Source organism: Carassius auratus, chromosome 30 (assembly GCF_003368295.1).
Source record: "Carassius auratus strain Wakin chromosome 30, ASM336829v1, whole genome shotgun sequence".
NCBI lineage: Eukaryota > Metazoa > Chordata > Actinopteri > Cypriniformes > Cyprinidae > Carassius > Carassius auratus.
The window spans coordinates 3,554,837-3,679,824 of NC_039272.1; the positions used below are offsets into that span (position 1 = coordinate 3,554,837).

General features: G+C 38.5%; 3 protein-coding genes across 5 annotated transcripts; 2 read left to right on the forward strand and 1 right to left on the reverse strand.

The window, feature by feature from the left end:
• The first annotated feature begins 1,826 nt into the window (after positions 1-1,826).
• LOC113048909 (glycolipid transfer protein-like) lies at positions 1,827-6,383 on the forward strand. Its single transcript, XM_026210875.1, has 5 exons — positions 1,827-2,078; positions 4,545-4,603; positions 4,702-4,835; positions 5,832-5,982; positions 6,118-6,383. The coding sequence occupies exons 1-5, from the start codon at positions 1,976-1,978 to the stop codon at positions 6,298-6,300; spliced, it is 630 nt and encodes a 209-aa protein (XP_026066660.1). The 5' UTR covers positions 1,827-1,975; the 3' UTR covers positions 6,301-6,383.
• Positions 6,384-8,370: 1,987 nt separating this feature from the next.
• Positions 8,371-30,404, forward strand: LOC113048910 (transient receptor potential cation channel subfamily V member 4-like). 2 transcript variants are annotated; one of them, XM_026210876.1, is made up of 17 exons: positions 8,371-8,612; positions 11,551-11,649; positions 13,187-13,614; positions 15,389-15,564; positions 17,966-18,118; positions 20,123-20,263; positions 23,192-23,490; positions 23,584-23,763; positions 23,995-24,153; positions 24,939-25,031; positions 25,194-25,267; positions 25,734-25,899; positions 26,606-26,672; positions 26,764-27,068; positions 28,250-28,377; positions 28,458-28,570; positions 29,162-30,404. In XM_026210876.1, exons 2-17 carry the CDS (start codon positions 11,641-11,643, stop codon positions 29,272-29,274), a joined length of 2,604 nt encoding a protein of 867 aa, XP_026066661.1. In that variant the 5' UTR covers positions 8,371-8,612; positions 11,551-11,640; the 3' UTR covers positions 29,275-30,404. The 2 variants fall into 2 exon arrangements, with proteins under 2 accessions (XP_026066661.1, XP_026066662.1); XM_026210877.1 differs by having other exon boundaries at positions 13,190-13,614.
• Positions 30,405-46,805: 16,401 nt separating this feature from the next.
• On the reverse strand, positions 46,806-102,857 carry LOC113048911 (protein FAM222A-like). 2 transcript variants are annotated; one of them, XM_026210878.1, is made up of 3 exons: positions 101,882-102,857; positions 71,678-71,835; positions 46,806-49,726 (listed from the first exon to the last, which is right to left on the reverse strand). In XM_026210878.1, exons 2-3 carry the CDS (start codon positions 71,781-71,783, stop codon positions 48,267-48,269), a joined length of 1,566 nt encoding a protein of 521 aa, XP_026066663.1. In that variant the 5' UTR covers positions 71,784-71,835; positions 101,882-102,857; the 3' UTR covers positions 46,806-48,266. The 2 variants fall into 2 exon arrangements, with proteins under 2 accessions (XP_026066663.1, XP_026066664.1); XM_026210879.1 differs by lacking the exons at positions 71,678-71,835; positions 101,882-102,857 and adding an exon at positions 50,151-50,342.
• Between the last annotated feature and the right edge of the window lie 22,131 nt (positions 102,858-124,988).

Below are 124,988 nucleotides of genomic sequence, written 5' to 3' on the forward strand. Positions count from 1 at the left end.
ATTTGCTGTTCGAAAACATTTATTGTTATTTTTATGCTGAAGACCTTGACAATGAAATTAGGATTTGCTTGCTAACTCCGTTTGAAAATGTATGTTGAAGGCTGTCAATGTAGCGCAGGTGATTTAGGTGCTGATTCAAATAATTAATATAAAAACAAAAGTGTAGTTAAGAGGAAAGTCGTTAACGACAGCGTACTTGGAACAAAATGTGGTAAATCAAAGAATTACTTTATAAACCAGTTAATCTTAAAGCAAGAACAGGCCTAAATTTAAGACTTTTTTTGACGAATCAAAAAAAATTACGTAAAAAGAGAATGCAGGCATGCTCACTCTTTTTCATGCTCTTTACAGAATAAGAACGCCAGAGTGATTGCTTTACAAAATTATAAAGTAGCTTAAATATCTGTCAAAACCCAAATCAGCATCGGATAAAATACACTTAGGCCTACAGTCTTACAAACAATTTTAACTCTGTTAGCTGATTGACACTATATGTTTCCATCCATATTATACATCTCCACTTGACATAATATTAAAATATCTCCACTTGACATTTTATAGTGTTGAAGTTTCAAAGAGTATCAAAAGTTATTTTATTCCCTTCAAGAGAAGCAATTGTGAAAATAAGCAACATCACATTGCACAAGCAACTTTCTTTGAAGAGAAACACTTTTAGATGATTTCACGATGATTAAACGGTCAGCCAAATGGATATTTTAATCTGCCTAAAGCTGAACCTCAATAAGAGAAGTAAAATCTACAGAGAGCTTGTTGTTCAACATTTTACTTTACTAATAATCAGCATTTTTACAGACCACAATTATAAATGGACTCTTGTTACAGACTGTGAGGATGCGTTTCAGTGGTCATCTGCATCATAAATCCCACAAGGTTTTTTTAATTTTTTATAAAATTTAATGTAGGCTACATTTATAACACCATACATTGCATGGTGCCTTTGCATCAGATGACAAAAAAAAAAAATTTAACTAAGGAAGTGATGGTAAATTCGTTCATCCTTCTCACTTCCGAAGGCCATTATCAATCTCTCACAATTTTTTCCTCTTTTTTGAAATTCGTGAAAACACTTAGTGGAGTTTTTCTTTTGCTGTTTGAGGAAACGGGAATACAGAAATATATATATTTGATGTAATCTTCTGGTCACTGTCAGCACAACTTCTGCTTCTGAGAAAAACACAGAAATGTAATAAGCCTGGGAAAATCCAACTCAGTGGATGTGTTTCATGTGATAACAGAGTCATGAGCAGAGGCCTATAACATGATAATATGATCAGTGTAGTTTTAGATTCCCTTGTTTATTTTATTATATATTTTTTTTTTTTGTAAAATAAAAATGTTTAAAAATAAGATGTTTAAAAATTTTTTTTAATAATTTGTAATCACAGGATCCCCTGCCCCACCATCCCCCTTAATTTATTTTATTTTAATTAATTTATTAATTTATTTATTCACAATTTGACCACTTGTAATAACAGAATAATAAGAGGTACTGGACAAAGTAGATTCCCTTAATTATTGAATTATAATTATTTAATTTAATAACATAATTTATTTTACTTTAAAATTTAATATTTATTAATCTAAATTAATGGTGGAGGTGAAAAAAATACTTCCAGCATAAAGGAAAAATATTTTATTTTTTTTTTCTGTAAGAGAAATTACTTAAATTAGCTTTTTATTGTGCGGTTACATTTGAACTACATTGTGAAGCGTGGGCACAGAAAATTATATATCAAAGGCTTTGGCCCCGACCGTGCAATATGATTGGCTCTTCCTCATGAGTATGCATATATTTGCATAAAGGGGCGGAGCATGTGACAGCTAGAAGGAGAAGTGAATAGTAAACGCTGTCTGTCTGTCCGGCGTCAGTTCCGGGTTCTGTTTTCATTACTGCTGTGTTGTCCTCGTCTTATGTTGTAGGGAAAAAAATAACTTTCGCCCACTTTCGGCAATCATGGCTCTCCTAATGGAGCACCAGTTCCGGCAACTTCCAGCCGACAAACAAGTGGAAACCCGGGCGTTTCTCGAGGCGGTGTCTCACCTTCCTCCTTTCTTCGGTAGGTTCTTCCGTCATCTCTCATAGTTTGAGCCCAGATTTGAGCCTGAACTCTGAGCTGCTGTCATGAAACGCCCGGCCTTTCAAATGATCCTCAAGACAATATTTTAAAGTTTGAACGTTTTTAGTGTTCAGTGTAACTTGTTCAAGTCGTAAAAAAGTTATTTTATTATCTATTTCAATATGGAAATGATAAAAAATATATAGTGTTTATTAGTTTGGATTCCCTTCCTCATAGATCACTTCAGATTGTCATTTTCAAAATGACTGAATTCGTAAACAAAGTGAAACAAAGTAACAGTGCATGCATGTTTATAGAAGAAGAGTTTTAAACTGATTCAATTACATAATTACAAACATGTTGTTACAGAAATCAGTAGTCTGATGTTAACAGATTTTCTGGGTCTCTATGATTAGGGGTGAGATTTTCCACTCTTGATCAAGATCTTCAGTGTTCTCTAGAAGTTGTTAGGAAAGACTGACAAAGCCTTGCTGTCAAGCAGAAGCCATTGTTTGCTTTTGAGGACTAATCTTTTTTTGGGCTCAAATTTCTTTTCACAAAGAAGGCCACAAACCTATTGCATGCATAATTTATTCTATTGCCCTCGATTTTGGAAGTTGAGGAAATTGATTAGCATGGTGTCGAGTTGCCCTGCTCTGTTCATTGGTGGAATGGACCATCAGAACATCTTTGTTCGAAACCTCATTTGGTATTAATATGAAGAATGCATTTAAAATGAATTTGCCACTTGAAACACCAAGCCTGAGGTGTTCACATTAGCTCTTGATGTACTCTTGCCAGCCGCCACTAAAAGGTTTTCTTGCTGTGGTTGTAAAACAAACTGGATGTGATGAAGGAAGAACAAAATAAAGTGGTGGTCAACAAGTTTGAAACACATAAAAAACACAAGATTTAAAATCTAATAATAATAATAAAACCTATTTTAGGATTTTCAAGAAATTTTAAATCTAAAATGGATATGAAATATTTTCAATTCTGGTTTATTTTAGGTCACTGATAAAATGTACCTTGATGAAAAAAAAAAGGCAATCTTGTGGTTACCACTCATGATATATTATTTAAAACAATTTTAGAATTTTGTGGGATATTTAGTATTATTTTTTTTTTTATAAATTATTCAAATTATGTTTATTAAATTTTAGTATTATCGAATGTAAAAAAACAACAACATTTAATTAGAAATAACAATCATTTGAAAAAAAAATTTTCACTTGTGATCTCAGACTTGTGACTTTTGAACCCTGTTGTTTGTTCAATAAGAATCTGCAGGTGAACCCATAGTTAAACTGAATGACATGAATGATACAGACAACTTTGTATGACAGGTTGTGATTGGAGATGTATTTATGACTGTGTGATGTCATAAGGTGACTGGGGACACTGGTTGTTGTAGATGTCCCTAACTCCCACAGAAAGACAATTAAGCTTCCCAGCTCTTGTTTAGTGTTCACACTTTAACACAAAAAGCCCTGTGTGGAGTACCAACACCAGAAAGAACAGGAGGGTGGGCTGCCATTGTTAGACATGTGGGTGAATGTGTGTGTGTTTTCTAATTATAGGGCATTCATTCACAGTGAAAAAACTGGAGTGTAAGCAGACTTTGTGCGTGTTTAGAGTCATCTGTAACCAGAGATGCTCCTTTTGCTAATAGTACAAAATGCTGATGACCCAGATCTTTCCAGTGGGCTGTGCTGGCTTGAACTCTACACTGCTGAACATATCACTTTTATGTTGGGAAATTCTACTCTCACTTGAGGAACACGTACTGTATATCACTTTCTAAGGCTTTTCTCATTCAGGCTTTTTGATTGAATGGGGCAAACAAACTTTGGTGCAATTGCTCTGTTTGCACGGTTCATGAGTAACCAAACAAATGGACAGAGGACCACATTTTCAGACAGTGTGTGCATGCAAACAACATTTAGTAAATCATAAACAAACCAACTCTAATACAAAAACTGACAGAGCATATACAGGATTTACTGGTTGCAGAGATGGAAACATCAGTGATTCAGTGTGTTTCCATTTCCACAGGTGTTTATTTCATTATCAGACGTGCAATACACTGAAGTCTCACAGCGTGATAATGGGTGGTACTGAAACTTTAATGAACCGCATGGGTGCTTTCAGAAATCTGTCATGCTCTCTAAGCAAACTTAATTATTCATAGCTCTTTTTTTAAGGCGGTAATGTCAGAGTTCACTCTAAGTTCTAAGGGATCAGAAGTGGTAGTACTTTTACCGTGTGTCTGCTACATTCCTGCAAATATTTTGGTATGTAAAAAGAGGATTACCTCATAGCTGTGTGAAAGAATGATGCATTCTCACATGTGTATAGCATAATCTACTTTTCATGTGTATAGTAGATTGCCAGGCAACCTTTCAAATACGTGCAAATTGCATAAGTGTTAAAATATTTGCATGTATTTTTTTTTTTCACTCTTAGATTGCCTCGGCTCTGCTATTTTTTCCCCAATCAAAGCTGATATCGCGGGTAACATCACTGTAAGTTCACCACGTGACATTCACAGTTGGAAAGCACTGAACAAACAGTATAACATTTACAATCATAACTCCACCCACCTCTCTGCTTTTTCACACAGAAAATCAAGGCCGTGTATGACAGCAATCCTACCAGGTTTAAAACCCTGCAGCACATTTTGGAAGCAGAAAAGGAGATGCATGGAACCGAGTGGCCAAAAGTAGGAGCAACACTTGCCCTCATGTGGCTGAAAAGGCAAGGCTGGGTTTGAAATGTTTTTTTCATGTTAGAGAAGTGAAAGTAAAAAAAAACAGCTGCTTTCAAAATGTAAAGCTACATAACGAAAACATGGACCTTGAGACTTCCTGTAACTGTCTTTGTTAAAGAAATAAGTTAAAGTAAAAATTAAAGTTGCTCACCCTCAGGCCATCCAAGATGGAGATGAGTTTGTTTCGTCATGGCGACAGAGAGATTTAGCATTGCATCTGTTGCTCAGGCCACTGCAGTGAATGGGTGCCGTCAGAATAAGAGTCCAAACAGGTGATAAAAATATCCACAAGTAACCCACATGACTTCAGTCCATCAGTTAATATCTTGTGAAGTGAAATGCTGTGTGTTTCTAATAAACAAATCTATCTTTTAGACTTTAAACCATTGCTCTATCCAAAACATAGTTTTATCCAGTGAAAAAGTTATTTAAATAGACTAAAACAGTTTTGGCCAGAAGCTACAGTAGCTTATGATGGATTTTTCTTACAAACGCACAACTCCTTACTTCGTGAGATTCTAACTGATGGACTGTAGTCCTGAGGATTACTTGTTGATTATTGTGATGTTTTTATCAGCTGTTTGGAATCTTGTACTGACGGCACCCATTCACTGCAGAGCATCCACTGGTGAGCAAGTCATGTAGTGCTCAATTTCTCCAGATTTGTTCTGATGAAGAGACAAACTCACCTACATCTTTGATGGCCTGAGGATGAGTGCATTTTCAGCAAATTTTTCCTTTTGAGTGAACTGTTCCTTTAAGGAACAGTAAATTTGGTTATCATTTACTTGTCCTTTAGTAACAAACTACGTTTAAGATTTATGACATTTTTGGAACTTGACAACATCTTCTCCCTATTGAGTTTCATTCTGCAAAAACGAGCACCCAGAACATTCTGTGAAGCTTTTTTTTGTTGATGTTGTGAATGTGAATTTTTATTTATCCTTTAACTGAAACCTATTTTCCCTTCTGTTTTCTGTTAGGGGGCTACGCTTTATCCAGGTTCTTCTCCAGAGTCTAGTGGATGGGGATAAAGATGAAAACAACCCTAACCTCATCAGAGTCAACGTCACCAAAGCGTATGAAATGGCATTGAAGAAGTATCATGGCTGGTTTGTCCAGAAGATCTTTAAAGTAAGTGTCTTATATTCAGTAGTTAAAATCTGAAAGTAAAATCTGAAAGTAAAATGAATGAAATGTAAACATTTCTGATGACTGCAGAAGTTTGGAAAAACCTGATGAGGTTGCCTTGTCTTCATTTCTTTTCAGGCAGCACTGTATGCCGCTCCATACAGATCTGATTTTCTCAAAGCTCTTTCTAAAGGGCAAGAGGTCAAGGAGGAAGAATGTTTGGACAAAGTGCGGCAGTTCCTAGTAAACTTCACAGCTACTATTGATGCCATCTATGAAATGTACACCAAGAAGAATGCCGAGCTGGACTACACTGTGTGATCTCACATTCACACACGAGCAGACTTCAGATCTCATCTACTGCTGTCCCACTGGATCACTGTTGCCTCCCTGCAGACACGTCCTCAGTCTCCTCATCGGATCGGTCTTCTCTCTTACTGGATCCTGCATCTCCTGCAGTATACTGTTGTGTTTCCTCTTGGGGGACAATTAGGGTCCAAGCTGCTGAAGACCTTGTTGGTTTTGGAAGGGAGGATGTCTGTTCTTGTTTGTTCTGCTCGTGTTGACCATTTGAATGCTTTGGCTTTTCTTTAGAAAAGTAGTGTTCTTGAAAAAGGCAGTTTGTGAGTGTTTTATAACTTTAACTACTAATCATTTCTGTTTGATACATGCACTTTAAGTATGTGTATGGAATGGTTCTGTATGTGCTGTATACTGCAAATGAGGGTTTTCATTTAACTTTTTTTAATTATACCAAAACAAAAGTCTCTAACCAGATATCTGACATTGATTGTACTGCTGTAAGTTTTTACTTTTGGATTCTACTGTATTTTATGAGAAAAAATACTTGAATGTGACAAATATAAAGAAACCGCTTCCTCAGAAGTGACAACTGAGCCACTGTATTGAGTGGATGAAACGGTGAATAGTAAAATGTCATAGACATTTTAAAAATGTGTCTTTTAATTAATTTATTTCTACAAGGCTTCTTAGGACTCTTATTATATGGATGACTGAATCTTCAGAGCCGTAATTGGTCTGATGTTTTTCTGTATGTAATGTAATGTAATGGATGAGTATTGTTGATTTGTAGGTTTTAATTTGTCATTCCCAAAGGTTAATTTCATTCAAACAAACTGCTTTTCATAAATAAATGTTAATTTATGGAAATGATTTGTTCTTTATTCCAGCTGCCTTGTGCTTGGTTTTATGCATTTGCTTATGAACCACATCTTAGCTGTGTCCCAGATTATCCACTATACATCGACACTAATGCATTTCATAGTACAACATACTGTGCATTCTGAAGATCTGGAGTTGACCAATAAAACTAATTGATTTTGTCTTAAAGATTAAATATCTAAAAAATGAGTAGTAATGTTTTGCTGTTTCACTGTTTTTTTTTTTTTTAGCTCAATGTGTCTTACAATGATCATAGTTATGTGTAGTCTCTTTAAAATATTATTAAAATTAAAACCTTAAGTAAGTAGTTTTTTTTGGCTGTGCTAAAAAGATGTTTATAATTGTATTCCTCAAGTATAACCATACTTTTCCTCTATATGTAAATGCATATTAAGCCATCATATAACTGTGTGCTTGAAATCCATCTCTGAATTCAAAAATACATGAACATAACAAATAAGAGCTACTTATAAATTAATAAAAGTCTGTGGAAATGTAGTTTTTTTTTTTTTTTAGAGAAATACATTGCACATGCATTTTGAGGTTATCTGAAGTGTTAATCAACATTCGTTAAAGATGTTTAAAGTATCCATACAGTACATGTATTAACACTACTTTTAGTAACAATAAACACATGAATCTGAACTGAATTCAATGAAGCGGGAAGTAAAAAGGATACTGTAAATTATTAATTTTGATAATAGTGTTTAATAAGTTATATTGTCTTTATAAAGTCACTAATATTGAAAACAAATATGAGCTGGCCAATTGTAGCCATTCTCTTCAGAAGAACACCAGAGGGCGCAGTTCTCAACAGTTTACATGTAAACGCTCGACAACAAAAGACCAAGCCATGCAAATTAGCCAAACCGGTCATACTTGTTATGATGATACACCTCATTTTTCACAGCATGAAACAGTGAATACAATGTAATATGAACAATATTATATATTATAATATAACGGTATACAATTTTTTATTTTCTAAAGGCTTTAAAAGAAAGAAAGAAAGTTACTTTCTGCTAATATTACAGCTAGCATATCAGTAGTTTATGAAATAGACGGTGAATATTTAGTTTGTCTACAAGACTTTCCAAGTAAAATGGCAGGAGTTCATAAGTTAGACTGTGAAGATTTTGTTTGCTTGCGCTTGAGACGTAAAATAACATTAGTCTCTTACGTCTATGACTCTGGAGGAGTTCCACACCCCTGTGCTGAGTAAACGCTCATTTCTACAGGTTTCCATTCAGTAGGCGGTGGGAAATCAAAACGCTACTTCTGCAGTCCTTCTGTCTCAGTGTCGGTATTAAACACCGAGGGGGAAAGATGAATCCGTTTCCAAAGTTACACGGATCCTACCTGAAGAATAAATGGACGAATCTGACCTCATAAACGGAATAACTACTGATTCTGCGTCTAAGAAGAAACGTCTAGCTCATTTGTTTTTACAGGTGAGCAACTTTTGTAATCCATGACGTGTGATAGAGTTGTAGAACTGTGTTGTGAGAATGTTGGGAGATTTAAAATCATCATGAAACAGTTTAGAACAGTTTAAAAGAGTTTAGAACCATTTAGAATATAAAAAGTAACAACTTCCTCTTGCCGCTATACCTGATTATTTCCTAGTCATGTTGTCTGTATCAGCAGAACCTGTTTGACATGCACAGATGTTAATCAAGCTTTTTGTCTTTTTGCTTCTTAAAGTTAAAGTTTTAAGTCTGTCGTTTTTCATGAGCCCAGAACTGTGGTTGAACTGTCAAAAGAACCAGCACTCAATGCTCTTTGACTGAAATTTTTGAAATGTTTCCCACAGCCTAATTTTTAGTTAGATCCCAGCTGTTTGGCTCTTTGGAGACCTTGTGACATGGAAAAGAAAGCATAGATCTTCCTCTGGGAGCATGGAGATACAGTCTGTCATTTCCAGCTGTTATCTAATGCTATTCTATGTAGATAGGCATTTTGATGCACTACCATCGCACCCTCCAATTCCCAAAACACAATAAGATGACTTAATCCATCGCACTTCCATGTTATCACAGCTTATCCAAACGTCTACTGCTCTGCTTTCACTCTCTGTGGTGATAAATAATGGACTGTATTGGGGTCGGGACAAGGCAGAGGTACTGCTGTAGCCAGTATTTGGATAGCGCCTGCCGGGACAGGGGCAGTCACTGTGGGGGCTTGTGCTAGATTTTCCATCATCTGCTTAAGTAAACACGAGGAGCAGATGAAAACTTTCATACTGAACTGTAGTCTTAAGGCTGGAATGCAATGCATTACTTTTGAAATGCCTGCAATATAATCATTATATACATGGCCATTTTGTGGTTACAGAGAAACACTCACACATTAAAAAACTGAGGATCACTCATCTTTCTGAACACACAAAGACTGTCCATACATCGAAATATGCTATGTTTCAAGGTGGGTCGTACCATCTCAAGTGGTCCAAAAATTTTAAAGTTGGTTGATTTATTTTACAAGTAAAAGTTAACCGAAACAAAAAAACTCACAGAGAAGCATGCACTTCGGAGATGCATGATCAATGAAAACAATTTGTGTTCTAAAAAGTGCTAAAAATATCAAACATGTTTGATATCCTCCGATTGAATGGAATAAAGTATGAAGCTGAAAAAAAAAAATCTGATTGTGTGCCCATTATACACGACACAGTTTCCTTTGAAATCTGCCAACTCCAACTGCTCAAAAATTACAGACTGGCTATGACTTGAGACAACTAATGTCATCTTGTGTAAATCAGTGACAAAATTTGGGCAAAAGTCTTGTAGTGTATTCTAGGGTTGCAAAGGGGAGGAAAAATGTTCAAAAGTTTCCAAAAATTCCGGAAAGGTTATGTAAGTTTCCAGAAATTGTCCACCTTTTTGCAACCCTATTTATTCCAGCCTAAAATTGGAGAATTTGTCTTGGAACAGCATTTAATTCTACAATAAGTAAACCTTGTTTGGGATTACTCTTAAACTTTCTCTCAGAGGAGTTGTGGAGCGTCTCAGACATGTCTGAACAGGACCAGTGATTGTTATCACTGAAATACCGAAACCTGGAAGATGGCACTGACACATATTGCCAAATTATGGGTTGATTTTAATCATCACCTAACCCTAAACCCCATGTCATTGCAAACCATGGACTTTCTATCATATGTGGAACACAAAAGTAGATATTCACGCTGCTGTGTTCATACAAAAAAATATAGCATCCAGGGATTTTTTTACCTAAAAAAAAAAAACAACAACAAAAAACTGTATTAAGTCTCACAACAAAAGATAGTCCACCTATAAATATCATACTATTTATCAATTTTTATTTCAAACATTCTTGTCCTTTAGACATAAAAACATAATGAAATGGTGCTTTTTTTGTCATTTAGAGTGGTTGTATCCATCCTTTGCCACTGTACACTGTGGTTGTATGGGAAAGAGCAGTGTGAACATTCTGTAAAATGTCTTCTTTTGTATTCCACAAAAGAAACTCTGTTTCTAAACAAAATTATACTAATGCTTACTTGAATGCAGTGTTTTTAGCAGCACTGTAATTAAATGTAACATCAGCAATAGGTTTTTTTTTTATGTTGTCATCATCCAGTGTCTCGGGAATTCAGACTTAACTGTACTTGGATGCAATGGAGGAAGTTCCCCTCAAACTGTGAAGAGAAAAGGACAGAGGGAGTGTGAGTCATGTCTGTTCTGGCAAATGAGAGAATCAATTTAGGACTGAAATGAATCCCATGATATATTGTGACGTGGACAAAGGGACTGGAGTGGGATGTATGGAGGGGATATATGGGGTGAATAGAGGGGTGTTTTTTTTAGGTGTGTGTCGAAGTGTCTTGGTTCAAAACTTTAAATGCATGGGCACCAAAGTATCCGTTAAGTGTAAAATTAGCTATATTTGTGTTTTAATAAATTTGAATCTTTTTACATGATTTATTCTTTTTTTTATGCTGGCCTTGCATTCACACATGTAATATTTGTTCACCTGTCTGTAGTGGTAGTTATCATATGGTGTCGAATTACATTGCGTATGTTTACATATGTTTTTTCAGTTAATGGATTAGGATTGCAAATCACACACATCATTTAAAACAAACCCATTCAATTTACAATGCAGGTTCACAGCAAAACCGAAATTCAAGAATATAAGAGGGTGGGGCAGAAAACCATGAATTAGGATAGACAAACCCACAGTACACAAATTAGCTCTCAGAGCTGCATGTCATGTTGGCTGACAGGGTTTCACAATGTGCTTACCATGGTTTCAGAAGCTGTGGGAACATGGGTCAGCAGACATGGATCTTACAACATGTTTCTTGCTGAGTTCCAGTTTGACAGTTGTCTTCTTTAAACACTGGTATTGTTTTTTTCCCTCCAGGTCTGTTTGTGTCCCTGCAGACCTACTGACACTTTCCAGCTCCCGGAGGAGTAATTTGGCATCGAGGAAGTGCACATAGCATACAAAGAAATGACTGAAGTAAGTAGCCTATGTGTTTCTACTTAATTATGTCCAAGCCTGATTTCAAATTGTCCTCAAGCCATCATTGCAGTGCAGAATGTCTCGCAAAATTGTTTAAGGCTTTCAGAAGGTAAGAACTGCTTATGATTAACAGCTCAAAGTTACAGCAGATGTTTGGTTAGAGTCCTCATTGGCAATGCCAAATTTTTATGTATACATACAACGTAAGAAAGTTGTCCAACTCGGACTTGACTGCAATTTAAAGGTGGTCATACACAAAATGTATTAATAAAATAGAACATTTTATTAAAATGATTCCATCAGGTTACACTGAAAGGAAGCAGATATGTGTAGTGGTTAACTAGCAAACCACAACAAAGTACAGTAATATAGTACTGCTAATGAAAGTCGGGACACAAGCAGGTATCCTCGACTCTGCTGGAGAAAGAAGCTACCTGGGAGAGATACCTGACAAAAGCACACCCTATTTAACTTATTAAATGCTATTAGAAGAGAGAAAGTAAAAAATAAAAAATAAAACCAGGGTCATAAGGTTGTTTAGTAGTACCAGCAGGATAAAATGACTTCAGGAGCCTTATTTCTGGTATGCATCTTCATTTCGTTCCCTTGATTTCACAGTCAAGTGCAGATTCCAGGAATGTTTTTTATTGGAATGCATCTCATCTGCAGAGTTTTCAGTGTTTAGTTCACGTTTAGTTTGTTCATGCTGAAGTGGAGTCGTTGAAGGTTAGAACAGAGACAGAGTGTCAAGTCACTTTTATTTCTATAGTGATATAATAATACGGATTTAGATTTTACAGCTTTAGAGAGAAAATAGCAGAATCAGTTATGGAAACAACTTTTGAGACAATTCCGATTCAGCTGTAAAGCAGCTCTATGACGAGAAATCAATTTCATATTTGAAACGAGTTTAGTTCAGCGGTTCTACCAAGTGCATGTCATTATTCAGTTTGAGTCAGCTCAGTGTTGACATTGCAAGATGCCCTTCAGCTGTAAAACCACTCTAATGGCATCTTTATCATAGAAATACATTTTTTAAAGTTAATTTTTTTTCAGACCCCAGCAGAGCAAGCTAGAAGGAAACAGTGGCAAGGCAAAACTGTATGCATTCTCATTAAGTTGGGCCCTTTTTAACATTTGTTAAAAACAGCATTCATAGGAACAAGCACCGAACACTTCCTGGTAGCAGCAATGCTATTTCCAATTGTACCTGCTCCTGCTGTATAATTTATATAATCAGACCAGAAGAGCAAATTAACAGGTTTCAAGAATACTAATTAAATAGCCTACAGTTGGGAAAATGAACTTTGACCACTTCGAGTAACTGTATATTTTTTTCGATTGTTCTCTGTACAAGCTCCATTAAGCAAGCATCAAATTAAGGATTCCATAACAGTTGAGATAGTTGCCTAGCTGAAATTTAAATTACTTTCCATTTAAATGATTAACTTTGAAGTCTAGAGCACATTCCAGAGTAATTGTTTTTTTTTTTTTGTGCATTTAATGTCTACTCAATCCATTTTTGACTTTTCAGCAGGGTTTGTCCCCTTCCGCTCTACTAAAGCGTTATCGTCTGGCCACGACAGAGTCAAACTCAGTCTCCTCACCATCTGGGACTGCTGCTGAGGACCCATCAGAGGGTAAGGACACTTCAACAGATGGGGATCCCAGCTTCCCCATGTCTTCACTGGCAGAACTTCTGGACAATGATGATGGATTACAACCAGCCCAGGATTCAGCTCGACCTGGACAACAGAATGATAACAAGCAGAACTCGCGAATAAGGTTCCCAGGGGCCTTTAAAAAGGGAGTTCCTAACCCCATGGACCTTCTTGAGTCCACCAAGTCTGAGTATCCAGTGGCACCTGGGCCCAAGAAAGCACCTATGGACTCCCTGTTTGACTACGGCTCATGTAGGGAGATCAACAACCAGAAAAAACGCAAGAAGAAACTCCCACGAGGGTGAGACGCATAGCCTCTCACTCATTTTATATTTGGGCAACTTTTATTGATCCATTAGTGGAAAGGGTACAGGAAATGATGAAAGAGGGGAATGAGACGAGGAAAATGTCAGAATCAAACTTGCACTGCCCAAACACACGCACTAACTGCTAAACCACAGCCAAAATGTTTTTAGGTGGTAAATAACCTCTAGCCCTCTCAGATAAGTTGCACCTTCTGCTGGTCATTTATTTGATTAATACTTTTTAAAAGTTGCTGTTTTCCATAACATTAGTGTGTTGAAAAATAAATAAACATAATAATTATGGTATATTTATTATATTTACACTAATACACTAAATGTCCTAATATAATATTTATATCTAATATAACATACCATCTTTCTTTTACACTTAAAGAAATACAAGTTAAAAGTTTGATTACCTAGGACTGCAAGTGAGCCGGGACTGCTACCCCCAAAACCAAAAAAATAATTCAAGTGTTTACAGTTACCTTCTGGAATCTTAAAACAGAGAGGGGCACTTTATTGGGTGAAAGAGTGCAGACTGTGGTTTGAAGACTGCATATTATGAAATAAGCACTTGTTGTATCCGTTGTGAAATGTTTCATAGCATTGCAATGTTTGGAGGTTGTTAATAGTCATAAATATTTATTTGTATAGCACCTTTCATACAATACTTAAATGTAGCTTAAAGTTGTTGTTGGGAACTCAGAAATGAAGACCAGGAGACTCTTGGGTAATCTTCAGCAGGATTCTTTATTGAGAATGCTCTGCGTGTCATCAAAAGTCTAACTTGTCCTTAAGACATTGTAGTTTTTATACATTTGAAGGGGGTGGGAAACACAGAGGTGGAGACAGCCTAAACAAAGCATGCAAATTGAATACAGGGATCGGCCTGATACTGGCCTTCTTCCCATCTTTGATCTTGTCAGCATAACAGTGTCATTTAAATACAGAGGTGCCTGACAGTATCGCTGATACCTTCACATTATCATAGAGACAAAAGGCACAGCTGTGTCTTAAGCTTAAAAAGCCAAATGGCAAGGAAGAGCACAAAGACAAAAGGACATTATCTCAGACTCCTGATTTACCTCAAAATGTATATCAAAACGTTTTCAGTTCATATGCTATTACATTGGAACCTAGATTTAACATTTTATAAATTTGTAATCCCACATTGTTTACAGATCAGAATATAAAAAATAATTGCTTTAATTGTGGTGAGACTGGTCATTTCTCCTCTGAATGCTTTACATGTTTTATGCTCCATGCTGAGGAAAGTCTACTCATGATTTTGCACTCTTGATCATGTACAGTGGGGTAAATGAAAGTCTGTTGTCGTTTCCATGAAAGCTTTTGTGGTAATGTTTATTTTGAGGTCTGTTAGGCAGTCAGTTTTTCCCTTAGTGCATACAGTAGACTTATTTGTGGAAGCTTTTTCAAAGTCCACTAGGACTTCTCCAGGTTGGGTGGTTCCATTACACCTCAATGTTTTCGTGAATGCCCTGTACAATTTTATATTTGTTCAAATGTTCAAAGGTGCAAAAAGTAATGTTTCTTCAAAAACAGTTTAACAGTGCTTAAATGATCATACTCGTATGAGATGAAGACTCCAGTGATTTAAGATAATAAGAGATTTACATCACAACCAGCCGTGTCTTACAATTCAGTCGATGTCAGTTTGGGACAGTGAAACGTAAAGATACTTGGTGCACTTTTAAATGGAGTCGTAATCTTTAAAGTTCCTCTAAAAGTGTATGTTTCCCCCTGCAGGAAGGTTCAGATTGAGATGTCATGCGACGAGGGTTCCCCGGACCCCCCTGTTCTTAAAGTCTTCAACCGCATGCTGTTGTTTGAAGCCGTATCTCGAGCAGATAGAAAAGCTCTGGATGGTCTCCTGCAGTATCTTCAGTCAAATGAAAAGCGGCTGACAGATGAGGAGTTCAAAGGTGCATTCTGGGAATGGTTTAGTCTCTTGAGCAAACAGAGTGTAAATAGAAAACGATTGAACTACGATGTTCTTGGCTGTTTTACTAGAAAAAAAAGACTATTTTTATTACATTTTGCTTTCCTATCCCAATTTTTTATTAAAAAGTGTGAAATCAATAGGGTGTGTCCCTAAATATCCGATGTTATCACAACCCTTTTACATTTAGCAAAGGAAATACTATAATATCAGCTGATGTGTATTTCGTATTTCTGCTTCCTGACCCTCAAAGGGTCAAGCAAACTTTTAACAGAGAGCTGTAAGAAATCACAGCAAACAGTCACAAATATAATGAAGGATTCTATTTGAGGGGTCAAACAGATAACCCTGGCTAAAAATAAATAATGAAGAAAAAAAAATCTCACTTGATCCACGAGTGAATCAGGATTTAGAGGAACATTTGATACCTTTATGAAGGAAAGGAAGCATTGCTATTACAGTATTGTTCAAAATAATAGCAGTACAATGTGACTAACCAGAATAATCAAGGTTTTTCGTATATTTTTTTATTGCTACGTGGCAAACAAGTTACCAGTAGGTTCAGTAGATTCTCAGAAAACAAATGAGACCCAGCATTCATGATATGCACGCTCTTAAGGCTGTGCAATTGGGCAATTAGTTGAATTAGTTGAAAGGGATGTGTTCAAAAAAATAGCAGTATGGCATTCAATCACTGAGGTCATCAATTTTGTGAAGAAACAGGTGTGAATCAGGTGGCCCCTATTTAAGGATGAAGCCAACACTTGTTGAACATGCATTTGAAAGCTGAGGAAAATGGGTCGTTCAAGACATTGTTCAGAAGAACAGCGTACTTTGATTAAAAAGTTGATTAGAGAGGGGAAAACCTATAAAGAGGTGCAAAAAATGATAGGCTGTTCAGCTAAAATGATCTCCAATGCCTTAAAATGGAGAGCAAAACCAGAGAGACGTGGAAGAAAACGGAAGACAACCATCAAAATGGATAGAAGAATAACCAGAATGGCAAAGGCTCAGCCAATGATCACCTCCAGGATGATCAAAGACAGTCTGGAGTTACCTGTAAGTACTGTGACAGTTAGAAGACGTCTGTGTGAAGCTAATCTATTTTCAAGAATCCCCCGCAAAGTCCCTCTGTTAAAAAAAAGGCATGTGCAGAAGAGGTTACAATTTGCCAAAGAACACATCAACTGGCCTAAAGAGAAATGGAGGAACATTTTGTGGACTGATGAGAGTAAAATTGTTCTTTTTGGGTCCAAGGGCCACAGGCAGTTTGTGAGATGACCCCCAAACTCTGAATTCAAGCCACAGTACACAGTGAAGACAGTGAAGCATGGAGGTGCAAGCATCATGATATGGGCATGTTTCTCCTACTATGGTGTTGGGCCTATTTATCGCATACCAGGGATCATGGATCAGTTTGCATATGTTAAAATACTTGAAGAGGTCATGTTGCCCTATGCTGAAGAGGACATGCCCTTGAAATGGTTGTTTCAACAAGACAATGACCCAAAACACACTAGTAAACGGGCAAAGTCTTGGTTCCAAACCAACAAAATTAATGTTATGGAGTGGCCAGCCCAATCTCCAGACCTTAATCCAGTTGAGAACTTGTGGGGTGATATCAAAAATGCTGTTTCTGAAGCAAAACCAAGAAATGTGAATGAATTGTGGAATGTTGTTAAAGAATCATGGAGTGGAATAACAGCTGAGAGGTGCCACAAGTTGGTTGACTCCATGCCACACAGATGTCAAGCAGTTTTAAAAAACTGTGGTCATACAACTAAATATTAGTTTAGTGATTCACAGGATTGCTAAATCCCAGAAAAAAAAAATGTTTGTACAAAATAGTTTTGAGTTTGTACAGTCAAAGGTAGACACTGCTATTTTTTTGAACACACCCCTTTCAACTAATTCAACTAATTGCCCAATTGCACAGCCTTAAGAGCGTGCATATCATGAATGCTGGGTCTTGTTTGTTTTCTGACAATCTACTGAACCTACTGGTAACTTGTTTGCCACGTAGCAATAAAAAATATACTAAAAACCTTGATTATTCTGGTTAGTCACATTGTACTGCTATTATTTTGAACAATACTGTACTTTCATACTTCAGATTATGAAACCGTGATGTGTAAAATTTTCTAAGTAATCAATCCCAAAATTTGCACTTGCTGGAATTTTAAAAAAGCCAAACAAAACCCCATAGAAGTCTGGTGAGCCTATATGTGCTATGTGCTGTATAAATAAACTTGCCTTGCTTTGCATTGAAAGATGGACTCGAGACATATCTAGGAGCCAAAATATCATACCCACTTGGGACAGACTCTAATATTCTTCATAAAAAGTAAAAATCTAGTTGATGTTCTTTCCTGTACTTTCTCTAGAACCTTCTACGGGGAAGACTTGCCTGCCGAAAGCACTTCTGAACCTGCACAGTGGTCACAACGACACTATCCCTCTGTTAATGGACATTGCCGAACAGACAGGAAACCTCAGGGAGTTCATCAACACGCCCTTCAGAGATGTGTATTATAGGGGTGAGTCCTCCAACCACTTAAGACTGACCGGATTCAACACAAAAAATGCCAGACGTCAGAACCAGTTTTGAAGCTTCAGTTGTCTAAAATTTTTAAAAAATCTGTGGTGTGAGCTAACATTTACTCTGAGCAGCTTCCAGGGCCGCCCTGAGCAGGTTGACGAAATATGAGCAGGAAGGTGGAGTTTCATGTGTGCGTTTGACTGAGCTCAATGTTAGAGAAGTTACCCCAGAGTTAGCATTGGCTTTCCTGCCGTCCACACCCTGTTCAGTACAAAGAGTCCACACAAGCACTGCTGGATTTAACGCTGTTCCTCTGTGGCCTGTTTAGGGTATTTGAATTTGCCAATGCCACACCCGATGCACTTCATAACTTACCTTTCCTTCTGCTAGAAAAAATGAAGGATGAATATTTTACGTCACAGTATTCAGTGCTGAAGCCTAGTAGCTAAAATGCCAATTAGATATTAAAATATTTATATACTCTTCTTTTTAAAAGTTTGTGGTTTTAAAGAAATGACGATTAATTGTCAGACAGTGCTAATTTGTACATTTCAAATAAATGCAGTTTCCTCGAACTTTCTAATCAAAAATGAATAAATAAATGAATTAAGTTTTGCTTATTTGTATCAATGTTAATAACTGCTTAATTTTAAAAAATGTTTCTTGAGGACCAAAATTATTTCTGAAGGATCATTTTACACTGAAGACTGGCTTAATGGCTGCTGAAAATGTAGCTTTGCCATCACAGAAATAAATTACATTTTAAAATATACTAAAATAGAGAGCAGTTATTTTAAATTGTAATAATATTTCACAATATTTTTTTTCACTGTAGTTTTGATCAAATAAATGTGGCCTTGGTGAGCATAAGAAACTTCTTTCATGTTTGAAAATCACAGACTCCAAACTTTTGCATGGTAGCATATTATAAATATTTATCATTAATTTAATTGTTTAGATATATATATGTTCTGTTTTTATTTTCATTCTGTTGTAGCCTATTCTTTGACTTGCTGTGCATGCCAGGTTTGTAATAACAGCATTATTAATAATGGGACGTTATAGTTCTCCAAATACATAATGTACTTGCGGCAGACTGTATGTAACTGCTTCTCATTTCCTCAGGAAACAATCACTCTCACATTGGTTCAGTTTGTTTAGTAGTGTTTGTTCCAGGCCTCCAGGCAGTAAAGTATATATCTCTAATTCTGTCAGTCTGCAGATTTCACTGCCAAAAAGCATTCAAATATACTGAACTACTAAAAGCTAGTCATTAGAGATGATTCCTTTCTTCTTAGTTCAGCCAAGTATGTGATATAATGCTTCCTTCCTTGCTTAGACTTTAAGTTTATGCATCCTTTATTATTCTGTTAAATCTGTGGACAATAAAAAACATAAAGGTTCAGTAATACAAGAGTTTTAGTCACAGTCACTAGGACGAATGTTACTACCGTGCACCGCTGATGCATTCATTGTTCATGCACACATTAAGATATGAATCCTAATTGTTTTGTAAATATGGACAGAGGGTGGCAGTCTATTCAAACTGATGACACATGGATCACTGATAAACATGGATGTTAATAGCTAAAGCAAATCAGAAGCTGAACAGCAAAACATGCAACCCGGATAGTCTTAGTGTTTTCGTTAATCTAAAATAAATCTAAGAAGCAGACGTCATTTGAAGAGAGAGATTAACAAAACGTGTTTATGTCGTCCTATAGAGCTCTCACACAAACATCCGTTACAAAGCTACAGGCTCTAGACACAACATGAGCCGGATTGCCTAATTTTCATAATGCAATCCTTCCTCTTGTGCAAGTAAGATAAGTTGATAGTGTCTAATATTATCATGCCAGTTCCCGCTGCCCTGTCTGATAAGATGTATCATAGATCTAGGTTTTCCTGTAATGTTACAGTTTTGGTTTAGTTTTGGTTATCATGTGATTAACTGCTTCTTCACTGGCATCTTCATTTATAATATAAATGTGTGTGTCCGTAGGTCAGACAGCACTGCATATCGCCATAGAACGACGATGCAAACAGTATGTGGAGCTTCTGGTGGAGAAGGGGGCAGATGTTCATGCTCAGGCCAGGGGCCGCTTCTTTCAGCCCAGAGAGGAGGGGGGATACTTCTACTTTGGTGAGTTTGGTGATGCTAGTTTTGAAAAGGTTTAAACAATCTTTATTGTGAGTGATGAGGAATCCAACCTGCTCCTAATGTTTAATGTATTGAGAATAGAGTGGATTTTCAGTGTATTGTGTAGGATATGAATCTGCTACAGTTGCAGTTATAAATCTTCTTTCATATGTTGAATGCTTTAAAGCTTTCAACATAATTAAAACATGTTGGAGACTATAACTCCCAAAGTTATGTGTGGGAAGCTCCATTTCCGGTTTTATCAGTCACTGGTTTTTTAATTTTTTTTATAGAAATTAATAATATACTTTTATTTAGCAAGCATTAAATTGATCAAAAGTGACGAGTGTAAATACATGCATAATGTAAAATGTGTTTTTTTATATGTATTTTTTTTAACTCTATCAAAAGTTATTTAAAATAAAAATATCACGTTTTCATAAAGATTAAACAGCACAACCGTTTTTAACATTGATAATGATTACATTAAAAATATTACTGAGAATCAAATTAGCATATTATCATGATTTCTAGAAAGATCATGTGACACGAATGGCTGTTGAAAACTCAGCTTTGCCATTAAAGAAATAAATTACATTTGAAAAATATTGAAACAAAAACATGATTATAAATTGTAATACAATTGTAACTATATAATTTATAATAACATTGCTTTTGATTAGTTAGCATTAGCTAGCCTTTATTACTTTGCCAGTGAATAGCCAATACATTTTTGCCCAGTGTTTACCATAGTAACATCAGGTGATTTTTCCTAAAACCCTCTCTCTAGTTGGCAAATGTGAGGAGCATTACACAGTTTACATTCATTAAATGTTTAGCTGTGAGTAAAAAGGTTTCTGAAGCTTAGAGGAAAACCAACAAGACATTATGTCACAAATGAAACGAGTGTTGGATGGAAGAGAGTGAATAGAGCCTTTGTGTTTCCAACGGAAAATACAGTAAAATGTCTTATATTTGGAGGCATGATGATGGTCTGAAGTATACTTGAAAAGTTAATTGCACACATTCTGCCCCCTGTTGACAAGAGTGTGTTACTACAGCTGTGTCTTAAAGGGACAGTCCCCCTTAAAAATGCTCACCCTCATGTTGTTGCAAACCTATATGCATTTCTTTCTACTGTGGAACAAAAACAGATATTAAACTAAACTTTTGTTTCCCTGTTGACTTCTGTTGTGTTGACATTGAGGTCAATGGGTTTAGGTGAGTAAACAATGGCATGGCTTTATTTTTTGGGTGGACTATCCCTTTGATACATGCTTCTACACGCGTTTGTGCATGACTCGTTAGTGCAAGTTATCCCAAAGAAAAGTATGTTTGTTTTTGTAATTTTTTTATCGAAATGTAATCTCTGCTTTACTTCAGTAGTGTCATCTTTGGATAATATGTGTAAGTCCTGCCCCTACATTTTTGTCAAATATTCAAATTAGTTTATCCCCACAGGACGTCAGCGTTACAAAGCCCTGATTTAAAAATCAAGCTGAAGAATCTGAATTCCCTATTCATGAGCCTCATTTACATCTCGCATATTTTAAACCCCAAAACAAGACGTCTGCGTTTGGAACTGATTGAAAGATGCAAAACTATTTAAAAATAATCTAAGGATGACAGAATAGGATTATCTTTTCTGGTGCCCTGCCAGGAGTCTCCATCTCTCTTTTATTCACCTGTAAATTAGTTTCATTTGTATTAGACACGGCTGTCAGTGTTTAATCCCTGCTGATCTGAGCACGAAGGGAGTCATTCGCCGCAGAGCTTCCCGTGAACCTGTGTGCACTGACAGCTAATGTGATTTAGCAGTCACGCTAAACGCTCTCTGAGCGCGTGCAAATCAACGAGAGTGAAGCGTTTCTATAAGAAGTGACGTGAAAATAATCTGTCACCCCTGGCAACAGCTCTCTCTCTCCTGTTTGAGATGGTTCTCGTGAGACGAGCACTAATTGAGTACTGGATACAAATAGTGACATTTAGATCAAAGCGCATTTGTCAGGAGAGCCCTGCAAAGGACTGATTGACTTTTAGTGGCTAATTGTATTCTTCATCGTGGTGTTCAATAAAGGAAAATGATAGATAAAAGGGAGGAGCCTAATGGCTGGGCAGGAATCCTACAGAAGATGGCAGGTGGTCGCAGTTTTTGTGTTTTGGATGCTGGTCCTCATCAGACTTTTTAACAAGAGTTATAGGGCTACGATGGTCAGTCAACAGCAGAACCAGCTCTAAACCAACATAAACCATAGTGATGGTCTAGATTTTTTTTATTTATTAAGAAGTCACATGTTCACCAAGCCTGCATTTAAAAAAAAAATCAGAAATACAGTAAACCCAGTAATATTGTGACCTGTTTTCTTTAATATATTTTAATTTCTTCCTTTGCTGGCAATGCTGATATTTTTAAAAGCCATTACTCCAGTCCTCTGTGTCCCATGATCCTTCAGAAACATTTCTTATTAGTATCAATGTTCAATATTTCTGTGGAACCACGATGCATAATTATTATTATTATTTTTTTTTTTAGGATTATTTGATTTAGAACATTCTAAATCGATTTACTGACACTTTTGATCTATTTATTGCACCCTTGCTGAATTTAAGTAAATTCTTTAAACCCCAAACTTGTAAATGATAGTGTATGTAAAAATAAAAAAATAAGTTGGGTAACACTAAGGTGTCTTTGTTACACGTTACATTTACTTACTGTTATAATAACAATAAATTATGCATAACTACATGCAAGTAACCGTAAGCCAAACCCTAAACATATAGTAAGTACATGTATTTAATTAATATTACTCAGTACTTAAATGTATAGTTACATTGTAATAAGGACACCTTTAAAATAAAGTGCAACCTAATGTTGGAATGATTTTTTACAATTCAGACATTGATAACTGAAGTCTCTTTCTCCCTGCACAGGTGAGCTTCCTCTCTCACTCGCAGCTTGTACAAACCAACCAGACATGGTGCATTACCTGACCGAGAACAGCCACAAGGCGGCAGATCTGCGGAGGCAGGACTCGAGGGGAAACACAGTCCTGCACGCCCTGGTCCGTATCGCAGACAATACTCGGGACAACACGCGTTTCGTCACTAAGATGTACGACTTGCTGCTCATTAAATGTGCCAAACTCTACCCAGAATGCAACTTGGAGAACCTACTCAACGATGATGGCATGTCCCCTCTCATGATGGCCGCCAAGCTGGGAAAAATCGGGGTATTAGATTGCCTTATGTCCACATTAGAAACAAGCATTGGGAAAGTGTGATAGGAAATGGCGAAGCAAACTAAATTTTTTTTTACTCCACAGGTGTTCCAGCACATCATCCGCAGAGAGATAAAAGATGAGGAGGCTCGACATCTCTCCAGGAAATTTAAGGACTGGGCTTATGGACCGGTATACTCCAGCCTGTATGATCTGTCTTCACTGGAAACCTGCGGAGAGGAAGTCTCTGTTCTGGAGATACTCGTCTACAACAGCAGGATCGAGGTGAGCTTGTGGAGCGATAAAGGAAAGTGATGGAGATAGACTGTGTCCATAATGAGATAAGAAGCCTTGCAGACCTGGACAGCGCAAGGTCAATGATTGAATGAATAAGTTGTTGTGAATGTATAGAAAAGCATTTTTTGGAAATGGTATAAAAAATACAGCAAACAAACTCTCTATATCATGGTGTCAGTTTCAGTGATTTTTAATGTGTTTTGTCATTTGTGCCCTCAGAATCGCCATGAGATGCTGGCGGTGGAACCCATAAATGAGCTGCTGAGGGCCAAGTGGCAAAAGTTTGCCGCTGTGACCTTCTACATCAGTGTGTTTTCCTACCTTGCCACCATGATCATCTTCACTCTAGTGGCCTACTATCGCCCATCCACGGGTACAGTGAGTACAATCTAAATCCCTTTAAGGCAAGTCAGTTTGCTCAGCTGCTATCTTGGCCTTGCCTCATTCAGTCTAGTGCATCTTCCATCTGCTTGAACGGGAAGAGACTGAACTCTCGAGAACGGTTGGTGAAGATTTGCCGTTTGGCATTATGTCAGTTCACCAATCAGATAACAAAAACGATGGTATTAGAATTAAATTCAACTTCTTTAGCTCAAATCAGGCTTAAATATGCTCTATGATCTCATATTTATTTTTCTATGAATAGTTCATGCTCTCCTTTTATTGTTTCTGACGCAGTTCTGGTCAAAAGTTTTGGGTCAGTAAGATTTGTTTTATACTAAATTATGTTTCAAAAGATTTCTATTTTAAGCAACACAATTGATTTTAATATTTCTTTTCATCAATGTTTCTTGAGCGGCAAATCAGCATATTAGAATGATTTCTGAAAGATCATGTGACACTGAAGACTGCAGAAATGATGCTGAAAACTCATCTGATTAATAAATTGCATTTAAAAAACATTAAAATATGTATTTTTTATGTAATATTATTATTTCACAATTTAACTGTCTTATTATATTTGTGATGCAATAAATGCAACCTTGGTGAGCATGAGACACTTTAGAAAGTCTTACAGAATGATCTTGTACACATGGGTGCTCATGTTTTTTGTTTTAAAACACAGAGTTCCTCCTGCGTGAAAGATATTTGATGTGGTATAAGAGATGCTTTCTGCTAATAAACAGGTCTGTAGTTGATTCCTAAATCTCATACCTCCACAGCCCCCTTACCCCTACAACTCTACACAAGACAAGTTGCGTTTGGCTGGCGAGATCATAACCGTGGCTTCTGGAGTCTTCTTCTTCGTAATAAATGTAAGCTTTAGTCATTTTGAATAATTTAGAAAGTGTAAGATCACACTTCCATCTCAGCTTGCTGAAAGATTGTATGTTTTGGTACGCAAAATCACTCTTTCTTACTCCTCATCTGTCACTAAAAGCCTTTAGCAGCATTTTTTGGTTTTTCCCCTGATTTAGATTAAGGACCTTTTCCTGAAGAAGTGCCCGGGGGTGAATTCTTTATTTATTGATGGATCTTTTCAGCTTCTCTAGTAAGACACTCGGTTCCATTCTTTGTGTCTTCCTTTACTCTCCATGTCTTTCCCTAAGGCGGTTTTCTCCCTCTTTTTAATTGAGCCGTCTAATTGATTCCAGAACCCTTTCTTGGCATGTTTTAATAGTTAATCTCCTTGCATAAAAACAGCCCTGATCTAAGCAAAGATGACTGTGCTTCACCGATATGTTTATGTTAATTATAATTAATATATGGCATTGCTAAACCAGTGAGGCATTTTGCATTTGAAAAGCAAATCTTACGCATTGAAACTCGAAAGACGTTCTGTAACCTTCATAAACACAAAATACGAAAATAGCCAGAGGCCACAGCTTGTTAGGTTCTCAATTTTGAGCTGACAATTAGTTGCCAGTAACCTTAAGCAAATGGTAACCTGAATAGGTGAAGTATGTTGATGACAAACACATTACCTGTTGACCAGTCAGTCCCTTGTGTTTCCACAGCTTCATCTACTCCGTGTTGGTTCTGGTGAGTGCAGCTCTGTATCTGTCGGGGATTGAGGCCTACGTCTCTGTGATGGTGTTTGCTCTAGTGTTAGGTTGGATGAACACCCTCTATTTTACCAGAGGCCTTAAACTCACTGGAACGTACAGCATCATGATTCAGAAGGTATGAAAAGACCAGGATGCAGCACATTTCATTGAACCGTTCTATTCACCTGTCTTTATGAAAGATTTTACTGATTTTACTGTCTTGTCTCAGTGAAACAAATCATATTTTGTTTAGCCCTTTTCCCCAAGCTTATAAAATAAAATATTACATATGCCATGTATTTGAAAGAAGTCTTTTATGCTCACCAAGGCTTGATCAAATCTACCTGTAAAATTGCAGTAATATTGTATTTTCTATTACAAAAATGTTGTCTATTTTAATATCTTTTTAAATGTAATTTATTCCTGAGATGCAAACAGAATTTTCAGTGTCACATGATCCTTCAGAAATCCTTTTCATATGCCGAGAGTAGCATTTCTTGTTATTACTGTTGAGCTTTATATTTTAATGCAAACATACATACGTTTTTTTAGGATTCCTTGAAGAATAGAAATTTGGAAAGAACATATACATACATAAACACACACTATATACTTTAGTGTACTTTTATGTTTAGTAAGGTCCACTGAAGATGAGAGCATGCATTGTTTTCTTTTTCTGGTTTGCATATAGTTAATGCTATATTATCGCCCAACAATTTTATTCAAGATGTAAATCCTGTTTCCTTGATTGTTAAACAGCATGTCTTCTTTCCAGTAATGACTACAATCCTAACACCATTCCTTTTACCCATTGTGTCTTAAATCTTTTATATTCTGTTCAGATCCTCATCAAAGATTTGTTCCGGTTCCTCCTGGTCTACGTGCTCTTCATGATCGGCTATGCATCAGGTATTCTAGTAACAATCGTTCAGTTATTGGTATTTTATGGAAACATTTTCCGGAATGAAATGTCTCTATTTCATTTTGTATTCTGCCCCAGGTTTAGTGTCACTGCTGAAAATCTGCCCTGAAAAGAATATGTGTAATGGTACCTGCCCCCAATACCCAGAATGCAGAGATACAAACACATTCAGCGATTTCCTGTTGGACTTGTTTAAGCTGACCATAGGCATTGGAGAGCTGGACAGCATGTTAAAAGGCGCGCAGTATCCCGTCGTCTTCCTCATCCTCCTAGTCACCTACATTATTCTCACCTTCGTCCTGTTACTCAACATGTTAATTGCTTTGATGGGGGAGACAGTGGGACAGGTGTCCAAAGAGAGCAAGCAGATCTGGAAGCTGCAGGTGAGGGGTATACGAAAGGTCAAATGTGGCAGTCTGTCATATACATAGATAGTCTAAAGGTTAAGGAAAATTGACCAAAACATGGAATTTCTTCTCATCATTTACTCTTCATGTCATTTCAACCCCATATATTTTAATTGCTTCTGTGAAGCACGAGATGTAATGCAGAATGTCAGAGATTTTATTTTCCATGTAGCAACAGTAAATGGCAATTCATACAGACATAGAAGTATCATAAAAGCTCCATATGACTTCGTATTTTGTGTCCTTTTTTGGCAGTATGAATTATCGTCAGTGTTGGGGAGTAACTAGTTACATGTAACAGAATTACATAAATTCTTAACAAAAATAAGTATAGCTGTAATCTGTTACAGTTACTGAGAAAAAATATATATATATATTTTAAGGTGTCCTTGTTACATGTACTTGCTAAAATATAATAACAATGAATTATGCATAATTACATGCAAGTAACCCTAGTCCTAGCCCTAACCTTTTAGTAAGTACATGTAGTTCATCCATATTACTCAGTACTTAAATGTATAATTACACTGTAACAAGGACGCCTTAAAATAAAGTGTAACTAAACGTGAAATTTAATTACAGTTACTTGTGAAAATGTTAACACTTACAGAGGGGGTTACATCTGAATATTTTCACACATAAACAGATTTGATTGATTTCTTTCCCAAATTGCATATACTGCTCTAGACACAAACATTTCAGGAGTTTAGGGCACAGAATAAGATTTGCTTATTCAAGTTTTATACCCTGTTTGGATTTATGTACATGCTTTTTTCCCGAAGCATAGTTGGTTTCCAGTGTTTCTTGTCATAGCTATGCAAAGATTTGATTTCAAAAACGGTATCAAAGCTATTAAAACATTTGCAAAGTAATTTTCCCAACACCTGTTTTCATGCATGTTAGTTAAGGAAGAATCTCCTTTTGTGTTTTCTTGAGGAAGAGAGAAAAAAAAAGAAAAAAACTGGGCTGGAATGACATGAGTGTGAGAAAGTGAATGATAACAGTTCTTAGGTGAACTTTTTTTTGTGTGTTTTTGTTTTAGTGGTTTCTTTTGGTGCACATCTGACAGCAGTCACTTCTAAATCACCGTCTAAAGCTTTTACCTCCGTGTTCACTGGTTCCTCTCTAACATGTTATTTTCCTTTTGTTTGCATCAGTGGGCAACTACTATCCTGGACATTGAGCGGTCCTTCCCCGTGTGTCTGCGGAGGTATTTCCGTGTTGGAGAGATGGTTACTGTGGGCAAGGGCTTGGATGGAACGCCAGACAAACGCTGGTGCTTCAGGTAGAACACAAAGATATCACCTACTCATTTATTCAATTACAGCCTAACCCAGTTTTGGGCTTTCATTCTCTGTGCTATAGAGTGGACGAGGTCAAGTGGTCCCACTGGAATCAAAATCTGGGGATCATAAAGGAGGATCCAGGCCAGAAGGACCTTTATGAGCAGACACAGGGCGGACGAGGCCTTCGAAGAGGTCAGTAAATGAGCAGACAGGATTTTTCACATAGATAAACCCCTAAACAATTATTTTTTTAGAATTAAAAAATGCTTTTTGACTGTCAGATATAAATTTTTCAATATTACAGTGAAAAAACTTGGTGCAATAACAAATCTCACTCAGAAATTGCTAGTAAAGTTCACAATTCATTTTTAAGAAATGGCAGGTCATGCATTAGATTAAACACAAAATATAAACACAAAGACTAAAATAGTATTTTCTTGTGAAACGTTCTCCAATAGTCTTGGAAACTTTTTTTTTTGCGCAGTAATAGATCAAAATACATACACATTAGGGATTTGCATTGGCATAAAACTTAACGATGCAATGCATCGATTAAAAAAAAAAAAATCTCCACTGGGTAAAAGTTGGCATTTGAATCGCAATGCATAATTTCTAACCTATTTGCATTTATTTAAATATAATTATTAGTAGATGCACTACTAGTAGATGCATTGGATATGCATTGAAATGCTTATAGCATCAGCCCCAGTTATAGAGATGCACATCCATAATACACAGAAATGTTTGTTTGAAAAATGAACTAACAAATCTAATTTTCAACAGATCGCTGGTCCACTGTCGTCCCGAGAGCAGTTGAGCAGAACAGGGGCTCCAGAGACCATATGGTAGAGATGGAGCCTCTCACAAGCAGAAACAGATTCAAGTCTGAGAGCTAAAGCTGAACGTCAAGCCCTTGAAACTTTTATAACTGCACAGACAGTTATGCATTTTATAAAAGCTGACAATAGTTGTAGAGTATTGGGAGAACAGCTTCATATGTTATGACCTTTAAATGTATCTTGATTGTGTTTTACATGTATATTTATACCCATGAGACACTCAGGAACATATTTGATGTGTAATATTGTAGTGTTTTTTCATGGAGTGTGCAATAGCTTTTATAAACAATTTTAATACAAAAAAAAAAACAACACTCCACGAGGACTTGAGTTTCAGCATCTGTCTTCTCTATTGATTGCTGCTGACATTTTTGTGGATTATGTGGAAAATTTTATATTTTAATCAATAATCATGTTAGATTACCTCAGTGTTAAATAAGTACAGTCCATTTTTGTTTTTTAATGAAAAATCATATTGTTACTCTTGTTTTATTGCCAACCCATAATGGAAAGACAAAAAAAATGGTGCTCTGATTTGGCTTTTGGCTTTGTTTTGTAATAAAGGTCATGTAAAAAACAGATGTGGCACCCACACCAGGAGTGTGCACAACGCCAGACAGCAGCAGTTTGCTATTTTCACCTCAGTATGCTAGCAATAGTGTAATACTGAACTTAATTGGTGTGATAGTGGTAATGATTTAAAGCGACCCGTTCAGTTTAGAGCTTTCTAAACCCATGCCGAGAGACACAATGGCACATATTGTAGGGCAACTGTTTTATGCATTTTTAATATATATTTTTTGTAACCGAGTACAAAAGGCATTGTTTACCGTATATGCTGTTTTTTTTGTTGTTGTTGTCTTTTAGTCCAGGTAGTGTGATTTAGAGGACTGTTTATATCACACTAGTCATTTCAAGTATCCTTTGTATTTTATTAGACACTACGTATAGTTTAGGTATCAAAGGAATGAACAGAAATAGATAGTAATATATTCTTTGTAGCAGATATTATCCTGCCAGGTTGTTAGATGTTTGATGCTGCTCTCAATAAGCCTTATTTTATCTTCTGAACTGGATGACTGTTCAGACAATCAGATAGATTTGTTCCATCAACAATAAAGTGATTCTGGATCCCCATTCTTAAGTATTTTAATTTGTATGCTACTTATTGTAGTCCTTTGTTTCTTAATCACTGATGTGATTGCTTTCAGCATGTAAAAGAAAGCACTGAAATCGGTCTCAGCAAAAAAAAAAAAAAAAAAAAAAAAATCGTCTCAGCAATTCTTTCACATCGTGGCGTAATAGCTATAAAACAATCCAATAAAACTCATAAAATATATTGCTTTGTTTTAATAACTATGTTTGTAATTTCATATGTCTCGTTTCAGCTAATAAAAAAGTGATTTAAAATCTAGCCTTAAATATAATTTGCATTTATAGTACTAAAATTCATTCGTAACTCGTCTGAAAAAGTTTGTGCACTAATAAATAGCAATTTTAACTTTTTTTTAACGCATGTGTTTATAAAACTGCCCATATATAAAAAAGTCATAAACCTTTCCAGTTGATGCTTTATTAATAATCCTGCTTTTAGTGAGTCAAAGAACCGTTCGAACCGAGTTCACTGAACCGATTCAAAGACTCAAAGAACGACTCGTTCACCAACGTTAGATAATGAACGCATTTTTAATAATTACTGAGATAATCTTCTATAGAATGAGAGCATTCAAAAACTTTTTTTTTTTGTTTTTTTTTTTGTTTTTTTTGTAAAAACAACATTTCAGTGCATACTGGTGTATTAAAAACTAATTTCCCCTTCTATGTCGAGCGTCTGCAAAAGTCTTCAGCTCAAGCTCTTGCTCACTGTTGTTTTTCTATTGACCACTAGATGGCCATAAAGTGCCGTGTTTACTATTGCTGTCCCAACACATCAAGTGCAGCTAACTAGATTTACCAGTGTGTACACACAGATAATCAATATTGTATTTTTATATTTTATTTTTATTTGTATTATGACTGGTCATGTCTGAATAAAGCAGTACAGAAATACCGGTATGTATGCGACCATGCTGTCAAAAAAAATTAAAGCACGATAGTATTTTTTTACACTGTTAGTGGAAACAGAATAAAATTGACACCTTCAGACCAGCCCAGTGAAGTCACAATACAAACAACACAGAATATACAACCACCATGCACAAATATTCACTCGAACCGAGAGCATGCATGAACAGCCACGGCTCCATGACACCTGCTAAAGATGCTCCAGTGCACCGTCTACTGAAAATCAAATCACTGCTGGAGTCACGATTTGCAAGAACACCTGCTACACCGCCCTCGTCTTCGCTGTCAATTTCCACCACCTTGGTGACAGGCGACATTTTGACCTTGTGTCAACCTGCAAGATTTTTTTTGCATGCTCTGTAGCAATCTAGGAGCTCCCCCTCCATCCTCCTCTGCCTCCACCGCTGAAGGACATGCTGGATCTATTGCCACCTCTCCAAGGAGGCTAATCCTCTTTAGCTCCAACTTTAACTAGGCCATTAATCCCACAGGAGTTTATCTAAGCACTGAGCACCTCACACTGCTGACACTTTAGCCTACCCAGCCTCCTTCTCTCCCGTCTTTCTCTCACTCTCTGTAAGTAGGGCACGGTCTGGGCCGGCAAGTGTCACCGTCAGCACCTCTGTAACCGCAGCAGAACCTAAGCGGCTCAGCACCGACCGCACACTCATAACACAGACCACAGGTGAGAGCTGCAGGAAGGAGAAAGTGTGATAGAAAGATGCAGGAAGGAAATGAATAAGAAAAGAGATGGATGATACGAAGAAGAAAGACGAGTGTTTGGCCTCAGAATCGTGAGGCGATAGCTCGGTGTTGTTTGCCAGCGCTGGACTAACGTTGATTTAACTCTGCCCTCCAGGCCCGAGCAGATGGCTTATTTGCCAGAGTTTGTGCGCTGAACCCACAGAAAATGGCTTTTCTTTTCTTTTTTTTATCTGTGTGGGATAATGAACACAGCACAAAAAAAAAAAGAAAAGTTGTTGCCAGTAAAAAAATATAAAAATCCATCAGTTTATTGAAGTTTATGCAAATACCTTTTTTTTTCAAGTGAAAAAAGGGCAAAATCTAACAGTGAAAGAAAGAAAATACACTTATATTCAAGACAAATTCTCAGCAAATTTTAGAATACATACAATGCATATATAATCAGTTTTCCTGCATATTAAATTGTAACTTTAATCTTGTTTTAACCATCATGTTGTGCTGACTTTAGTGAGCTGATATGAAACGCAAGAAAATAAGACTGTGAACATTTTGGTAACATAATGTTCATTCAAAGTGATCTGTTCTTCAATTATGTTCTGGAAACAATGTTACAGAAATGCTCTTTTCTGTAAGCTTTTAGTTGGATCTTAATGTTACTTCCAATAATGTTTGCAAAATGATAAAATGAAACATTCCCTTAACATGTGCATAACCAAGGGAAAATGTTTTTTAACAAACAAACAAAAAAGTTCAAATAACATTCAAAGATGACGTTTGATAAAGATAACAGTAATGTAACAGCGATGTTAACAATGTTCTTAGATCATTAGAACACAGAGAAACTTTTGTGATGGAAATTATAAGAAGAAAATATGTATTTCAGTGGTTTTGCAAATGAAAAGTTTCTCTGGGGAATGTAATACTTTTATGAAAGAATGCAAAACTTTTACAAGTGAACACAAAAGCATTGGAATATAATTTTCTCATATTTCTCATCCAATGCTGTACTCGCAGGCCCCAATGATATATAGTAGGTGGAAAAAATATATATTAATCGTATTTAAAAATATTATTTTCCCTTCAAATTATTTTCAATAATTTCCTTGGACTAAACCGTGCGATTATAGGAGCCTTAAGGTTTTGCCATAAGCATAGTATTTTTTTGTCCAGTATCTATTCTGGTAAACAAAAAAATTCAGAATACTCTAATAAGAAGAATTTAAATCTGCAGAGTATATAACAATGGAGAATGACATGATCTGTAGCTGGTTGCATAAACTGCTTACACTGGTCTTAAAAGTTAGTCTTTTTTTCTGCAAGACTGGTCATAACTTTTTAAAGTTAGCTCCATAAAAACATAAATTGGTCTAATTTAACTCTGAAAAGTAAAACTCACCACTTGGTAACTTGCTGGTTAGTCAAACTAGTTCTTAAGACCATCTTAACAAGGCGACTATATGCAGCTGGCCCTAGCTGAAAATTCAATGCATTTTATCATATTTTACAGCTCCAAACCAGTGTAGCATTTGGTAGCATACTGATTAAGAAGAGAATATTTTGCAATGAATGTGTGGGTTGCATTATAAAACCCTGCACACTGGGATCTTTTTCCATCAAAATGAACCATGCAGTATCAGTCCAATTTAAAAGTCAAATCTAACTGCCCATGGGTGTATTATCAGATCCATGACGGCTCCAACATATGGGCATATGGTTGCACTAATGGCTAACATCGGCTGGAGCCGGCCCTGCTGACCTGAAGACAGCAGATAAATGAGGTTATGGTATTGACACTGTTTAACCCCTCTCTGTTCTTTATTGGTTCAGACATTCCTCTTCTCCCAAGTAAATTTGTCCTTTCTTTGAAGGAGGAGGAAGGCACAGCTTTCAGACACAGCGGTGAGATTCATCGCCAACATGAGACATTGCTGAATGAATGAGATTTGAAATATGAGACGACAGAGGAAAGGAGAACTGGGAGTTTTCTTGTTTGGGAACAGATTTTTGTGTTCTTACATAATCTCACTGAAATCACTGATGCTTTCGTATTCTTTATTTCTTTTCTTTTTTAATTTCATTTAAGTTTAACCATTCATCTACCATTTTTGACCAGAATTAAACAGGTTATTTTCAGCTATTGTTAACAGCCTTGTGCCAATCATATTAAAGTCATTTGTCAATGGGGTAAAAACTAAACAAGAAATATCTGGATGACCCTCATGAAGTCATGGAAGAGACATCATAATATTTGTAAACGGCAGAAAACAATACCAAGTCAAATATAACATATGGGTGTGTTAATATGAGCAGATTGTACTCCTATCACACAGATCTGATGCTTACAGAATGTGCTTTATTAATGGTTAATGCTTTATCAAATGCATTACATACTCTGACAGTATGTCATTTCATACAAAGAATTGAGCCGAATTCAGAAACTATTTATGCAATCTGCAATTTTCTAAATTTAGTGTTATCTTTTTTGTACACCAAGGAAGATCTTTGTTTTCTAAAAATGAATTTTCATAGTACAATGAACAAATTATTCAAAGAAAAACGTGACGACTCATGATGCTTTTAAATAGGCCTACTAATACACCACATGAGTCTAAGAAGTATTTATTTCAAGTAGTAAATCTAGTCAAAAGCAAGCAAACACAAATGTATTTAGTGTACCAGTTTAGCCTTCCTCTTGGAAATGTAGTTCAGTTATTCATTTCTGACAGCCGTCGGTTTGCTAATTTGCTGCTGACTAAAAAGCAGGAAGATGCAGGTGAGTGAGGCTGGCTGATAAAAGGCTTCCTGCTCACTGAATTGGTTCTTCTGACTGATTAAGTCAGAAATCACTGCAGAGTTAATCAAACACACTCATGTGCAGCTGCAGCTTCGCTCGCGAGCCTCGATGAAGTCAGACGCTGCTCGGTTTATGGGTGGAGTGCTGATGGCACAATTTTGGGTGCTTGAAGTTTGATTTGTGAGAAATTTCTGCACAGTTGAATTCCCACGCTGTTATTTTGCCACGTTCATGGTTATTTGCATTTCTCTCTCCAAACCACACACACGTACCCTCCTGCATCCCCCAAAAGCTTTTTCGCTCCCTCTCTTTTTTAATAGACTTTTGACACACAGACTGAAAAAAAACATTTATTTGTACACCCACCAGGGAAGCTACTTTGAAACTGTAGCTAGCTAGTCTTTATTAGTATCTTTTTGAGTATATTAAGATCAACATTTTAGCATGTAAGCATATTTACACTAAACACAACCAATAAACCAAAACTGTGATGAACAGCATTATTTAACAATGCATCATTTTTAGAACTGTAGGATAAGTAGATCTGTCCAAACAGATGATAAAAGTCACTGATAAGACTCCAGTCCATAAATCAGCATCTTACAGAGTGAAAAGCTGCGTGTTTGTAAAAACAAGTCCAGTTTTAACTTTGGTTCCGGCTAAAATAGGAGTCAAATATGCACCCATCAAACATCGTTCACAGTCTAAAACCGTTCCAATCAAATATGGCTGTTTTCACAAAACATTTCTTGGAGTGGTGTGGATTACTTGAGGATTATTGTGATGTTTTTATCCACTGTTTGGACTCTCATTCTGACGGCACCCATTCACTGAAGAGTAAAGCTACATTTCTACCAATCGGTTTCGATGAAGAAACAAAGTCATCTACATTTTAGATGGCCTTAGGTTAAGTAAATATTCAGCTAATTTTCATTCTTGGGTGATTCAATCCTTTAAGATTTGAGATTGTTTGCTTGCATTACTTCACCTATTTCAAAGAAAAAGTGCAACGATCTGTCCCTCAGCTGATCAGAGCTCAAACTGGACCAGACTAGTCTGGAAAGATCTTTATACTGTTACCGTGACTCCATAACTGATATAAATGGGATAATGCCTTTTACAAGCGCACAAAATGTAAAGGCCATCTCCATCTATATTCTTCTCTTCCACCCCCTCCATCCTCACAACCCTCACTATGATGCTGTATATGATGTTGAATCAGATCTGATGTTGAAGCCAACAACGAATCATCCGTAAGACCAACAGAATTCAGACAAAATGCTTGAGACACTCAAATCAAAACCTGACATAATAGAGTTAGCCAGACACTTTCAAAGTAGAGTAATCGATCAGCACAGGCATATTGTTCATGTTTTCAAGAGTCAGGTACATCTCTTTCAAAAGATTTGTCAAGCATTAAACCGCATTTCCAGATTCATTGTCTATGCTAGTGATTGGTTCTCGCTGAAAACAGTGCGGGATCTGCTTCTGCTCAGTCACAGATGTATTCTCAGTGTGAGCCCAACAAAACAATACACCAATTAATGGGAAATAAAACTGCTGAACTAATCTCCAGACTGTCTCGCGCTCTTCGTACATTAGACAACGAAAGAAACAGCAGCGTTTCGACATTTTTTCAAAGGGTGGGAAATTTGCCAAAAGTGCAGTGAAGTGTAGTTATGGTAACATTAAAAGGAAACTGCTCATCCCGTGGAGATTGTGTTCAGCGCGGCTGAATGCACTTTGTTCGGTTTCAGTATTAAAGCTCTTTGAGTGAGAGAGGCTTCTGAGCAGCGTTTAACTCCGCATACATTACTACAAATGATGCCAGCTAAATCTTTAATCCAATTTAGCGACAAATACAAAGCTCTTTCACCCTCCCTCTCGCGCTCTTTTCTGTGTCTCTTTCATCTGTGGCTCAGCTATCTTCAGTTTCACTGCAATTCCTCCGAGGAAAGGCCAGTGAAGTCCATGCAGAAATCTTCAGGCTTGCAAACTTCTGTTCTTTTTGTCTTTTAGTTTTGCTGACTGTCTGACTAAAAAGAGATGCGCCTTTCAGTTGCCTTCCATTAAAAAGATACCAGTATAAGAAGCAAAGTGAGAGACTTTAATCATCTGTAGTTGTAAATACATTCCTGCACGTACTGTATCTGCCATGTTGCATTGTCCTCTGACCCATGTGTTTAGCAATATACGATTTAACAACAAGAAACATCTTTCTTGATCCTCAGAATCACTGGGTGTCCATTCATATGACATTCGGCATACTTATGCGGGAAGAATGAACAAACAGCATCAGATATGATTAGAATTCAAATGTGGTGACATGCACAACATGAGGGTAGGTAAACAAGATTCTTTCGCTGCTCATATATAGTACTTTCCTCTCATCAGTGAAGTGCATACTTCCAGTGCATACTCTACTATAAGTAGGCGTATTGGGATGCAGCCCAGTGAACTCCTGACAGAACATTAAAACATCTAAAAATGTTATACCATCAAAGAAGCGTTCGGGTTTCGGATGGGCTGAGTTACCCAGGATGCATCGAGGCCCCTGGCATTGATCGGTTGGATGAGTGTCAGGTCTGTATCGCTCTTTTATATGCGTAGTATGTGTGCTGGAGTGCAGCCAGATCCGAAGCGAGTACATACATTCTGCACTAGCGGCAACGCTCATTTAAAAGCAATGTTTTGGTTTACTTGCGCTTCACCGAGTTTGAACCACAATGGGGGCAAGACCTACAGTTTGTGTGCGTGCCGCGCTCGAGACGCAGTGCCAGAGATCTGCGATGAGAGCAGCTGCCCTTGTTTTTATTTCTGTTTTATGAGCGAGATGGATATTGAGGAAGTGAGAGAGATGGGTTTTATCAGCATGTCTTGTCTTTTGGCCTCGTATGGGCACGCACACCGAAGGGTTAGACCCTGCCATCAAGCGCACAGTGGAGAGACTCTCACTTGTGGTTTGAACCAGAGGGATTATGGGCTTTAGCTCTCGATCAAGCTCACTGTGTTGCCATATCTCTCCTCTGTTACTGGCTCCTGTCTCTCTCCCACAGGGCCTGTGCCCTTCAAATACTTGGCTGTGTAACAATGGCCTGCTGTGCACAACGCCACCAGTGTTGCCTAGACGTAGATGGGAATCTAGATCTAGATATCGCTGATAAGGACAGACCATGGGGCAGAAATGCCACTCGATTCATTCCGATGAATTCTTTTGACTCGTAGTTGTTTGCCATGCACATATGATTTCAGCCGAGTCCCATTCACTGATAATATATAGCAGAGGCATTGAATTAATGATAAAAACCAGTCTCTACATCTCCTTCCCAGCAGGGACGCTCCAAACAAATGTAATGCATTGTTTCAGGAGCCAATGTGGAGTATGGCTACGAATGTAAATAAGAAATGTAAACCAATTATAACTAATTATAATTAATCGACTAAAAGTGGCCATCAAGACATTTATAATGTACCAAAAAGGATTTTAAACAATAATTATATATTTCACAATATTACTGTGTTTTTTATTAAATAAATGCAATTTTGGCGAATGAACAGACTTCTTTTATCACATGCATATTCATCTTCATCACTCATTTTAGTTGTCTAAGGAAATTTGTGCACATGCAATAGCAGGATTGTATAGCTCAATGTAAGACTGAGTCTGTGGTGGTTTATTTAGTTACTAATCTCTAAATTGAACAGAAATTATATTAAATAAATTGTCTTCATACAGGGACACCATGCATAACAGGCAAGGCTGAGGAAAAAGATGATGCCGTGGCTTGCTGATCATCAGTTGCAGGAAATATTAAGAATACTAACATTTTTTTTTGCTTCCAGGAATTTATTTAAAATATTTTTTACACAGTGTGGAATTAGAAGAATGACTGACTTGATAAAATGGCTAAGATTATAAAGTAAAAAAATAAATAAAACATTTCAGAGTATTTGTGCACAGTTGCTATACTCACTAAAAAATATTTAATTATTAATATTTTCTGACGAGTTTTGGTACCCTAATTGCACAAAATAGCCTTGAGGCAACAAAATAATTAATAAAGATATTGATATGGAACTAAAATGTTTCTATAATGAGATGTGAGAGAAAAAGAGAGGGAGAGAAATAAGAAATATTAGATTTTTTAAATACCAATGTAAAATGATTCATGGCCCAGGTGGAACCCAAACTGTGTTCAAATGTTGACTGTGGTACACTAATTGGACGTATAGGATGTATTTACAGGCCATATGTGCTCTGAAATCATGTTTAGCTTATAAAGGCAGAGAGGAAGAGATCCATATGGTAAAGCCAGAGCGCTGAACCCAGAGCTTTTCCATCTGACAGCTGAACAGAACCAAAGATGAACTAATTACTGACTGTAGCACTGAACCAGCAGAGAAGAACAGGAGTGCTGCTTTAGCTATTTAAAATTACAATGAGAGGGTGAGAGAGACAGAAAGAGAGTGTGACAGAGAGAGAGAATAAAGACCACATAAAGGGTATTGAATGAAAGCCCACATATGGATCTGTTAATGGGATGCTCTGACCCGCACCTCCATTTCAACGGTTAAGTGACAACAAAATCCGCTCAAAGTGGCTGAGCATGTCAAGGTACGTGGGCATAAGAAGAAGCAGGAAATACAAAAACTTCTACAGTGAATCCAAACGAAGCCAGAACACAAAACCTGCCTCTTCAGTGAAGACACCTCAATGTCAGCATAACAATCGGCCTTCACAGTCCATTTTACTTTTGTAAAGCCATGCACTTTATAGTAAATTTCTGAATATTTATTAGAATAAGAAGTAGGCCAGGACTTGATTTTATTCATCTGGAGTCGACTGGATCATGAAAATTGGGCCTTTCACACCAGAAGCCACTTTTGAAGAATGAAGATGAAATGTGAAGGTTAAAGGTCAAGTTCACTCTCCAGAGCGTCTCAATGGTAGCGCTTCATTTGCATTTACAGTACATTCATGCATTTGGCAGACACTTATATCCAAAGCGGCCGACAGTGATCATGCAATCAAACTCATGAACTTAGCATAGCAATTTTTTAGCATTGCAATTTTCCCATAATTTTTATTATATTATATATGTGTAATATAATGTTGATTATTGACAAAAATGTATAACAGAAGCCTAATATGCTAAGATGCCTAAATAGCTATTTGGCTACTGGTAAAGACAAAGTCCATGATCTGTAATAATGCTTCCTCCAATGAAGTCCATCCCGTTCACATCAAAACCGTTCACCACCGACATGTTTGTTTAGAACTGTTTTTGCTTATAAATGGTGTTTGATCTGTGTGCATACCTTTCCTTATCCAGACAAGATGACTTTTTCCACTGAAGAAAGCAATATTATGAATCGAGGACTCTTTGCCAGAAGAAATAGTCTGATGTCTTAATGCTGCATTTGTTTATTACAAAAATACAGATTTCACAAGTGGTTAATTGATGGACTGGAGCCCTGTACATTGTTTGTGGATTATTGTGAGGTTTTTGTCAGCTGTGTGGACGCCGGCACCCATTCACTGCAGAGGATCCATTGCTGAGCAAGTGATGTGATGCTAATATTCTCCAAATCTGTTCAGATGTAGAAACAAATTCACCTACATCTTGGATGGCCTAAGGATGCGTGCTTTTTCATTTTTGGGTGAACTATTCCTTTAAGAGGGTAAATAGGATCTAATTTTGATTTCATGTCAACTTGAATAATGTCACAATGGTGTATTTTTATCAGTTTTATGATCCTCATTAAATGAATCTGATAAGTATGTCTAATAAGACAGGCCGGAGGTAGAGCTGGCTCACTCTCTCTCTTTGCAGAAGGGAATTGCAGTGGCCCGGTTCACAGCGCCTGAGGGGCCAATCTGCACACAGGGCCACACTCAGAGACTGGAGACTAGAGCACTAGCAACGCTGCAATTATCCTGATTACCAACCAGGACGACTTCACGCTCCAGGGCTGCTCTGAACCCCCGCCTGTTCGGTCTCTTTCTTTCTCCAAAGCCTGCCTCTCTGTAACTCTGCGACAGCACGTCTGAGCGCCAGTCAGCGCAAAGACTAATCCCTCGGAAAACAAGTGATCGCTCAAAGAGATGGTGCTTCAAAGGACAGGTGCAGCTGCTGATGGTCCATATGTCTTCTTAAAGCCAAAGAAGATGAGAGGACTCGACTCGCCGAGATTCTATATGGGGTCTAATGCTATTATTCGTATGGACGCTAAGAGGCCTATTGTTCCTGACACCAATCTGTCTCTCTGTTTGCATTAGTGCTTGGGCCAGGAGAACTGGGTTACACTTCAAAACTTGAGTTCATTCACATTACATAATGCGTAATGGATCAGTAATTCATATTGCACATTCAAATATTTTTATATTTAAAAACATATTTCAGTTGAAAAGTGCAGGAACAGATATATGCTTTTGTAGGTTGAGTTCCTGTCTCTCTGTGGAGCTTTCAAAACATTGTTCTGCTTGAGTGGTCCGACAGGTCAACATATGGCAGGAGTTCAAGGCGGGACAAAGTATTTGTCCAGACAATGGAGCGGCTGTTTTGTGTGCTATTTTGTGTGCTATTTTTATATTTGGTGCCACTAATTATTTCTGACACTAAATAAATCTGTTTCATGACATTTCAACTATTGGACTACTATATGTTAATACCCAACTAATGCAAATAATGTTAATAAATCAAAATACAAACATATTTTTGCTTTTATAATTTAATATATAATAACCACATGATGTTCATAGCAAGTAGTTTTCATTTAAAGTAAAAAAAAAAAAAAAAAAAAAAAAAAAATATATATATATATATATATATATATATATATATATATATATATATATATATATGTGTAATCTATATAAATATATGGAAAACCCTAATGTATATAATTAAGAAATTCCATTAAATGTTAGCTGTCACACAGATAATGTGAATTTACATTTTTCATTGTAAATCATAAGGTGATTTGTTCTTTTACTTTCAAAACCTGTACATTTTTCTGTAAACTTGAAAAAGTCCTATTTTAGCGTTTTTCACACTATAGAGTACAAACTTATTTTTAACCAATTGAAAGGTTTTTAGGATTTTAGTTTTCTACTATTAATTATACAATAACTTTTTACAGTATTTTAAGAGTTTTCCTCAAGAAAAAAAGCTAAACAATTGCCTCTAGACAATCACAGCAACAATATTACAGTCATATATTATTATAGTCATTTTCACTAGGTGATAAATGAAAAATGATGTGTAACATTGAATATACAGTTACTCACTCAATACTGCAATTGACCAATCAGGATCAAGTATTTTAGAGCATGCCGTGATGAAATTTAAAAGATTTAAAAGAGTTTAAAAGGACTGTTGAATGGCTCCAAGCGTTCTTGGCAATACATAATATCTAAGTCTTTCTGTACACCATTACATAAAGAGAGAAAGATAGTTGCATAGCACCATCAGCATCCAGCTAAAGAAAAGTCCATTCTATTTCTAAATAAAACTAAAGGCTGCACTCTGAATTGTAGAGGGCAAAAGACAAGAAAAAGAAAGATTGTAAGAGAGTCCTCTGCTGCAGCCAGCGGACTCCTCAAATCCATTAACACCGCAGAGATAGAACATAAAGGATGACAGCAGTGGGGAGGCAGAGAGGAAAGCCCCCAGGGATGTGATCAGACGCACATCTTTCAAGCTGACAAAAACTACACACGGAAAAAAGACAGCATGCGCTCCAAGATGCTTATAGACTGTTACTACTCTGGTTTCTCTAAACCAACATGAGCTCACATACTTCAGAGCACATTTTATCTAGGATATCTGCCCCTTATCTAGCACAAACACGGCACTGATGGACGGAAAAAGTTAAAAATCTGCTTGAAGACTAGCGTTGTGAAAGCAGAGTGTTGGCATGGCTGACTTCAGGTGTGTCTCCTGTATTCCCCGCAGGTCCCTTGTTTGTCTTCAAAGCAAGCGGTGCGCTATTATGAGCTCATCTACAGCAGATCAATACGGCACACTCCAAGCATGCTCAGCCTGACTAACACAATCACTTCTTACATGGCTTCTCTGCTGAGACACAATGGATCTCTGTGGACATGCACTGTAGCGCTTTTGCTGTTTTCTGAGGAGAAACGTTGTAGCAAAGTATTTCAGCTGCTCATGATGTTTTCACTTCAGTGTTTCAAAGTAATAAAACATGGGAAGCTACATTTCTGATGATCAGTCAAAATTAGTTTTGAGCACTGTGTTTTGAAACGTAATTACAGTCAGATGAACCACTGAGACATGGTGAATGATCGTCCATGCCATAAACACAAGATGCAGGACATAAAACCCTAATGTGTCTAGACAAGAAAGATTTAGGAACAAATAGTTATTTCAGTTCGAGTTGTGACAGAGAATTTTGGGAATGTGAATTGAACTAAATTATAAGATGACTTGTTCTTTTCGCTCAAAAACTGTGCATTTAATGGTATTTTACTACTGTAAATCTGTTAACTAAAATGCTTTTACAATAGGATTACCTTTTAAATTCGCAATTTTATTCCAGCATTATCATGAATGCAAAAAAAAAAAAAAAAAGTTAATTAATTAATTAATAATAAAAAAAAATAATTGGACAGAACAGATTGTACAAAATGCATTTACTTCAAAACCTGACTACTCAATACTGATTACTAATCCAGGGTAAAGTATAAGGCTACATTTACACGACATCGATGTAGTCAAAAATGGAAAAGTTTTTCACTTGCTTTTTATGAAAGTTTCACGTATACACAACAGCGATTTCAAAACGATTCACATTTACATATATCTACGAAAAAGGACAAAAACTCTGTATTACGTATGCCAGACCAGTAGTTGGCGCTGTCATCTTGTTAGTAGACAATACCTGCAGGGAAGTGACAATTATATCTTGTATATCAGTGATTCCTAACCTCGTTCCTGGGGGTCTCCTCTATCCTTAGCACAAATGCTATTTTGGGGATTTCCGTTTTTCCATTTTCCTACCTAATTTTGAATGCTTCCCTATACACATGCAAAAGTGTAAGATCACAGAGTTTGGTATCATTTTAAAGGAAACCCTTTGAAATTACATAAAACACTGTTGAAATTGATAAAAATGACAATATATGCTGTCTGTGTTATAATAAATAGGGAAAAAAACAAGGCGCTTTTTTATTTTATTTGTGTACACTGAAGTTTGAAATAGTATAGCTCAGGCAATGAAGGGCCTAGCAACTTCAGACCAATTTCATGTTTTTCTAGCACATGTCAGCTAGTAGAGGAAAAAAGAAATTTCTTTCTATCTTAATCTATGCAAAAGTTATTCTGTTCCAACTGAAGGAAGGAATAATACCATTTTTGTATAAAATTTTAGTCTAAATAAGTATGAAGTCATCTTTTGCACACTTGCAGTATGGAATAATGTGATATCTGTATATTATTTTACAGAAAACACTCAGAAGTTACATAAAAAGCTGCTGTTTGTGACAAATAGTATTATTTATGTTGTTTCACATATGATGAACCATCTCAATACAATGTGCTTTTTTTTGTGTGTGTGTTTTCTGAACAGTCTTTGAAAGAGAATAAGTCAAATTGCACAATAGCAACATGCATAAAATTATAAAAAATATCTGGTCTATCACAATCTAAAATAGAATCCACAATCTCCAGCTTCATATCATTTCATTTATGTCTATTCTGCATCGTGTAAAGATTGGGAGACCTCGCCTGTCTCAAGCATGTATAATATTTGATATTTTATCAGCGTGTCTGTTTGTTATGATTCAAAACCAGCGCTAAATCTCCTCCCCGAAGCTTGTACGCGAACTTTGGAGCGTCAACAAACAAATTTATGTTCATCCACCCAGTACTGTACCGTTTACTGTACCTTCACTGAAATGCGGTCAAATACTGTACAATAATGAAAATAAACAGATTAGCTTATGGCTAGCGGAGCTTCCAGGCTTCAAAATAAAGAATCAAATGTATAAAAGCAAGTAGCACGCGTATGCGCTTACCAGATGCGCGTCCTGACCTCTCCACGGCGACGGTGGTCATCCATAACTTGTATTATGAATATTATTCATTGTTAATCCGGAGATTAGTCCGCTTGTAGTTTTCCCTCGCGTGCTCTTTGTTTAGAAGCAGCTAAACACAATTTCCCATCGGCCAGCGCTTCAGTGATGTCACCCCGGCGGAAACAGGACGGGGCAGTCAGTGTCCACTCCCAGCCCCCACTTTCGCGTCTACGTGCGGATTTTCACACCTGTGACTGGATGAGACGGCATCTGAGTGGCAGCTATTAGGACTAATAGCGCTTCACAAAAGAGATCAGATGTCTATAGCAGAAGAAAGGCTTTAGGCGCATCAATATGAGTTAAGAGATCTGGTCAGCGCTCACAGGGCTTTGGTCCTCTTTTCCGCACTTGTACAGAACGCTTTATATCTCAGCAATGGAAGCACGCAGAAACGTAAAAATGGTCTTGTTTGAAAGAAGAGATTCTAATCTAAAAGATATATAGTATATAGGTATGTGTGGCTGTTTGCGGCTGACTGAAGTGGATAAATAATAATTTGCAATGAGGTGAGAAATGTTACATCGCGATTCTGTTGAAGATCATTCGATCTGTGATTGTCACACAATAAAATGATCTACATCATCAGATTCCTGAGAATGAGAGCTTTCTTGTGATATATGACTTGACTGTTTTGTGAAAAATATTTTAAATACACATTCTTATGAAAAATTATTCGCAATCGTTAGACGGAAATTTATAGGGGGGGAAAATATATTTCTTAGCTTAATTTGACTACTTTATGTATCATAAAACCCCAATTAATGGTATTCTTTGTAAAGAAAACACTCTAAGCTTTCAAATGAACCCATATATGGGCTGATACCATATAAGGAAGGGTTTGCAAATGAAACATTTTGCATGCTATTTTTGGACCAGGTACCGGGTCTGCAGAGTTGAAGAGGTTTTAATCAAACACACCTGATTCAGTTCATCAGTTCATTAGTAGAGACTCCAAGACCTGAAATGTGTGGTTCAGACAAAGAAGAGATGCAAAATGTGCAGTGTTGGGGGGCCTCTAGGAACATGTTTGGGAACCATTGTTGTATATGATGTGTCTCCGGTGTTGGTTGAAATATTGGTGAAGTAAATCCACACTTGAGCTCTTGAGCAGCAACAACAGTACCACATACTCCACCATTGTTCTGTTTGTTTGTTCGCACTTGCCTTTAAAATCGACACAAACTGCGCATATCTACATACCTAACACATTCCACGCACGCGCATGACGTCAGCATTTTCAAAGATTACCTTATTGGGTGTTTACACAGAAGTGAAAATGGTGGCATTTTCAAAACTTGACCTTTGAAACCTGTTTTTTTTTTTTTTAATTTTATATGTTTTCAGTCCCCAAAACACCGTTGACTTGTAAAGGAACAGGCAAAACACATAAAAAGTTTCCAGTTTTTGGCTGAAAACTTTGCTGTGTAAACAGCCCCTAAGTTGTTGACTAGGATTAAATCAAAAATGACTTCGGGTTAACCATTTCAATTATGAAAAGTTAGTATATCTCTGCAAGAACTCAGAAGAAATACATTTTCCATCAGCCAAACAGCTTCAGTATGTGCATGAAAAATTTCACTTTTGTAATGCAGACAAGGTCAAAGCAAAGATGTGGAATTCTCAATAAATTCTTGAAATCATTTTATTTGAATCTCAAAACAAGACGGGAATGAGTATGTGGTACATTGGGAATGTTGACACAGCTGTACTTTTACATTTTTTTTTTTTTTTGGTGTAAGCTCAGAGAAAACAAAATTGTTAATACAGTCATAATAATTGCACTTCATAAATCTAGACTGTAGCCAGCTTTTTGCCTTTGCCAGAAATCCCCGTCGATTCTCTTGAGTTGCTAAATTAAATTTACCGGTGAAATTTGACTGACAAAAGAAATGCTAATTTAATGCCAGGGACCGCTGTGCCCATCCAATTTTTTCTTTATTTCCCCCTCTCTGTCCCACAAGGCATTAGTCTTCTCAGTAATCTAAGTGCAGTACATTCACAGGAAAGTCACAGTCGGAATAAATATTTCAGTGTTGAGACAAAGCTTACTAGGGTCTCAACCCGGCTCGAAACCGCTAGCACAGAGCTGAGAAAACTGCTCCTCTCCTTTCACCTCTGTTTGAGAGAGGCAATGATTGTTTTTATCGTTTCAAAAAGAGGAATGGTAAAGTGACACCTCTCTGGTCCTCATTTTATGGAGTCACATGCACTTCGAAGCTTTCGAAACCATGAGGGAAGAGTTGTTTGATCCCTAACCAATTGAGAACAAGATTTCCAACAACAGACGGCTCATTTTTAGAATTCCAAATTAGATTCATTTCGGCATGTCAGAATGCATTTCTATGACTGAAACAGACCTGATAAGCCTAATCTTGTTAATGAGGGCGGTCTCATTTCAGAGCTTTCCAACAAAAGGTTACTTTAACATCTGCTTATGTGGAGAATTGATTCCAGTGTAGGTAAATAAATGAGTGTTCTGTTGTTTAGCACTCTGTGGTGGATACACCATGAGAACAGCAGAAACATATACTGCAGCCAAAGGAGAATAAAATCAAAATTAAAGACCTTTAACGAAACATTAAAAAAACCTAAGCATTTTACACTCGTACTCCCTTAGCAGCCAATGCATATTATATACTACAAATATATATTTATATAAAACAACAAAAATAGGTTCAAGTCTTCAAGTTCTTTAAATACATTATATCTGAACGTCTAATTTCCCTCAGACTTCCCTAGATTTTCACACATTTTTACACCCCAAGCAGTTCAATTTCTCTATAATATCAAACTACCACTAAGGTTTTCCATTTTATCCATTAGCATCACCTAAAAGCACTGATCTAGTTGCCTTTTTGGTCTTTGAAATTTTGTAATGCGTGCATACCGTTACCTCTTACAGTGTTTTGTGAGCACAGGTTCAAACGTATTTTTTACAGACAAGCGTGGTGCTTTAAGACCATCATCTTCATCGCGCTAATCCAAACAATTACTTGGGGAGGAGGCCGTTTTTACTTCATTGAAACCACTGACTCTCACCAAAAATTAAAATATTAGTCTGATGATAAAATAATTCAAAAGGAAAAAAGAGAAACAATTGGAAAACTACAACAAAAAATCCCTCTTGGTAAAAAGAGAGAAAAAAATCACAGAATCCACATTTAGGAACATTCCAATTCCCAGCTAGCAATTCTCTCCCAGCTCTGAGCCGAGAGGCACCGATTGGCTTTCCAGCATTTAACCAACAGTGTTCTGATCCAGACTTCCCCCCAGTCTGCTTTGAGCAGGATCACCCAACTCCACTGCAAATCTAGGCAATGGCAACAACTGCAGTTTGTGATTAAAGATTTTCCAGTCGCTCTTTATATTGGTCAGACCAGTTTCTTCTTATCTGTAAACAGGGAGGCGGATGTGTGCATGCTGGTGGTCCAATAGTCTCGGCACAGACACAGTCTCATATCCCTTCCCCAACATCTGCTCCTTGATGCAGGGAGGATGAATGTCACTGATCAGGTATTCCAGTGACTGCAGACTGCTGCTCAACACTGACGTATTACATAAACTCTTACTGGGCAAACTGCAGCACAGACCACCCGTGCTGTCTATGGGCAAGTGATGATGATGATGATGTTGATGGTGGTGGTGATTGTGATGAGGGTGCTGGTGAGGGTGGGGGAATCCCAGCTCCCTGTGTCCTGTGACCGGTCCACCTGTGGTCGTAGCTCCTGGAAGCTCCTGTGGGTTGTAGCAGTCGCTGTCCGGCGTCACCAGAATGCTGTTCCATGGTGGTGCAAAGTACTGACCGACAGAAAAGTTCCCATGCATCCCCACACAGTTCAAAGGGGAAGAGCTGACCTTGTCCAGCCCACCCCCACCGCTCGTACTGGCCGTCATCGGGTAACCTCTGGAGGAGGACACCTGCGCCCCCCCGAGCATGATGGACCCACCTGGGGCGCAGGTTTCGGGTGACTTGCTTATAGCGCCTCCACCTCCGCTCCCTTCGCTATACATCCTTAAAACCGCATGCTGCTGCTGCTGTTTCTGCCACAGGAGGTAGTCCATACCTTCAGGATACACCCCGGCCTTCATCACCTCTCCGTTCTGCCCTGGCAGCACAGTCCCTGAATAGGCCATGTTTCCCTGCGGAGCCACACTAGTGACGTAAGTCCCCCCCGAGGAAATAGCAGTGCCCGGTTTGGATGGACTGGGGTTCGGAGGTCCTGTCGACACCCCATTCTGACACACCTGCTGCAGAGCCTGGGCCTGGCAGTGCTGGTTGATCTGGTAGATGATGCTCTGGATGGAGGGAAGATTTGACTGGGGAGGGAGGTTCAATCCTCTCCCCCCCGCAACAGGGATCACAGGACCGGCCACAGTGACGTTTGGGGGGACCGCCAGAGCGGTGGCCTCTGGTGGTTTTGGAGGCCCTGCGTGGTACACAATCTGTCCGTGGCAATGACCTAAAGTGCTGCTGTTGGGAGGCGGATAAGGAGCTACTGCTATCTGCGCTGGAGACAACTTAGTCCTCCTGCCCTCTGAGTTTTTGAGGACGCCCTTTGTGGAGTGTGCGAAAGATGACAAGGAAGATGAGGATGACGACGAAGAGACCTTGACAATCGCTAACAAACCCTGATAGCCCCCTGTGTGGAGGTGTGGGTAGGGGCTGTAGCGCTGTCCAGTGGTATCGTATCCGTTCACAGTCCGGTTAAGGTGCTTGTTTTGTGGGACCCTGATGTTGGTGGGGAAGATCTTGATGGACAGAGGACTGTTGGCCGTCTTCTGCGCGTAGGCATCCAGCTCTGCTGTGCTGGGGTAGCGCGGGGAAGGCATTGGGACAGTCAGCTCACCTGCAAAGACAATAAAATATGTAAGAAAACCATGAGTCAGAGTTACAGCCCACAACCTATTTGTCATTTGGAGCTTGAAAGCTACCGGTCACCATCTAATTCATCAGCGCCAGCACATTCTTCTAAACAGACACGATTCTACATACCGTACTTGTGTGCACATCCCCATCCTTTTTAATAGAGACAAGTGTGGTAAGCCTGAATGAGTCTGTTTGAATGACTAAGAAAATTTTTTAATTCACCCTGTCTATAGAAACTATTTTATTCCTCATCCAGTCCTCTCTCTCTCTCACTTTATATTCCAGTGGAGGTTTATCCCTGGATAAATAGCTCTGTTTTAACTCGAAATCAGGCACCTAAGGCATTATTAAACCAGCGCTTTGTGAAATTAATTTGGCCTCGCTATTGTTCAAAATTGGGTTACCCTTGGAGACGGAAAGGAGAGCGAGCAGGAAGTGAGGAGGATAAAAGACTTGTTTAATTGCACTGACACATTTGAGATTTATAAGTAGCACCAGTAGGTCTTAGCCTTGGCCAGGCCAATTTCTCAATTATTCAATCAGACCATCTCCAAATGAGGAGACAGACCTACATTACCCCTCCCATGAACTCCTGAAAACTCCACTCACTGGGAATCCGTAACCGGGTTTTTTCAGCTAGTACAGAGAAAATGTGAGATAAAACGTACTGCAAGAGCTTTGTCATAAAACAAGACTGAGACATCCATTAAAAACTGTTCTGCGAAACTGACTCACTCCTATTAAAACGCAAAGACCCACTCGTTGGGCAGGGCAGGAAATGATTTTTTTTTTAAACAATAAGCCCTTAATGTCTCCGACAGCAAGACAGAGTATCCTTGTAGTTGGACTCTGTTTGGCTTGATCAGGGTTTTGAGTCCAACCTTTTCAGACAAACCCGGGGCTCTTGGGATTCTGAGAAAAACGACTTGGGAAACAAGGAGAAAGAGCTGCGAGAGGCAGCACAGAGGATGAGCGGAGGTGAAAGGGCCGTGGTGAGATTGGATTTAAAATGACATTATTCAGGCAATTTCATGGCTACTTAGTTCAGTGCTACAAAAAGGCAGAGGGGGAGCAGGCAAAGCACTCAATTTACAAGTGATAAATCAACTGCCACAAATGACTAGAAACCCTCACAAAAATTATATTTTAAGGAAAGCATATTTCTTCATATCTGCATATTTTCTGCTTGTTTTTATCATTCTGACTAAATTTAAACTGCCACAAATGACAGTGTCAGCAAATGTCAGAGTAGTTTTCCAGAACTCCGGGATCCAGCTGTGAGGAAGTTGTCACATTTCTGATTGTCACACATCCTTTCCTCTCTAGCTTCCAAGCTGACACAGGTCAATCACTCAAGCAGCTAAATCTACATCATCCATTGCTCTAAGCCCTTAAAGTCTAATAGCTCATGGTAAAAAACAGTGGTAAAAAAAGAAAGAAGTGATGTGATTGCAGAGTCAAGAAAACAAACATTTGGCAACAACATACGCTGTCATATCTGCAGAAGCAGCTGAAAAATTTTGTTTGCAAAATAGTTAAAAAATCATTAGAATCAATGATAATGTATAAAATATTATAAACGGTTTCATTAAAATGAGGCACTATGAAATACTGTTTTTTGCACTAGTGTTTATCTTGAACAATTTAGCTAAAGGTAAAAGGTTCTACAGAATGTCAAATAAACACCTTCTTTAGCTGCTGCACCACTTTTCCAGTGGACAGGACATATCTGACCCATTCCTCATTCCAAAACAATTTTATTTTATGTATATTTATAGGATGTCTTGCTTGAGTGGCCTGCCTCAGAACACAGCATTTCAAATGGAATTGGAACCAGGGCTCCAGAGAAGACCAAAAAATACAAAATTGCATCCAATTGTGCTTCTGCTGCTGCTGTTGTTGTTGTTGATATACACCTCTGTTTGGGATCACTGTCATGTGGTGTGACCCTACTTCTGGGTTTTAGATCAGACAAGACAAGACTATAAATGTGTTCACAAATTTTTTTTGTTGCTTTTATTTGACTGTCACTGTCTGAACTGATTGGCACTTGTTTTATTTAATTTATGACCACCTTTTTATGGATAAGTTTTTTTTTTTCATGCATGCATCATCATTTTCCAGCTGTTTATTTAAAAATAAAAGTCAGGTCATGTTTAAGGCAACATTTGTGCATAAATCTAAACGAACCCCAAAATTTCACTGTCTCAGACTAGCTCTTTTATGTCTAATAAGTCTTTTTAAAAGCATTCCTGAGGCTACAGAGGTCTGTAGAGTGTTTAAAGCGCGTATGTTAGCTGGCATCTTCTTGGGCAGCGGATGAAAGGATGCTTGTCTCCTCGCTGTCACAGTCTAATTGGAGGTGTTCTAAATGGGTCAGATGAAATGGGGGCTGTCGAGCATCTGTCCAGCCCATGCAGGGCCAGCGCAGGGGCTGACACTTTCAACCCCCTCAGTGACAGCAGTGCCACGGCGCTTTGATGTTTCCCCGACAGCCAGCACAGAAGGGTGGGTGGGGAGGGTGTGTGCGTGTGCCAGTGTGTGTGTGTAATACAACTAAACTGAGATTTTCCTCACTTCATTGGATCCAGAGTGAAAAAATAAAATAAAATACTGGATTTCAAAGAGGCATCAGTGGTCCGTATGCAAATAGACTTGCCAATTTTCTGATCTCCCTTACGTAAGGAGGGGGGTCGGACTGGGTGACTATCTTTGATCATCACATGGTTTAATTAAGGAGCCATGCTTTGCCATGTCACTCTCCCTTAGCCTTCTATCTCTGTACTCCCTTCACTCCTTCTCGCTTCACCAAAACGTGCTAATTATCATTAAAGCTCAGCTAATACGGTTGCTACCATGTGTTTTTGGGTGACAGGTCCATATTTTCCATTCCTAAACTGCTCTGTTGAATCCTTTCGTACAAATGATAAAGCCGCTGTTGCAGCCTTTCTCTCAGTGTCCTGCTCTTGTTTGTCAACAGGCAAAAGCCTCCAGCGCCCGACCTGCCATCAAAGGGTTTCACACTTCACAGGCCACGGGGATTAGAGGCCTTTCAGACCCATAGAGAGCTGCTCCAACCCACAAAGGCCTCTGGCTATTACAGCAGCTATGAGCACAACGGTGGAGAGAGAAAGAGAGGCGGACAAAGTTTTAGCATGCAGCCATCACTGATTTTCTCTAATGTAACCAATGTAAAGTGAGTATTCAAAACAAAAGACATAGAAACCATCTACTGAAGAAATCATCTGTTGCAACTAGTTGTTAACCTGCATGTTGGCGACACATCAGACACAAACATATTTTTGTGTATATTGATGATACTGCCTACTCCCTCGACTAAAGATTTTTCTGGTCGACTGGTCATCTGCTCGAGTTCAGAGACGGCAGAAAGTGCGTCATGCTTGCTTTCATTATTTTACAACAGCGCATTTTGTTGTTATTTTGAGTGCACACAAATAAAACTAAAGTCTTTGCAGATATGAGAAATGTGTTACTCTTATCTGTGTGACCGAAAATAAGTATTTTAAGAGCAAGTGAGCACACCAGTGCCTCCATCTGTCCTGCAGTGAGCACTACACAGGTATGATAGGTGAGCATTTGGGTGTTCTGCCCAGATGTACTGTATTAAACACTAGCCATTAATGATCTGTTATTCACAGACTGCGTGACTTTGCCTGTGGATTAAAAAAATATATTGATGACTGATAAAGCGACTGATAAAATTTTGGTCGACCATTCCTCTTCTGGTCGACTAACGATTAGACGACTATTAGGGGGCAGCCCTAGAGATACACTCATCATACATAGGCCTGTCACGATAACAAATTTTGCTGGGTGATAAATTGTCCAAGAAATTATCGCGATAAACGATAATATTGTCGTTCTAAGACCAGTTTCAATGAATATAATGATAATGGCATAATAAAGCATACAGCTTTTCAAAGATCAATAAACTTATTTTATTTTATGGCAGATTCAAAGCAAGAAGTACCAACATGTTGACTTTGTGTGGCCATTAACCTAAAGTAAACATTTTGACTGATGAAGGGGCCCTTCACATATCACGTCTTTTGGGCTCTTAAAGCTGCGGTAGGTAACTTTTGACGCTCTAGCGGTTAATAAACAGAACTGCTTGCATCTTGCGGAAGAACATTGTAGCCGGAACTACTTCTCTCTGTTTATGTCTATGAAGAATCACAAAGGTACTGGGTTACTCCGCCGCGGTACCCCCGAAGCAATCAAAAATAGTCCGAATATAAACACTTATTATAGGTGTACTCTAGTGATTTAGGACAGGCTGAAAACACAGTTTGGAAAATGGATTCATGGTGTACTCACTTATTATATACATTTTGTAAATCTTGAACACAAAAAAAAGTTATGGACCGCAGCTCTGATTGGTTGTTTCTTAACGGGAGCGATGGGTTTCTGCAAATGGCAATAGGACCACTGGGAGGAGCCAGAGGAGCTTGATTTTTTCACAGATTATCTGTCTCATATTCTACTGTCAGGACATAATGACAGGTTTAACAAATATGTAAAAAAATAAATTTTTATAAAAGTTACCTACTGCAGCTTTAAGTTTGTTTTTTCAAATGCGGTATGCGCGCTCGTAATGGAAGCAACGCGCACGCACGTGGTGCGACGCTCATTTTTTCCAGGTGCATCCGCACCTAGTTCAGCTGTTCAGAATGAAACAAGCGCACCAGGTCATGTGACAAGAGCCAACTCAATCAGCTTCCTTCAGGGTGAAATTCAGTAATATCAAAAATATTTTAATGCAACATGACTAAAAAGATTTGTGTAGTTCATAGATTACACTAACATTAGGCTGCTTTTAGCCATACTCTGGAGTAAATTCACTCACAGACTATGAAACTAGTCAGAAACTATAAAACGATTAAATATAATATAATTAATATTAATACACACACACACACACCAGATGGGTAGATGCTGCACTTTCAAACAAGACATGTTATCTCACACTTCCCCCTGCCCAGATATTACACTAACATTATCTGTCACCTAGGCCATCTCCCGTGTGAGAGCGAGTGTGAGATCTTTCATCAGCTCAGACCTGCGTGACTTATTGGTGCTCAATGTCTCTGATCACGCTTGCGAGCACAGCACAGATGGCGTCCTGTGACAAACAGACACGTACACCTAAACACACGCACCCACATGATAAACTCAACAACAGATCCACACAAGAGACATGTTCGCAGCGTGAACACACCACATACGCAAACAAAACATACTCCAGTAAATAGGCAGACGTGAAACCACATACACTATCACACACACCGGCTCAGTGGAGTGAAGCATGTTGTGGTTGTTCCTGTTTGCAATATGTATGTGTGTGCTGTGTATGCTAATGTGGGGCAGGAGTTCTAACAGGTGTCTGCATGGGCGACAGCCTGCAATGCCTCCTGGGCAAAATGCTTCACACTTGCTACATCTCGACATGCGACAGCCTTGTACGGATTAATTATTTCCCTTGAGGAAGGCAGCAATCCATTCCTCGCTCGCTCACAGAACAGGAGCTACTGTGTGTGTGTGTGCGCTCAATCCCACAAACAGTGAGAGCAGGCAAACCGAATTACACCGGCCCTGTCCTGTCCATTTATTGCTGATTATTCCTCTTCACTTTACAGAAATGATCCATCACATCCGCTGGCCGCTTTGATGCTGCACGTTTACCAGCAATCTAATATCAGTGCTGTCCTCAGCGAGCGTATTCAGTCATGCATTGTGCCTTTTTCCTCTTCTGGCACAAGGACAAATGATCCTGTCCTGCCAGGCACAAAATGCTCCGAGAGGACGGGAGGGGAAGATTGCGGGAAGCGGGATGGCAGGGGGATAATTAGCGGAATGACCTCTGTCCTTAATCACTCACGGCTGGCACTGAATGCCCGTGTGTCAGAGCGGCAGTTTTCTAAATGCCATCTCTCATTACCACCAACGCACACCAACCAGAGAGGCTCTGCGCACACACAAAAACACAAAAAGACAACAGGACCTGATCTCCACAATCTCCCTGCCATCCTGCAGTAGCCTCGAATGGCAAGTGGACACCTGCAGGCTGGAATGGATGGTATTGGGGCAAGCAGGGTCAGGAAAGGGCTGAGGGTTCAGTGGAAGCCATAAGGAGATCGTGCGTCCTTCACGCTGCCTGGACTGCCCTTGAACGAGCAGGCAGTGTGGAGGAGGCATAATCCTAAATACTCAATTAACACTACTCTAATTAGCAGCAAGAGCTCTGGGTGGGGGGCATCAGAGGGATATAAGTGAATGAGAGTGGGGAACATTTTTGTAATCGTCTGTGTAGGCCGTTTATTCACTCTTTAAAGCAATGCATCGATGTAGAGAACGAGAGAAAAAGAGAGCGAGGGGCCAGATGTGTGCAAGCATCCTCTGGGAGGCGTCTGCAGGAAATGATGCAGAGATGAAAGAAAAATTGTGACACAAAATAACTGAATATTTTCAGAGTCACATTTACAATTAACCCTACCCAAAATATCAACTTCCCATGAAGTACAGATGACGTTGTACACTTCAACCCTATAAATACGTGAATTGTCTGTGACGGTTGAGAGGTGACAGGATAACAAAAAAAAAAAACCTTTGAGATGTCCAGCCGCATCGAGCACGCCTGCAGAAGCGGGAGAGAAGGGGTTTAACAGCCGCCGAGTTTCAACAGAACAACGAACACACACAAAACCACATCAGCCTTGGCTCAACAAATATGGGTTGTGGCAAGGCACAGATAAACAGGAACTGATTCTCAGAAAAACACACACATACACTGTCAGAAGCAATGCAACATCCAGCAGGTTCACAGCACCCCCCCCCCCCCATCAAAGCCTGACCTGTTAAAGCATATGAGCGGTCAGCACAAACGCTTAGACAGGAACAGCCATCATCTTTATGTGCCTGTGTGTGTGAGACATCTGACCCTGCTGCCAATTTTGGGCCAAGTCCAGTTTCTTTTCCACTGTAGGTGCCTGGACTTCTCAATGTGATTTTACATAAACTGCACAATTGAACAACAGATGGGCTGATTTCAAATTCACATACTTATGAGTGTGAAAAATATGTACTACAACAGAGATATGACAGTATGTGTTTGAGTATGTAGCAAGAAGAAGGTATGTTAAAACTAGAACAGACTGTAATTTCATAAAACTGCATTTTCATAATATATCAGAACTCTGAATTTGTATACTACTCCTAAATGCAACAATAACATAATAGGTTCATTACATCATAATGCATTATAGATGGTATTTTAAACAATATTATAATGTCATGAAACTATTTTTTGAAACATTTATTGTTGAATAGTGCGTTCTGTTTCACATGCCATTTCTAAATTAACACAGAGCTTTTAAAGGATTTCTTTTTAATATAGTTTAGCGTTTCATTTTATTACATTTACATAAAAATAGCATAGAATTTAATATCAGCCATTTATTGGTAATCTGCAATGATATTTTTAATATCGGTGCATCTCTAAAAGTGGTCACATTTACCTTTGCATGGCAGAATTCTGCTGGAAAAATGCTGTCATCTCAATAAGAATCCACAGAATTTTGTGGGAGTGAATATTTTTCAGACTCCTCATCAGATTTCGAGTTTACTGAACTTTTAACCAGCAAATTAACCTGGAAGTAACCTCGAAGTAAGCAATGGATCTAATTTCCCTGGAACATTTTGCAGAATCGCAAAGGATTGTGGGCAACATTACCATAAAAAATAAAAAATAAAAACGTGGGGATGCATCGAAACCCGTCAATCAAAGGCACTAATGGAAATTTCGGCGGACTGGAAGGCGCTTATCCAAATATTGCATACCATGTAGGACAGATAATATGCAAACAGGATTCAGATTTGGCCTGGTTAAACACACAAAACAGTCAAAACACAACTCATGCATGCCATCCCCAACACAAGCAGGGTTTTATGTCACTCTAGCAGCAGAATGGTTTCATAAAAGTGGGACGGTGGAGAGAGACAGAGTGAGCGAGCGAGTGTGAGGGCCTTCTGGTGTCGTTGTATTCTAAACAATACCTGCCTGTTGCTAATGGACGTGTCATCTGCTCTTCTCTCACAATGATTACTCAGCGATTACTAACCCAGGGCCCCAGTCACCGTAACAACCGTTGCCGGCACAATGGAACCCTGAATGTGGCAGCTGTTTGAAGCGCTACAATTAACCCAGCATGCCTCTGTGCGCCTCTCCGGCTCTAATTGAGTGGAGAGCTAAAAGAACGCGGCTGTCCTCCCCCAGACCTCCTGCACCGCAGGCTCGGGATCAGATCTCTGCCCCTCTCAAACACACACTAATGACAATAATAGAGCAGGACTGTGGACCTGTCTGTCCAAACCAAGAGTCCTACAGAGAGAGACATCTGAATATGCATAGACTGCTAAAAATAGGTATGCTAACGATTCACAGTAATAGCTAAAGAGATCGTAGGGAAAAACAAACAATGCCAAGGTGGGATGAAGAGAAATTTGGACAATACTTTTATTATGGGCAATAATAACTGACAGATATAATCTGTCTGTCAATCAATCAGTTAATTAAAAAATAAAATTCAATAAATAAAAACCTGCCGCCTACTCGAGCTGTCCTCTATGCAATGACATAAAGAAGTACTAATACACCTACACTTATAAAAATAAATTATCCAAAAGGGGGTTTTCGGAATGATGTCATAGAAGAACCATTTTTAGTTCCCTAAAGAACCCTTTAGTCAAACATTTCCTAAAAGAGTGATTTTTCTTAGCATGTAGAATATAATCTAAAAAACAGTTTTCCACTATAAAAGCCTTTTTTCAATGGAAAGGTTTCAAGGATGTTAAAGGGATAGTTTATCCAAAAATGAAAATCCTGTCATTGATTACTCACCTTCATGACGTTCCAAATCCGTAAGACCTTCGTTCATCTTCAGAACACAATGAGCAAAAAAAAAAAAAAATCTTAATTTGTTGGTAATTAAGTAATTAATGACTAAATATCCCCTTTTGGGTGAACTAACCTTTTAAAGGTTCTTCATTGAAATTTAGATTCAAAAAAAAAAAACTAAAAAAAACTAAAAAAAAAAAACTAATTACATTTCAGGATGTCCACAATGAACCGGCACACATCACACACACACAATGAAAGAAATATGACTTATAAAAAAATGTGGTCTGTTTACGTAAGGGTAAAAACAATTAAAAGTAAGTGTTGAGCAGACTGAAATGGAAAAGCAGCCCAAAATGTAATCTAATATTTAGTTAAGGCCACACTTGGCTCTGAGCTTAATCGATTCATTTCCTGCTCTGCTCAGGGTGAACTGGCAAAACATATTCTTGTTACTTAGCTAATTCCCCACAGATTCCAGCGAGTACCCAATCAAAGGTGAATCTCAGAGCTAATAAGCGCAGGTGCTCTGAGTCAAATTAAAAAGCACATGAATAATACGCGTGATACTTGAGACCTTCTCAAAGGAAATAACATTTAAGGCAATATCCACCCGAAGAAAGCGCATGGAGTTTTCATTTACATTACTCTTCACCGTGACACCATTTAAAAGCCAATTCCAACAGTTTAATTCAATGAAGCGACGCACATTGGAGATGCTCTCTTCTTGGTCTCTGTTTGGTTTCACTCTCACACAAGCACACAGTCCATGTCATTTGAAATGTCTGGAAATCTCTACTCACTCACCACTATATACTCCTCTGCTCCTGCACTCTCATCTATCTCTCCATCTCTCCCTCTCTCTCTTTGAGTAAGCCAGTTTCATTGGGGGTACTTGTCGACTGGAATCACCTCGGGGCAAACACTTTATTATCTGCGGTCAAAGCGTCACTACAAATACCATTCTACACACACAAGTGTCACTTTGCATTTGTCTGCTCTCTGCCTGCATAGGGCCAGCAGGACCAGGCTGCCTGTACACACACACACACACACACACACACACAGAGAGAGAGCGTGAGAAAACAGCTTGTATCTGCTTAAACACAGAAAAAGAAAAAATATATATATGTGTGTAATATAAAGTGCATATATATGTAAAGTGTGTGTGCGTATATTATATATATATATATATATATATATATATACATATACATATACATACAGTATATATATATACAGTATGTATATAAACATACATATGAAGAGTTCATTTGCAAAAACAGTTAATTCTGTTTTTAACAATTTTCTAAAATCATGTTTTTTTTCATTGTCCATTCCAATAAATCTCTTTATTAAATTGAAGTTTGGATAACTAAAAACTACAGCTAACAAACACAATACACAAAATATACAACATAATAAAAAACATGATATTTTAAAATGTATCGGTTTTTGCAAATAAAATATATATATAAGGATATAATAGTGTTTACAACTGTACAAATGCAATGTTTAAACATGGATCTTATATATACAGTTTTTTACTCTGTGTGTTTTTGTGGTGCTTGTGAGCTTTTTGTGTTGCTGTTTTTGTTATTCAGCACAGAACAGCTTTTCTTTGCCCTCCATACCGTGGGAGAGAGCATGAGGTATGAGAGATTATAAAGAAAGATGAATAAGAAATACTCTGAGCTTGTAGCAGCGAGAGGAAGATAACAAGCGCTGCACTCCCAGAGGAGAACCCCACACACCCCATCCACACACTCTCCTCCTAACGCCTCCGAGAGCCCCTCTTCATCATCCGCAGCAGCGGCGACAGCAGGCAGCGAGCGCCGTCCTCTCCCTGCCTGTGTGGAATGCTAACCGTCAGCAGACATGTCAGGGGCATTGTGGGACGAGAACTGGGCGACTTTGTTTTCTCTCACACTTCATGCTACATGGCTCGCCGGCGAACGAAAACGGCACAGACAGAAACAGAGCAAACGGCAATGGAAAAGCTTGTACTGCACTTTTGCATTGTTCAAGTGTGTCAAAACCAAAGCAGTTATAATATAAACAGCTTCAGAAACTCACTGCAAAATAAGCTCACAAACATTTAGAGTACATTCAAAAATGTGATTGCAGATCTATTCGTGATTCCATTTGTTTTGCAGATATTTGTGTTAACATGTTTTATCTATGTGGTGACTCCTGGCTCAAGGCAAATTCCTTGTATATCAAACAACTTATGAAGCTATTTTTTCCCCATAGTCCTCCCTTTATTTTGTCCTTATTCTGCCCGCCAACACACAACATGCCCCACTCCTCTCAGGATCTTCAAATGCAGTTTTGTAGGGGTTTCTCTATGGTGAGGTCTGATAGCCACCCATGAAGAAACAAAACATGAAGCGGCCCATTTCACTTTTATACAACAGACTTGTCGACTTGAATAAATCCCTCATGTGCGTTAGCATTTCTGGGGTCACAAAGTCGACAGTGAGGACAAGCCACTGCTGGATCCAAACATCTTCCTGGGAGAACGAGAACGAAAGGAGAGTCACAGACATTTGTAAATGACAAGTGCCAAATATTTTTAAAGGAATATCCGTGTTACATACAACTCAATCACTATCGACAGCATCAGTGGTATTTTCATTTTTTATATGTACCTCATTTTTGTAAAAACAAACCAAATATGTAAAATAATACATGTACAAAAGAAGTCTAAGGAGCTACTGATGTACAACTTGTATTTAATCCAAAATATTCTTTTTTATGTTCTTTTCTTATTCTTATAAAATGTTCTTCGGTTGACAATTAAAAAGAACCGAAAGAACTGAGGAACAAACACTCCGTCAAATTAAATCTTGGAGAACATCACAAGCTTCTTGATAGAGCTAAAGATAATGAAGAGATAACTAATAATGTGAGCGAGGAAATGAAGAAAAAAAAGGTTCAATTTCGCTCGTCTCTGATAAGATGACCTCGTTTCGACTGCAAGATTCATATCAGGAAAACTTTTAGAAATAATCATTCATGCACGCACACACACACACACACTGGAAGATTTGCACACATATGCACAATGTGTGATAGAGAGACAAATCAGAAAATTAGGCTGAGATTAGGAAGACGAACAAGATCTCAGAGGAACAGATAACAGAAAGACAGATCTAAGGGTGTACAGTATGTGTATGTGTATGTGTATGTGTATGTGTGTGTGTGTATGTGTGTGTGTGTGTCCTGACAGGCCGAGGGAGATCTCACAGTGCGAGTCTGCAGGTAAATAGAAAAAGAGGGCTGCCTGCAGCTAGCCTGGAGCAAGTCTCAACCCTTCTGCTCTCTCATTTAGGAAACAAGGTCTCCACTGCTTCAAAATGAATATTAAACACCCGACACACACAAGCGCTGGTAAAACCACATTAAGCCATTGGCCACTGAGCCATAAGTCAGCATGCTAGTAAAAATATCACTAGACGGCCAAATAACTAAAGGTATTGCATTTGCACAAACAAGACACAAACAAGATCTATTTTCATTTCCAACACTTGTTTATTTATATCTAAACATGTCTTTGTTTGCTTTTTGACAGTGTGTCTGAGAATATTAGACCACAGAGACGTGTAAGGACAGGAAACAAGAAACCCAATCAAGCACGCAGAGTCTTTCATACTAATGCTTCTGATACTAATTTGCAAGAGAGGCTGTTAGCACACACACTCTCTTTACCCAGAGGACAGTGAGTGTGTCAGGCAGGCTATTCTAATTGATGTTAAAGGTCCCAAAGGAGCAACAATGTTAGTTTAGCACGTCGTGTACTGTCTGTCTTTCTCTCTCTCAGACACACATAAACCATGTGAATATGATCGGTGCGTCTTTCTTCACTAATCTCCTCTTTCATAACACATTCAATAAGAGATGCAGATAAATGGATGGAGAGACACAAAAGAAATGGACGAAATGCAGGGAGTTAGACGATGAGAAACATATAGAAAAGACAGAGAGTAAGACAGATGGTGAGAAATATTTATAGAAAAGATAAGAGGACAGATATATTTAAACGACAAAACCAGCCTTAAGACACTGGTGTTTTTTGTTAGCAATAACCAAAATAATAATACACTGTATGGGTCAAAATTGTCAATTTTTATTTCATGCCAAATATCATTAAGATATAAAGTAAAGATCATGTTCCATGAAGATATTTAGTAAATTTCCTACCGTAAATATATCAAAACGTAATTGCTGATTAGTAATATGCTTCGTGTTCATCTTCAGTTCTCTCTTCACAGCAGTTCAGTCAGTGTACTGTTTCAGTTAATGAATTACTCGGAGGGATTGTTAGCCACATTAAAAATGTAATTAACTAAGTAATTTGTGGATTAATGCTAACTGTGGATGCGAACCGGTTCAAACGATTCAGTCCGATTTGGTGAACTGGTTCACTAAGAAGAACCGGTCAAAGCAAATGATTCGTTCAGCTGCATTGGAGAGAAGAGTTTGTGAACGTGACTTTAATGACTTCAATATTAATCTGTACCTCACACTGAACTATGTAGCAGCTTCAGAACACTTGAAATATTTTCTCGAAAACGTTTTGATGCTTTATAATAATGTTTTTATGCCTTCCGTGTGGCTCAACAATAACACAATAGTATACACAGGATCGGATTTGGATCTGTCTCGTCTGTCCGATACCCGATCCGCAGAAAATGCCTGGATCGGAGCCGATACCCATCCCGAGTATTGGATCAATGCATCCCTAATCTCATCCAAATATTGACTGATCCTAACAAACCATACATCAATGGATCAGTTTTAAAAAATTGACACTTAAGACCGGTTTTGTGGTCCACGGTCACATATAGAGAGAAACGGAGAGAAATATACATAGACAAGACAGAAGGAGATAGATAGATTGATAGATAGACAGAGATATATGCCTATATAAAGACAGAGAGTTATAGAGATCCAGACAGACAGATATGGACAAATAAGACGGATACAGACAGATGGACAGAGAGAAAAAAGATTGATAGAGATCGAGATAGAAAGAAAAATAGACAAACAGAAGGTCAGTCAGCCAGACAGAGAGTGATTAATAAATATGAGATGGAGACAGGCAGATCTCACAGTGTGTGCGCTCATGTTCTTCATCTTCTGACCTGTCTCTCGGCCCCCAACGGAAGGTCAGTCTCCGAGTGTGATCTCATTTCCTCAGCTGCTCTGGGAGCCCTGGATCCCCTCCACCTCTTCCTCCTCCTCTCCTGCCCTCCCTCTCTACCTCCTTCCAACCCGTTCATACACCTGGGAGGCTCATGCGCCAGCTTACAGGGCATCTCGCTTTCGTCTGCCAAAGTCACGGCAACAGCCGCTAGCATACCAGGCCCCCTTCCCCACCCTGCTCTGCCCTCTATGCCAGTGGCACCCAAAGCCCTAGGATGGGCACAGAAAGAGTGGAAAGGCTGGTGGGTTCCCAGCAGTGCCCGGAAATGAGCCTTAGGGTGTGTCTGCAGGTTGCTGGCAGGGCGATCGGCCAATTGTAACCTTGGGTAGCAAAGAATACTGACTGGATACAAACAACAATAAAAAACCTCTGATTGTCTCTGCCTAGTCACTTATTGATATTAATATGAATGCTCATTGCGCATCATGGGCAATGAAAGCCCTAAATGCCTCAGAATCACTGCACAATCCAAATCCCTGCAGACACAGGGCCTGAGGGCAGCGGTCAATCAATGTAAAAAGGTGAAAAGGGGCAGATTAGAAACTAAGGCTAAAGGTGACCTTTTAGTTTGCCTTGTAAGCATGTTTAAATATCTTGTGGCAAATGTGATTTGTTTTCTGTGTGGGGACCCCTGCTGGACTGGAGGAGCAATGCACTGCTGAAACAAAGACATTCTGGCAGGCATCAGCATTTCATGACCCTTCCACAACCCTTAGCCATTAATGTGAGAACTAAAGCTCAGTCCAATTCTGACGTCTTGTCAGTATGGTACTGACTTCTGCTTCTCATATGGTTAAAATCTTTCCCAACGGGCCTTCAGAGGTGATAATCTCTATCTACCGGATTGGATGTTGTGACCCTGCAAATGATGTCACAGTGCCATATGTGCATCTGATTGGCTGCCAATGCCTGCTGTGCTTCAGGGTAGAGGGAGAAGAGTGTTGTGATTGGATGTGAAGCACTCACCTTACACAGGTGAGTGTGTATAACCAATCATGTGTAACATTAGCATGTGTAACATTCAATCTACATGAAGGAGAATAGAAAGAAAAATAAAATGCATGAAAAAGGCAAAGCAAAAAGAGGAAAAATAAACTGGAGCAAAAGAGTGGAAATAAGCAAGATTAGAAATAGTAAAGAGAAAGCAAGAGATAAAAATTAAATCATGAGCAAGAGTGAACAAAAAATAATAAAAGATAAAGAGAGAAAAAGCACCGAAAAAAGCAAAAGAGAGAGAACTACAGTGAACAAGAGGAAATAAAAGAAAAATAAATGAGTGAGAGAAAAGCAATTTAGCAAAAGAATGAGGTACAGAATTAGAAGATGAGAGTGAATGAAAAATAAAGAAAAAAAGAGTGAAAGAGAGTGAATAGAAAGAAAGAAAGAAAGAAAGAAAGAAAGAAGGAAAGTGAGACTAAAAAGAAAGAAAGAAAGAAAGAAAGAAAGAACAAGAAAGAAAGAACAAGAAAGCAATGAAATTTAAAAATCAGGAAATATAAAAAATAAACTGAGTGTGAAAAAAAGTGAAATAAAATGGAAAAGAAAGAAAACAAAGTGAAAGAGAGAAAGAAAGAAAGAAAGAAAGAAAGAAAGGGCAGGAATTAATGAAGGAGCAGGGAATATTCAAAAGAACACAAAAAAGAGAGTGAAAGAGCAAAAGAAGGTGTAAAGGAAAAAACGAGCTACGAAAGCAAGAAATGCAGAAAAGCACCCAGAATGCATTGCAGAGGTCAGTGTTGGAGTGGCTGTGATGTGTCCGGCCCGGTGCTCCTGTCCCCAGGGTGCTCAGTGATGAAGGGGATCTGCCCTCCGCTCAGACTTTCATGTGGCCATCTAAGCTCCTGGCAGACAGACGCTGGCGGGGGGCTGGACGACAGCTACAAATGTCACCCGAACAGGGAGATTTAATTAGGAACGACAAGCCCTGACGCGCAAGAGTGCCGCCACATACTCCGAGAATTTAGGCATGCTGAAAGCGAGCGGCTGTGATTTATAATTTAACTAATGCTTGGCGTTTCTTTTTCATTTCTTGGCTAGAAGGGGGAAAACTCAAAAGGCCTCCTCACTGAAGCAAATCTAATACGATATTTTTAAGGGCAGGCGGTCAACGGCTTTTTAAAAAGCACGTCGCTCGCTCTCTCTCTCTCGGTTTCTCGCTACCTCCACTTTGCAACTCGCCTGAATTTCGCTCTCGTTTTTTTGAGTTCTCTTTCTGCTCAGACAGGGAAAGAGGTGTGATAATGAAAACAACCTCCTTTCCTATCTCCCGCCTCTCTCTCTCGCCCGCTAAGCTCCATGCACTCTGGGGAAATTGATTGTCTGGCGAGGCGATCTGAGCACTCGCAGCTGATGCTGGAGCCAGTTAAGTCCCTTTTTTATTGAGGGTACAAGGCATTTTTTAATGGGAGTCGCATCAATGAACTGTACAGCGCTCAGCATCTGCATGCAGAAGGGGGCTTTTACTTTATAGTTATTTGAATACCCTCCCAACTCCTCTCGCTCTACTCATACCAGATCTGAGGAGGACAGAAAGCAGAAACTCGTCCACCTCCATCATCTCCAGACAAACTGGCCTCTCTCCGTCCAAAGCCTGACACCTGTCTGCAGCTCCAGACCAGACGGTGCGGTCCATATACACTGAAACCACAGACACTCTAATCAATGACACACACTAAGGTCTTTTACTTATTGTTATGAGCTTGTGCTCTACTGTAGCCATCTCTCAATCAAAAGCAAACGGACGCCAGGAAGAGTGAGTGAGTGAGTTTGTGAGACAGAAAGAAAAAGAAACTGTTCTTTTGCTATTGATTTCAGCCTCAGACCCCTACCGACTGCTTCTCAATAAGAAGTCTAGAAAGGAAGCGGCTAAATCCTGCTGAAATTGAAGGGAGGGAATCAATTTAAATCAAGCATGGCGGTCTCCGTCTCTTTCCTTTTTTTTTTATTTCCATGCAAAATCATTGATCGATGAAACTTCTTTATCCATTCAACATTTATACCTCCGCTTGGATTGTCAATTCATCCAACCACTACTTCATCAATCCATTTGCAGCTTTTTCAATCATCCACTCATTCATTCATTCAATCATTTACTTCTTCATCCATCCATCCGTTTGCTCATTCATTTTGAATCCATCCAAAAATGTTCATCTATCCATCCATTTCTTCACCCATCCACTCATTCATTCATTCATCCATTCTGCTCCATGCATTCATTCATCCAACCATCCTCTTTTTTATCCATTCTTCCTTCCTTCTATCCACCCACCCATCCATCATCCATCCACTTTTTCAATTGTTCAATCATCCATCCATCCGCTTCTTCATCCATTCTTTCATCCATCCATCCACTCATTCCTTCAATTATTCATCCATTCTATGCTTGTTAATCCATCTATCCACTCATTCATCTACTCATCCATCCATCCATTCACTTACTCAATCATACATTCATTCATTCATCCTTTTGCTTCTCCATCCATCCATCCGCCTGCCCATCCATGAAGGAATTCACTCACTCATTAATTTCCATTTCGCCAGTAAAGTTCTGTCACTTTCTGTTCTCAAAGTTCACTCTTTTACAAATTGTACACACACACACATTCTTAAAACCTCACAACAGAAACATCTCAGACAACGGCAGCAGGTGCCCATGGATGTCTTTCCCAAAACAGCCGTCCCTTTGACCTTTTCCTGTTTGTCAAGAAGGTGAAAGCAGAACGAGACCACGCTGATCAGAGAGCAGCAGGAGGACGATGCCATCCTATTACCTTTAAGCTGCTCTGAGCTTAGAGCTGAACCTAAGGGACAGTGGTCAGAAGTTCCTCAGCTCTTCTGCCTGTCCTCACCGTAATCAGCTTGAGCATGTGGAATACTGCCACGCCAACAAAACAGAACCGAAAGCATATGGAATGTTCTAAAAGAAGGACATCCCCCCTCTTCCTCTCTGTTCCCTCCTTTCTTCTCTCCTTCTCATTACAGGAAGAGCTCCCTCAGTTTAAGTCTAATCTGAAGCTTAAAGCAGAGCCATGGGATCTTTGGTTGGAAAAAAACAACATTTCTTTAATCTCAGAGCCTGCCAGAATGAGATTTGTCAGTCTGTACAATTCCTACAGACCCTGAACAAACATGGACGTACACATGAAAATGTACACAAATATACAGTGTGGCAACCAGAGGACCTGTTCTACATGGTTTTCTTGTGCATATGTGTGAAACCGGCTTATGGAAAATGAGCAGATTTGTTTCAGCATGAGTCTATTTGCATACAGGTAAGTCGGTAAGGACATACTCCACTGCAAATGTTTAGCTAACCTTGAGCTAGAAGACTTGAAACCGTGGCAGGGAACCTCAGGAGTAAAGTCTTTAGTTCTTGCTGATTCAATGGTTATTGAACTATGAAGACAAACACTCTACAAATGATCCATATAAGGTCAACAAGACCTTCCACAGACATTCCACACAGAATTGCACATAGACAGGTGGAGGCTGAGCTGAGTATAATGTACTAGAGCAGAGCAGGTTAAAGTTCTCCAAACTAGGGCTTTTCTAGACATAAGAGGGTAGTAGGAGGTCTGTAAAACATTTGATATTGTTATTGTCTGTAGAATACGTTATTAAAGCTGTCAAAGTTAACAAGGGCAGTAAAGATATTGGTACTCATTTATTAACATTCTACAAATTCGACAAGATTTAATTTAATTTCAAGCCACGATTTAGATTGAATGAATCTAATAATTTAGATTTATTAGATTAGAATTTTATTTCAGTTTTCTAAAGACTGGGAAAAAAAGGTAAAATAACTGTTGATAATTTATTCTATTAAGAGCAAAGCAACAGTAAAAAATAAAAATAAAAATAAAAAAGGTAAATACTTTACAGCTAATATTTGACCAATTTGCTTTAGTACAAAGAGAATATAAAAGCCAATTCTTCAATTATTCAAGAGGACGATTGTATTTCTGTTCCTCTGCAGCCAGGGGCGATTCTAGGATTTTTTCAACTGGGGGGCACAAGAGGGGCCACGATTAATACAGAGGGGCCAATCTTGTGTTGTTTGAACTGTATATCCAAATCATTTCAAGAGTTCAGTAACCTTTAAAATCAGTAATAAACAGTGATACCCTATTACATTTTAATAGCAGTTATTCACTGCTCTAAAAAAAAAAAAATCAAATACAATTTGTATTAACTTTTCACTTTACAAAAGTGAAAGAAAAACTGTAATAAATAAAATAATCCAATGTATGAATAGTGTACAACTCACAAATAATAATAATCAGAATAACATTAATAATTCATAGAAATAAATACACAATTAATTAATATAACTACTATAAATTTAATATAATTTCATAATATGTTTTTGTTTATTATGCACGTCCCATTCAATTTGCATGGCAGCAGTTGCAGTAAATTTGCATTGACGAATAAACAAAATCTACTTATGTCAAGGCTAATTAATCTTGAGCATATTGATTTAAAAATATCATATATCCATACTTTGTTAGAAAGCTACTTGTTCAAAAAGGTAGCTTTAGTTTAACATGTAAAATATGTGGATCCTATAAAACAGCAATCGCGGAGCACCATGGTGATTTAGAACGCCAACTGAATTTATTAGGAATCTACAGACGCAAATAGACTAAAGGTGTAGAAAAAATAAAGACCTATATGTGTATTTTGGACTTTTTTTCACCACAAGTCTGAAAGAAGATATGTTACTGAAGACAAACAGGCCCAAATCTCAAAATTGACCAGTAAAAAAAACGATGTTTTTGCATGTGTCCAGAGGTGGGTAGAGTACCCAAAACTTTACTCAAGTAAAAGTAAAAGTAATTCTAGAAATATTTACTCAAGTAAAAGTAAAAGTACTAGTCTTGAATAGTTACTTGAGTAAGAGTAAAAGAGTATCGGATAAAAAATCTACTCAAGTAGTTAGTTACTTTGGGTCATATATACGGAGCCTATTTTTATTTAGATATATAGATAAATGTATGTAATGTATGTGTGCGTGTGTAAATGTATATATTTCATCAGCCTTTACTGCAATTTATTATAAAACCCTGTCTGTTTACTTAAGTAACAGATATAGGTTTCATGCCATAACATATTTTTAATACGACTGACTTTATATTAAATGTGAATTTAACATTGAAAGTTAATGTGATATAAATATTGCTACTAATCTTTCATTGTTCAGAAAGAGAGCAAATAACATTAACATTATTAAAGATCATTTTCACTGACAGTCTAGATTTCAATCACTCTCAGAAACTACCATTAAAATCACTGAAACTGTTAACACTGTGAAATCAATATCTTAATTATAGATTCGTACACACATCTGGACTTTGTTGTTTCTGACGAGAGAATTCGCCAGAAAGAGGTATTCAGTCAGCGAGCGAGTGAAGGAAGCACCGGCATCTTAGCGATGACTCATCGGAACACCTCTGATTGGCCAATGCATTCAAACGAACCGTGTGTGATTGGTTATAATGCGCAACGCTGTAAAACACGTCTATCTCTGGCTCAGCGCCAGCAAGCGATCACAGATCTGAATTTAACAGCTGATGATATGACTTGCTGAACGTACTCGCACCGGTGTGATTGAATTAAAATTAATACAATCTTAATCGGCTATTTTTTGTCTTTTGGAAGCTGCATTCAACTTGACTCCCCTCTGTTATAAGCCACACACGTACAACAAACTACTGTCATAGTGGTATCGTGTACTGTAATCGAATGTAGCCCAAGTTATTACCTGTTAAACAGTAGACAGCACACGCGGTGTTCATCTAATAAGGATCTCCATCGCAAGCAAATAATAGCCTTTGCAGATTTGCTTTCAATTCAGTGCAGTTCCATAGTCCCGTTTTCAACGCTGCTGATGTTAAACGTTACAACTCTGAGTGAACCGCTTCAGACGCTCAGCGCGTTGCTTCAAGGAACTAAACGACTCCTTCAAACTGATTCATGAACCAATTCACTCGTTTGCCAATTGGTTTGATCAAGCCTTTGAACAGAATTGACTCAAAAGAATGAATCATTGGCGAATGGGCATCGCTCATTGCCCAGAGAAAAGTAGACGGCGCGTTTGGAATAAACTGAAGCATTTATAACATTTATTGCATTAAGATAAAGTAACGAGAGGGGCGTCGCTCACAGTAACGAAGTAAAAGTACAGATGAGTTATTTACTAAACTGAAAGATTATAATTTGAATTTGTGAGTGACAGACAACTAGAAATGTGGGGGCACACTGGGGGGCCAATCAGTTTTCAGGAGGGGCCAGTGCCCCCATGGCCCCTCCCCTGGCTACGCCACTGTCTGCAGCAGAGTACACTACAGTAGAGTGGAGTATAAATACTATCGGAGGGGAGAACAGACTCGAGCACAAGGACAAAAGCCAGCAGCACTCCAATCAAGGCTGCGAAAAAACAAGATGTTAACTCTTTTTGTCTAAACAATGCCACTGTGAGTGGAGCGAAGCTTCTTGGGGCATGAAATGAATGTGATGTGAACATTTCAGGGGTCATGAATGTGCTTCATCACGCTGACATAAAAAAGCTTTGTTAATAGAACAGTGTGAAAGAAGAGTCTATTGTCAAAGTTCATTTAACTCATCCTCAGTGCCTTCAGTGCCTAACTACACAGTCACATTTAATCATTCAGTCTGAGTGTTCGGTCCCATCAGAAGGAGGTAAATCTAATCTGCTGTGCCAGCAATCAGCAAGTTTGCTGTCGACCATTTGTATTTGTCATTTATGGTCAAATGAATCTAAAACCAGAAATCTAAACTCTGCTCACATTTGCGGTTGATGTGTTGCGTTGGCTCAAGACTCTTGCTGCTGCTGCAGACGGCCGTGGCGTGCTGGTGCGCAGGGTTCTGCCTCCTCTGCAGACAGGCCAGCATGACTGCGCAGACGCAGGTATGATTCTACAGCCACTGGTTTGCCGAGGCCGACCTGCAAAATGAAGAAAAAAGTAATTGTTAGTGATGTAGTCAGAATAAGCAAGATGTGCCGGAATTACACTGATTTAGATGGAAAATGGAGGTTATAGCACATACAATATTTTTTAAATTAGAAAAAATAAAAAATAAATAAAAAAAAAGTTTAATATTGAAAGTATTAATAAAATTATAAATATTTAATGTTTTTAAAATAATATAATTAATAAGTCTAAATAAAAGTATTAATACAATTACATATTTCTTTTTAAAAATATTTTAAAAACTAAATGAAAAAGTTTAAATAATAAAAGTTTCTTTATCTCTCTGTAATTGTTTGCTAAATAAAAAAAATAAAGTATCAATAAAATGATATTATTATTTTCAACAGCATAATAATAAAAGCATTAATAAAATTATAAAAAGTTTAATTTTAAATCACAAATACAAATTAGTGTAAATAACAAAAGTAAAATTACATTTGTTTAAAAGCATAAATAAAAATAAACCTTTAAATATTAAAACTAATCAATAACATTACAATTGTAAAAAAAAGTATAAATAAAATAATAAATATTAAAAGTATTAATAAATAATTATTTTCAAAAATATAAATAAAAATAATGAAATAAAAGTGTAAAATAAAATAAACTTAAATAGGAAAAGGATCAGGAAAAGGCAGATTCAAACTTGCATGTGTCAGAGCACAAGCACCAACCGCTAGGTCACAGCTCAAATGTGTATACGTATTCTTTTTATTCAGTTCTTCAACTCACACCTGTGAAGCACAGGACGAGGACACACACACACACACACAGACACACAGAAGTATGTAGGTTTAATGCTGCTCCAGCTGCCTCTCAACTCCGTGGACTGAATTACAAACACACACCTGCTGCATCACATGGAAATCCAGCAGCCCCGTCCTTCCTGGCCATCCCTCAGCACACATCCATCAACAGCCTATCACTTCCTTCAGTCACAAGAGGAATAAAGCACCCAACACTGCTCACAACACACACGGTAAGAACAAAACCCTGCGTTGACCTGCTGAAACACTTCCGAGGTGTTTTTCTTTTTCTTTTAAATGATGCAGGTGTCAAAAGAGAGCCTGACTGCAGTTCAGACAGTGACTGGGATGGTGTTTTGCCCAAAAAGATCTCGAGGCAGTTTCCAGGAGTTTCTGCTTGGAGTGTAAATGTCCGTATTGTGTGTGGGTGTATGTGGAACATGCTGATGAGTCGGGAGGTGGGGCAAATGCCAAGCACACATCAGGGCCAGTGACGGGTGTAATCAATCTCCCCCCGGGCCATAAATCTCTGGCTGCATTCCTGCTCTGCCTCCCTCCATCTTCAGCTCTTTCGCTCCAGAGGAAGAGGAGAAAACAGGGAGCGCTGCCAGACAGGAGACACAGGAAACAGCAGCTCTGTTGGAGAACGTGTTATAGGACCATCTGACCACGTTTTAGGCGGCACTGCCACCCACCAGCCAACTCTCAGACTAGCAAAGACAGTCTAATGGGAAGTTAAAGGAACAATCCTGCTAGAGTAACTTTAGGAGAAATGCCCTGTTCAAGGGTTCCAACTTGCAAGCCCCAATGGAACTAGATCAGGACTTTGATTTCAGCACAAATCTGAAAACATGTCAAACTTTGTTTTACAGCACATCTGATTGCCAATCGTTAAGCATCTATAATGATGTCCTAGACATCAAAGCTAAGAAAGGTGACAATTTTGGTTTAGTTTTTCTAAAATATGCTATATTACCAAATGTGTAAACTTCACAGAGGTTAGATAGCAAAACTTTTTATTGAAACATTGAGTGCTTTAACTTTGGCAGCCCTAAAATTCTAAAAACAAAATAAAAATTGAATAAACTGAATCTAGAAAGCTTTTGAAGAAAAAACTACAATAAAACCATCAGTCATCGAGTGAAAACTAAGTAAAATAAAGACAGATAAAATGGAAATAAAATAATGATATAATAACCTTGGTGAGATGTTTAATATGGCTTTGCTAAGTAGGTAGGACATGTTCCTGGATCAATATCCTTGTTGTTCTGGAACAGCATTCGTATCAACCAATCAGGTCTTAGGATTAGGCTTACAGCTGGGGTTAAGGGCTTGTACAACATTCTTACCCCATCATCCCCCTGATTGGTTGGGTTCTGGGTTCAACTAGGGCTATAATTTACAGCTATGTTATGCAGCACCAACAAAAGATCTAGGAACATGTAATACTTGGCTAAATCAAGTCGTGCCAGAGGGCAACTGTGTAAATTACAGCTCTTTAGGTGGTGACGTGATTAAACTGAAGCAGGAACATCTTGAAGCTCAGCAAGAACGTCTTGACAATCCTTTACCACCCATCTTGTCAGTCAGACTTTCAGAGGGAACGAATCTTAAACTGAAAACATGCAATCCAAGAGTGTGCTGAATCGCTCCGTTTTATCGACATCTGAAATCTGTGTTATTTAAAGATCGCAGCTCATCGGTAAACATCTCTCTCTCATTCTCCTCAATGGTTTTCTGTCACAGCGGGGGAATGGATTAGCCCTTCCTGAGACTGTGTTTCCAAAAATCTGCATGTGAATGCAAGCAGATGATGAGGGACTGAGCAGAGAATGAGAGCGAGACCGACAAGCGACACAGGTCTGTCTGTCTGCCTGTCGATATTTATTTATAGCAAACAAGCATGCGCTTTGAAATTGTGCAGCCACGTCAGCTAACATGTGCTTATCAATGCATTTGAATAAACCAACTGCAAAACCAATAAAATCTCCACCACTATACATGCAATCCTCATCGTTCTCTGCCTTCTCTTCAAGATTTCCGCAATATCACTTGTGTGTGCTTCCTGAGATATGAGCCACATTACATATTTGCAAATTCTCGGATCGCTGTTATTTAATAAAACTAGAGGCTTATAAGGGAATGATCTTCATGCAAACAGTGCGACTGAACTCTTGCACCACTACAAGAAACTTGTGTGCACGCATGGCTAAAACCATGACAGCATGGATTTAGTTTGATGTTATTTAGCATGTGATTTTCATCTTAAGCCTTATAGCCACACCGACTTCATAGACATCCCTCCTGAACATCCTGGAGTTAAGTCCCTTGGTTAGGGTAAAGGTTTAGATTCAGAGAGCTCAGACTTAATAAAACAGGGTTCAGTGCAACATGACTTTAAAACCAAATGCATCTCTATGAACCACATTACAATTCACAGTGAAATTTGTTTTAAACACTGTTAAAAAGATTATGAAGTTTTATTTAGCACTAAAATCACATTTAGAAATGCATACATTATACTGTATACAGTCTTAAATAATTATAACTGAATTTAAAATGCATAGCATAACAATGAATTGGTAAGTGTTATAATGTATTTACTGGTTATAATTATTAATGAGACTGTACAATACATTACAAGGCATAATTCATGGATTACAACTACTTTTATAATGTGTTATACATAAAAGCTTAACCTTTACTTTTAACAGTGTTATTAATTTTACTGTACAAAGGTTTCAATCTTTGCGTTTAACTATTAAGTGAGTCTAAAGGTAAATTCAAATTCAAAAACTGGATAAAGGAGCATATGCATTTAAAATATCCTATTAAAATATAACATATTAAAATTAAGCACTATAGAGTCTAAAATTAAAATTTAAAACCTTAAAAACAATTATTTTAAATTCTAAAAGTTAGTTTATGTAGTATGTAAAAATGGATATTAATTTTAACACCCCGACCTTTAAGCGTGCACTGGATGGAGTCAAAGATAATGTAAAATTGTGATTTTAGATTATAAAACTATTCTATAAAATAAAAAAAAAGGATGATACCTGATATGATTCATATGCAGTTTCTGCCAGTTTTTCTAGGGCTAAGATCTTGTTTTACACAACTGCAAGTGTTCTGTTTGACTGCGATTGGGTGGCTTTCACACTTTCAGTGTGAAGTGACAAACTACAATAAAACTTTTTAGGACAAAGACGCTCTGAAATCTCCGACTGAGACATGCAGCTTAAGTCAAAGTACCCCATGCATAAATCAGCTTCCGTAATGAAAGTGCTTTTGAACCTTTAACAATATACAGTTTCAGGTAGACACGCACTTAGTTTGTCTGATGCATGCCGAGATCTCTGGCGAGTGAATTAACCTCACGCTGGCCTGAGCCCCCTGAATTCTCTGAAGTGCACTTCTGTGGGAGAGCCGAATAGATCGATAGACTGGAAAGTAAGTGGAAGGTGAGAACGAAAAGAGGTGTTAGTGAGGATAAAAGAACCTAAGACAAAAAGCATGATGGCTAAAAGCTGATTTCCTGTCTTAGAAAATCCTCCATTATGACCAATACAGGCTCAGCCTATAGGGAATGTATGTAAAGGAGGGAGAAAGAAAAAAAGGTTTTGCATTTATCTGCGAAAGACAAGGGGACGGAGAGGAGGGGGGCTTCTCTTCCTAATTGAATGGTGACCTGCCAGCTCGGTGTGAGTGTGTGTGTGTGAGACAGAGAGCCCCATGCAGTGCTTTTAAAAGGCCTGTGCGTCTCCACTCTTAATAAGCCCAAACAAGTTAATCCAATCGACACACCCAGACCCTTTTCTTCAGCTTTAACAAGCAGCCACTACAGTTCCCCATAATCCCTCACACACACGGCACCGCTGAATGGAAAGCAATGAAAGAGCCCATTAGAGGGACAGACAGAGTCCCCGACCCCTTAACTTCGCTACACAGCACACACACACAATCTTAGACACTCAACACTATTATATAAAAACCACACACACAAACATGCAGAGTATAAGGCAAAATCGGAATGACACACACACACACACGAATAATGCAACAGGACAAGGACAAACGAGGATGCAAAACACACACAGACAAGCAAACAATCCTTCAGAGAGGACAGGCACAGACTTTGGGACATAAATCCAACGACTGTTAACAAGACACACACAAACACACACACTGGAGACCCGGCGCTTCCTAACGACACATGAATGCAGGAGAGGACGTAAAGCCCATGGAGCGCAAACAGTCCTGCTGACAACCAACAAACAATATACGCAAGTGTTTCCACTATACATACAGTTTCATTCAATAGCTAACAATATTCACACACAATATCCACATCTGCTCCATTCCAGGGTCAGACACGGGTCAAACACTGTTGCAAGCATAAGCAGATGGAAGATGGTTTATCTTGCCGCACAAAGAATGAACATTTCTTCAAGCCAAATAATGGCCTGTGAGCAGGAGTTGGCTGATAATATATGATGAAGTCTATTTCTGTCACAGCACGCCAAAACTCACACCTGTTATCTGGAATCATGCTACAGTAAGCCCGCATTTACACTATCACATCGATGGCTGAAGCACCAGCTAATTGACCGCTGAGACAAAATGCACACACACACACACATATACATACATATGTGTGTGTGCAGGGCTTATTTTCTTCTAACAAGGCATTTACATACAACCAATTGGAAAAGACAGATTGTACAGCCCAAGCGAAGAGAGATCACACATCTAAAAGACACATCAGAGCAACTGATTGTTTGTTAAACTGTAACGATCCACAGAAAAGAGCAGCTAAACTAAAAAAAAAAATTAAAACCAGGCACACTGCTGGCCATCACACCGTTCATCACACATCTGAACTCATTCACATAACACAAGGACCCCGTTTAGGATTAACACTACATGAAAACAATGGTCTATTATATGCACAGCACCCCCACCCCCTAAAGGCATTCATTTGTTGTGTGAATATTCAAGTGTCTTCTCTTGCCGTATTTTGTTCATTGTTTGTGCTGTTTGATCACAGCCTGAGGGACTGAAGTCTGAAAAATGAGCCGTTGTTGGTCGAGGGATTGAGAAAAAGATAAATATGGATATTATACACACTGACATTGAGTTATGATGAATAAAAACCTAACGTACCATCAATAATTCAAATCCATAGAAAATAAATGAAGCTAAAAAGTTTGAACCTCTATATACTATATCAGTGTTCTCTGAGGACCCTCAAGAGTATCCCAGAATGCACTTGCAGGCATGCTGACATTAATTCCAATTACCATTACCACTGAGTGAAGGACAATCAATTGCTGGGAAGCAAGCACAAAAGAAGTAGCAACCATCTTCATGTTTCATGAACATTTTAAAATGAAATCATGTTTTGGAGGCAAAAAAGGGTCAATATTTTGAGATCTGTCAGGTGTTTTAATAAGGTTGGCCACCACTGTATATATCCCACTGAGATAATTTTAATAAGAAAAAAAATGTTGTTATGACCCAATAACCCAACCACTTTTTCATTCCCTCCCACTGAACCTTCAGAGCTTAAACATGTGCTGGGATGTGCACACTCAAATATATATGCTTTATCAGACATCGCTTCCTCTGAGATTATCATTTTCCTGTCCAATAATCAGAGAGCAAGTGAGAGAGAACGAATAACGGCCCTGTCCTGCCCCAGTGGCAGGAAATATCTGGCACATTCCATATCACACGGCCGTCCTGATAAAGACCCGCGTTATCATTCCCCTTCCGATAGATATGAGGTACTGAAGGTGAGGTATGCATGTAATTTAACGTGCATGTGAAGGTCACAAGAAAGTCTGAAAAGTCTCAGATATGCATACAGAAGTCTTCAAGGAAAAGTATCCCACTCATTGCTGCCGAGACAAAGCTGCTTTGCAAAATGTCATACAAAGCAGGACGCTTCCAAACACACACACGACTCGGCCATGTGACTCTCAAACCAATGTCATATTCTCCCAGAACATTAGAGGGTTTCGTCCCCTTTGCTGGTCTTACAAATAATTTTAAATCGTCGCTGACAGCTTGACGATCATGAGGTCAAGTGAGGCTTGGGAGATTCATCTGAGACTGAGTTTCTGATCCGATGAGGTGGAAGAACTCCACTTATTCAAGAACACTGTTTATCCTGAGGATGATGCACATAACAAACACTAGGCCTGAAACCTCTCACGCAGACTCTCCAGAAGAGGTGCAGTCATGCAAAACCCTGCTTATGATGAGACGTGCCCTCTGACCTTCTCTCTCTCTCTCCAGCATGACACACACACACACACACACACACACACACACACGTCCCTAAGCAGAGTTCAGCATCTTAAATTACTGCCTGCCCTTTCCCTCTGTGTGCTGCCCTCCTCTCCTGACCCCTCCGCTTGGCTGACGGGGAACTGTTCATAATTAAATGTTAATCAAAAAAAAAAAAACCTTTCCTTCTTCCTAGCTCTCGCTTTCTCTCCCCCACATTTTTAGGAAGAGATCTAGTTAGAGATTGCATTAGCATGAAAAAGAAGGCTGGTAATTGTCTTCACCCAGTGGAGTGATCTGTAGCTCGGTGAGCAGAGAAATCTGAGGATTAGTTAAAAAAAATAAAAAAATAAAAAGGCAGCGGCTCTATCTTTGCTCCGAGCGCAGATGCTGCCCACAGTCTCCGATTAAATTACACTGTGAAGAGGATGTGGCCACTGACTTAAAAAATTAAATAAAATAGACCAGCGGGAGACTAAAGCTCGACCTCCGTTTTAACTGCCGAGCGAATCCACAAACCCTTCATCTTGCTAATCTATTAATATGCATTTCTGCTGAAAACGAGGGAAGGGATTGTGTTGGCGGCACGGTGTATTAAAGGGGTTATATATCCCAAAATCATGCCTTAAGGCCCTACTGCCCTCCTTTAATCCCGGGTGTCACATTTTAGCTTGTCTGCTCACAGGATTCACACTTCAAACACACATACACCCAGAGGGCAAAAATAGTGCTCAAAGGTTGCTCTTTTAGAGCTCAGGAGACTTCATGTTCTCAGTTGTTTTGTTCAAAGAAATAGTTCATCCAAAAATGAAAATCATGCCCTCCAGCGGAGCTCACGAATCTCATTTGCACATGCGCATATTTCAGGCTTGGAGAATTAAGACTGTTGCTGCAAGTTTGATGTAAATGATAACAGAAGTCATGTATGTTGAGACACACCATGTCTTAATATCCAGAACTGCAAATTAGATTTGAGCACTTTCATGTTATTTTTGGGACCAGAATTCCTCAAAATGTCTCCTTTTGTATTTTGTAGATGGTTAATTGATTTGAATTTTGTGTGCACTATTCCTTCGTCTGAGAAGTTTCTCTTAAAACATAAATGAGACATAATTATTAACACACACTAGAAGAAGAGAGCTTTAAAAAAGAAAAAATCAATAGATCAGCGCTTTTCATAATGAGTCACAATTGGATGCTTAGCAAGTACACGGAAACTGTGTAGAATAAATATAAAAAAAAAATTAATAAAAAAAAATAAAAACAGAAAAAAAATGTGCATTCATAAGCTATGTATTAAATAAAATGTAATATTTCAGTATAGCATTAAGGAAAATAAAAATGATTTTAAATGGGTTAAAATTGGGAAAAAATAATGAGGATTTCATTTTTTTTTACTAAATTAATATAAAAAGATTCAAGTGAATAAATGAAAAATAGAATGATTAAAAACAATTCTGAAAAATACAATAAAAAACATTTCACAGTATAAATGAGTATGAAAATATCTAGCGGACTTTAATATTTTCTGAAAGAGGGAACGTTACAACTGGATCATAATGTCTGGTGGGCCATCGATTACCCCACACCTGACGTACATAAAAGACCCAGATGCTAGAAGATTTTGATAAATATTTACAGTCATACTTAAAACACATATTTTCTTGTAGTTCAGCTATTACAGAGATCTTGGTACTCACCGTCCATTCATTTTGTCTTAATGCCTCTAGCTTCCACATACATCAGCGACGAGAAAAAGTACTTCCACCTCCAAGGCAAACTTCAGCCGGCCAATAATCTAATATTTCATAAGCTCCTTTATTACTCCTCGCAGACTTCCTTGAGATGAAACATTTGCCCTGCGAGCAGTGACTCGCTGTGGGATTAATGGCGGTGTCAGGCAGGAAGTTAAGGACCGGCAACTGACCTTCTCTTCTGCCCAGATCTCAACGCACAATTAGCTACATCCACTGTACCGTGGAAGCCCACAACAGAGCTTCTCGGTTTACCGTTTACATAGGAAATAACAGGGCAGAAGGGCGATTCACACGTGTCTAGAATGTTTGTAAAGACCTTGAGAAGCATTGCAACTTTGAATTTACCATAAATAGACCACAAAAAAGGATCTGTTTGTATGGCAAGCACAGCGTGTGTCCCGACGGTGGGGTAAGCAGAGCTGACGAGAGATTGACAGATTGAGTGTACAGGATACGGGTGAGGAGGCTTTGTGTGGAGACATACGACTCCCTCTCTGATCGGCAGTCCCTGACCTTCCGATGCACGCTCCTTAACTTCCTCATTAAGCTGTCACACGGCCTGCCAAAAACAAACCAGAGCTCAAAACATATCTCCCTCCTATTCAACCACACAACCTGCCTCCTAAAACAAAAAAAGCAGAGACAATCGAACCACTGGATGGCTGGATCGGTTTTCAGCATCTCTGCTTGCCCTGCTTTGTAAATGCGCTCAATACTTGCAACGATTAAACTGACCGTCCCGTCTAGCCATAGACAGTCTGTCTCTCCGTCCACAGCAATCATACCCTATTAGAATAATGATAAGATATCCCCGTCTCCTTTTCTTTCCCCTTCCTCTGTGTCTTCCTGGTCGGGTCTCTGATAGACATTAATTCCGGTTTCATCTATAAAGCCAAGCTCATGCATATTTAACAGAATCTATTACTTTAGGATTAAATTATAAAAGACTGTCCCTCTTAAATTTTTTATAGTTTGCATAATTGGTTGCAGGGTGCAAACGGGACCTCAAAACCCCCAGTTTATTAAGAAAATTTAAATGAAAGAGGCCAAGACACACAGAAGCAACTTGAAGACCTTCAGAAGTCTGTGCACACAGTGTGTATACAAACTAACAAACAAACAAACAAGCAAACAAATAGTTCAGCCACATTAAATCGACCTGACCCTACAGGAAGAGATTTGAATTGGTTTCCAGGGCTCAAGGGACCCCTCACAGCGACAGGACACCTCCATAGAGGATGGACTAGATTTCTGACAGCCTTCAGTCTGAACTGAGATTTGGATGACAAGTGAGAAATTTAGCCTAAGAAATGATTAAAGCCTGTGAGCATCACATTTCATCATGTCCACAACACCATAAAAGGGGCTTTTCATTTCGCACTGACAGTGATTTACAGTGAAAAAGCCACCGAAAGTCACTCGTTTTTAGTGAGAGTTAGTATATTGCATTGATTTGGGTAACAGCGAATGTGAAAAAAGTTAAGAAAGGTTCCACTCAATGTTCCGCTCATGCAAATGAACCATGTAGAAATATACAAATTAAATGATATTCAGAATTTAATTGAGACTTAAATTCTAATTTAATTGTTCGGTGAAGAAATTTAAGAAAATGCAGAACTGCTATTTGAATGCAAGTAGAATTTCAATTCATTTAAAGTTTTGAACTTTCAAAATTTTAGAAAAAAAAACAGTTTATAGGTGAAGAGTTGAACAGACAATAGATAGCAAAAGATAGAGTGATAGATAGATAGAGATAGATAGATAGATAGATAGATAGTTACAGAGATCCAGACAGACAAAGGGATAGATACAGAGATGGAGTGACAGAATGATAGAGCAAAAGAGACAGAGCAGAAAATAGAACAACAGAGTGATAGATCGACAGACAGACAGACAGACAGACGGTTAAATTTCTTCAAAATTACAATTCAGTAAATTTCTCTTCCTGTTATTCTAATTTCTAAATATAGGCCTGAGTGAAACGTACGTGGGCAGGTGTTTATCAAGGGCATTTCCTAACAAAAAAGAGAGGGAACAAAAGAGAGAAAACTCTGGATGTCACTGTCCCCCAAATTAGACAGAAGGGACATTCCCTCAGCTCGTCCCCACCGCCTGCCAACGCTCGGCCGTATCTGTGCAGGGGAGGAAATATTTCACAGCGTGTAAATTATTAAGGGTGCGCGTGAGGCCGGTGTGCTAAGCAGCGCAGATAGGCCAGTTATTCACAGCTCTGCTGGGACGGCAGCGTCTGCAGCCTCCGCACGCTCCTATCAGATCGTTTGTCACCAGCGATAGACAATTTACTACACAAGCCTTTTTCAATTTATTCATTGTGCTGTCACTGCAGTTTTCTCCCCCGCACTGAAAGCTGCCATACTCCCAAACCAACCCCGCCTGATGGAGAGAGGCTTTGATCCGTGTCTATTTGGACACACACACACCTGCTGAGGCTCCCTCTTTAGTGTGGACAAAGACAAACACTGTCTGTTTAAATCTTCTTAATTGAGAGTAAAGGAGAAGAACCCAGGAGACACACAAGGCAGATGTCCCTTTCCGCTTGCTCTCTCTCTCCCTCCCTGCCGAACTTCGGCTACTAAAACAGTGTGATAAAAGCATGCGAGGTGGGAAGAGCACATAGAGACAGCAAACACCCATCTGCCTTGTCTCAAATTAGCTCTGGGCTGGCTTGAGGAGATAGCCAGTGAGTGCTTCCATTAAGAGCAAACGAAGCCTTCTGTGACCAGCACAACCCTCTCTCTACACCAATCTCACAGAGGCTCAAAGTAACCCAGGGCTCTTCTGGGAGCACCAGCAAGAAAGCAGGTCCAGAACTGCAGCTCCCTAACACTGAGGACTGTGCAGGTTAAACCAAGTGCATCTGTAAAACACTGCCTTAAACTCAACACAATCAAAAACACTATCACAGAGTCTGTCTTACTATAATATAGTGCAATAATTACTGTACAAGAACGTAATGAGAATCAAAAATAAGAATAATGGCATAATCCGGACACATTTGATTAATTAAAAATGTCCTTAATTGTTATGAAACGGATGTAAAAATATATACAAACACAAAATATCTAATCTAAAAGTCTTAAAAACCAATCCATTATATAGCATACTATCAACTTGTAATATATTATTAATATTAAACAACAATAATAATAATATTAATTATTATTATTATACTTTTCCATTTCTACATTAAAAAACTGTATTTTTCATTGAGAAATTTAAAATGTACTTTGTATAGAAGTAAAATCATCTTAAAATTATTACTTATAAATTATTACTATTATTGCATTACAATAATGAAAATTGTTATTAGTAGCATTAGTAGTGTTATATTACAATAACATTATATTATTATTAAAAACATATCTTTTGACCACACCTAAAAGCCTTTTATGGGTTGAGAGTCACTCATTTAGGCCCCGTCCACACGGAGACGAGTTTCTGTGAATACGCACAAATTTTTTATCGGATAGGCATTTCGTCCACACGGATCCGGCATTTTCATAAGGTGAAACCGCTATTTTTTTAAACCGGGTCCCAAAGTGGATAAATTTGAAAACGCCGTCTTTGCGTTTTCTTCTGGACGGCTAATCCGTATATTTTCTGAAACTATGACGTCATCAGACCACGTCTCCCCCCTAGTCAGACACCTCTACGTCACGTAACAGCAACAAAAACATGAACAAACACTGAACGATTGTCTTTTTATTAACTAACATTAACACTGATTAATAAATGTATTGTTCCATTTTCGCTTGTGTACCACATGCAAGGTTTATGAGCATAGTCCAAGTCTTCTTCTCTGTTTTTAGTGTATCTCTTTGGCAGAATTACAGCGCCACATACTGGTCTGGCATGTATACTACATCATTATGCGGTTTCGTGTGGACGCGGATATTTCTTGAGACGAGGAAAAAAAAAAGATCGGATTGGGGTAAGCTCCGTCTCCGTGTGGAAGGGGCCTTAGACTGTGAACCTTATTGGGAATAAAGGCAAAGCAGGGTTAAAGTACCTCCGGACCATCTCTCTTCAAGACACTTCAAGGACAAAAAAGTTCAGAGCGCTACAGAGTTGCTGTCATGCTATTCGTTTGAAAGATTTCAGCATCTCTGAGTTTAGCACCACATAACCTTGCTGCTGGATATGGGAGTCTCTTTGATTAGTGACTTTAATGAGCCACACAATTAGATATGAGGCAATAAAGGGCTCGTTTAGGAGCTGTGTGGTCTCTGACAGCTGAACCGAAGTTAATTGAGATTTACGTGACAAGATGCTACTGCTGCAGTTAACCGCCTTGGAGAATGGTCAGCCTAAACTGTGAGCTATTCAGCATCAAAGAAAGGACCAAGCAGAAAGGAGAGCAAAAGATAAGCTTGCTGATACACGCTTGGCACAGTATTTTGTATTTTCTGTCAATTTGATAGTAACTTTAGGGAAAAGAACAGGCTTAAATCTGAGCACTTTATTTCATTGGGTCTTTTAGGATCGGTGGCCATGAGAAAACCAGATCCGGAGAGTTAGGGGCCACTGTACATCCTTCATGTGAAGCCAATGCCACTAAATAACAGCAGAGAGAAGTCTCCCCAAGGACCACAGTCCTCATCATACACTGATCAAGGCAAAGCAGCTGTCACAACAGCACACAATCACACAGATATATGCAGGTCTTAACAAAAACCTCTTTGGCAATACTAGTACCAACAAACTTTGGGGTCTGTAAGATTTGAATTAAAATGTTTTTGAAAGAATTCTGTCATATTCACCAAGGCTGCATTTATTTGATTGAAAATACAGTAAAAAAAAAATTCTGGATTCCCTGATAAATAGTAATAGATAAATAAATAGTTGTAACGTTTAAAACAACAGCATTCATAAAAAAAAATAAAAAAAAAAGATTTTGTTTTGTAACAATATTAAATGACTTCGATGTCAGTTTTTATTGAATGCACCCTTTTTTTATAAAAGTATTTAAAAAAAATCAACAAATCCTAAACAAATATATGTAATGTGATGCAGCAGTACTGAATTTAATTAAACAGAAAGCAGGAATTAAATCATTGTACTATTATAAATATATATATATAGTATTATTGGTCTTATATGACCTAAAATAGCTTCAAGAAAGAAGAGAGTTAAGATTCTAAAAGCAAACATAGCATAATGAGCAGTTAAACCGTACAAAATGATTAGGAAACTAAACAGGGAAACCAATTCTGATTTGTTAACAGACCCACTGTGCCTTGAATGGCCAGCATAGTTTTTCACAATCCAAACACAAATACAGACTTCAGTGTCCTAAAAGGACAGTTTATGGAGATTTCAGCTGCACAGACAGATCCAGAGCTTCTCCAGTGTCTCGCAGGAAGAATGATGTCAACTGTGCAACTATCTCAGATGTCCCCTTTGAAAGCCCTGTTCCAGACTTTTTCTCTCAATAGGGGGAATCTGAAAAGGGGTGAGATGAGAGATAGATGTGCTCAGAGCCCGGGTGTCTGGCCCTCGTATATAAAACACAGCCCAAATATCCAGAGAGGGCACTGTTTGTGCGGGGGACAAGGTGACCCTGTCTCCCGGGAGCCTGTGAAATGACACAATAGACGCCTCTCATCTCACACACATATATCCACACACGCCAGCCAGCTATCACTGTGCCAAGGAAGGAGACGGCACAAAAGCGGAGGCTGGTGGGGTGGGGGGGCACCGCCCTTGAGCCCCCATTCAAGCAGAATCCGGTGACAAGCCCCCTGCATACACCCCACAGACGGTGCCGAATTCCAGCCTCCGCCCTGAGCCCCAGCCACAGACCCGACAGATGGAGCGGCTATTGATTGAACAGCTCACACCCTCCCCACCCGATGCATCCATCCCCTGAGGAAACAAAGGGCTGGAGAAGTCAAGAGAGACGCCTGAATGCAGGGAGCAGGGTCGGGCAGAGGGGGGCCGAAATGCTTCCACACAGCTGAGTTATGCAGCAAGTGTCTGGGGCATTTCAAAGCTTTGAATGCACTTTTATGATCCAGACTCGGAGGAGACAGGTTGTGTGGAGAGCACACAAGATCAGCGGTGGCTGTGTTTGCTCGGACATAATGGACAGTAAACACTGTCGGAGGAGATGATACGGTTACTGACGGACAGAGCATCATCAAAACAAACAGCTCTTTTTATCAGCAAGCTGGGAAACCGCACAAATATTTAGACGGATAAATTGTTTGGCTAAACTAAATGGAAGAACATGATATCGTGACAAAAATAAAAGCCTTTTAAACTCTTTTAAAGGGATAGTTCACTGAAAAATAACAATTCTGTCATCACATCCTTAAGAAGATATTTTGAGAAATATGTTGTTTTGTTTTTTTCTCAATACAATGGAAATTGGTGGTTACTTACTAAGATGGTTTTGTACTTTATGTTTTCAAGTGCTTTTTTGTGTTCCACTAAAGAAATTACAGGACTTTTTTGCAATGGTTAAAGTGTCCCTTTAATTAATGAAAATCCTGGGATTTCCACAGCAATGAATTTCTATGAATTGTGCAGCTGTTCACTATTACTGGGTACAGTACTGGGACAATAAAGATTGTGTAAAAAAAAATATATATATTATTAATATTAAGTTTGAAAATTTAATTTTTGCAGAAATTTGAAAATGTTCCCAAAAAGAAAAACGTAGCAGATAAAACACAGGACTAATAATAAAATAGATTTTTTTTAAATAAATAAATAAAATAAGACAGAAAAAAGCCCTTCCCAATCCTATATTATATATTTTGACTAGGAAATACATCACATTAAGGAAGCTAAATGAGTTTTGATATTGTGTCATGTTGTCTTACACATTTTATATACATATAGAAAGTTCACTTAGCGGTAGATGTTCAGAAAAATCTACATATCTATTTCTTACAAATTTTTTCACAAATAAATATTTAATTAAAAATATGAATAAAAAGGAAGCAAACTAATCAAAGAACAGGGCACTCAGTATTCTGGGAAGTTTATGTCCATTATATTTTTCAAACAAAGCCAAGGTAACACTCATGTCACATACAGCACACAGTGAAAATGATATAAATATAACAGTGGATAAATACATAACGTTCAGCATTATGTGAAATAATTAAGTTTGAAGCATTCAATTCACACGGACCAACTGTCACAAAGAGAACATGCGATCACACTGCATAAAAATGCACACTTCACAAGATCTCTCAGCTGGATTCGACTAAGGTTGCAAGGTTTGTGATATTAAATGTTCATTAGTCATTCAAAAATTTGTTTAAATTATATAGATGCGTATGTGCTTATTAATGCTGACGGCAAATGAGAAAGTATTATAAAGTTTACATTTCCATTACTAATAATATAAAAGTACTCGTTATAACACTTTTTGTATACATTAATTACTTTGCTTAACCATTCTATCCGATTATTAGACAGACTTCTATCCATATTAAACAGAACTGTTGACGCCGACAGTAAACAAGAGGGAGAGTGTGAGCACTTTTCAAAATAAAAGTCCCACCTCGAACACATCGGCCAAGCATAAAAACTTATCGGCCGATGTCGATATTTGAAAAAAAATGCCAAATATCGACTGATATATCGGCCATGGCGATATATCGGTCGACCACTAATATTCAACATCAGTAGTAAGTTCTGCACCAACTTATCTGCCTTGGTTGGGAGTCCTGCAAGGTTTTTCTGGAGAGGAAATTCATCCCTGAGCAGTCCCTGGGAGAAACCCCTATCGAGTAGCACTATTCTGTGCACCACTGCGCCCAGCCAACCCTGTCTGGAGCTCTCAGCCCGCTGGATCGAGTTTCCCCAGGTGGGGACCTGAACACCTCATCCTAATTGGGAGAAGGGGGCTGAGGGTATGAGAGGGCATCAGCATGAAACAGAGCAAATCTATATAGGGGAGAAACCCATTACCATTTTGTCTTTGAATAAGATGCCTGACCTCTTGTTACTCTCCAGGGGGACTGTACTTGCATTCAGTGTACCATGAGTCACTTTGAATTAAAAGTGTATGCTAAATGCCAAATAAGCAATTAAAAGAAGCACGTTTCAGCTAATATTAATCACACCATAAAAATGCTGTTTAGAGGATCGGAGCTATTTTCCTCAACTCACTAGTTTTATACATTTTAATTCCTCCTACAAGGCAACACTTTATTATCAGCGAGAGTCTTTTCGGCAGAACTGCCTGCTGGTTTTGTGAAAAAATGAGTCTGTGGCCTTGCTTTAAAAGCTCACATGAAAGGTTAGCATTGATTTCTCCACGGTCTGCTGTTTGACATGAAAAGAAAAAAGCAGAACAAAAAAAAAAAATTCTCTTCACAATTAGAAGTGTTTGCAAAAGCAAGTGTCACTTCTATTATTCCTCATACTTGTGGTTAGGGGTTTGCTCAAACCACTACTAAACCAACCAAGTGTTATGGACATGAATTATACCACAAATCATGTGAATTGACGTGTTGTTACTTCTGTAAACGATTACACATATGATTTTCACTTGGTGGATGATTAAACAGATGGAAAAATGCTATAGGCCTACACTGAAGGATGAATCAATATGGAAGCCTGTTTCCAACACTGAATAAAAATTTGTGAGTATTTATCTTACAATTCTGACTTTTTTTCTAAGAATTGCGTAATGCTAACTCATAACTCTGAATTTTTCCTCTCAGTTTAGATCATGCAATTCTGAGAAAAAATATTTATAGGCATAGACTCACAATTGCAATTTAATATTCAGTGGCAGAAACGGGCATAAATGGATCAGAGCCATAACTAGGGACAAACATTTCAGAGATTTTGGGTGTAAAACTACTCAAAACATCCTAGAAGCCATCCAAAACACATTAGCAACTGCATTTGGCATAAAAAATAAACACTCTAAAAACGAATAGCATGGAGTATTCCAGACAAGCAAAAAAATCGAGCGTACTTATTCCTTTGACTCACAGGACACGCAGGATGTTACCTTCTGTAAGCAGCATGTTTGTTCTAATGTGCCTGTTTTTTTCCACTGCTGTTTTGCCCTTGAGCGAGGCAATAAACTCACATGATTTGCTCCAAGGGCGCCTGCATCTCCTGGCCTAAGCCCATGACCTCAGTGCAAAAACCTTTTCCAAAGAGCGGAGACCACCCAGTGACCTTCCGCTACTAAAATAAAGGTTAAAGCTACTCACATGGACTTTTTCGACAAGAAAAACACACCCCGTGACACAGAACGGGCCAACGGGTTAGACGAGAGCAAACGAGCAGAGGGCCGGAGGGATATCAGGTAAAACCGGACACAGCCCGATTTCACAATCACCTCACCATCTGCATGTTGCTCATCTATCACCCGCTCTCTGATAGATTGGATTTCTAATATTATGTGCGTTCAGAAAGCTTCGGTTTCTCCTTCTCAAAGAGAACGAGCCTGTTATGTTCCCCCGTTCGCTCTTTTTCAGAGTGGTCTCCACAGAGCGCTCTCAGATTTCAGAACACAATGCTGCTCAGGTCTGGCTCGGATTTAAAAGATTAATAGCCCTCTGTCGTGACAGAAATGCAATCGTCTGAGTTTTCTGTGACAGCCGGGAAGGGGACGTGCAAAAAAAAAGATGAGTGTGAAAACCAAAAGAGAGAAACTATTGTCCACGGTCACAAACGCAGCTGATGAGGACTGATTGCTATCGCTACTCTCACAAGTTTGCCTGTCAATCAAACCCAACGACATCAATGGGACGAATTTGAATGATAAAACGAAAAGTCACAAGCAGCAGCATTTCGCTTGTCATTGGGGTTAGCGAACGTGTCGACGTGAAGAGGAGGGGAGGGGCGAAGTTTGAGCAGAATTCAGGTTTTGCAGCAAAGACGCCATCTCTGCCCTTCAATCAAAACACAAAGCTTTACCACCGAGCGTCTGCTTAACAATCCACATTTCAATACCCAGCACAAGTCTGTCACTCGCACGTGAGAGAGAGAACAGAATGGGCCTGGCGCTTCAAGACACGTCGTAAGTGACACTCAATGGAAGAGTTTCATGGCTCGTCTCTGCTCCATCAGCGCGGATCAATCAAGCCTTCCCCAAGAACCAGCAGCTGTCACCTAGTAGGAAACATCAATCAGATGTCGTTCAAAAATAAAAACGGTAATTAATTTAAAAAAAAAAAAAAAAAAAACACACGAGACTAAGTAGATCCACTTGGGACCAATCAAAAATATACTTTAAGCATACGATCGCAAACATATGTCAGGAGATATACAAGAACTTAGAGGCTTCGAAGATCAAAAGCTCTTCAGAAACATCACTGGTCCAACATCTAGAGGAATTGATGTAAAAGTGTATGATAAATGTTTGATGTGCAGTGGATTTGAACCTAGTGATGGGGCCAAAGAAAGTGGGAAAGCGAGAAAGTACATTTTGAAAATCTGTTCTCACTACAGTCTCTTCCCAGGAGAAATTCTCCTCCGCTCTTCTTGGTCTTCTATTCGGGCCGAAGACCTGAAAGCCCTTCTCTTCACATCAGAAAACTGACTGCTTTGATGCAGATCCTTTCAGCCTGACTCTCCCATCTACTACCACCACGACTGGAAGGACGAGGAGAAAAGAGGGTGACAAGATGAGCGAGGGAGGGAGGGAGAAGGAGAGTGAGATATCCCTGCAGGCTCTCGTCAGTTCCAGGCCATTAGCTCTGCCTCACTGGGACTTTGTTTACAGGCAGACATAAATAGAATTCTCCTCCTTTATCTGAAGTGCCATCCTGTGCCGCTGATGAGGGATGGGACTTCAGAGTGGAGTCTCTCAGAGACGCGGTCAAGTAAAAGGTGCTATGATCTAACAGCCAAGAGATAGTGCGTGTTAAGAACTGGTCGCACAGGGCTCGTCTTACCGTATTCACTTAACAGGGCAAAGTTAATGTCACATGACAGACCTTCATCAAAACTTGCAGATGGTGACTAACCTTAGGATGGAAACAAACTATGAATAAAAATAGTAAAAAAAAAAAAAAAAAAAGAACTAAACATACACATTTTATTTATTGGTTCATTACGCTTTTTGTTTGTTTGTTTTATGTGAAAGGTTAAATATTATTGATTCATCACTCAGATTATATATTTTTTGTGTAGTGAACAATATTTTGTTGGATAAAACAACAACAACAACAACATGACACTAAAAACACTTCAATTTAGTGAACTGGTTAAAAAAAAACGGATTAGCTACATAAAAGCCATTGTATTACTGAATATTTTAATAAATACTGCTGTCGACTATGTTTTTAAATGACTTCTAGATAGTCAAATGGACTGAAAATTAAAAGGTTCATTTTAAAAAACGTTTTAATTTAATTTCAGTTCAAATATGGTTTGTTTTTTATTTGTATTTTTTTTACAATGCTTTCAAATAAGTTTTATAGATTGCGTCTATAAAATGTTGTGTTATTTATTATAATAACATAACTATTTCACTCATTTCATAGTGTCAGTTTGACAAAATCATTAAAAAGAAGCATTTAAAAACAACAAAAACAAAATAATTATAATAATTTGATTGGCAATCGTACACCACTACTTAAAAAACAAAACAACAACCTGTGGATCGCCCCACTCTCAAACCACTTTATATTAAAAACACTCTGAAAATGCTATAAGCTGACAGTGACAGCACTACTTGCAAATCAGGATTATACATGAAATATCATACAGAGAAAAAAAAATTAGGAACCATCTGCTACTCACATCTCTGCACATTATTGGTAAACAGGCACAGAGGGAGAGAGTGTGTGTGTGTGTGTGTGCATGCACATGTTTGGTATAAAAGCACAGAGCAATGCTCCGACACACTCTAATATTCCTCCGAGAGAGACAGACACACACGCAGACAGACTACTTCAGCTACACTTCCACAGTTACTGCCCACAGCACAATCTGATTGGCTGCGACAAGCTGACAGCTGGACAGATGTTCCAGAGGAGGCACACATGGGAGGTTAGAACGTGTGCGCTGTGTTTTCAGCATGTCTGCATTCTGACTCCATGAACAGGAGAGCTGTCACAGCCGGATCCCATGGAATCGGAGCGGAGCCGCTTGAGTCGTCTGCAATTTCATACGGTAGACATACTGATTGTAATTTAAAATACATATCAAATGAGACTATGGCTTACTTTAGAACCAGGCCTGCATTTACATCTAATAGCCTGTTTCTTGATGGAACTAACAGAAATGAACTGTGAACCATCAAAGAGTTCAGAATGACATTTATCAATAATTAAACCATATGCTCTAACCATTATCTATCAGTATACAAATAACTTGTGTTCATTCAAACCAGTTTACCATTTACCAGTTCAAAGTTCTGCAATTGTGTTTCTAAGACTAACTAAACAAATGCTAGACCAAGCTAAATACAGGATGAGCCTAAGCAAATATATATATAAATATATAAAATACTAATTAGCATTTCCAGCAGAAGGCCACTGAAGAAAAAAATCTGCTTATTTGAAATGGTTCAAACTGCAATTAAGGTGTTTCCAAGCCTAAAGAAATCAAAACTGAAATGTCAAATTAAAAGGAAGAGATCCTTGATTTTAAACCAGAGTCTAATTCGGGCTTTGAGGCTCTTGGGAAGCTCCAAATTAATTTTCAACCCAACCTGGAGAAGCAAGAGGAAAGTCTTCAAAGCTGGAGAGATAATTGGCCGCACACAAATTACATCTGAAACTCGGCGCAATGCTAAAAGAACATCAATGACTTTCGCTAGGAAAAAGCAGTGTGTAAATTGGGGTCAGGCTCAAGAAGCACACACGCATGCGCAGTCACGCATACAGCCGAGGTTGCAAATGTGGGATTTTATAAACAATAAAAACTCTTTTGAAAGCCTCTCTTGTCTACGCTTTTGGCCAACTGGATCTGCCAAACCTCTCATCTCCCTTAAGCGACGCAGGCAATTCATTAGTCCGTGGAGGGTCAGCAGTTCCACCAACTTAATCAAAATGTTAATAAAACTAAGAGTCCACAAAATGAACACAAGAAATGAGCCAAAGAGGGCAGTATCGCAATGTCCTCATCACCCTGCAGCAGTTGTTATATCAAAGGCCAAAGTTCCCCGGGAAGATGTCGTCTGGGGTTTTCAGAGTAAGCATTAACTCATCAACAAAGCAAATAATGCAAAAGCATTTTAAAAAGATAACCACGTATGCATCTTAAAACACACAAATTAGACAAATCAATTGTTTTGGAAACTGTTTGAAATGAAGCAATCAACTTAAATGACATGGCATGCTAAAATGAATGATTCCCCAATGCTTTTCTTCAAATTGGGACTGGAAAAGAAATAATGACTTAAATGAATCATTTTGGAATCTTTATTGAACCAACAAAGCTAAAATGCCTCAACCATTATTCAGAATTTTGGGAGGCTTGTTAATTAATTAGTGAAAAGTGGCAATGAACTGAATGGACACATGATGGCCGAAATCAAACCAGTAACACATGAGCCACATTTCAAACCAACTGCTCATTGCAAATGGGCAGTCCACGAATGCCAGGCTTCTCATATGCCTGCCCGATGAAAGAGCCATTAGGCAGGTTTCAAAGGATAAGAGCGGACTTATAATTATACATGACAACTTTGAGAGATAAAAGTGATTACTAGGGATAAAGGGTTGGGGAGGGCGGCTAAAAATTGCTTAGCAACTAGTCATTATCCCCCCGAGGAGAACGAGGTGACCGTCCATCCGTCTAACCCCCCTGCCCCCACCCATCCAAATACAAACAGTGATAAAAAGTGGTGCAATCGCTCTTGACACACAAATAGGTTAACACAATAAAGCTGCCCGTGCCCAGCTCACTCGAGGGAGGAAAGCAATTCCAGCAGCAGGCGGGAGGTAATAAAGCAGAGGTTTGGGCGTGTGTGTGTGTGTGCATGTGCATGTGTGTGTGTCCATCCAGTCTTCATCCTTGGCTCCTGTGCTTGAGCAGAGGAAGGCATGCAGAAAAGTAGACGCCCGAGGGCCTAATATCACCGTTGGTTTAGAACCTTTTGACAAGAGCAATAACACTGGCCAAGAATGGCAGAAACCCCAGCCTACAGCGGTGGAGCACTGTGCAGAAATAATGGTGTTACATTAGAGCCGTGTGCTCACTTTGCTGTTCGCCACTGTCTCCGAACAATAACATTAACATCGGGGAAAAGCCCTACGCAATGGCTTTTTCAATCACGAACCTATCAGAGGAGAGATTTATTGTATTCCAACCCATCAACAATTAAACATCTATGCCTGGCAATGTGCGAAATACAAATCTCCAGAGTTTTAAGTGTAACGCTCTGCATTCCCAGCACACAGCATGAAGTCGGCAGCGGGGGTGTGGGATTGCTAATCGCACACGGTCGAGGCCGGAGGCATTGTTTCCTGCAGTCGGTGGAAATTTCATTACCTTTCGACAACACTGCAAGCTGACTAACTGCCTTTATGAAACACACGGCGTGTACGATATAGATTGCATGTGTTTCAAGAGATTCAGGGCCATCTAAGTCACCGCCAATGACATTTCTGTTCATTGTCACTAGCTTGATTTACACAACCGGCTTTCAACGTAAACCAACTTTTGTCTGTGCGGTCACAGTTAAGAGCGTAATTAAATCTGTTAAACTTTCAACCGCACCACATGACAAAACCCATTTTCCCTGGCAGTAAACTAAACAGGATTTGTAAACAGGTCACAGTCTAAGGCTCTCACTGCATTTTAATAGCCTTAATACGCTGGAACAGAAAGGCTAGCACGCAATTTTTCCCCCCACTTTAAAGGCCGCCCAACACAACGTTAATAAATAAGACTCAGAAGCACAGTGGGAGTATGATACTAGTCACCCCGATTGCCAGATATTCTCGCTCATAAATAGAAGTGAAAATACGTCTACTGTATTCATCGTACCTCAATGAAATAATTCAACAGCATGAATATGCTGTGTATGTCTCTTTCAATATTCCTAAATGCAGAGGGTATATGCATACTATTGGAAAGGCAACCGACAGATAGACGGATGATTGAGCTTTGACTTTCAGCGCAGCCTGTCTTACCCTCCTGGGGGATTAGGAGAACTTTCCACTCCGTGAGAACACCAGGCGCTCCGTTTTGTGCTGCAGTAAGCCCATATCTCATGCATGTGTCATGTCCTATCAGTGAGCTCCATATGTTCAAACAATAACACTGCTCTGTATAATAACAGGGCTGACATAGTTTAAGGGTCAACAGGAGAGTTGCAATGATCCAAGATAAGCTACGGATTTCAAGTCGTGAGAGATGTAACACTTGTGTGAGACCATGCTGCAAATAGTAAAAACCAGGAAACACAAACAGGCCTTAAAGGAATGATTCAAGCTAAAATCCTGGTGTCATTTATTCACTCTCATGTTTTTCAGAACTTAATGAGTTAGCAGGAATACAAAATATAATATTTTGAAGAATGTAAAGAAGAAAAAAAGCATAGCAAGGCTGTCAAGATTCAAAAAGGGCAGAGAGGCACCAAAAAATGGTTTATACAACTAATGCTTCTTACTTGAAGTCAACTGAATTGAGAATGACTCTAAAAAATGTCTGAATTGAAACTGAATTTGAATTAAGGTAGCAAACAGGATGCAAAATTGCAACTCAGATTTGATTTGAATGGTTTGAATCTAACTAAAAATTATAATCTTAATCTATAAAGTTTGTCAAGATTTTTAGTGCTGGAGTCACATTCAGAAATTTGTAAAGTTCATGGGCTTAAGGGTGGAGAGAACAGCACATAGGATATATGCTTACTTGCATGTAAAAGTGCAACACAAATGTTTCCAGGTTCACGGACTGTGTGGTTCCAGGAGTGAGTAAAATCAGATTTTTTGGGGGGTGAACTATCCCTTTAAGTGATGGTGAGAATTATAGTCTAAACACCGCAGCATTTGATTGCAACGCTGGTTTCATTACAGCATGTCACAATGATGAAATGAACCATGGGAGGGTCTGGGAGTCAGGATATTGCCCAAATCTTTCGCAAAAATGGGGTAAAGAACAAAGATATCTGCAACAGCATATAACAGAACTGCATTTTGCAGAATTATGCTGGCAGAGAAACAATAGTGAAGGGAGTACAAAGTCACTAACTGAAAACACAAAGCCGTAACTCATGGAAATTGAATTGCTCCATTTACAAGGAGGAACAGGATGCACTATGAATTCTCCAGAAAAGTTATTTAAAAAACACACTCCTGTAATTCTCAACGATTGATGCCCGGGCAAACTTTTCAGTCCTTCTGGAGCAGCGTGGAGGGCCGCTTTCCCAGCATCCCCCACTGTCATCAGCAGGAAATCAATGTGCCCAGGAGGCCGATTACAGAGCCGTTTGTTTTTTAGGAAGAACAATTTGCCCTTCAAAAGGGCACTCTTTGAATATGATTCCTGCTCGCTAGTGCGATTAGCTGTGAAGCAGAGAGGATGTGAAGTTGAACACACACCATTTAATCTGCCGTTTTCCTCCGCACTCAAAGCCGTGAAATGACAAACATGTCCACAGGTCTCTCTTTCAGCTTGAAGGGAGGAAAGAACAGTCCCTCCAAATGCTCAAATGGAGTTTAACTGCACTTTTAAGCATTTCACTGGTGATCTTTCTTCAACAGCACATGAAAACAGGACAAACTATCCAAACCAATTTGCTAATTCCAAAGCATTGGGATCTATGGAGTAGGCTCTTCAACAGGCTGTGAAAACATCATCTCCTAGAAGCTGCAGAGACGCCAGAGATGAAAAGAGCCTTGAACGGCTAAATCAACAAGCCGCAGCCCGGCGTCTCATCTGGATGAGGATAAAGCTGCTGAAATTGAAACCGCAGCATAGCAAAGGTCAAGTAAACAACAACAACACGCGTTATCCTGAAATTCCATTTAGAGCGGCGCATCTTGACACCATTTCCATGCTTGGATTTTCTTCCCGACACTATTAATCAATATCACCTACGAAAGCAACGCGGGCTGAGCCTTTTATGTAGCGACAGGGGAGAATGGAATGCCATAAAGGAGAAAATCAAACAGCCTTCACCGCAGGTGTTGCGCATTAACAGATGTTGGGAACATTAGCATTGTACAAGCGGCTCGGAGAACGGAGTGGAGGAGAGAGGATAGGAATTGCGGATTACCAGGGGCACAGATATAATAGCTCTTCCGGAACAATGGCACCTCCTTAACACTCAATACTCGCAGGAGGAGCTCTGTAGGAGAGCAGCGAGACAGGAGCATTCACAATCCATTCACCACACTTTCACAACTAACAAAGACATTTTCTTTTGACACTCTTTTCTATTCTATATTTCTCAGCAGCCGCAGTAAATTGGTCTATTCATTTTTTCAAAGCACCAGTGATTTCAAAAAAATGCACAGACCCATTCTGCTGGTGAAGGTAAAAGCAGCCAGTAAGTTTAGACACTTTTTTGTGTTCTACTGTGGACATCAGGGCTTTCATTTTGAACAATACCATGGGTGACAGCTGAATCTGGGACAAGGTCCATATGAGGTCCTGCCTCACCCCACACCCACCCTAACTTGTGTTAAAATTCAACTAAACCTCAAAAGATGACAAACATCGTGTTTGGATGGCAATGGCCTCTTGATCATTACCAGAAAAGGGAATTAAACAACACATCCCATAAACAAACCCAATATACTAAACATGCACATGTTTCCTTCATACATTAACTTAGTATCGTCCTATCAGAAGGCAAACTAGCATGTGAGGACAAGGCTGTGACCTAAGCCTTGAGAGATAGTGAGATGTTTGTACCTAATGACCCACTGTTTGGGCGCTCCAGAGAGATAAGTTCAAGGACCATGTCTTGCCCCATCCATCCAACTAACTGCTTCACCAAGCTCGCGGGGGAACAAAGGGAAAGGAGGTAAAGCAAAAGATGGGTTTCTTTAAAAGCTCATTTACAGATACAGAACAGCTACTCTCTGTTATACATTTCCAGAAAGAAAGGTTTGATCATTCGACCAGGGAACTACTAGGACTATACCAGCCGAGACAATACCTAAAAACAGATTAATATATAAAGCAGGAAATTAAAATTTTACTAATATAACTATATTCATGAGCGAAGCCCTTGCTCTCACCGGTTTTAATAAGAAAGCGGTTGAGTGATTTCACCCCATGGCCATCAATCAATCAATCTACGCAGTTATCTCAATATTCAAATGAACAGCTCACGCTTCTTTAATAATATCCTAGTGAAATTAAACTATCCATCAACATCTGCAGCAGAAACGGTGAAACGGGTACGAGTTCAACTTCATACCTCTGGAAATTCGCTCTTGATTTAATCTCATTAAGATCTTTCCATTTCAATACAGTCGGCAGAGGCTGAATTGCACCCAAACAGCGTTTCTCCATCAAGACAGACCTTTCTGCTGACGGTGGCACAATAAACTGAGTTTCTTTTTGGATGGCTTTCAGGTCATGAAGTCCTCCCAAATCATCTTGACATCAGTTTTCTGTTGTCAGACTCTTCGTAATTACCCAGCGGAGGAAAAATAGCTACGGCACATGAGGAAAAATGCAAGTTTGACTCTCGAAACTAGTAATGGGTGCAAATGTGCCAACGTGATCGAGTCAGATGTGGAAAAAGTCAACAAAAATGAGAATGTGACACAAAGGAAAAAATAAATAAGCTATGAAGAATTAGAAACAATGCTGAGGCCATTCAGTGACCTAAATATTAGACCGTACCATATCACCACCGGCTATCTCCCCCACGCACGCTCAGCTCAGTTGAGATTAGCATTATGCTGGAAGCTCTATTTGTTTAGGTGAGATTGAGCCACAGAGTTAATACCGGGCCAATTTGCTCAGCGGGTCACGGATGTGCAGCAGGAGTAGGAAATGAGGCAACTCTGGCCCCCGGAGGTGAACCTTTCCACTCGTACATCACTGGATGTTTTATTCAATAGAGTGGCGAGCATACTCCTTGACAGGTGCTGTCTCCATGGGTGGAGGGAGTCACAGCCCTCAGAGTGAGGGACTCTACTGGGGTAATGAGGCTGCCAGGCCCTGAGGAAGACCACATGCTGGAGTCGAGCTAAGAGCCAGAGCCCTAAGCCTCCGGAGTGATGACTTGCAGAGTGGAACGTCCACCGTGGAGCAGGGGGCCAATCGCATTAGTCAGAGCAGCGGAGAAATGACAGGGGGCCTTGCGAGACATTTAAATTGTGATGTATAGTGGGGGAATAAAACTCTCTTTCCTGACTGACAGACAATCAATATGCATGCTTGCACTGGTCTTAATATAAGTTTTTTTAATCAGCCACTTATTTTGCAACATTAAACTACTTGAGCTACTTTTAATACTGAATTAAAAATATGCTTAAGTTGAGGCTGTTTTGCATCAGATATTGTTAGGTAAAAAATGTTAGCCTGAATGCACTGTAAGTCGCTTTGGATAAAAGCATCTGCTAAATGCATAAATTTAAATATTGATTGTTCAAGAGCTATACAGCAACATTTAAAGATTTATGGTGTGCCATAGGACCTTCTGGGTGGAACAAGCTCATGGTTAGATTTGTCAAACCTACCCAGGGGTCTCCTGTGGAGCCGGCCCTGAGGGAAAAGTTTGTTAACGCTCTTAAAAATAAAGCTCCTTTATTAACATCAACAGTGCTACGAAGAAACCTTTATCATCCATCAAAACTTTATAGTGGAAAGTATTACACAAATGATTCACAGAAAAGTTCTATGAGGTGTCCAGAATGGTTCTTTATATTGCACCTCTACAAAAAAAAAAAAAAAAAAAAAAAAGACCTTTTATTATTTTTTTAAGAGTTTTACTACGCTTTTATGATCTATAAAAGACTGTAAAACCTGGGTTAAAGTCTCTGGAAATAAATAAAAACAACAACATTGTTTTGGCCCAACTGACCTGCTTTAACATCTAAATAAACCCAAGCTGCACTTAAGCCGGTATCCAATCGTTCACTGATTAGATTTCATAGATAGGATATGCAAAACATCAGTTCTTGGAAACTGCAAACGGTGCATGGAGAAGGAACAGCTGACATCCGAGTGCTGGGATAATAGCTTTACATAAAAAGCCTGCTGACAACCAAGACCACCGTCCAAACGGGCCTTGAACACACAAAGCATTTAATCAATCAAACCTTTCACATCTTGCCATGAGCCACTCCTAAAACTACTTTGCTGAAGCTTTTACCCAAAACATCTTTCTTTTCATATGGGTCAGTCCTCCTGAGGCAACCTGAGGTTAAGTGCCTTGCTCAAGGGCACAACTAAGATAACTTGAACCTCCAACCCTTCACTTCCCAGCCCAGCAGAGCTCCAGCAGCACTGCTATTTCAATTCAGTAGTTAGCGATTAAGTCATAAAGGAAATCATTGACACACAGTCCGTGCTGAAACTAAGACGTGGAGGTGCCGGCAAAGACTTTCGCACCTTTTATTCAGATGCTCTCGCCTGCCATCGAGTTGAAACCAGATTTTATGCTTTGAGAGCATTCATCCTGTCAGAGCACTCTTTAAACACCCAGGGTGCACATCAAAGCGCGTCCCGGGGCCATTCAGCGCCCGACACCTCCATTTACTGCACTTCCTTCATTTATTACAGGTAAACCGTGAAACAAAGGTTGTATGTTCTGTCAGGGACCAAAAAGACGCCACCCGATACCACTTCACACGATTTTATGGCGACAGAAGCGAAGCGTTATTCAAATGAAGCTAATCATTGCTGAAAATCATCATCCAAGGGCGATTATGTTACCTTTCAGTCAAAGTTGCAATCACACATTTTGCATAATTGGGTTTTTACTATAGTAGCCTATACTTCAAAATGTGTTTCAAAGTAAGCGCAACAATGTATCTACATTAGGCTACCATAAAAAATATCACTGTGATAACCACAGTAGTAACTTTGCTTATTGTTTCCGTGATAAAAGTGTGGTAATCTGCTATAAATCATAGATGTTATTTAAGGCCAATACAATACATTTCAAAAGAACATTATTTTTCTTTTAATCTACTGTTTAGTAGGCTACTGATTGAAGTGTATACTACGTCTCGAGGAGCGTTAAATTATGATGAGTGCTTGAATCCTGCTTAATTATGGGGAAAACAAGCATGCATATTTTTATTAAAAGATCAATTAAGGCTGAAATAATGAATAGGGGAGAATATATTTACCATAAATCGCTCTGTGGTGCTGACTAGATCTCCACGCAGGTTGGCGATGACGGGACTGAACGTGAAGCGGCCGAAAAAGCAGACGAGGGGAAAATAATGAGGGGGGGTCAATAATATCTCATTGTGTCCTTAGATGAAATGGAAAAATGTATAATCCCTGGTATATTCAGTTGACTTATTATAAATTGATTTTCTGCGTTCTTCACACGCGTAAAAAAAAAAGAAAAAAAGTCATCCAAAACAGCTTCTTCTGCAGGATTGTTGAGCAATTTTTCTTTTAAGAGATCTTCTTTTTTAAGGAATCCGATCTATTTTTCTTTAAACAGGAGACGGCGGATCAAAAAAAAAAAAAAAACCGTTAACTGCGTTTTGAAACTAACGTTACCGTGAATGATTCCGTCGGTCAGGATTTTTACCCGTTTACTAACTGGATTCTAATCTCCGAGTAAAGCTTAGTATGAAATTGCAAACTCCAGTAAAAACGACAGCTTATTCTGCTGACACGAATACGATAAATAAATAAGTGCTTTCCCAATTAAACAAACTCCGATTCGCAGATGTCCTTAAATCCAAAGAGCGAACAGACTTTGGCGTATACAATCAAGAGGAATGTTTTATTTTCGGTATATACTGAATGTTGTATTATATTAGAAAGCCCTGGCTGTGTTTAAGGCGATATTCCTTTAACAGGAGAGCAGGTGCAGGAATGTAATAAACGCCGTTAAATCCTCGAGAAGAGAAATCACCGTTCACTTCCAGCGGTTCTCTACATCCCCTTCAACGGAAACCTTCCGTCGCGATTTCAACTCCGCTGTCCGTTTAATTATTCCTCTGAATTACTCCAAAGGTTGCAGCTCTTGTTCAAGGTAATATCAAGCAGGAATTAATCAACTTGAATCAATAAATTGTCTGTATTCCGCGTCTCTGTGATACGCTCGCAGGCACTGCGCCTCACCCTTGCGCCGGGGAGCCGAGACTGACAAAAACCCGGAACGGTGCAGACTCTCGCGCCTCCAAAGACCGCCCACCAGCCAATCAGCGCACGGGGTGATTTAAATATTCCCACGGGTCGGCCAATCACTGGTAATTGAGGGCTGTTACCACGGTGACGCTGTCAGCGTCCAAACGTCATATTAGAAAACACGTTTATTATGAACGCTCAGGGACTGGACGTTGGTCTTGTGAAACTGTTGGGGACGGCGTTAACAAAGGTTACAGCCAATAACTAGCAAATAAAAGATGAACTATTTATTGGCATATATATATACACAGTGTTGGGAAGGTTACTCTGGAAATGTAATAGGTTACACATTACAAGTTACTCTATCTTCAAGAATCGGCTAAAAACACATCTCTTCCATCTTTATTTGACCCTCCAGAACACTCTCTATTCATATTGTATTCTTTAAAAAAAAAAAAAAAAAGTATTATCCCTTTAAGACTTGCACTTTATTCATTTACTGCTTATTTTCTGAATAATAATAATAATAATAATAATAATAACACTAGCTTTTCTAATCTTTTTGTATTCTATCTGTTTTCTTTTTATTTATTTTACAATTAACAAAAGCAAAAAAGGCCTCGAACATTAGCTTGCTCTATTCTTTATCCATTCTGTCTGTTTTTATTTCATTTATAATATTGGCCTAATTTAAAACTTGTATATCATTTCTCTTTTGTTGTTTTTGATTGCTTCCATTGTCCTCATTTGTAAATGTAAAGTAAATCTAAAATGCAATAACTAGTGTAACTATTCCAGTTACTAGTAACGGATCCTTATACTAATTACATTCGATTACTTAAAAAAATCATTTTCAGACCTTTAACCAGGCAGCGTTAACCTTACAGTAGGCCTACTCAAAACTGATTACCGTCAGACTTTCACAATCCTTTATCCCTTGAATTAAGATTATAATAATTTCATTTTAAAGCACAGCCACCACAAAATCAGACTTACTTTGAAATCATTCTGAGCTTATATATAGGTTTAAAACCATAAAAATAAATTGTTTAGTAGCTACTGTTTTTTTAATTAAATCTTTGCATAACTATGACAGAAAACAGCTGGCATCTAACAATGGCTTGGAAAAAACAGCTATTCTTTAAATGCTTAAACTCGTATAGGCTACCTTCAACCCATAAAGGCTGTATTATTTTATTCTTTATAGTTATGCCTGCTCTGTTGTCGACCTTCCCTTTAATATTGTGAAGCTACTACTAATTAATTTTTTTTTTTTTTAAGTAATCAAATCACATAATAATATGTTGATTGGTTGCAAGTTTGGTCATTAGCTGAGTTGAATATGATTTATGCATTTTTCTGTAACTCTGTGACTTACACGCTTGCGGCCTTTTTGCAGTTTAAAATGCTGCTTTTCCACCAGTGGGAAATTATCCAGTGTAATATGACATTTGACACATTTGTTTTGTCTCGCGCATACATAATTCATCGCTTTTATGCACGCTCATGCAGCCAGACTGCTCGCGTTCAATCTTTATTGCAAATTGCGTCCACTCCAATCAAACTTGAGCAAGCACGTGTGGAATGTTAGTCAAGTCATCTGCTTATGAAATCAACAGATAAAATGCTCTCCCACATGCATGTCTTAGCAGGAGTTCAATTGATTACCGATGGATTGTTCTCAGAGAGATGAGAGTGCATGGTTACCAGGTAGGAAAGAGTGGGATTGAAAGACAACATTAGACACTGGTTTAGTTTTAATCATGTACACTGACAACTCAAAGAAGCTATTCTATTCTATTTTATTCTATTCCATAAAAGAGTAGTCTGTCTGTCTCTCTCAAAGCAATTTAACCTCTTCTTAAGCTTCAGTAATTCTGACTGTTTGACATTGAAAACATCAGAGAAGGCGAGATCCTATAGGCTGATCTTATGGGGAGAAGCTGACGCCTAAGGAAGAATTCTGACAGCAGCCTGCAGCTCTGACTAATGCCTTTCCATGCCTTTCACATCTCAAATCAGCCCAGCAGGCATCCATGTCAGGTCAGTGTGAAAATCTTTTAGTTTTGAATCAGTGAATAGTAATATTGATATGGGGGTTGCTTAAAGGTTGAGTTTTATTGAGAACATAAAGGAAAAGGGGTTTGTTTTCTTCAGTGAAACTTCACTGAAAACAACCAAAATGGTAAACAGCTGTTTATTTTCTAGGCTTAATAAAAACTGATTGTTGTGTCAGTTAAAGTGCTTGAATACACATAATACACCCTCAGCTCACCTGTTTTTCATCTTTGTTGTTTGAAGTTTAATGATTGTTTTGCTGTTTTGGTTTTGCTTTAAAAGCCTGTTTAAAGTAATCAACCAATAAATGAAAAAAATTTCAGAAAATGTACTCACTTTTCGTTTGAGAAATGTAGCATTACATCACTTGCTCACCAATGGATCCTCTGCACTAAATGGGTGCCGTCAGAATGAGATAAAACCATCACAACAATCTACAGCATGACTCCAAAACATCAGTTAATGTCTGGTAAAGTGCGAACTGTGTTTCGGTAATAAGCAAATCTATCATTAATGTTTTTAACTTTAAACCGTTGCTTTAAAATATGAGCCTTCTGTCCATAATATAGCTTTTTCCACTGAAAAGATCATCTGGTCTGGATCTGGAGAGAAATATGCAAAGATCAACAAGTGAGAACAGTCCAAAAAATTGTTAAATAAATGTTGGTGGATTTTCATGTGAGATGACAACAGGGGATATACTTTTTTACTGGAGGAAGCATTATTATGGAAAAAGTTTTAAAGGTAAAACACCTTAATAATAGATTTGTTTCTTACAAACACACAGCTTTTCACTTCAGAAGACATCAGTCGATATAGAGTGGGAGTCGTGTGGATTACTGTGATGTTTTTATCAGCTGTTTGCACTCTCGCTCTGACGGCACCCATTCACTGCAGAGGATATATTGGTGAGGAAGTGATGTAATGCAGAATTTCTGCAAATCTGTTCTGATAAAGAAAGAAACACATCTACATCTTGGATGGCCTGGGGGTGAGTACATTTTAGCAAATTTTCAGTTTTGGTTAACTTTTACTATGTCAGGTTCCACTAAGACAACATGCCTCACTACAATTCAATATGTGTTAATCCTTTTTTCTTTCCAAACTAAAGCCTAAAATGTGTTTTAACATCATTATTGATGAGGATTGTATGATCTATGAATAATATTGATCTTTAAATGCAGGATATTTAAAATGTACCTGATGTATACTTGCACAACATTAGTTATTCCACTTTAGCAGACTTTAAGTATACTGGTTTAGTATACAAATAGTACAAATGCAGGGTATTTTTATTAAGTACATAAATATGTAACTGTATTTGTAGTATAGTTTCACTAGGGAGTACAGAACTAAACAGATTAAAAAGCTCTGGTCTTTTTATTATCTATTGTATGTTGTTAAGGAAAAAATCATCTGTTCTCTGATTGATGAGATTTTACTATACAGGAAGGCTGTCTTAGTAAATAGCATTTATATGAGTCACCAGCTTCTGAGATGTACAATGGCAAAATGTCCCATCTGTGATTTGGATAAACTGCTCATTCTGACAAAACTGTCACTTGACATTTCTGCTGCATTGAGGAATTAAATCTGAACCGAAGCAACCTTCTCTTACCCTCTTCCTTGATCTTTCCCTCCTCATCTTGTCCTCATCCTTATGTTACAGTTTGTTCCTTTGGCGAAGTAAGGCAGTTTAATTGAGCAAGATTCGAGTCTTCACAAACTGCAAGGTAACAGAGAGAAATCGATGGAAACAGAGGCATGGGAAAAAGAGATAACATTGATTTATCTGCCATCGATAGGGCTGGATCACCGAATCCCGCTGCCAGGTGAAACGTGTGCTGTCTGCCAAAAGGATCTGAAAAGGTGTCAGGTGGTCAGAGGACAGAGAGACAGAATGAAGGAGGGAGAGAAAAAGAGAGAGAGAGAGGGGGAGGAAGAGAGATTGAGAGCGCGAGGGCAACTTGATGATGGAGAGCATGGAGGAGGGCAAGGGCAAATAGACATCAAGCTGAAAAAAGAGCTGCTGATGTGATCTGATGAGATTGAGAAATAGGGAGTCGGGTTTAGGGTCACAGGTGTCACACACACACACACACACACACACACACACACACACACACTACAGGTGGCTGATGGCTCTGTGTGGCCTCAGGCACAGCAGTAAAGGTCAAAGAGAGATGTATGTTTTCCATACAACTCAGCAGCACAAGTGCTCTTAATTGTGGTGTTTGTGAGCAATTGTTTATTTTGGCTAAAACTTGACTACAAGTTATATTGACGGCATATAAGGGCTGTTGTTAATAGTAACGACTCATTTAAAAAATGATCCAAGATATCAATTTTCATTTCAATTCATGTGTTGAATCATAAAACCAAGCATGTTGCAGAATAGTTTTGAAATGCATGGACATATAAAATGAAGTAACACTGAATTCAATTCAACTAACTAATTTAACAACAAAATGTTTTAAAAGTCTTGCAGAAGGTTTATAGGCCTTGCTGACAGACAGAAAGTCAGACAGATAAATTGACCAATTCATTTTAAACTTAAAATCTGCAACACTGATTTGGCCCGCCCACAACAAAATCTGATTGGTCCAGTAATGAAAATAGCTGCGCATTAAACACGTTACAATTGGGAGTAATTGTTGCATGTTGTGTAAACACTTTGCCTTCAGACAGAATAGAAAAAAGACATGTCGTAAGAACCAGGTTTAACACTGTGCCCTTACCAGACCTCAGCAAGATGCAAACTGTAGACTAAATATCAAATATGTTCTAATGGGCTATTATTGTGCCACGTAGCATTTTTTTTCTTTCAGTGTGGACAGACAAATTACGTGTCACTGCAAACTTTGCACCTGGATAGGACACGGTGTGAGGAACCATTGTACTCTTAATCTTTCACTATTTAAATAATGCCAGTGTCACTTTATAATCTTTTAACGTATAATTTTATCTTAATAACACCCTTTCACGAGAGAGGGAGAGTGTGTTATACAGAGCTCTGGTTAGGTATGAGTGAAATTTTACAATAGGTAAAGTTTGCATTTGAGATAGAAAATGGAGATAGGGTGTTTTATTGGGACAATGACCATGTGTTCCCTGATAGTCTAACCGAAGAGCAGTCAAGTGGAGGATTTTGGCTTTGTGTAGGTGTTAAAACATTGGGTCTGAAGGCCCACACTGGCTCCGGCAGGTCTGCTTACCTGAAGAATATGTTACAAGTCATTTACTCCCCTGGCTTTCCATTGCAGAACAAAGGGACAGGTGTGATCCAGGTAAGATAAAAAAGGGTTACTGATGAGATAAGACCATCCTGTGAGGAAAGGTGAATTCAGCCTGGATGACCTGTGAATGCAAAGGAATATTCTGCCACTTTGGCTGAAAATAAAGCCAAAATAAAATAAAATGTGAAACAACTTCAAGGAACCGCACGGCCAGAGAACCGAACAAAAGATCACGACACCGAGTGCTGTGTCCTCCCACAGAAAAGACTCTTTAGTGTCTGCGTTTTGACAGAAGCCACCAGTGAATTGCCAGTTTTCTCTGTAATCAACAGCTGATTTGGACAGTGCTGCCAGGAACAGGCCTTTTAGGCTTTTTTTCACCACGCAGTGTGTCAGCATCACGCTTGGCTTTTTTAAAGGCCTCTTAAGAGAGGACGGAGCATTAGTGTGCCTGACAACATGAGAGATCTCTGTGTCTAACAGCAATCGTGGGGTAGTTAGGGTGGAATGGTTATCCTTATTAAAGGGGGGGGTGAAATGCTCGTTTTCACTCAATATCCTGTTAATCTTGAGTACCTATAGAGTAGTACTGCATCCTTCATAACTCCAAAAAGTCTTTAGTTTTATTATATTCATAAGAGAAAGATAGTCTGTACCGATTTTTCCCAGAAAAACACGACCGGCTGGAGGCGTGACGTGTGGGCGGAGCTAAAGAATCACGAGCGCCAGTAGGCTTTTGCGTTGAGAGCGTTTGGAAGCTGTGACATTATCGTGAGGACAAAACCAACCAAAACAAACCAGATTCGGCGTATATTTATGATCCAGAATCAGATCCAGAGGCTGAAATTTAACAAGAGCAGCATCAGCAATGACGTCTCTATGTGGTATGTACTGAAACTGTATATATTTGCTTAGCGGTTTTGGAAAATGACTAAGTTCCACTTTGTCGTCTTTTTTTTTTTTTAAGCTGTACATGTGGAAAATGCAGTTTGATGACAACATCGCATGTTGTTTACTTGATGTGCTTACGCGCCGATAGCTAAGTTAACAACACAGAGATATTTGAAGCAGTTTTACTCACCGCCTGCGGTTCCAACACACGATCGTGACCCTTTTTCGTTGGGACTGCATTATCCTTAAGAAATAAACGATGTGCAAATCTGGCGTCAAACTGGGCCTTGTTTGTAAAACAAGCATCTTCGAAATGCAGGGAACAAACAAAAACACTTGCACAGCTCCGTTGATGCTCTGTAAAAATATACTCCATCCACTGGTCCCTTAATGCTGTTTCTCTTTTGGTAATCTGTGCAGGGTTGTCTTGCCCTGGCAACCAAAAACACACTCCTTTTGTGACATTTCGCGACGCTCTCGCTCTGATCAGTGAATGTCTGTGCTCTCAGTGCTCTGCTATACGGGAGCGCGCGCTCTTCCGGGAGAAGTGCCCTTAGGACCCATATAAGGAAATTCCGCTCCATCTAACGTCACACAGAGCCATACTCGAAAAAAACTTTCCGAAACTTGTGACAAACCGGAAGGAGTATTTTTGGAACAGAAATACTCCTTCAAACGTACAACTTAATTTTTGAAACTTTGTCCATGTTTAGCATGGGAATCCAACTCTTTAACAGTGTAAAAAACTCAGTATGCATGAAATAGCATTTCACCCCCCCTTTAAAGACGAATAAGGTCTACATTGGGGTGTAGAAATTAATCATTGCATCGATGCATCGCGATGAGGAAATCAATGCAGTAATAGACCATAATCAATTATAACCTTCTGATGTCACGTGAAAATCTGAGCTTAGCTTTTTCCCACACATGGCACGTGTGCAGCCTAGAGACAATCGCGGCGGGCTTCACTGCACAGGATATGCGATGTGAGACACATTCGTAGGCTATTGCTTGACTATGCTTCCTTTCACTGTTATTTTAGTCTTTTATTTTAGATGTGCTTTCATTTACGCTGTATGCCTATGTATAAGATGTACGAAACTCACATACTGACAGACTTTCACATGCGCTTTGTGCTTGTCCTGAAGCTCGCTGCTGCGATTAAGTGCACTTGCATCTACTTTTATGATACGAAATTGATGTAAATGATAAGCTCTGTTTTCAAAACAGGTAAAAAAAAGAATCTGATATGCCGAAATAGATCTGTGCATTAGTGTGAATGCAGTCTATTAAAGCTGCTACTGTCTATGATCTCATCAGTAATAATCAAATGGCAAAAAAAAAAAAAACATAACTATGATTATGATGATCTGTAAACCTTGGGATAAAAAGTGTTCTTTGTTTATCTCTTGTAATTGTATTTTCCCCCTTTATCTCTTTATATTTGCTTGTATGTTTTAAAAGATATATTACTTGTAATTCTTAATAATTAATCAATTATATATTAATTAATTAATTAATATAATATTAACAATTAATTAATTAACATAATTATTTTTAAAAATAGCCTGCTTATATCATTTCATAAAAAGGCACAGAATAAGTTTGATATAATCGGGATGCATCGTGATATCATCTTGAATTGAATAATGAAAAGGCTTGAAAAGGCTGGGGAAGGCTGGCCACAGGGACTTGGGGAAAAATGGCACTCAATTAGACACAACTGCCACTGCACATAGAAATATAATCTGTTATGTCTGTTCACAAAGGGAATATTATGGCGTTATTTTACAAACAAATGTCGAGAGGGCATTACTGTAGCGCTAAAGCACATTAATACAATGCGCGAGCATGCTTGCTTGCGGATTTCCTTTGCTCTAGCACAAAATAAGACACGCGCTGGTTGGATATACGCTGCTCTCGGCCGGGGAGAGTGCGCGCACTTAAAACGTGTTTCTCTCCTATCGTTTAAACTGTTTCCTGTGCACGCTCAAATCTCTCTGTGCTCATGCTCTATAGACATTATTTTCGCACCTGAATTAAACGTTGTCAAAGGTTATCATTATGCACTTTTAAAAAGTAGTTTCAAAACCGATATTTTTTATTGTTGTATTTGTGTTTGAACATAAAATGCTTATAGTGGCTACTTTGTTTTACTATATCTCTTGTATTTTTATATTCTCTTTGCACATATACATATCTTTGTACTTTGTTAACACTTTTTTAAAAGGTACTATAAATAAAGCTTTAACCAATCAGACCTCCACAACTGACCTATGAAAATACATCGTGAAATATTATTGGCTGAGTGAACTGAATCTGGAATTCTTTTGACAATCAAAGATGGATCTTTAATTTCTTTCCAGCTTAATATTATTTAGCAATGTTAATGAAATAAAAATGGCCAGGAATTGTGTGCTTGGATGATTTCTACATAACCTCTGTCCAACTGGCCGGTCTCTGAGCAATTTATCTAAAAACAACATATTATAGCCTACGGCCCTGGAGACTTTATATAAAACATCAATGTTATGTTATAATGTCAGAAAGATACCTCAACTGAATTTAAAATCATAGCAACAAATCCTCAGTTGGTATGATGGCAATAATAAATAACAACTCCTCAAATCAACAACAAATGTAAAAATAAATGTAAATGATGCAAGATATAACAATAAATGCTCTAATAGCAGTTCGGTTTAATTTTTATTATTTTAATTCAGTGTTTGTTTTCAGGTCGCCCCGTGGTTTTTTATTTATTTTTATTTTTTTATGAAAATGCACTTATTATTTGCTATACATTCAATGGCACTTCAATGACTACAATGACATGATATATAATGTAATTGCATTGTATGCAAATGGTTTAAAACCATAGAAAATAATGTAGTAATGTTATGGCAACTATGGAAATTTTATGGAAAGTGTAATATTTGGTATCCAAATCTTAAGTAGGTTTAGGGAATAGTGCAATTGACCTACAACTAAATATTTCTGTCTTAAATCAGAAGAATCTATATATATATATATCAATCCAAGTACACAATATATATAGGCCTATGTGACCACATTAATTTTAAGAATCATATGTTTTTTTGTTTGTGTAGATAAATTGTTCAGAAGGGTTTACAGATTAAAATAATCCAAACACTTGATTAATCTGATTGGATACTTTTGATTTGGTTTAATTCAGGTGCGAAAATAATTAATACCTATTGCGCATGAGCCCAGAGAGATTTGAGTGTGCACAGGCCACAGTTTGAGCAAGAGGAGAGACAAGTTTTAACCATAGACAGTATAAGATATGGACACAGCGACTCCATTGGAACTCAACTGAGACAATTGAAGCCCATTTTTAGCGTTTTTTAGCACTTCCGTTTCTGACGCGGAGACTCAAACTAAGCTTGACGACGTCAGCAACCTGTCTGGCAGATGTAAATGTTCTAGTAGCTGTGCGTGTAAACTGCCATCGTTAATCTTGCAGAGACGGAGAGCTTGAGTGGAGAGTTCTTTGGCGTGAGTGAGCAGGAGTAAGTATTCTGATTAATTATTTTGTATAGTATTTTAAAATGTAACGCCAGTACGCCATATTAAGTTAATTGCCTGCGAGCTTCTCCTCCTGTCTTTACGGTACTGCGACAGAGAGACGAGTGGTTATGACGCAATCGTTAGCCTATTTTTTACAAAAACTGTTTATACGGGGCCATAATGTAACATAGAAGGTAATGGAGCCCTTTATACATTGTCGTGTATCTTTAGAAATAAATAATGGACAAACGGAGTCTTTAAATGCCTCAGATGTAAAGTTATTCACTGTCAAAGTGACGCCAAAATGAATGGGAGTCAATGGGAATGCTAACGCAAGTGAAGTTCTGCTACAAGACGCAGCCGACTTCAACTTCCGGTCGACTTCCTTGCCGCCTGGTTTTAACTCCCTCTGGGCCAGAGTAGCGTATACCTGAGTGCGCTTTGTGCGAGACCAACGGAAATCTGCGCGCAAGTTGAGAGATTTGCGCTCGCGCATTGTATTAATGCATTAATGTGCTTTCGCGCTACAATAATGCCCTCTCAACATGTGTCAGTAAAATAACGCCATATATGAATAGACATTGTCGTAAATTAAGATCTGCTCTCATGTTGCGCCATATTTCATTTTAGGTGTTTTACAGTGCATTTCAACTAATCAGAGTTTAAGAATGCAATGACTAAACAGAAGCGTTCAGATGAGTCCTCGCTCATCAGTTTTGTTGGGCGCGTGCACGTCCGCTGACTGAATTACGCACTTCTTGTGAATTCCCTTGTCATAAACAACAAAGTGGAGATGTATAAGTGAGAGATTAATTTCACAGTTTATACAGTGATGATAACTTTAGTTTTTTTTTTGAGAGTGCTTAAACTTGCGATAGATCATTGTTAGTTATAATGTCACTCTCTATAGACTATAATTTATTCACTGTTTGAATAATCGTGGATAGGAAACACTATATAATTATACATTTCTAAATTGTAATCTCGTTAAATACAAATCCCATTAAAACATTGTATTTAACCTACATGACACCCATATCTGGTTCCTGCCTAAAAAGACGTGTTTATGATGTTTACTACCTTTAATTTAGCCTTACCCTGGAGTTGGTTCACCCTCCGCCTATATATATATATATATATATTGATCGTTTTTAGATATGTAAGCCAAACTTGAAAGTATAGTCCAGCCATAAATGAAAATCCTGTCATCATTTACTCACCCTCATGTCATTTTAAACCTGTATGACTTTCTCTCTTTTGTGGAACATAAGAGAGGTTATTTTGAAGGATGTCAGTGAACAAGCTGTTATGGTTCCCATTGATTTCCATTCCATTGTATAGACAAAAACAAAAATACAGTGGAAGTCAGTGGGATTGGAAACTTCTTACCAGCATCCTTCAGAATACATTATTTTGTGTTCCAGAGAAAAAAGAAAGTCTGTTTCCCATGAACTTTCATTACATGGTCAAAAAATACAATGGAAGTCAATAGAACCAAAATGGTTTGTAAGAGTCTTCCTAGTTAAACTTATTAACTAAACCAGTGGTTGCTTTATTAGGGCATCTTTCTGAACTGGTTCGTTGGCAGATGCCACTTGATTTGATATTTTAATTACTAAAACAACAAAATTCATACATATTCATGGCTTAAGTATGCCAATGGTCTTTGGGGAAACTACACGTATGGCTATTTTGACCAACATCAAGCATTTAATCGTACTCGCCATTATGGTCCACGATCAGGTGTTTTTATGAGTGCAGTTCATCATTATTGTCCCTCGCTGAGGTCAGATAAAGGAAGACTGATCATGTATGATTTTGGAGAACATTCTGCTCTGACCAATTTCACACCTCCTTTCTCACCTGATACAGTACCATTAATTCTGACAGGTCCTCTTTGCCATCTGGGATTTTAAGTGCCCTTTCCTGCTCTCTTCCTCTGGCTCTCTCTCTCTCTCAGAGCATCATCATCTCCCAGTCTTTAACAGATGATAGGTGCAGGCTGAGACGGATACGATAGCAAAGGTGCCAAGTCCAAATGAGGATTGTTCTTGTTTTTCCTTTAGTATCCCCTTCTGCTCCATTTGCAATGGGCAACCGATCAGTCAAGAATACATTTTATTCAGGTTCCCATAATCAGACCCCTGCATCATCACAGCAGGATTTCTGAACTTTTGTGTGGTTTGAAGTTCAACTAATTCACAGTTTAGCTCTGAGACTAAAATGAGATATTCATATGGTCATTGCATGCTTTAAAATTACCAATTGTGTGCCTGATTAGGGTCAAATGGCACTTTTATTAACGCCATTCATGAAACATCTTTCAGCAGAGCTTAAAAAAAGGCAGCACCTGGGACCTCATGACCTCAAAAATTATGCTTTATTAGAAGGCTTTTCTCAGAAAAGGCTTGCACCTGAATAAAACAAGAAATGTCACAGTCTCTGCGCTTTCAGCATGAAACACTTGGTCTGAAATATGTGCATTATTAACTACCTGCCCCAGATTGCCTCTGGGAATGGGTTTTATGGAGAAGAACAGGATTAGACGACTAGAAACACAACAGAAAGAGAGAAAGAAGGAACATGCAATCAGCACTCGAGGGGGAGCCCAGCTGAAGGAAGTGCTGTGCAATTAGTAAAGTTACAGGATGGAGAGCTGTACAATTAAATAGTCCATATACCGTTCCAGGGACATAATTGATTCACAAAGTGGTTTTTATTGCTAGTCAGCTCCTGCTATGCCATAAAAAGTGCAAGCTGAAAGAAGCTTTTAGATAAATAAGCTCCAGGTGCTCATTTCCATGCTTGCTTTTCCTGCTGGCCCCCCCTTTCCTGCAGTTCACTGTGTCACTGGATGTTGGGTGTCTCTGCACACCGCTTATGCCCATTAATATGCTTGCTTCTCTCTTCTGCTCCCTGTCTCATGCCTTCCATTCCTCTCAATGCAATTTTGATGTGTGCCACTCCAGTTGCCCTCATAGCTCCCACTTTCCTACTCGCGGTGTACACGTTTTAACCATTTTACCAATTTTTCTTTCTTTCTGTCGCAGCTGCAGAGCAGCTCTGTATTCAATACTCACATGCCAAGAATGCCATCGTGGGGCATTTGCATATGTACGGTGGGGAGTCAATATAGAAAGAAATAAAATTAAAATTTGCCAGGAAAGGGATTTTGTCATTTTCAATGTACAAAGCGCTATCGACATAATGCAAAAGAGTTCACTTACATAACCTCAGTTTGTTGTGAAAAATGGTTAGAATTAAATTAAACCATGGCTTGTTATTCTAGAAGCAAGCTGTTGCCTTTGAGTGGAAGTGGTTTTAATAATATCACACCATGTGCATTCATTTAGACCAGAGGAAAAATGATTCTCAGACTGAGCCTGGTTTCTCCCAAGGGCTTTTTTCTAAATTTCTGTCTCCACCGGAGTTTGGCTTCCTTGCCAGTGTCGCCTTTCGCTTCCTTAGCTGGAGTCTAAAAGACACCTATATTCAGAAATGACACTGGGTGAGAACAAAATCTGAACTCAAATGAATAACGACACTATTATCTTTTTTTTTTGATAATCAGTTCTGTTAATTTTCCATTTAATACTGCAAAGCTGCTTTGTAACAATGTCTATTGTATAAAGTGCTATGGAAAAGTGACTTGACTAAATTTATAATCAACAAAAATTACAAAAAAATATATAAGTAGAATAGAATAAAAGATAAAAATTATAACAAATATCTAAATCCTATATGTTTAATTCAACAAAGATCAAATTAAACCAACTGCACAGACTGCTTGTGCTTGTTTGAATGAAAAAGTTTCTGATCTCATCTCAAAGCTTCATAGCTGGAGAAAGATTTTTTTTTTATTAGAATGAAAAAATAACAAATTTCTACACTCGTCCACATCCATGATGCCCACAATTAGCAAATCTCCCTGATGCAACACCTGCTCATTTCTGACCCCTGAAAATCTCCTTGTATAACGCATCCCAAAAGATCCTCTGTGCCTGAACCTGGCTCTGTCTTTCTCTTAATCTAACTCATCTATCTTTCCCCTCTGCTTTCCTAAAGGTTGGCTGCCTCTCCATCTGTCAGTCAGTCATTGTGTGCAAATCCCAATCTTTTGCTGTATTACTGTGTTTAAACACCATTTGTTTCACAGCTGGCATGAGAAGCATCCAGCTCCCCTCCTCGTGAAGCACCGCTGCTGCTAATCATCCTTCCACCCACATCCCTGCACTTCCTCTGTCTCTCTTAATATCTCAGACCACGAGTTAGACCCCCGTCTCCCTCTCCTTCCCTTTTCTCGAGGAGGCGTTTAGGTGTTGCAGGCTGTTTAGCACCTGGAAATCAGTTTGTCTGGAGTCACGTCTCTCTCAATGCAGCTATTGTCATTCACTAATGCTGGGCTGGGTCAAGATATCCTTCCTCCAACATGCTTTAATTGGGTTCTTGCTGAGAACTCACACAAGCACACACACACACACACACACACCTCTGAACGAAGGTGAGGAATGTCATTGTCATCATGCGACTGCAATTGGACAGGATCCGCAGCCAAAAACAGCACTTCCTCTCTGGCTGCCTCTAAACGGCTGGGTGTGGGGAATCGTTGTGCAGCCAGGCTATAATGTCAGACACTTTGAAATTCTCGCAATGTACAATCATGTGTCATTTTAATCTGCAGTGGCTCTCATCAGCGACAGTTCCCCGCCGAGAACAGGCTCAGCTGATTAGCAGCGAATCACTCGCCGTCCGAGACTCGGCTTGCTCTGACGACAAGACCAATGTAAGGCTCGCAGGATGTCAAGTCTTTTCTGTTTCCATCAGGAATCCTCTGAGAATTCCTACTGAGAAAAGAGCCAGAACTCTGCAGTCACATCAGATAAAATGAGATTACCTTTGGGTGACTTTATGCAGCGTTTTAATCTCTCCATTTTTTTAAGACCATGCAATCAACTGCCAAAGCAATTCCACCACTCTATTTCCCTTCTCTCTGGAGGCTCTGACAGGCGTAAGACCGTCTGGGCCTGTCTTTTACCCGATGCTAAAGGTTTTACCCTTCGCAGTTTGCAACTCTGATCCCACTGCCAATGGTGGCAATTCGTTTCCCAGGCAACACTCTTCCCTCCTGGCTAGTGCTATGTTAATTCAGCAGAGGGTGAAAAGTTAAGAGAACCAATCCATTCACATCACTCATGTCTCGGAGAGAACTCTTTAATAACACAAAAGCTCAGTTTCACAACCCAGTGAGGATCTTATTCCTTCCAAGGCAGCATCCTGACTGAAATGTGCCCTCAGAAGTGACCGATCTGGAACATCCTACTCTGTACATCATACAAACAGCGTCTGTCATGAAAATCTCATGAAAGTTTTTTCAGTGGTGATTTTGGTAACATTTTAGTACAGGGAACAATAATCAATAATCTACATCCCCAATCCTACCCAATACCTTAACTTAACAAGTACCTTAATAACTATTATTAAGCAGCTAAGTAGGGTTTATTGAGACAAAAGTTGTAGTTAATGATTTGTTAAAAGCGATAATTAGATTGTTAATATAAAGTGTGTAAATAAAGTGTGACCAATGTTTTCCATGACGGTAAACTAATAAAGTTAGACAGTAACTGTATATTAAGCACCAAACTGTGTACTCTCTTCTGTGTTAGCTGCAACACAAGCATATGTTTTCTATGTGTATTTACGCGGTGATTTGAAAGAAAACAGAGCATCCTTGTGGCACGGCTGACAGAGAAAAGCATATGATGCTTGCATTCAGCTCATATTCTCCAAAATGGCACTACGTGATATGGAGAGACACAGAATAGACAAATTGTTGAATAAAGTCATTGTTTTTGTTTTATTCGTGTACAAAAAGTATTCTCATCACTTTATATCATTACGATTTAACCGCTGATGGCAGATAGATCATTCTGATGATGCTTTTCTTACTTTTCTTGACCTTGACAGTGTATTTTACTTGAGGGCAATTGTAATGTAGGTATAGGGCCCAAACATTACCCCAAGGCCAGGGTCCCCCGCCCCTCTGCTCTTGAGCCCCACCATCATTAACTGACTGGATTGAAACATATACTTTGTTTTGTATATTTTATACTTTGGAACATTTAGCTGGTTACTATATAAAATTGTCTCTTGGTAAAAAAAAAGTTGTAATATCATTTATTTATCTTGTTATAGTATTTTAGATATTTGACTGAAATAAGTCATTTTTGCAATGAAACATTTCTCTAATGCTGTCCACCTTCTTGAATGAATTTTCCTTCACAAGCATTTGTCATTTCACATGATGCTGCATTAGAATTTGTTCTAAAGTATTTCTGAAGGATGCATAATTATACAGGAACCTCAAGAATGCTGTCTAGGTAGACAGTTGACTAGTCTGTCCCTCTCTTTCTCTCTCTTCCAGTTCCCTGTTTTGCAAACGCAGACAAAGCAGACAGTTTAATCCTGACCTACAATATACCTTATAGCCTGTGCACCACATTCCAGAGTGTGAGAGCATGACAAAGGCTCTGTCTTTAAGAAAGAAAACAACAACATCAAAACAAAATATAGACGTTCCATCCCTCAAAAGGAAAAGCGTGGTACTATACTAACATAATTGGATTTGGAGTCTCTCTCTCTCTCTCAGGCGTGGAGTGCCCATGTCCTTAATAGGTAGTACCCGAACAGATGGAACACAAATTGCTCTTTCCCTGCACCTCTGGGTTCAAGGCAATTTTATCCCGTGTGCCTGTGAAGTTCTCAGATTGCCTTCCTGGCCTTTGAGCTGTGTGTGCTTCAAAGGGCCCTCTCGCACACACACACACACACACACACACACATAGACGTGCACACAGACAGCATGTCATCTGGACATAAGTGTTTGTGCATTCATCAAATGTATAAACCGAAAGAAAGCTTAGGTTTGCAGGTCACCGTCACTAAATGGTTTATAGCCATTAAAATGTATCAAATTTTTGTTATTATTTTAACATTTCTTTGGCCTATACTGCAAATGATCACATCAGTCAGCTCAAATGCATGCATTTTCATGCTGAAATAATAAAAAATAGTTATAATTACTATTATATAATTATTATTATATAAAAATTATAATGTACAATATTACTATTAAATATTAATAAATATTATATCATTTTAAAAAAGTTCAAATAATGTCTATATTAATGAGCTAAACAATTTTTTTTAGACATTTACAATACATTATGTATGAGATATGGTATAGTAGTAAAATTATGTGGTCTACAGTGCTCATGTGGTTTCAAATCTTGACATTTTCTCACCCTGTATTCATAAAAATTCTGTAAAACACATTTGTCCATCACCCTTTTTGCTCAAATATAATAAGGATTTATACTCAGCGATGGAGCCTTTTGCGGGAAAATCCATAAAGGCGATAAAAAAAAAAAGCCCCAGTCCCATTGTTTACTGGCCCATTAACAAACAAACATCAAGCCCCATCTCTCTAAAAACTGCTGACGGAAAAGGCCACGATTAATCACCATGGCAACCAGCCTCTTGATTACAAACTGCTTGATGGGGCTTTGGGATGCAAGGGGACCAGCGGAGAACGGGAGGGAAAAAATAGGGGGAGGAAGTGAATTTAAAGAGCATTGTGTTAAATTAGAGGCCTTTATGAGCAGTAGCAACTAACCGGCCGCCTGATCTGCATACCAAGTGAAGGGTTAACCACGTCCCTGAGGTAATTATGAACAATCAGAGCTCCAGTTAGCAATTAGTGAATTAACTGTAATGAGTCTGTGGTTGCCATAACAACAACGGTTTTTAAATGACACTTGTCAAAGTGAAGAACACTTGAACGTTGTGGAGATGAGGCCTTTTTATTAGAAAGGGAGGGGGTGTTCGTTTAGTCGAGGTCCATTGAATTATCTGAGAGACGATGAGCATTATTTGTTTGTCTGAATAAATGTAAAACACACCAACAAAACAATGTAATTAACCTGTGAAATCAGATCGAGAAGAGTGCACCTTAGAAAACTTTGGCTTGAAGCGCTTGTGTGTGTTTCAGCGCATTTCTGGTGCTCCATTCACAGGCAGGTGAGGGGAGCGTAATAAATGCGGGCAAACAGGGTTCAGTGATGTTTTGTGTGGGTTGGAACTATTATTTTATAGAGCAGAGACGGAGAGTGAAAATTCGGAGAGGTGTAAAATGGATAAATAGCTCTCTCTCTCTCAACTTAATGGAGGCTGAAACAAGATTTGTGAAAAATATGGATATATGTATGGATAGAGTGTGGAACAGTATAAACGACTGACGGATGGAGACGGTGTGCGCGAGCGTGTGCCGTCATGCTTTCTCAGTCTGTGTCAAACTGAGATGCTCCAGGTTTCTGACAGACAGTGTGGAGGAAGAGCACCTTAAACTGCCTTTAAACAACACTCAGAGTTTAGCGCTTTGTCTTCCTTCAGCCCTTTCGCACACATTCAGCCTTTTTAATGAGAAAACTGTCTGAAATATGGGACGCAGACAGTCTCCTGACGCAAGCGGGACTGTCACGCAGACGACCGTGATGGAAAAGCTCCCACAGCAGCACTAAGTTGTAGAAAGTTACTAAACAACCAAATTGCTCACAGTTAAACTATTGCCAAGGCTAATGAGGAATGTGCATCTTTGCATAATGATCGCATATGTTAAAATATAATTTTCTTAAAGGGGTCCTATTATGCTCTTTTACAAAGTCTTGATTTTGTTTTGGGGGTGTACATTATTACAACACCTCTCTCCCCAATTTGACATGAAAGCCTCGAATAGTTCCGGTATCAAATGAAGGCCCGCCTCCTGGAATACAAGATGTGCTGTGATTGGTTAGCTGGGCCAGTCTGTGCTGTGATTGGTTTATTTTAAATAAAATATCTCCTTTTGAATTGGACTTTGAACTTTGTAACTTTGCAGATCTTTTTTTATGCTCAAACAGCAACATTACCGACTTACTAAAGTTGAAAAATGTAAAAAAGCACAATAGCACCCCTTTCATGCACCTGTATCTCTGTAAATAATCTGCATCAGAGATATCACAATTTGCATGCTAACATTGTTTTTTTTTCTTTGTAGTATATTCATGCTGCCCATAAGGAATTGCTGTATTTCACCCATATTATTAAACCCAGCATGTAGATGATGGTGGTATCGTGTGCCACTCTGTGGGGTTAGCGTAAGATAAATCACCAGTGTTGCTACATTTCTGCTGAGAAGCTTTTCGTACACCACGGGCCGAGCTTGTTACGTACTCTCATATGTGCACACATACACACATTGCCGAAGGGTTTTCAGATGGCTATATGTCATGCGGTTATTTGTGTTTATGCCATTAGTGTTGAAACATCACCGCTGTGCCCTGCAGAAACCACCACAATAGTAAAAACACACAGCACATATACAGAACCTGGCTTATTAGCATCGCTGTTAAATTTTACGTGATTATTAAACTACATACAAAAATTAACATGTAACTTAACAAGCTGTTACATGAAGAAGACTGTCAGCGATTTAAGTCTCACTTTTTTAAGGCATCATGGGTCATATGCTCAAGAATTAGACTGTCTACAGTTGTGTTTTTGATTCACTTAAAAGATCCTGCTCAAAAGTGTCATTAGTTCAAAAATCTTTCTGCACTGTCTGCATTGTGTTGTTGTTTGATTCACTAAAAAGAGCCGTCTTAAAAGATTCATTTGTTTGGGAAAGTAACTAAACTCGTTGTACTGTGTGTGTCTGATTCACTGAAAAGAACCTGCTCATAACAGTTATTGTTTGCTCTGTATGTTCTGGAGTGACAAAAAATGAGCCAGTTCATAAGAGTGACTATACTATAAGAGTAGGTCCTGCTGTCTGTTTCACTCCGTAGCAGGAGTGTTGCAGATGCATGTTCATACATCTACATTTACATCATCGATCATTTCAATGACCAATATAATATTCAGACAGATTTGGCCTTCTGTCCACAAATGGCATACATCCTTAGCTCTGTGATCGGCAGGTTTATAAGGACATATTTATGGCTCCATTAAGTGCTTTCATAAATCTGACCTCATGGTCATGCACTGTCAAAGCAGAGAGTGCATGACCCATCCCATTTTAAATGCTTTATGTCAAGACAGATTTCGTCAGTACCTGTCTATTTGTTACTTTTCCATTTTGTTGCCTAAAGAAAAATTCCAGAATGAAACAAACTGACTGTTTGAAACAGTCTTCTTCCTTAAAGCAGTTCTAGTCTTTTCTGGTGGGTAACTGAGATGCTTGTATACAAAACTAAAGACTAAACCTTGTTTTCTTTCTACAAATCAGTTAAAATGGAGTGCTCATTAGGAACAGTTCAGTGAGCTCTGGGTGGTGAGACCGAATCATTACATTAAAAACGACTCACACATGAGTCAGTACCCGATAGCAGCTTTAATGACTCCTCAACTATATTTGTAAAGGAGCTCACTGTCTATGACAGAGAATTTAAAAGAACAGTTATGCACATCTTATATTGGAGTTAGGTATAATTCAGTAGCTCTGAAGTACTGGAGCTACAATTCATATTGCACCCTTCATATCTAGCCCACTTTGCATATTATTCAGGCTACAAACTACCTATTTCGGAAGGTGAGAGTCTGAAGACAAAGCAAAAAGGTTGGTATGGAGAAAATGCCTTTGTAATAATGATAGTAATAGTAGTAATAGTAATAATGGTAATCATAATAAATCCAAAACCGAAACAAATATCCTTTAATAACCTGACAAAACATAGAGGAAGCTATGTTAGCTATTATCCATCATCCATAACATGAAAGACATCAGACAGGGCAAATCTTACATGAAAAATATCTATCAGTCAATGAAATTGCCATTTAAGACAGCTATCCATTATATAGCATCCATTTTCCACAAAATGAAATGCAGGAGAGAAGGGTAAAAGAAAACATTCCAAAAATAGTTTTTTATGCATTTAAAAGTCTCAAAACAGTCAAATTAATTTAAAAATCCATTTGATATTTCCATTATCCATAACATGAAAGCTGGTAGACAAGTGAAAAAAAAAAATCACTTTTTGTTTCAAATGTTTTTGAAAATCTCAAAGCAAATAAACAATAAAAGGAAATAAAATAAATGAAATCTACTTATATCTACAATATGCATTAGATGGTTTGTTAACTCTCTGTGGGTGGTCCATGGGTGGGCCGTCTGAGTCTGTGTGCGATACCACCCAAAAAACACTAAAACATAATGCTGTATTCTCATGTCTATATATCCACTCTATATGAGAGATCACATTTTTATGTTAACATCAGTTTTTTTCAGGTCTAAAGCAGAAAATCTGAGAGCATCATACAGTAAATAAGAATGTCAGCCGCAACAAGAAATAAACTGATGACCCTCTAGATAGTGCTGTGTTTATCACTGAAACATCCACTGACTCAGTGCAAGGTCAAGCCATTTTTGACTGATGTCAGTATAAATCTCAATATTACACTTAACAAATGCTCCCCTCTCATCAGGGGTGAGAAGAAGACATTCAGAACTTGCTGGAAGTCAAGGCCTAGAGGAAGTGAATAACAGATTCTGAAATGATAGTTTTGGGAAGATACTTTAAAGGGGTCATCGGATGCAACTTGCACTATTACAAGCAGTTTGAACTGAAATGTGTGTTTGGCAGAATGTTGACATGACCAGCCTCCATTCTTAAATATAAAGGTGCTTCACGATTCCATAGGAGAATCTTTTTTTGTCTAAATGGTTCCATAAAGAACCTTTAACATCTGAAGAACCCTTCTGTTTCACAAAAGGTTCTTTGTGGTAAAAGAAGGTTCTTCAGATGACAAAAAGGTAATAAAGAGACGTTTCTTTAAAGAACCTTTGACTGAATGGTTCTTTGTGGAATCAAAAACGGTTCCAGTAACACTTTAGAATAAGGTTCCATTAGTTAATGTTAGTTAACTACTTTCGTTAACATGAACTAAGCAAGAACAATCCTTCTACAGCATTTATAAGTCTTAGTTCATGTTAATTTCAACATTTACTAATGCATTATTTAAATCAAAAGTTGTGCTTGTTAACATTAATTAATGCACTGTGAATTACCATGAACTAACAATGAATAACTGTATTTTCATTAACTAACATTAAAGAAGATGAATAAATACAGTAATAAATGTATTATTCATTGTTTGTTCATGTTAATTAATACATTAACTAACATTAACTAATGGAACCTTATTCTAAAGTGTTACCATGGTTCCTTTTGAAGCATCTTTATTTTTATGTATAATGATAGAAATCCACCCAGTGCTTTTTTTAATCTACTAAAAACTTTACCCCTCACATTGAACGAAGAGGGGGATATCTTTTTAAAATGTATAACTATTAAACAACGTTATTTATTATTTTGCCAGAGCAATTTTTCAGAAACGAAAC

Excerpts from the sequence above, each read along its gene's own strand:
- LOC113048910 (XM_026210876.1), top strand. Across the intron at positions 20,264-23,191 it reads GGGGGGATACTTCTACTTTG|GTGAGCTTCCTCTCTCACTC; the intron begins GTGAGTTTGGTG and ends CTCCCTGCACAG. Across the intron at positions 23,491-23,583 it reads CCAAGCTGGGAAAAATCGGG|GTGTTCCAGCACATCATCCG; the intron begins GTATTAGATTGC and ends TTTACTCCACAG.
- LOC113048911 (XM_026210878.1), bottom strand. The coding sequence starts at position 71,783 with ATGCTGGCCTGTCTGCAGAGGAGGCAGAACCCTGCGCACCAGCACGCC. Across the intron at positions 49,727-71,677 it reads GCAACACATCAACCGCAAAT|GTGAGCTGACTGTCCCAATG; the intron begins GTGAGCAGAGTT and ends TTGTCTTTGCAG.
- LOC113048909 (XM_026210875.1), top strand. The coding sequence starts at position 1,976 with ATGGCTCTCCTAATGGAGCACCAGTTCCGGCAACTTCCAGCCGACAAA. Across the intron at positions 2,079-4,544 it reads TCACCTTCCTCCTTTCTTCG|ATTGCCTCGGCTCTGCTATT; the intron begins GTAGGTTCTTCC and ends TTTCACTCTTAG. Across the intron at positions 4,604-4,701 it reads ATATCGCGGGTAACATCACT|AAAATCAAGGCCGTGTATGA; the intron begins GTAAGTTCACCA and ends TTTTTCACACAG.